The 144,179-nt window shown below is 42.8% G+C and overlaps 1 protein-coding gene across 1 annotated transcript; it reads left to right on the top strand.

Annotated features, from left to right (window-relative positions):
* The first annotated feature begins 54,961 nt into the window (after nucleotides 1-54,961).
* Nucleotides 54,962-108,231, top strand: LOC140741560 (complement C1q-like protein 2). The gene is made up of 2 exons (XM_073071862.1): nucleotides 54,962-55,531; nucleotides 105,787-108,231. The coding sequence occupies exons 1-2, from the start codon at nucleotides 54,962-54,964 to the stop codon at nucleotides 105,964-105,966; spliced, it is 750 nt and encodes a 249-aa protein (XP_072927963.1). The 3' UTR covers nucleotides 105,967-108,231.
* The last annotated feature ends 35,948 nt before the right edge of the window (nucleotides 108,232-144,179 follow it).

The following is a 144,179-nucleotide window of genomic DNA, read 5'->3' as shown; positions in this document are numbered from 1 at the left end:
AGCAGCTTGTCTTCAAACATACAAAGCGGAAGAGAAGTAGGCCATTCAGCCCCTCATGCCTGCAGCTCATTATTTTACTCTGGATTTCAGTATCTGCAGTCTCTTGTGCCTATATAATGATGAATTTGTTCCAATAGTGGATCTAGAACCAACCACTGAAAAGGAAGCATTATGATGAGATGAGTTGGGTGTCACATATTTGTTAGACCGCGCATAACTACAATGCCAGTGAGCATAGGGGAAGAAGCCAAGCATCTGAGAAAGCCAGATAACAGGTTGAATTTGTTTTTCAAAGATAGAAAGCCGTCTGGTATTTCTAGAGATATGTGTGTAAACAATGAAATGACATCATCATACATGTGACTTAACTTGTACTTTAGTCTGGAATTATGTGTACATCCTTGTTCCATAGCCACTAGCGATTATTATCGTGAGAAATTAACATTACTGCAAGGCTGCCTAACAAAACACAACTAACTGCATAGTAGAAATGTGCTATAAGTGTGAGCATGGAGCATATTTCAGTGCTTTATATTTGGCTAACTTACTGTGTTCAATTTATAAGTGTATTTTGGTACGAGATATACAACGGAGTACAGTCCGCATATTGTTTTATTGGAGCAAAGCAGAGCAAAACTGAATCTGTATTCAGCAGAGCTATAACATTTGAAAGGATCAGAGTTTGTGACAATCAATATTTATCACTTAAGCTTATGAATATATTTGAAATCACTAAACAATCCAAATCCACCATTTGGGAAAAGATTCTGATTTACCGTGGCAACTGCAAGTCGTGTGATGCTTTAGCGTTAACTGCTCCAGTGGCTTTGGCCTTATTTCTGTGAGGGTTAGTTCTAATGGATGACAACTTTCCAATGCTGACCATGCAATTAAGAGAAGTGTCAAATGGAAGTCAGGTTCTTCACAGGCACCCAAGGGAATATCAGAGGGTGAGTCGTGGCTGGACAGCTCTGGTTCAGCTCGTCTACATAATAGTGGATGTGTTTCAGAAATAATTCATGTTAAGTAAAATGCTGTGCGACATTTCTGACATAAAATAAGTTGCTGTACCAATGCAGTGTTGACCTTTCTCTTTTTTTCTTCAATCCCCCTTTTCTCTCTTTTTATCTGTTTGGATATAAGAGTTGGATACTTGTCTGGTCCCTCATGTTAAGGAATGGATCATGGTACCATTACACATTTCCCCAGTGACTTGCATGACTTGATATCTGTATGTTACCTTGGTCATCTACCTCTATTACCCATTTGTCATTTTGCCATCTGTAGTTCAGTTATAACACCACAAAGTGCTTCTCTGCTGTACCAGGGACAACTGACAACAACATATTGGCAGGCTTTTGCAGTGTTGTACTGTAATTTGTCACTTCTGAAATGGTGCATAATTGTTATTAGTTGATGTTGAGAAGAGTTAAATAAATTTCAGTGCTCTGGGGTTTTATGAAGCATACTACCCTGAACGATGAAAGGCAGTCTGGATGTTAGCGAAGTTGAGAGCTCGTCTGGAATATGTCAGATCCACAAGGTTGATTCCTGAACCTAATGACGGACTTTTCAGAGGTAGGGAATGTTCAAGCTTGGGGTATTTTCTTACATTGGGCAAAAGGTTGAAAATAAGAAATGTCGTCATAAGAGCATGAGTTGTAAGCTAAATTACCTCTGGGGCTGGCAGACCAGAAAACAATGGATACTTTTAAAGAAGGACTAAATGACTGGGAAAGGAGATCTGGAATTGTAGGTTTCAGAAACATATTAAAAAAATTGATAAGTAGTGTGGAACTGTAGGCTAGATAGAAAGATAATCTCCTGCTCAAAACATAATAATGTTGCTAACAGAATTAGAACAAACAACAAATGGAGGAGAACAGGTCTGTAATATATATACCTCAACTTGGTTTGTATCATTTCCTTCCCAAATGGATTGAAATGTAATATAATGAAAATGCCATACTATTAGAAAATCAAATAATGTTACTCACAATCAATGCAATTTATTACTACTATTGAATGTTCTCAAGTATTGTAAATTTCAAAATGTGGCTCAACCATTCAAACTAGTTTGTAGTATTAAATAATAAAGATCCCTTGAGTAAGATTCTGTAGAATGGAGTCCAATAAATCCATATTTGGTTTTCAAAGTATTTGGATCATTATTAGGAATGGAAGTAAGGGTACTGTAGCTCTTTTGTGGGATTGATAGAAAATACTTTATGATCTAACAAATGATATGTTCCATAGTGCCAGAGAGCCATTAATTCTTATAACTTCCCTTTCAATTTTGCTCCATTTGATTAATCTATTGACAACAAAATGGTTTTCTTGATACAAAGTTGTCGCTCATCCATGGTACAATATCACAAAAGCAGCCAATATTGTCCTGCAGCTTATTTCGCCTTGCTTTTTTAATAAAATGTGAGGCAGTGGATGGATTATTTTTGTATTTCCTGAGGCATTTAGTTAGAGCAAATTATCTTACTTTATCCTACAAATGTCAACTTTTTGCTGCCTTATGGATTTGCTTTCCTAGTTCTGGGTATGTAAGGTTCTTCATGCCAGTCAACAATTATTAGTTTAACAATTCTTTTGTGGCTCGAACAGATGAAAGGGCTACAACAGCCGTTACACTAATACTCTCCATATCATGACAGGAACAGATGTATATATCTATGAAATATGTACCCTTACCCCCAGTAACTTATTCCTCACCAGCACGTTATACAACTGAGCACTTTTCCTCTTAGAAATGGAGTATGATTATGGGACAAAAACATAATGTAGTTTCTAAGTTAAATACCAAATGCCTCCTATGTAAAAAACATATTTCTCCCTTGACTGCCTCATCCATATTACAGTGGGAGGTTTTCAGTATCCTATTTATAATGAAGCCTTGCTTTGGTGAGGACCGTGGTTCAATAAAACTCATCTTTCTTTAATGTTGTTTGCATCAGCTGCAAAGAGGCCACTTGCATTTCTAATCACCTCAGTATAATTATGTTACTCCAGTAATTGTTTTCAGACCTTCACTGGGATCTTAACCCTTACATACTGTTCGGGTCAAATTTGATCTGTTTTGACATTTGACAGCAGTAAAAACACCCTAAATGCCATTCTTCAGCCGAAATTTGATTACTTTTCCTAAAGTGACCCAAAATGTGCAAAAATGAAAATATTTAAAATTTTTATACTTCTGTACAGGTGCTACAAATTTTTGTACATTGAGGCTGTTCCGGGTCAAATTTGACCTGTATCTATTGAAATGGATTTTAGATCTCTGAAACATTAATTAAGGATTAATCACCCATTTATTAATGTCAGATAGGCTTTTTGTACATTCTAAATAGATCTGTGGTTCAAAATTTGGTATAGACACTTGTTATGAGGGGATTCTTGGGCCGGGTATTCTTTATTTATTCTTGGATAAATAATTGGCTTAAAGGAAGAAAGCAGAGGGTAGTTGTGGAAGGAAAGTATTCTGCCTGGAGGTCGGTGACTAGTGGAGTGCCGCAGGGATCTGTACTGGGAGCCCTGTTCTTTCTGATTTTTATAAATGACCTGGATGTAGAGGCGGAAGGATGGGTGAGTAAGTTTGTGGATGACATGAAGATTGGAGGAGTTGTGGATGGAGCTGTAGGTTGTCGAAGGTTACAAGAGGATATAGACAGGCTGCAGAGTTGGGCAGAAAAATGGCAGATGGAGTTCAGTCCATTTAAGTGTGAGGTGATGCATTTTGGAAGGACAAACCAGAAGACTGAGTACAGGATTAATGGTCAGTTACTTAAGAGTGTGGATGAACAAAGGGACCTTGGGGTTCAAATCCATACATCCCTCAAGGTCGCTGCACAGGTTGATAGGGTAGTTAAGAAGGCCTGTGGGATGCTAGGCTTCATTAACAGGGGGATTGAGTTCAAGAGTAGAGAGGTCATATTGCAACTCTACAAATCTCTGGTGAGACCACACTTAGAGTATTGTGTTCAATTCTGGTCACCTCATTATAGGAAGGATGTGGAAGCTATGGAGAGGGTGCAGAGGAGATTTACCAGTATGTTGCCTGGTTTGGAGAACATGTCATATGAAGCAAGGTTAGCAGAGCTGGGACTTTTCTCTTTGGAGCGTAGAAGAATGAGAGGGGACTTGATAGAGGTCTACAAGATTATGAGAGGCATAGATAGGGTGGATAGTCAGTACCTGTTTCCCAGGGTACCAATAGCAAACACCAGAGGGCATATGTACAAAATGAAGGGAGGGAAGTTTAGGGGAGACATCAGTGGTAAGGGTTGTGAGTGCCTGGAATGACTTGCCAGGGATGGTGGTGGAGGCTAAAACATTAGGGGTATTTAAGAGCCTCTTGGACAGGCACATGGATGAAAGAAAAATGGAGGGTTATGGAGTAGTGTGGGTTTAGTACTTTTTTTTAGGATTATATGGGTCAGCACAACATGGAGGACTGAAGGGCCTGTACTGTGCTGTAGTGTTCTATGGTTCTATGGGTGAAAATTGACCTGGACCATACTGCGAAGGTCTAAAATATGAACAGGTTGCCTGGGTTAAAGCACATTTCCATTTTGTTTAAATATTGCCTATTTCTCTGTATTCTTTTACACTATTCTTAGGTTCTTGTACTAGAACAGAAAAAAATAGAAGCAGGAGTAGACCATTCGGCCCTTTCTGTCAATTCTACCATTCATATTTTTACCTTAGCCACTTTACAGCACTGACACTGTAGCCCTTGATGCCCTATAATAAGCAGATAACTATTGAGCTGTGCCTTGAATATACTCACTGACACATAAGCCTGGACAGTCAGACCCCTCATTTGATTCAGAACCATAAATGCCTTAAGCTTTTCATTACTCTTCTTGTATGGGACTAGACGAGAGATGGCTGCAGGCTACTTTGTAATGATGCAGATGGGGCATATTTAATCAAAACATGCTGACCTCACCAGATGGCTACTCATCCATATTTTTCAGTAGGTGTCAATGGAAAGCTGTATTTTGAGCTGACTTACTCCCTCCTTTGCTGGCCCAAGGACACATAAACCTATTGCAATTGCTTGCTAATCTGAGATCAGATTCAGTGGAGAACCAAGCTGAATAAAAGAGGAGAGGGAGAGCTACTGAAGCTATAGAATCTACCGGGACCCAGCTGTTTAGTCAAGTCAAGTTTATTGTCATTTCAACCACAAACTGCTGGTACAGTACACAGTAAAAATGAAACAACGTTCCTCCAGGACCCTGGTGCTACATGAAACAACACAAAACTACACTAGACTATGTGAGACAGCACAAGGCTACACTAGACTACAGACCTGCACAGGACTACATAAAGTGCACAAAACAGTGCAGGGCAGTACAATAATTAATAAACAAAACAATAGGTACAGTAGAGGGCAAATTACAATATAATAATAAATGACGTAGATGTCAGTCTAGACTCCGAGTATTGAGGAGTCTGATGGCTTGGGGGAAGAAACTGTTGCACAGTCTGGTCGTGAGAGCCCGAATACTTCGGAGCCTTTTGCCAGATGGCAGGAGGGAGAAGAGTTTGTGTGAGGGGTGCGTGGGGTCCTTCATAATGCTGTTTGCTTTGCGGGTGCAGCGTGTGGTGTAAATGTCTGTAATAGAGGGAAGAGAGACCCCGATGATCTTCTCAGCTGACCTCACTATCTGTTGCAGGGTCTTGTGATCCGAGACGGTGCAATTCCCAAACCAGGCAGTGATGCAGCTGCTCAGGATGCTCTCAATACAACCCCTGTAGAATGTGATGAGGATGGGGGATGGGAGATGGACTTTCCTCAGCCTTCGCAGAAAGTAGAGACGCTGCTGGGCTTTCTTTGCTATGGAGCTGGTGTTGAGGGACCAGGTGAGATTCTCTGCCAGGTGAACACCAAGAAATCTGGTGTTCACCTGGCGGACATTCTATATTGATGACTTAAATGGGAGATAAGGTGCAATGTATCAAAGTTTGCTGATAATGCAGAGCTGTGAGTCTGTATTAGAATTTTTCTTGGTGTCACCACGTGGTTATGATCATTTCCTTTGTACCTCTCAGTGGATGGAATCCTCCCTGCCAGTCAGGGACTGGTTCTTCAACTGCTGTGAGGACCCTAGCCATGACTTTTCCCAAAGCAAACTGCAGGGAGATCCTCCACGATTCTTGGAGGGAGAAGTGCCTCCTTTCTTGAAGACCAGAAATTTAGTAATGACATAAAAGACAGATTGTGCTTGTTTAAGCTGAATAAATAAAGCACCCCCCCCCCCCCCCGCCACACACACACAGGCATAGTAGTACAAATAGTTTTGCTGTGCTATGAACTCAACAGTCAGAGATTGAATTCAAGACAGGCTGGTCCATGTAGCTCGTTATCACACTGTACATTTCAGTTAACCATTGAGCTATGTGGTAGCTGAAGTAAGTGGACACCTGCTTGATTTTCAGGTAAAATTTTAATCGCTGTCCAAAATTATTGTGGATAATGAAGTAGGTTTTCAAAGCTTGCAGAGAGATTTAGGCCAGTTAGAAGAGTGGGCTGAAAGATGGCAGATGGAGTTTAATGCTGATAAGTGTGAGGTGCTACATTTTGGTAGGACTAATCAAAATAGGACATACATGGTAAAGGGTAGGGCATTGAAGAATGCAGTAGAACAGAGTGATCTAGGAATAATGGTGCATAGTTCCCTGAAGGTGGAATCTCATGTGGATAGGGTGGTGAAGAAAGCTTTTGGTATGCTGGCCTTTATAAATCAGAGCATTGAGTATAGGAGTTGGGATGAAATGTTAAAATTGTACAAGCCATTGGTGAGGCCAAATTTGGAGTATTGTGTACAGTTCTGGTCACCAAGTTATAGGAAAGATGTCAACAAAATAGAGAGAGTACAGAGGAGATTTACTAGAACATTACCTGAGTTTCAGCACCTAAGTTACAGAGAAAGGTTGAACAAGTTAGGTCTTTATTCTTTGGAGCGTAAAAGGTTGAGGGGGTCTTGATAGAGGTATTTAAAATTATGAGGGGGATGGATAGAGTTGACGTGGATAGGCTTTTTCCATTGAGAGTAGGGGAGATTCAAACAAGAGGACATGAATTGAGAGTTGGGGGCAAAAGTTTTGGGGTAACACGAGGGGGAATTTCTTTACTCAGAGAGTGGTAGCTGTGTGGAACGAGCTTCCAGTAGAAGTGGTAGAGGCAGGTTCGGTATTGTCATTTAAAGTAAAATTGGATAGGTATATGGACAGAATAGGAATGGAGGGTTATGGGCTGAGTGCGGGTCGGTGGGACTAGGTGAAAGTAAGCGTTCGGCCGAGATGGTCTGTTGCCGTGCGGTAATTGTTAATATGGCTATATTAATAGATCACCTCCATGACTTGTCCCTTGCTCAGTTTAAAGATGCAATGTTGTCAGCAGTGCCATCTTTGGCAATAAGGTAATTATAAGGAATTCTTATTATTTGTAGCATTTTATGATTTCTATGAAATCATATTGCTTAGTGAGAGGGCAACATATAAAAATTTGCCAACAAGACAGAATTGAGTTAACATGTATGGAGTCGAAGCAACTACTGAAGGTGTCCAAGGATACGGGGAAAATAGGGTCAAGAGGGAAAACAAATCACCCATAATCCAGTGGTGGAGAGGACTCAATGGACGCATGGCCTAATTCTGCTCCTGTGTTTTATGGTCTTATGGTCTAACAAGACTGGTGAACCATCTTAATGACTACATCTCTTCTGCTAGAGGTTCAAGTCTGCCATACCGCTGGGTTTGATAATTCTTCACAGTCATCACCAATTATATAATCTGCATTTGTTGTTCAAACAAAATTGTCCATGAAAGTTGTGTGGTAAACCATGTATACCTGTCTGGACACGCCCCTCTGCTGACTGTTCCTGTGGCTCCTCCCACAGACCCCTGTATAAAGGCGATTGGGGCACTGCTCCTCCCTCAGTCTTTGGCATGGTCGTGCTCTCTTTTTGCTGTTAATAAAAGCCTATCGTTCACTTCCAGTCTCCTAGAGTTATTGATGGTGCATCAAGTTGCTGGGATCCATCCTATTTTTAGTTCATTCGTGGGATATGGATAACACTGGTAAGATCAGCATTTGTTGCCCAAGCCTCACTACCCTTGAATTGAGTGGTTTGCCAGGTCAATTCAGAGGGCAGTTTGGAGCTAGCATAGTCCAGACCAAGAAAAGGACAACAATCCAGTAATTTCATGGTCAACATTACTGATATGAACTCAAAATTCCAAATTGTTTGATTAACTGATTGTAAATGACTCATTGTCATTGTGTCTCTGAATCATTATTTGACCAGTTTATAACTGCTACCATTCTCTGTAAAATTCTTTATTGATTATTTATTTTTCAGTTTGGTACTTTGCTATGAGCTAACATTCTTCTCTCTTGTTTCCTGCAATGAAACAACATGAAGTCATTGCATACAATGAATCATTTTGGCCTTCAGAATGAGGAAGTTCTCCCTCCAAATTGGGGTTATTTAATCTGAGCTCCCAAAGCTGAAGAAGCAGTTTACTGACTCATTGAAAAAATAAATCTGTATAGTCTCCCCTAATAAGCTCAGAGGTTGATGTTATATAGAACTAGAAGTTAACTAGAATCCCAGTTTTTTTTTTAAATCTCAGACTCACTATCACTCACAAAGTGAGTCTGAGGATTAATCAGCTCACAGGCCTCATTTAAAGAAGTTAGGCCCAAATCTAGCACAGTGGAAGGGTGGGAGTGGGCAAGTGGGTGACACCAGAAATCTCTCCCACAAATATTGCGCTGAAAAGCTATGGTACGTTATGGAGACTATTCCATCACATTCCTGACTTGTAAATGATGGAAAGGCTTGGGGATGTCAAGAGATGAATCACTTTCACAAGATGCCTGACCTCTGACCTGCTCTTGTATCCACGGTATTTATGCAGCTCATCTAGCTGAGTTTGTAGTCAGTGGATGCAAAAGCAACTTGGCAATGGAAATACCATTGAATAATAGAACATAGAACAGTACAGCACAGGAACAGGCCCTTCTGACCACAATATTGTACTGAGCCAACTAAATTAGTAATCAAATGGCCAACTAAACTAATCCCTTCTGCCTGGACAATGTCCATATCCTTCCATTTCCCTCACATTCATGTGCCTATCTAAACATCCCTTCAAAATTCCTAATGTACCTGCCTCTACCATCACCCCAGACAGCACATTCCAGGCACCCATCACTCTCTGTGTGAAAAAACTTGTCCTTCACATCTCCTTTGAATTGACCCCCTCAAATATTAAATGCATGCCCTCTGGTATTAGACATTTCAACCCTGGGAAACAGATACTCCCTGTCTATCTATGCCTCTCATAATCTTATAAACCTCTATCAGATCCCACTCAGCCTCCGTCACTCCAGAGAAAGCAACCCAAGTTTGTCCAACATCTCGTGATAGCACACGCCCTCTAAACCAGGCAGCATCCTGGTAAACTTCCTCTGCACCCTCTCCAAAGCCTCAACATCCTTCCTATAGTGGGGTGACCAGAACTATATACAGTACTCCAGATGTGGCCTCACCAGAGTTTTAAAAAGTTGCAACATAACCTCCCGACTTTTGAACTCAATGCCTTGACTAATAAAAGCAAGCATCCATAAGCCTTGTTAATCACTTTATCGACCTGTGTAACCACTTTCAAAGAACTATGAACTTGGATCCCAGGATCCCTCTGCTCAGCAACACTGTTAAGGATCTTGTCTTTGACAGCGCACTTTCTCCTTGCATTTGCCCTACCAAGGTGCAACACCTCACATTTATCTGGGTTAAACTCCATCTGCCATTTCTCTGCCCATATCTGCAACTGATCTATATCCTGTTGTATTCTTTACCTGTCTTCTACACTATCCACAACTCCACCAATCTTTGTATCATCTGCAAACTTACTGACCCAGCCATCTACGTTTTCATCCAGGTCATTTATATACTTGTACATCACAAACAGCAGAGGTCTCAGTACAGATCCCTGTGGAACATCACTGACCACAGACCTCCAGCTAGAATAAGTTCCTTCAACCACCACCCCGTCTTCTAGAGCAAGCCAGTTCTGAATCCAAACAGCCAATTCGCCACGCACCCCATGTGTCTTAATCTTCTGGATGAGCCTCCCATGAGGGACCTTGTCAAACGCCTTACTAAAATTCATGTAGACAACATCCACTGCTCTACCTTCATCAATCATACTTGTCATCTCACCAAAAAACTCAATCAAGTTAGTAAGATATGACCGGTCCCACACAAAACCATGCTGGCTCTTTCTAATTAGATCATGGTTTTCCAAATGCTCATATATCCTATCACTAAGAATTCTCTCCAGGAACTTCCCTACCACTGATGTAAAAATCATCGGTCTACAGTTCCCAAGATATATCTGGTTCCCTTCTTAATAAATGAAACAGCATTAGCTACTCACCAGTCCTCCAGGACTTTGCCTATGGCTAGAGAGGCGCTCCTCACGCTGGGGCTATACGGCGTTGAGGCACGTCCCCTGCGTGGTGGATGGGGGATCCCTCGTGTGAGGGGTGCACCGGATAATATGGAACAAGGTGCCGCGAACCAATATAGCCTCGGAGAAGGAACTCCGATTCCAAACCCGGGTAGATAGGACTCGTTAGCCTTGGATGGCAGCCTGTCTAGGAGAGGGTAAACTCTGATTTCAAACCCGGGCAGGTGGAGCTCGTTAGCATGGAAATGCCATCACCTAGGGGAAGGTGACCCCGACAGAAAACCCCTGGTCCTCCAGGTTGGGGGTTGTGCAATGGGCTAACAACCCGTTCACGTAAAACAAGCAATTGTTACAGAAACCGTCAACAGATTGTCAACCACTAACCCAGATCTGGGGAAAAGCAGGGCCCCATTCAGGAGGCTGATGACGCGCTGCAACCAAACCCGTCAGGAAGCTGCAGGGCTGACAACCCTCCTTCACCCAAGGAAAACCATAATGGAGGTTCCAAAGCTGCTCTCAGAGAAGAAATCTATCCTAATCGGAACATGGAATGTCAGATCGCTTTGGGAGACAAGTAGGTGCGCACTCGAATGGAATCCACAAGGGAAGAGAAGAAGAGGTCGCCCAAAGCAAACCTGGAGGCGTAGGCTTTTGGATGAACTGAAAGCCGCCGGCCAAACTTGGGAGACTGCAAAAACATCTGCGAGAGATCGCAGGAAGTGGAGGACTTTTGTTGAGGCCCTATGCTCCATAAGGAGCGAAAAGGATTTTAAAAAAAAGAGGCACTAATGTTAGGGCTAGGTAGCCAGGCTCTCTCTTGCATGAAACTTTTCCAGTATGAATGTTATGTCACTAATCAGCCTATGCCTTAATGTTGTCTAGGCTTTACCACACTGGCTCATTTGTGAGGATCCGTGAATGGAACTGAATACCGTGCAATCATCAGCAAACATCCCCACTTCTGAACTTGTCCTTTAATTTACTGGGCTCTGGGGAACGAACTGGAGAGCAGGATTAATTGGATAGCTCCACCAAAGAACTGACATCCATGCAATGGGCCAAGTAGCCTCCTTCTGATGCTGCGTCATTCTGCGGTTCTGTGATTCATAGCTACCTCAGTATGTTTAAATTAGAATAGATTAAATATAGCTTTTGACGATGTTCAACATACTGAGTAATTAATGAGTAAGAATGGGAAAAGTATTTTGCTCAGAGAAGGGTTATGCATTTAAATGGCTTGTGTGGTTTAGGAATTGAGGAAGAATGTGAATCAATTTTATCTTATAGGAATTCTATGCTTGGATCAGGTGCATGGTTACTTGAAGTTGACTGCATTATTACGAGACCCCTTGTGTATTGAATATTGCCTTTTAAATGCATTGGATAATATTTTAAAACACTACATCCTCTTCATTGAAGAATTATAACTGTCTGCCTTGGTTATTATAAGAATGCAGAACAAGCAGTAAATTCCCACAGGTGTTGCCTTGAAAGCAAAACAGGGATGGAATTGAACTGTGGAATAAATGAGGTTAAATTCTGCTGTAGCTTTCTGTCTCCTTGTTATCGACCCTGGTGGTTACGAGGTTGTCGTTTATCAACCAGTGGAGGGATCTGGCTGTTTGCCACAATGCACAATGTGTGACCTGACTCCCTTTAAATTGGTTTGTGTGGAGCTGAGCTGGAGTCCAATTTAAACAGCACCATTGCAATTCAAAGAGTTTGTCTGACAGCTCAGGGACCATCCAACTCCCCAGAAAACCATAAAGCATGCAATTGGAAAAATTCCACACTTAAATAAAGGGGTCGGGGCAGGGGTGGGGTGGGGGCTGCTCTTGTGTAATAAATGCAACAATTCAAGCTTTTGTATCAAACATTATCATGATTTAGGAATGGTGGGTTTGTGGTAAGAAGGGGGAAGGGGTAGTTATGGTCGTGGAAAACCTTTATTTTATTGTTAAGTTGCAGTAAGAATGGTCAGGTAGCACATTTAGCACCAATGCCTGCCACTGCTTAGCTGTCCTTCACAAGTCTCAACCGTATCAGTGAGATGACAGCAAGAGTGCACTGGACCGATCAAGTCAAAGTTCAAAGTAACTTTATTATTAAAGTACATATCTGTCACCATATACAACCCTGAGGAAAGTAAATATTACTGTGGTATCATGGTGAGCACTATAGTCCTTCAGGGAGGTGAGTATGATATCAGTAGGGGTTGATTTGTCCATAGGACAATTCTTCCTATATCAGTTTCAGAGTACAGTGCCAGAATCCCAATTTAGACATTCTTGCGTGAACTAATGTGGTAAATGATATTTATGCCAAACCAGTGCCATCTACAGAAAGCACCACGGTGTTCCACCAAGGGTACTCCAACAACTCGCTCCAAGCCCGTAGTCTCTACCTGCAGGGATAAGAGCAGCAAACACGTGGGCACACCACCACCTGCGGGTTCTCCTCCGAGTTGCACACTTGGAATTACAGTATATCAACATCCCTTCATCACTGCTTGAACTAAATCCTGGAACTCCCTTTCCAACAGCACTAAGGAATAGCAACGTTTAAAGAAGGTAGCTCTGCCTTGTCAATGGCAATTAGAAATGGGTAATAAATATTTCAAGCTACAAAAGAATTTGTAAAAAACATCACAACCTTTGGTTGTGCTACCATTGGAATGATCATTATGCATTGGATTGTTAAGATGAGCAAATGGTCTAGGTAACGTTGAACAGAGAAAAGGAGCAGCTCCTTTGGCCCACAATGTCCGCACTGGTCACAATGCCAATTGAAACTAATGCCATCTGCCTGCACATGATCCATATCTCTCCACTTGCTGCATGTTCATCTATTTGTCAAAACACCTCTAAAAAATATCTCTTCTGTTTCTGCTTCCACTGCCTCCCCTGGCAGCATGTTTGAGGCACCTACCACTCCATGTGGGGTGGCGGAGTGGAGATATGTCTCTACCAAAGGAGGTGTATGGTGCTCCTTCCCTCTGCTAGCCTGCAGGTCACCCTTGGGCAAGGTGTAGCACCTGCTTAGCCCCCCCCCCCATACCCCTCCCCCACCTCCAGATCAGGGTCACATGAAGCCACGGGAGCAGGTGGTGGACGGTCGTACGAGCAGCCGGTGCAGATCACAAGTCCTGGTGATGCGACCTCTGACACCAGGCAGACAATCTCCGAAGGGTATTGATAATGTCTCGGGTCACCTGCCTTGTAAAGGTACTGTCCAGAAGCACTTCGGTAGAAAAATTTGCCAAGAACAATCATGGTCATGGAAGGACCATGATCACCCATGTCATAGACACAGAATGTCATGAATGAACCACTCTGTGTGAAAAAACTTGTCCCGCACATATCCTTTAAACTTTACCCCGGTCATGACGAGGGATGGAATGAACAAAGGGAATGCGTGTGATAGGGTTGAGCTCAAGCTAGATGTTGACACCAATAATGTACATTACAGCTTATCTATCTGAAGGAGATGTAAGTAGAAGAGAATAAGTGAGGAAATATGGAAGAGTTAAAAGCAATGCTAGGACTGTTAGATATCCAACAATGCCACTTCTGGAAACCTGAAATAAAAGGGAGTGCTGGAAACACTTAACAGGTCAGGCAGCATCTGTGGGAAGAATAATAAAATTATATTACAGATTGATGATAATTCTGGCCAGTTCTGACAAACTTGTAAGGTTTGCTCTTTGAACACTGGGAGGTGGAAAGTTCAAAGTAAATTTATCAAAATACATTTACGTCACCATATACAGCTCTGAGATTTGTTTCCTTGTGGGGATTCACAGTAAACCCAAGAACCGTAAGAGAATCAATAAAAGACCATGCTCAACAGGGCGGAAAAACAGCCAGCGTGCAAAAGACAACAAACTGTGCAAATACAAAAGGGAAAAATAACAATAAATTAGCAATAAATATCGAGAACACGAGACAATGAATCCTTGAAAGTGAGTCCATGGGTTGTGGGAACAATTCAGTGTTGTGGGAGTGAAATTATCCCTCACTGCTTCAAGAGCCTGATGGTTGAGGGATGATAACCATTCCTGGACCTGATGTTGTGTCTTTCTGGAGATACGGTACTCTTCCTTAAGCTTAAATCAGGCTTCATTCGAACAGTGAAAGTGACTGAAGATAGAGAGGTCAAAGTGGGAATGGAATTGAGAATTGAAGTGGGAGGAAACTGAAACTCAGGGCCACCCCTGCAGACCAAATGGAGATATTCTGCAAAGCAGTCACCGAACCTACAGTACATTTGGTTTCTCTAACGCAGAAGTGAGCACAGAATCATTGCTTCATTAGGAAGGAGCGTATGACTTAAAACATACACTCTCTCCACATTTGTTCCCTGATCTGCAAAGTATTTCCAGCATTTTCCGTTTCTTTCATTCTGCAGGAGCAAGTGCAAGGAGAAGGGCAGTGGGGATGGAAGAGTAAAGGAAGGAGATGTAGCGGGAATGATCCCTTGAAAATGTTGAAAGGAGAGGGGAGGTTGTGTCTGGTGCTGGCATCACATTGTAGTAACTATAGAGGACGATCTGTTGAACGTTGAGGGGTGGAAGATAGAGACGCTCTATCTTTCTTTTGGGTGGGATGATAGAGAGTAAAAATCAAAGTTGAGTTTATTGTCATGTGCACAAGTACATGTCTGCACAGGTGCATTGAAAAACTTGCAGAACATCACAGGCACAGCATCAGATGCACAACATTCACAAGAAAAATATAAATTAACAGCACAACTTGAATAGCGTGAAAAAGATCGGTAGGCACCAGGATTGGCATGGACTTGTTGGGCTGAAAGACTGTAAAAACATTGCTACATTGTTCTTTGACTTTATAATTCTAATTTATACAAAGAGCACAATTGCAGAGGGTTGTACTTCTGAGGTAGTGATTGGGGTTGTGCAGACTGATTCAAGAACTGAATGGTTAAAGGGAAGTAGGTCTTCCTGAACCTGGTGGTGTGGGACATCAGGCTTCTGTACCTTTTGCCCGATGTTGAGAGCAGAAATGCATCAAATGCTTGTGAGCCTTGCTGAGTATTTCCAATATATTCCATGCTTATTTCAGATTTCCAGCACCTGCATTACTTTGTACATAGGCTGAGCAGGAATTGGTCTATAATTGTTTAGGGAGCATGGAAATAAATGCATCAGTGCTCCATTAACATTGGGTCTAATGGAGTATTAGCACATTTTTGGCCACGCACTGCAAAGTTACCCCTGAGGTGACTGAACTAATTGAGCATATCTTTACATCCCACCCAGCATTAACCTTTTTTGCTTTGCTAAATATCTGTTAAGCACATATAGATAACATTCAGTTCCTTGCTGGAATAATGACATTAAATGATTATTGAATTCTTACAGGGTCCAACAGCATGATGTTTTTCCCGTTACTGGTGCATCTAGAACTAGGGATGGGGGGGGGGGGGGGGTGGAGGTCACAGTTCCAATTCAAGGGTTGGTTGGCCAATCAAGACTGAGGTGAGAAGAAACTATCCAAAGAGCAGTGAATCTTTGGAATTCTCGGCCCAAAAGAACCATGGCGTCTCAGTCACTGAGTATCTCAGAGAGAGACACCAATAGTTCTGTTTTTGGATATCCAGAAAATTAGGAGTTATGGGGTAGAATGGGAAAGCGCTGCTGAGGTAGAAGATTTGCCATGATCTTACCAGGCAGGGGGGGCTGAATAGCCTAGATTTCTTTCTTATGTTTTTATGTTCTGTTTAGCTATTATGCAGCAATCTTACAGATCCCTTCTGATTAGACATTTACTTCGCTATGATATACTTATATCTCCACAAAACAAAAAATGTTGGAATTAACCACTCTTGAGTTTGGAACATAAAATTGACCCTATCAATAATCATGCTTTTTCCTCAACCTGAGCACTTCAGTATGCTCACATTTCTTGGCCTTTCTCCATTTCCTTTTGTCATTTTATCCAATTTCTTTTCACATTATGTGTGCAAAAATATTAGCTGGGCAACAGTGGCTTGAATTCTTAATAACATCTCATTAAAGCTGAACATCCTTAAAACAACCTCCTGCTAAGTGGCTCTCACTGTGAGTTACATTTTCTTCCTGCCAGCCTGTTTTTGTTCCACTTACTTCCCCTCCCCGTTTCATTTCAACACAAGCAAAGTCTTATGTGCTTACAGTTACAGATTCAATGTGCGTCCCCCTTCACTATAAACCTCTCCTCACCAACACTCCGCCCCAATCACCACACACCAAACACCACACCCACCTAAGTCTTCAGAGATCCTCACCCCCATCGAGTGAGCTTTCTTGGCTGGAACCTTGTTTGAAATCTTAACCACAGTCTCATTCAATTCAAGGGCATTTTTCTCCCATTTATTTAGACAAGTCATTGTTTACCGATACACACACCCAGGCAGAGAGAAAAAAAATGCAAGCTAGCCTGCTCCTCGCCATCTATATTAATTTGGACAATTTTCTTTACAAATCGCTTCTGCTGCCAGTGACACAGGCAATTTGTCTTTTACCTGCAACATGATGTGATAATTGGTGGGGAGATACTCTGCAGGAATGGGCGTTAGGTTCTGGGATCTCTATGGAATTCTGGCTCTATCCTTCATATTGTATAGTTTTATAGTACAGTCAATTCTGACTTGCTGCAAAATGTAAGTACATATTAGGAATAATCATATTGTATTGTAGAGTTTATTTTATAACTTTAAAAGCAAAATATGTAAGGTTGGGGGAGGTATATACTAGTGTGAAAATGGCATGGTATAAATTTGACCCTCAAGCCCAGATGTTCTAACAGTTTAGAACAATATAACTAATGACAGGCTTTAGCCAAATTCAAACAGTAAGTCTGAAACAAAACTGAAATTGATGGAAATACTTGGCTGGTCTCGCAGTGTTTGTGAAGAGCTAACATTTTAGCCAATGATCTTTCGGAGAGTCTGCTTTTGGAAGTCAAATGTTTGCTGTTTCCATCCAACTCTGGTCCCCAGCCACCGGGCCGCACTGCAGCTGACTCATATCGTTTCATACCGCCAAATCATATCGTTTCCTCGCGGCCCGGTGGTTGGGGACCACTGCAATAGAGCATATTAGTAGTGGTCATTAGATAGATAGATAGATAGATAGATAGATAGATAGATAGATAGATAGATACTTTATTCATCCCCATGGGGAAATTCAACTTTTTTTCCAATGTCCCATACACTTGTTGTAGCAAAACTAATAACATACAATACTTAACTCAGTAAAAATATGATATGCATCTAAATCACTATCTCAAAAAGCATTAATAATAGCTTTTAAAAAGTTCTTAAGTCCTGGCGGTTGAATTGTAAAGCCTAATGGCATTGGGGAGTATTGACCTCTTCATCCTGTCTGAGGAGCATTGCATCGATAGTAACCTGTCGCTGAAACTGCTTCTTTGTCTCTGGATGGTGGATTATTATTACATGTAACAGATTCAATGAAAAACATTTGTCTTACATGTCTTCCGTATAGATCATTCCATCACATCACTGCATTGAGGTGCTACAAGGGAAACCAATAACAAAGTTCAGAATAAAGTGTCAATACTTGCAGAGAAAGTGCAATGCAGGCAGGGAAATATATAAAGTTGTGGGCAGGCAAGTGAGTGGTGTCAAAATAGAGAACTACTGAAAGCCTTTGTAATGGCCTGGAATCCATTGGCAGCCTGTTCTGTCATTCAACCATACATCAATACCCATGAATACAGCCAAACGAAACAGCGTTACTCCAGGCTGAAAGCACAGGACTAACAGTCACACACAGCACACGGCACATATAGCATAGATATGATAGCAAACACATATAAGACATCAGTAAAATACAGTCACACAAAAAAATATAGTCCAAGACTCTGAAGCCATGAATGTTGCAGAAACCTGCAGTCTACCACAATACGGCTTGTCTTCTGCAAAGTGAACACTGGGGGGCAGCACCAAATCCATTTTGGATGCCATACCACACTGTTTCCGGTGATGCACACCAAATCTTCTTCATGGTTTCAGGCACCACCAGTAAAAATATGGCCTGCTACGATTGCAAAGCCACCCAGATAGCATTCAGTGTTATGAACAATTCACGAGTCTATTGGTGTAAGGATACTGGCAAATGCGTTAAGAACGAACAAGTAGAGATTATGGTTAGAGTGGGCTATTGAATGCGATCATGTTTGATCTTTCACCTTATCTCCATCCTTGTATCCTATTCATACACCCATTCATTCCCTAAAAGTACAAAAAATGGAGCATCTTTGGATGGAAACATTTGGCATGGGATATTCCATGAGTAATCTTAAGGGAATCCCTCTGAATGGATCCCCAACTGGTTTAACGGCATGTACGATCTTCCAGCCAGCCATACTGCTCTTGCATGAGCATGTGAGAAGGTCATGGTGAATTGAAATGCATGCAGGTATAGGATAATGCAATTTCCCATCTGCCCAAAGTATGTGCCTGGAAATGAAGTGGGCTGCAGCCCTTTTGTGAGCAATGTTGAGTGGAGCCCATGGGCAACACCAAATAGTTCCATTAGCCAAGTGTTTATGGTGAGAAACACTTTGGACTCTTCTTCCAATGCTCAGCCATTTGTGCTGTGGACAGGCATTGAAACTTGAAGGATGAGCACACCCATTGGAAATTTAAGCCAAAGGTGGCCCTTGTCATGCAGTTGAACTTGTGCACCCCATCCACTTAAATCCATTTGACCATGATCAGAAAGCTAAAGCTTTAATTTTGTCTCAATTTTGTAAAATATCTTAAAACCTAAACATGTTGCATAGTAATACAGTTCTTACATTCTATTGCTAACCAGCAATATTGTTTGTCTGCTTTCATTGTCTGGCCTGATTTTGTCCCTGATTTCCTTGTCTGCCTAGTCTCCTTGTCTGCTTGCATTCATTGTCTGATTCCACTCGTTGCTCATCTGTCTCCTTTCATCATCCCTCTGGCCTCATCATCTGGCTTCATTGTTGCCCTCCCTTTACCACCTGTCAGCAATAACCAACATCAAACTCACAATTCCCTCTTGTGCCCTCAAACCTCACCTGGCTCCTTTAGGTCCACACTCACCAACCTCATTCAAACCTGCAAATCTCTCCATTCTCTTCAGTTATCAACCTAAAGATCATGTGGGGAGTGCTGCCAGAACCCGTGGGACAAAGATGGAGAGCTAATGTTGTCAGTCTCAGCTGTTTCTTGCAGTTTTACCCTTGTCTTGGGCAAAATATCACTCTGCCACTTTACAGGGTGAACAATTGCTGAGCTGTGGTGCGGAATGGCGGTGGAAATGGGGTGCACTGTCCTAAACTGGAAGCTTTTGCTTATGTATTTGTGACCTATGGGACGTAAGCAAAATGGCAGCATGTATTACCCATCACTAACTGCCTTTGAGAAGATGGAGTAAATCACCTTCTTGAACTGCTTGTGAAGGCATTTCCACACTGCTGTTGGGTTGTGGTGGTGTTTGGATTTCCAGGGTTTAATCCCAGAAATGAGGAAGAATCAAGTCAAGATGCTGTGTGACTTGGACAAGAACTCACCAGTGACAGTGATCTATGCACTTGCTATCACTGTCTTCCTTAGTGATAGAGCTGGTGAGTTTGGGAGGTTCTGTCAAAGTAGCTCAGACTATAAGACCATAAGACATAGGAGCAGAATTAGGCCATTTGGCCTGTTGAGTCTGCTCTGCCCTTCAATCATGGCTGATTCTTTTATCCCCTCCTCAGCCCCACTCCCTGGTCTTTTCCTGTAACCTTTGATACCATGTCCAATCAAGAACCTATCAAGCTCTGCCTTAAATAAACCCAACAACCTGGCCTCCACAGCTGCCAATGGTAATAAATTCCATAAGTTCACCACCCTCTGGCTAAAGAAACTTCTCTGCATCTCTGTTTTAAATGGGAACCATTCTATCCTGAGGCTGTGCCCTCTTGTCCTAAACTCCCTCACCATGGGAAACAGCCTTTCCACATCTACTCTGTCTAGGCCTTTCAACATTCGAAAGGTTTCAATGAGATGCCCCCTCATCCTTCTAAACTCCAGCGAGTACAGACCCAGAGCCATCAAACATTCCTCATAGCTTGACAAGTAACTGCAATACATTTTGTCTATTTCCAAGCTCTGACATGGGGAGATTACCGTGCAGACTTGGGAAAAGATTCAAGAATATGTTCAAAGCCTTTTGAGGAAATGCAACATCTCCACTATCTATTGGGGGATCTCTAACCCCAGAGAACAAGGAACATTCACCGTGGTAATGAGAACCTCAATTTCATAATTTAAAGGAATTATGGTTCTGTATTTTCAGATGCCTTTGTTCTTACATTCTCCTCAGTGGCCTACCGTTCACTGTGCATGCCCTACCCTGGTTGCTACACTTTCCCAAAATGCTACACCTCACACTTGTCTGCAATAAATTCCATCTGCCATTTTCAGCCCATTTTCCCAGTTGGTTCAGATCCCGCTGCAAGCTTTGCTCACCTTCCTCACTGACCACTACACCCCTAGTTTTGGTGTCATCTGCAAAATTGCTGATCCAGTTTACCACATTATCATCCAGATCATTGATATAGATGACAAACAACAACAGACCCAGCACTGATACCTGTAGCACACCACTGGTTACAGGCCTGCAGTCAGAGAGTCAACCATCTACTACTGCTCTCTGGCTTCTCCCATGAAGCCAATGTTGAATCCAACTGATTACCTCATCCTGAATGCCAAGTGACTGAACCTTCTTGACCAGCCTCCCATGCAGGACCTTGCCAAAGGCCTTGATAAATCCATGTGGGCAACATCCACTGCATTTCATTCATCAACTTTCCTGGTAACCTGTCATGATGTATGCCATTCACATATAGTGCTTTTACATATAACCTGTAAAGGAATTATGTAACGAAACAAAGAATGTTGAATCAAGCAATATGTTTAAAATATTACTCAAATATTACTGATATATTAAGTACACAACAATCCTCCAATCCTCCCTGCTTAGCTATAAACTCCAACTCAATATACAGTACTGTACAAAAGTCTTAGGTATATATATGTGTGTGTATATATACATTGCTAGGGTGCCTAAGACTTTTGCACAGTACTGTATTTGTCAACGTAGAGTGGATTGTGAGTTTGTAAATCAGCAGTAATGAGCTCAAGGGGTGGAGCACAGTAGCCAGGCTTAACAGAAACTTGTTATAGTAATTGACAAATCCTAAAAAGAACCACAACTGTGACACGTCCTTTGGCCTTGGGCCATCCACCACTGCTTGAATTTTCTCAGCACACTTGCGCAATGCTTGAGCGTCAATGGTGTGACCACAGTAGGTGATGCTTGGTTTAAAGAGTTCACACCTGTTGCATCATTCTCTGAGCCCATAATCTTCTAATCTTTTTAACATTCCCTTGAGACTTTGGAGATGTTCCTTGTCATCCTCACCATTTAACGATGATGTCATCCGAGTAACCCTGAGTGCCTGAGTACCCTTGCAGCACCTGGTCCATAGCTTTCTGCCAGTACAGATGCTACTCCAAAAATAAGCCTATTCAATAAGCCCTTTGTGAGTGTTTATGGTGAGAAACACTTTGGACTCTTCTTCCATCTCTGTCTGTTAATAGTCCTCAGTTAAGTCTATTTTGCTGAAATGTTTTCCTCCTGGCTACTGGAACTATTTGGTGTTGCCCATGGGCTCCACTCAACCTTGGAATGAATTCCTTCAACCTCCATGTGATATAGCTCACTGGCTACTTTATCTCTGATGGTATAAGGAACTGGACAGGCTTTGTAAAACTTGGGTCTGGCTTTTTCATTCAACACTATTTTACCCTTGATATATCTGAGTTTTCCAATGCCGTCCTTGAACACTGCTGTGGCATCATCCAGTATCTTTCCTAATTTGCTTTCAGTTGGCTCTATTGCAGGGGACGTGGCAGAAAATGGTGGATGGATTTCCAATCAAGTTATAGTTGTCTCAGCAAATCATGGCCCCAAAAGGCTGGCCCTCCTGTTTTTACCATATACAAGCACAATATAGCTCGTTGGTTATTGTATTTCACTGGTCTGAATGTCATTCTCATAGGAGTTATCTTTAGTATAAGTTCTTAGTTGGATTTCTGCAGGCTTCAGTTTAGTATCACACACAAAATGCTGGAGAAGCTCAGTATGTCAGACAGCATCTATGGAAAAGAGTTAACAGTTGACGTTTTGAGCCGAGACCCTTCTTCAGAAATGAAAAGGAAGGGGAAAGATGCCAGAATAAAAAAAGGTGGGGGGAGGGGAAAGAGTCTAGCTGGAAGGTGACAAGTAAAGCAAGTGCATGGGAAAGACCAAAGGCTGGAGAAGAAAGAGTCTGATAGGAGAGGAGGGTGGACTATGGGAGAAAGGGAAGGCGGTGGGGACCCCGGGGAAAGCAATAGGCAGGTGAGAAGAGGTAAAGGGTCAGAATGGAGAATAGAGGAAGGGGGGGGGTGATTTGTTTACTGGAAGGAGAAATCAATATTCATACCATCAGGTTGGAGGCTATGCAGACAGAATATAAGGTATGAGGGTGGCCTCATCTTGGCTTAATGGGAATAGGAATGGGAATTAAGATGTTTAGCCACTGGGAAGCTCTGCTTCTGACGGATGGTGTGGAGTTGTTTGTATCTTTGAAATACCGTTCAAACTCATTGTGTGGAATGAGTGAAACAGCCGAGCCAGTGTCCAATTCCATTTTAATTAATTTGTCCTTCACTTCTGGTATAATCCACATTGTTTGTCTCCTGTCAGTTTTCACATAGTAAATCTCAAGGCTACTCAGTCCAGTGTCACTCTCATCATTGTCAGATTTTTCACAAAAGGTTGGTTTGCAGGTGCAGCAGGCTGTCTAGAAGGCAAATGGAATGTTGGCCTTCATTGCTAGAGGGATTGAATTCAAGAGCAGGGAGGTCGATGCAATGCTCCTCAGACAGGATAAAGAGGTCAATACTCCCCAATGCCATTAGGCTTTACAATTCTACCGCCAGGACTTAAGAACTTTTTAAAAGCTATTATTAATGCTTTTTGAGATAGTGATTTAGATGCATATCATATTTTTTACTGAGTTAAGTATTGTATGTAATTAGTTTTGCTACAACAAGTGTATGGGACATTGGAAAAAAGTTGAATTTCCCCATGGGGATGAATAAAGTATCTATCTATCTATCTATCTATCTAACTATGCAGGGTACTGGTGAGGCCACACCTGGAGTACTGTGTGCAGTTCTGGTCTCCGTACTTGAAGAAAGATATTCTGGCTTTGGAGGCGGTGTAGAGGAGGTTCACCAGGTTGATTCCAGAGATGAGGGGGCTAGACTATGAGGAGAGATTGAGTTGCCTGGGACTGTATTCACTGGAATTCAGAAGAATGAGAGGAGATCTTATAGAAATATATAAAATTATGAAAGAGATAGATAAGATAGAAGCAGGAAAATTGTTGCCACTGGGAGGTGAGACTATAACTAGGGGATATAGCTTCAAGATTTGGGGGAGTAGATTTAGGACAGAGATGAGGAGGAACTGCTTTTCCCAGAGGGTGGTGAATCTGTGGAATTCTCTGCCCAATGAAGCAGTGGAGGCTACCTCAGTAAATGTATTTAAGACAAGGTTGGTTAGATTTTTGCATAGCAGGGGAATTAAGGGTTATAGGGAAATGGCAGGTAGGTGGAAATGAGTCCATGGCCAGATTAGCCGTCATCTCATTGAATGGCGGAGCAGGCTCAACGGGCCAGATGGTCTACTCCTGCAAGTTTTCATCTACAAGTTTTGCCTTTAAACCTGCATTGGTCTGGTGTATGTGAGCCCCTGCCAAAACCGTAACACAATTTGTTCAGCCAGTCAGGTGTCTGTTTAGATGCTGCAATTTTGTTCATGCTGACTTCCATTTCTGACTGCAACGCAATTGTGTCTCTGGCTGCTGTTTCCGTTGATATAGCGATTTCAACTGCTCTTTTAAATGTACATTGTGGTCAGTTAGGAGCCATTTTTGAATGTTTTCTTGTCAGATTCCACAAACCAAATGATCTCTCAGCGCATCATCAAGCCCATTACTGAACTGACAATGCTCAGACAATCTCTTCAATTCAGCCACGTACACTGAAGAGGACTCCCCTTCCTTTTGGTTCCACTTATGAAATCTAAAGCGTACTGAAATCAACAATAGTTTTGGCTCTAAACATACCTGCATTTCATTCATAATATCAGCAAAGCTCATTTTGGGTGCTATGGTTGAAGCAGTTAAACTTCCAAGCAAACTGTACGCCTTTCCACCTATTACACTTAGCAACACTGGCACTCACATTGCATTTGCTGTTTCAGTTGCTTCAAAATAACTGATCAATTCATTCTGTGTAGAATATCTAGTTATCTGTTGTGCAATTGAATGTATCTATCTTTCTGACATAGTCAGCCATTTCTGCTTTTTTAAATTTATGATTATTATCACCAGGTGCTCACTGTTTGGGTGGTGGGGTGGAGATACACCTCTACCAAAGGAGGTGTAAGGTGCCCCTTCCCTCTGCCAGCCTGCAGGTCATCCTTGGGCAAGGTGCAGCACCTGCTTAGCTCCCGATCAGAGTCATGTGAAGCCGTGGGAGCGGGTGGTGGATGGTCGTATGAGCAGCCGGTGCAGATCACAAGATCTGGCTATGTGACCACTGATGCCAGGCAGGCAATCTCTGAAGAGTATTGCTAATGGCTGGGGTCATCCATCTTGTAAAGACACTGTCTAGAAGAAGGCAATGGCAAATCGCTTCTGTAGAAAAATTTGCCAAGAGCAATCATGGTCATGGAAAGACCGTGATCGCCCACGTCATAACGACACAGCGCATAATGAACAAACTCACTGTTTATGAACCTGTGAATTTCATCCATTGTTTGCCTTTTTTGATGTTGAACGTCTCACTGTGTTTCTGAAGGAAAAAAATGTGCTGCACTTTTTTAAAACTCAAACATTTCTCTTTCTCTCCTCCTTGTGAAGAAAAATTGTGCTGTGCTTCAACAAGTACAGATTCAACAAATGAATCTCAGATTCATTTTAAAACTCACGTGTAACCACTGTTATGTTTTGTAACTCCAAAACATAAACTAATTGAAAGGAAAACACAGAGCTGGGGATAACTTGTGTATGTTTAGTTTTTACTTTAGTGAGGCACTCACTTATGACATGGTGGTGTCATGACATATGTCATTCACATACTTTTATATATAACCCATAATGAATTATGCAAACAAAGAATGCTTAATCAAACAGAATATTTACAACATTACTCAAATATTACTAATATAATAAATACACAACACCTGTCTATCCAAATATTTATACGCCTGTCCCTTAGAATACTTTCTAATACTTTACCCAGTACTGACATCAAGCTCACCAGTCTATAATTTCCCAGCTTATTCTTGGAACCTTGCTTCCATTATGGAACAACATTAGCTATTCTCCATTCCTCCGTCACCTCACTCGTGGTTAAGAATGTTTGAAATACCTCTGTCAGGGCCTCTGAAATGTTTGCATTTTCCTTCTCAGGAAATCGGGAATCCCTGCCATGGAAAACCATAAGATGTAAGACCAGCATTGAGCCCTTCCCCCCATCGAGCCTGCTCTTCCATTTGATCATGGCTAATTTATATTCCCTCTCAATCCTATCCTCCTATATTCTCCTTGTAACCTTTGACACTCTTATTAATCAAGAACCCGTCTACCTCCGCTTTAAATATACCCAATGACTTGGCCTCCACAGCTGTCTGTGGCAATGAATTCCACAGATTCACTACCCTCTAGCTGCAGAATTTCCTCATCTCTGTTCTAAAGAGATATCCTTCTAGTCTGAGGCTGTGCCCTCTGGTTCCAGACTTCTCCACTATTGGAAACATCCGTACCAGGTCCACTCTATCTGGGTCTTTCAATATTCAGTGGGGTTCAATGAAATCTGCCATCATTCTTCTAAACTCCGGTGAGTACAGGCCCAGATCTATCAAGCACGCCTCGTATATTAATGCTTTCATTCCCAGGATCATCCTCATAGACCTCCTCTGGAAGCTCCAATCCAGCAAATCCTTTCTTAGATATGGGGCCCAAAACTGCTCACAATACTTCAAGTTGGTCTGACCAATGGTTTAAATAGCCTTAGATTTATATATTTGCCTTTATATTCCACTCCTCTCAAAACGAATGCTAACATTGCATTTGCTTTCCTCACCACTGACTCATCCTGCAAGTTAACCTTTATAGAATCCTGCACAAGGACTCCCAAGTCCCCATTTAGAAAGTAGTATACCCCTTCATTCCTTCTACCAAAGAGTATGACACCTCCCTACATTCTATTCCATCTGTCACTTTGTCCATTCTCCTAATCTGTCAACTGCCTTCAGAAAATCCAAGTAAACAACATCTGTTGACTCTCCTTTGTCTATCCTGCCTTTTATCTTCTGAACGATTTCCAACAGATTTGTCAGGCAAGATTTCCCCTTAAGGAAACCATCCTGACTGGCCTATTTTATCGTATTCTGAAACCTCATCCTTAATATTGGACTCTAACATCTTACCAACCACTGAAGTTAAGCTAACTGGCTTTTAATTTCCTGTCTTTTGCCTCCCTCTCTTCTTAAAGAGTAGAGTGATATTTGTGATTTTCCAGTCCTCCAGAACCATTCCTAAATCTAGTGATGCTTGAAATCACTACTAATGCCTCCACAATCTCTACAGCCAATCCTGCCCTTGCAACAGCAAGTCTCTGTGATGGCAGTTACATTGTAATTCCATGCTCTAGGTTTATCACCTTTTTTTTGCATTAAAGAAAATGCATTTTAATCCATCCAACTGACTGCATTTATGCTCTATCCTCTGGCTATTCTTCCTCACCTTGCATCTACCTTTACACCAACTGCTCCATCCTCTGACCTAACATTCTGGTTCCCATAATTTAAACCCCCGCCACCAGATCTAGCAAACCTGCCCTCTTGCATTCAGGTATAGCCTGTACCTTTTGAATAGGTTGCTTTCTTGGATGATGTCATCTTTTTCCATATTATATTCCACCTGCCGTGTCTTTGCCCATTCACCTAATCTGTCAATAGCCCCCTGAAGTCTTTCCGCATTCTTCTTATACCCCAGGCAGCCACCCAGATTTTTAGCATCAGCTGCCTTAGATATAGTATCCTTAATCCCCTCATTCAGATTATTGATTATAGATTGTGAACTTCTAGGATACCAGTACTGATCCCAGCAACGTCCCACCAGTCACAGCCACACAACCTAAAAATAATAATTTATTTCTATTCCCTATTTTCTTTCCATCATCTAATCTGCAATCCATCATCCCCAATACTACATGCTCCTCATCTGTATCATTATCCTATGCAAATACTTTTCAAACTCCTAAAGAGACACCATATCATTCTCTGTTCTGTTCATTACAACTTCAAAAAATTCAACCAGAATTGTCAAATACGATTTCCCTTTCAAAAATTCATGTTAACTCTGCCCAGTTCCATTATAATTTTCTAAGCACCCTGCCATCACTGTCTAACATTTTTCCTATTGATCCAAGGCTACAATTACTATCTTCCTCGGCTAGAACCATGCTAGAATCTAAGAAAGATGACAGCTATGCATTCACTATCTTCACAGGCATCACCTTCAGAAGCTGAGAATGCAAGTCCTCAGGTACTGAGGGATTACCCAATATGTGTTTTTTTTTACTATTACTATTTTTGTTATCAATGCTTACATTTTTGCTTCATGTTCATGTTCAAATAACTCCCACTATTTCTGACAGGCTTTTTACGTCAGCCTCTATGAATACAGACACAAGATATTTGTTTAGTTTCTCTGCTACTTCCTTATTCCCTAGTATAATTTATCCTGTCTCAATCTGTCAGTTTTGCTAATCATTTCCTTTTTACATAGCTATAGAAGCTTTCTCGATCTGTCTTTGATTCTCGCTAGATTAATCTTGAATTCTACTTTCACCTTCCTTATCAATGCCTGAATTCTGATTTTTTTCCCAAACCTCAGACTTACTGCATTTTAAACAACATTATGAACTTTTCCCATTAATTTAATACAATGTTTAATTTCTTTTGGCACTTTATCTGTTGTTTTTTGGATGTACTGTATTATACTTGTAAACAGTTGTTTAAATGTTAACTTTTGCTTGTTTACTGCCATACCTTTTAATGAGGTAGCTCTGCCAGCTCACACCTCATGCCCTCACAGTCTGTTTTATTCAGATTTTATACCCTGGTTTCAGATTGAACTAAATCAATTTTATTTTTTTATAGAAAATGCTATAATTCTAATCACTGTTCCCTGAAGGCCCCTTAACTACTAAAGTCATCGATTAACCCTTTCTCATTAAGTAATGCTGGAACTAAAATAGCCTGTTCCCTAGAAATGGAACAGAAAATGCTGGAGATGCTCAGCAGGTTACATGGCATCTGCAGAGAGGCATGAGTTGATAACCTTGCATCAGAAGTGGAACTGAGAGAAAACAAGAATGTTTAAAATTGCCGAAGTGGGATGAGATGGAGAGAACAAGGGGCTGTCTGAGTTAAACTTCACAGGAGACCGAAATGCTTTTGGTGCCTTCAAGGTGAGAATGCTCAATAATAGTTACAGTAGCTACAGTTGATTTCTCCGGAGAAGTGCAAATTGAGGGAACCAAATAAAGGTGTAGAGAGAAACAAAAAGGGACCGAAATATAAGATGCAGAATACAGGAGCAACGGGAAATAGGAGATACAAGAAAATGTTGGCACCGTCTCATTGTTCTTTGTCTTAAACATTTTAAGTTGCTCCTCACTAGAACCCAACCAACACGATTGACTTTCAAAACTTATTTATTCCAGTTTTTTTGGAGGCTGGCAATAATAGAAGTGAAGGCCATCCCAACAGAACAGAAGAGTTCCTCCTTATCCCAGTACTAGTGCCAGTGCCCCTTGAATTGAAACCCTTTTCTATCACACCAGTCCTTAACTTCAATTCTATGAGTTTACTTCCTCTAAACCAATTTGTTCAGGTAGTGATCTAGAGACCTTGTGGTTTGCTTTATAATCTGAACCCGAGATGTTCACACTTGGTTCCTCAACACACTGAACTGGAAAACCATCTATTATACACCATGAGTTTCTTTTCCACACTATTACTGCTAATTTCAAAGTTCAAAGTAAGTTTTATTATCAGAGTAGATTCTGTATATGTCACCATATTCAACCCTGAGATTCACTTCCCTGCGGGCATACTCAGCAAATCTATAGACTAGTAACTATAACACGATCAATGAAAGATCAACCAGGGTGCAGAAGACAACAAACTGTGCAAATGCAAATATAAATCAATAGCAATAATAACAAGAACATTAAATACCAAGATAAAGAGTCCTTAAAGTGAGATCATTGGTTTGGGAGCATCTCAATGGATGGGCAAGTCAGTGTAGTTATCCCCTTTGGTTCAAGAGCCTGATAGCTGAGGGTAGTAACTGTTCTTGAACCTGGTGGTGCGAGTCCTGAGGCTCCTGTACCTTCTACCTGATGGCAGCTGTGAGAAAAGGGCATGGCCTGGGTGGTGAGGATCTCTGATAATGGATGCTGCTTTCCTACGGTAACATTTCATGTAGATGTGCTCAATGGCTGGGAGGCCTTAACCCATAATATACTGAGCCAAATCCACTACCTTTGGTAGGATTTTCCATCCAAAAGCAGGCTGTGATGCAGCCAGTCAATACACTCTTAACTACACATCAGTAGAAGTTTGTCAAAGTTTTAGATGTCATGCCGAATCTCTGCAGAAGGAAGTGGAGGTGCTGCAATTGCACTTACATGCTGGGTCCAGGACAGGTCCTCTGAAATAGTAACACCCAAGAATTTAACTTGCTGACCCTCTCCGCCTCTGATCCTCCAATGATTGCTGGTACCTCATGTAACTCTCCTGAAGTCTACAATCAGTTCCTTGGTCTTGCTGAAATTGAGTGAGAGGTTGTTGTTATGACACCACTCAGCCAAATTTTCAGTCTTCCTCCTGTATGCTGATTCATCACCACCTTTGATATGGCCCACAGCAAACCTGAATATGGTGGTGGAGCCACACAGTCACAGGTATAAAGCGGATAGAGCAGGGGACTAAGCACATGGCCCTGTAGTGCACCTGCCTGAAGGAGATTGTGGAGGAGATGTTTTTGTCCAATCCAAACTGTCTGGGGTCTACAAGTGAGGAAATCTATCGTTCAATTGCACAAGGAGGTATTGAGGCCCAGGTCTTGGAGCTTATTGATTAGTTTTGAGGGGATGATGGTATTAATTGGTGAGCTGTAATTGATAAAGAGCATCCTTTTTAGTTTGCCCGAACTCTTACAGCAATTACTACCATTTGTCATAAGAAAGAACAGACCTTAGATTCACTTTTAACACCAAACTGTGTTGGAGATCTGTGTTGGGATAGAGCAATGAGCATCAGATTGGATTCTCGCCATTTTGGAGGCCCCTTTTATCATGGACGACAACCGTGTGAGACACTGATGACAGTGTGGTAATGAAGATGAAGCATAGTTCTGACGGCTTCACAGCAGTCTGAAAGAATTCAAAATGTGCATCTGAGTGGACGGTGGCTTTGGATTGATTTCAATCTGATCTGCTTCTGGGACCTTTTCTTTAAGGTAAGAAAAGTAAGGATCTTTTCTTTAAGCTAGTTCGTTTTGGGGCAGCCATGACCAGAACAACCCACAGCCCTACCACCCAACTTCCACCAGTGGCTACATGCCAGCCATCAGGCTTCGTGGATTTAGGACCTTGAGATATTGGCTGGTAGGTTGTAAAAGATCCTAGCAGGGCAAGAGGAGATTAAGTAGTTCATGGAGGGCAGACATAAGGTCTAATTGATGGTGGAGGGCAAGGCCAAAAGAAAGGTAGGACTGTGGAGCAGACAGTGGGCATATAGTTGGGAAGATGTGAAGGATCTGATCAGGTCTGGGGAGAGTGGCTAAAGGGTTGGTCAATGGGATGAGAGAGAGAGGATGGAGAGGGATGGTGGAGTGGTAGGGTGAGGAAGGGCTGATGGGAGAGGGTTGTGAGATGGGCAGGGGATGAGGGAAAATGTAAGAGTTGGAAGATAAAAAAAGGGAGTGAGAAGATGGGGATGGGGAAGATGGGTAGACTGTGGGGAGGAGGTGGGCACAGTGAATTTAGAAATGGAGGCACAGGATGTGGGGAAGATGGACAGTGGGTTTTGGAACATGATCAAAGTGTGGAGAAAAGGTGGGCACAGGTAGGAGGAAGGTGGCAAAGGGTGAGAGCTGAGTGTTGAATTTAGACACGGAGCAAACCTGCAGTTTCTCTGTGGGCCTTAGTAATCATTTCAAGCTTTCCTTTCCCTAATCTCTTTGACCTCTCCCATCAACAGAATGGCACAATGCACCTGATTTACATATTAAAAAGAAAATTTGAGCCTGAGACAAACAGGTAGATCCACTGTCAACAATAAGCCTCCGATAATCCTTGGTTAATGGAACAATACGTGTATCCAGCCAGTTTTGAAACTGTTCCTACCCTGATAGCATTTTATTTCAACTCTCTCCTTCCTGGATTAATTCTGCTGTGTATCTGATGGTCTCAGTACTCAGTACTATTAACACAACCGGGATGTTGGACCCCTTGTCCTGCAGTTTGAGAGGAAGAAGGCAAATTTAGATGTATCAGTATTACAGTGGAGTGAAGTTAATTACAGAGGCAGAAGAGAGGAGCTGGTCGGTGTTGATTGGAAGGGGACACTGTCAGGGATGATGGCAGAACAGCAATGGCTGAAGTTTCTGGGAGCAATTTGGAAGAAGCAGGATCAGGTCATCCCAAAGAAGAAGCAGCATTCTGAACAGAGGATGAGACAACTGTGGGTGTCAAGGGAAGTCGAAGACAGCATGAAAGCAAAAGAGAGGGCATATTATATAGCAAAAATTAATGGGAAGCTAGAAGAATGGGAAGCTTTTAAAGACCAACAGAAGGCAACTAAAAACACAATAAGGGGAGAAAAGATGAAATATAAAGATAAGCTAGCCAACAATATACAAGAGGATACTAAATGTTTTCTCAGATATATAAAGTGTAAAATAGAGGCAACGGTGGACAACAGACAACTGGAAAATAATGCTGAGGAAGTAGTAACGGGGCAGAAAGAAATGGTGGACAAACTGAATAAGTATTTTGCATCGGTCTTCACTGTGGACACCAGTAGCATGACAGAAATTCAAGAGTGTCAGGGGGCAGAAGTGAGTGTAGTTGCTGTTACTAAGGAGAAGGTGCTTGGGAAGCTGAAAGGTCTGAAGGTAGATAAGTCACCTGGACCAGATGGACTACACCTTGGGGTTCTGAAAGAGGTAGTTGAAGTGATTGTGGAGGCATTAGTAATGATCTTTCAAAAATCACTAGACTTTGGAAAAGTTCCAGAGGACTGGAAAATTGCAAATGTCACTCCACTCTTTAAGAAGGGAGGGAGGCAGAAGAAAGGAAACTATAAGTCAGTTAGCCTGACTTCAGTGGTTGGGAAGATGTTGGAGTCGATTGTTAAGGATGTGGTTTGGGATACTTGGGAAGATATAATAAAACAGGTCGAAGTCAGCATGGTTTCCTTAAGGGGAAATCTTGCCAGACAAATCTGTTGGAATTCTTTGAGGAAATAACAGACAGGATAGACAAAGGAGAGCCAGTGAATGTTGTTTGCTTGGATTTTCAGAAGGCCTTTGACAAGGTGCCGCACGTGAAGCTGCTTAACAAGATAAGAGGCCATGGTATTGCAGGAAATTTAGTAGCATGGATAGATGATTGGCTGACTGGTAAAAGACAAATGCTGAGAATAAAGGGGCTATTTCTGGTTGGCTGCCAGTAACTAACGGTGTTCCACAGGGGTCGGAGTTGGGTTCGCTACTTTTCATATAATATGTTCATGATTTGGATGATGGAATTGATGGCTTTGTGGCTACATTTGTGGATGATGCAAAGCTCGGTTGAGGGGCAGGTAGTATTGAGGAAGCAGGGTGGACAGGTTAGGAGAATGGGCGAAGAAGTGGCTGACGGAATATAGTGTGGGGAAGTGTATGGTCATGCACTTTGGTAGAAGGAATAAAGGCATGGACTATTTTCTAAACAGGAAGAAAATTCAGAAATTGGAGGTGCAGGATTCTCTAATGGTTAACTTCTAGTGAGTTGGTATTAAGGAAGGAAACGCAATATTAGTATTCATTTCGAGAGGACTGGAATATAATGCTGAGATTTATAAGGCATTGGTCAGACCACGTTTGGAGTGTTCTCAGCAATTTTGGGCCCCATATCTAAGAAAGGATGTGTTGGCATTAGAAAGTGTCCAGTGGGGGTTTACAAGAATGATCCCAGAAATGAAAGGGTCAACATATTTATTTATTTTGAGATTCAGTGCAGATTAGAACCTTCCAGCCCTTCGAGCTGCACCGCCCAGCAACCCCTGATTTAACCCGAGCTTAATCACAGGACAATTTACAATGACCAATCACCCTACCAACCGGTACATCTTTGGACTGTGGAAGAAAACCAAAGCACCCAGGGAAAGCCCATACTTTCCATGGGGAGGACGTACAAACTCCTTACAGAAGATGCTGGGATTGAACTCTGAACTACAATGCCCCAAGCTGTAATAGCATCACAGTTACCACTACGCTACCATGGTGCCCAATATGCGGAGCGTTTGATGGCTCTGGGCCTATACTCACTGGAGTTTAGAAGAATGAAGGAGGCTGTCATTGAAAATGACCAAATATTGAAAGGCAAGTTAGAGTGGATATGAAGAGGATGTTTCCAATAGTGGGTGAGTCTAGGACAAGAGAGCATGGCCTCAGAATAGAAGGAGGTCCATTTAGAAAGGAGATGAAGAGGAATTTCTTTAACTGGATGATGGTGAATCTGTGGAACTCATTACCACAGATGGCTGTGGAGGCCAAGTCATTGGGTATATTTAAAGCGGACGTTGATATATTCTTGATTACTATGGGTGTCAAAGGTTATGGGGAGAAGGCAGGAGGATGGGGTTGAGAGGAATAATAACTCAGTAATGGTGGAGCAGACTCAATGAGCTGAATGGTCTAATTCTGCTCCTATGTCTTATGATCTTATGGGCTTATGGTCTTCCATAGCAGGGATTCCTGATTACCTTCTTTGATCTCCAGGGAATTGCAGAGATCAGAATCTGGTCACGAGAGATGGAAATAGAGAACAACAATTCTATGCTCTATCCCTTTGACTCCCACCAAAAGTGTGCACCAGAACATCAAAATAATATATGGTTAAATCCATATTATAGAAATCTATAATACAGTGGTCAGTTGTACTTTATTGCCCTCCAGAAGACCATGCTTAATAAAGGCCCTGTTGCTCGTATTTATTTCTGACAATCTGCAAAGCTTCAGCTGAACTAAAAGCCTACATTACAGAGACTTTTGAGAACTTTGATCATTTTTGCCACACAATTACTTATTGCCTGGCATGTTATCTGAAATTCCTTTGCCCATCATTTCCACAGAGACATGAACCTGTTTATTTTCAATGGGTAAACACTCCTATTAAAAATGCAGACAAATCATGTCATTCAGAAACTGCTGAGAATTCATCTGCCGATATTGCCCCCAGAAAATTGAAGCTTGAATGTTTTCAGTCAAAGCAAGCTGTTTTGGAGGTGTAGTCCTCATTACCTGTGAACAAGGACAAGAAAAAGGTTCTCCTGTCTCTTTAACAGCGACCTTGGGGTTGTAGGGAGACCACCTTTTCTTCTTTTTCCTTTCGCTCCTAAACCTCTTATCCATCCATCATTCCTATGCCCAGGAGACAAGCACAGACATAACACATGCACACATGAATCTGAAAGGAGCAAGCAGGCTCTAGCTGAAGATAAATTGTGAACAAGCTGTGAATAAAATTTATATTTACGAGGTGAATATCGCCTCCCCTGGCACTAGCCATTACTCAGTGTCAGCTCTGGAATTCAGATTGAGATAATTGTCCAAACAACTTTCTGCTGCTGTACATTCTGAAGCTGGAAGGATTTGAATTTAGGTTAAATGAGCAAAGAACCACAAGTGTGTGTGTGTGTGTGTGTGTGTGTGTGTGTGTGTGTGTGTGTGTGTGTGTGTGTGTGTGTGTGTGTGTGTGTGTGTGTGTGTGTGTGTGTGTGTGTGTGTGTGTGTGTGTGTGTGTGTGTGTGTGTAGAAGAGGTTGACGGTTCTGTCTGCATTAGTTTCAATGAACTAACAAATGTGTTTACAACCCCTGCATTTATGGATCTGTTGAAAGTAATACAGAAAAGCTACAATCCAAGAATGACACGCTCAAAACCTGATACATAAACTGATAGATGTAAAAGTACAATTCAATGCTCCGACAATAGAGAATTGCACTATCTTTTGATAGATTCATGTGAAAAATAGTAAAGCTGAGTTACAGACAGATAACTAAATTAAATAGCTGGATAGATAGACAGCTAAGTCTCAATTGAAGGACAGTGAAACAGATCTGTATATAGTTGGGAAAGAGAAGTAGTTGGATAAAATGAGACAGACAAATAAATAGTGAAACATTTTGCAACAGATGGATGTATAGATAGGAGCTGGATGGCAGATAGATGGCCAGTCGAATGCAGTGATTTGTATGCCACTGGGAGTTTCCATTGAATGCTGCACAACTGAAAAGCAAAAGACAAAGAATTAGATGAAAACCTATCGTCTCTTGTACGATAAATCCCAGATACAAGGGATTCACTGGTCTCCTGTCTTCAGCAACATTTTTAATGGAAGCATTTCTCATTTGACAAATGGGCTTTCCTTTCAAGATAATGACACACAATCCAAATGCTTGCTCTTTGCAGTTGTATCTGATGCTGTTGAATAAAAGATACACGTGAACGTAATGTGATCATGCATATTGTAGGCCAAGAGTAGGTGCCATCAAATCAATTCAATCTCCTTCCTTTTTTTGATGATTGCAGTAATATCATCGCCCTGTAATGAATACATAACAATCCCTCAATCTCCAAATTTCGTGACAGCTGAAATTTAATATAGGCTAGATTACGCTATTTCCTGTGTAGCCTACTTACTTATTGAATACAGTTGCATGCTGTTGAAAGAAACCTTAGTTGAGTCTTAGCAGATTTAATAGTTCCATCCGATGCAGAGCAACAAAGAACAAGTCCAGCAGAACGTTGAGTGTCATCAGCAGAGCAGAAGAGAAGCCTCGACTGAACTACACCAAGTTTAGCTTGAATCATTCCTCAACCTTCCAATCTGGTTTGGGTCATGAGGTTCAAGGTAGAAATGAAGTGCTGGGTGCAGAACAGAAAGGAGCCACAAGGCTTATCCCTTGTGTTCGGACTTGGGCTCTAGACTCCCAGAGAAACAGCCTCTTCGTCTGAGTTATTTTGATCAACTTATGATTGTTCAACAAGAAAGAACTTCGAATTGAGGGGTAATTACTCTGTAGCATTCAATGTGGATCATTCACTGGACCGTTACAAAAGCACAGCTTTTGTCTGTAAGACTCTTCCCTTACAGTCAGATAGGTGGGTGGAGGAAGCCACTTGCCAACATGGCCATTACAATTAAAAACCGAGGTTGCAGGACACCAGTGCCTCACTTAAAACTCAGGACACGTTCAAAGGATCAAGAGAAAAGATGGAATCAGGGTTAAAAGGGGTCATTGTAGCATTTTATACACACACACACACACACACACACACACACACACACACACACACACACACACACACACACACACACACACACACACACACACACACACACACACACACACACACACACACACACACACACACACACACACACAGATAAATTTGTGGCCTAAGGTAGAAGGAGTCAATTTTAGAAAACCTAGCACATTTATTTTTCAACATAGTCCCCTCCTACATTTACACACTTAGTCCAGCGGTCGTGGAGCATACGGATCTTGGACCGCCAGGAAGTGTCCACAGTTCATGGCCTAAGGTAGAAGGAGGTGAGTTACACAGCTCTCGTTACATGCACATGCAGGTCAACTCTTTGAGTGATTATGCAGAAAGTTTGAAGTTAATAACTCATCTCCTTCTACCTTATGCTTATAGGAGTGTGTGTGTGTGTGTGTGTGTGTGTGTGTGTGTGTGTGTGTGTGTGTGTGTGTGTGTGTGTGTGTGTGTGTGTGTGTGTGTGTGTGTGTGTGTGTGTGTGTGTGTGTGTGTGTTGAGAGAGAGAAGTGTTACTGACAGCACCTGGTACAAATTCAGCAGTCAATCACGCACAGCCTGGTGTGGAGAGGCGCCCTGTAGAAGCTGGGGGAAGTGATGCAGTCACTCGGCAATGACATGTCACCAATGAAGAGGCGAGCAAATGCAAAGGGATGATCCGGGCTGGTGCATTGCACATTCAGAGCGTAACGTGTTCGAGGCGGCTTCAGGCCAGGCGGGTGAGAGATGGGATTGATCTAAGCGCCCAGCTCATTTGGAGAGGTCGAGAATGGCTTCGGGCTGGGTGATGAGGTCTAGGCCCAGAGCATATTGCTGTGGTGGGGCCCGGGTCCTAGTGCAGGGCAGAACTGGTGTTTGGACAATTTAAACAGCAGCCCAGATAGGCAGGAAAGGCAGGGTGTCAGGACCAGAAGTGAGGGTTGGACCGATTCCACTTGCTCTCCCGTGATGTTCACTCCTCTCTCTGTGGCACTGAGGCAGTGAGACTGCTCCAGCTGCTACACGCTTCATGGCGATTTTGCCCTGCTATAACTGAGACTGAGGCTTTGGGCCTACTCTTGCTGCTCTAGGGATTCAGCTCTACAGACTCAATGTGGTTCAGAATGCTGATGCTTGCTTTTATTGTTTGCATGTTTTGTGTTTTTTTTCTCTTTCTCTGAGCATTGGGTGTTGGGCTTTATTTTTAAAATTGGGTTCTTTCGGGTTTCTTGCTTTGCGGCTGTCTGAAAGCAGACAAATCTGAAGATTGTATAATTATGCATACTCTGATAATAAATGCACTTTGAATCCTTTGAACCCCTTGGGGCTCAGGACTGCACCCTGGAAGCTGCTGTTTGCCTGCACGCCTGCTGCCCAGCCGGAGATGTCTGTGTGGTAACATCCCCAGCTGAAAGGGGGCATCAGCAGCTTCCATCACGTCCAACAGGAGGTGATGAGGGAGACTGTAAGATCCAGGCGGTCAGTCAGCACCCAGAGCATTGACTGCACTTACTGTATCTGCATGGTGCTGAGTGTCCGCATTAGTCACCCTATTCACAGACGCAGCCTCTCCACACCAAGCTGTGGACAGTTCACTGCAGGGTGAGCATCATCATAGAGTAGGGACCCGTGCCGAATTCCCAGACAGCAGAGGACGGCAGTGGGGAGAGCAGTAGCCTGTGGCAAATTCCTGGCATGGCAGCATGCAACCCAAGCAGGTATCTTTTTTTAATAAGGAGGGGTTTTTGGTTCCACAAGACAAAGAGCTCAGTAACAACTCAACACTCTGTAGGATCACTCGAGGCAGGTTACTAAAAAAAAAATTACGTTCAAACAGTCAGAAGGAGAAGTGATAGAGCAAATTCAGTCATTTTAGACCTTTCCATTTTGGATCCTCTGGGAAGTTAAATTCTCTTGAGATGATGCTAGGTAATTATTTTATATATCCACAGTCCCATTACTCGCTCAGTGTAACTACCCCTTGCCTGCGGTAAGAGAAGGAGAACTATGAAGTACTCGGTGGCTGCCTAATGCCTAGACTTCACTTTGGCTGTCAATTAATGTTTAAGTAAGGTCCAACTCTGAAGATATCTGTGACAGTAGCCATAATGGTGCAAATGCATCCAATATCCTGCGTAATCATTATGCTAGTTGGTTCCTTAGAAACACTTGAATTAAACCATGTTATTCCTACTATAATCCTAATGCATGGACAAAACTCAGCCAGCAAAGCAAAGTGTCATATTGTCCTTTTAACAGAAACATTAATATCCTCTTGCACAGGGAAGTCCTTCAAGTCCAAACCATGCTCATCATTTAAAAGAGTATCCCTCCTGGCTCAGAAAAAAATATATACCTACTTATTTTCCCATTGAAATTCAGAGTTTGCTAAAATATTTGACTTGTGAATGAATTCTAATGAACTTTTAATAATTGATTTGATTGTTTAAATAAAGTGAAGTTTGCAGATTAGATCACTTTTAACAAGTGACAAAAGTCACTTACTGAGAAGGAAGACAATAAATGTATGATGAAATCAACTTCCTCACATCGAAAGGTGTGGGTCAAGTATTATCCCCCATTGTCACCTCCTTCCTTCCTTCATCCACCGCAGAGGTAACATCAAGCACGCGTAAAGGCTTTCAGAGGGTATAACTCACTTTCAGGTTTTCCTATCTATGATGAGCAGGCTAAAAGATTTTAGACAGCAAATTGGCTGGTGGGGGAATTCCCATCACTGTGCAATTTCTCATTGGTATAACAACCATCGTAATTGTTTATTGCCCAGGTTATTAAGATCCAATTAGACCTAATTAAGTGACGGAACAGAAGTAAAACTGCCCTGTTACAATGTTTTCAATTGCTTTTATCACTGCTAGGCCAGTATAAAAACGCTCTCTAATACACTGAAGTTGTTCATGCTGAGCAGCTGCACACTTGAGGAAGATGAGAAATTACCATTGGTCATGGTCTAAAGGGTTATCTTTACTTTAACTGACAGCCAAAGCCCACATCCTTTTAGGCTCAGTAGGCAACTTTTGAATTAAATATGTTGATTAAAGAAAAATGTATAATAGTTATTTTTACCATGTTGCTTGGTGTCTTTAATGCCACTGGCAACCCTTTTAAATGTCTGTTAAAGCTAGTGAAATTAACAAACAGTACACGACACCATGAACATAGAAAACTGAGAATTGGCATCAACATCTGATATGTCAGGAAGCATAGCTGTTAGCGCAGCATTTTACAGCACTGGCTGTAAGATCGGGGTTCGATTCCCGCCACTGTTTGTAAGGATTTTGTACGCTCTCCCTGTGCTCTGGTTTCCTCGCGCATTCCAAACACGTACACTTAGCGTTAGCGAGGTATAGGCTTGGAAGCATGTCAACGCTTGCCAGCTGCCCAGCACAATCCTAGCTGATCTGACTAGGTGCAAAACAACGCATTTCACTGCATGCTTCAATGTACATGTGACAAATAAAGATCATCTTTAAGACCTCAATTAGGAAAGGCAGCACAATATTGTTGTATCAGTCAGGCATTCAGTTTGGTTTTAAAAGGGGAATATTATTAATATGGGGGGGGGAGTATACCATTGATGGCCTTGTGCAACAAATCACAAGCGAGGTTATAGTTCTGGTCTTCATGTGATATATAGAATATAGAGGCAGTGGAGAAGGTACAAAGATTTACTAGTACTGTACCTGAATTGAGAAGTTATACCTGTCAGAAAGTAATGAGCTAACTGCAGCTCTTTTTTGCAAGAAAAGGAAGGCTGAAGTGACCTAATCGAGGTCTTTACAATTATGAAAGGGTTTCATAGAGGAGACATGGAGAAGATGTTTCCATTTATATGCAAAACCAAAAGAAGGACCATAAATATAACATGGTTACTAATAAATCCAGGAAAGAATTCAAGGAAAACACTTACCGAGAGTTGTTAAAACGTGGAATTTGTCACTGCAAGGGATAGTGAGGGCATTGATGCACTTCAGGTGAAAGTAGATAAAGTTGAAGAGAATAGAAGGATTTGTTAATAGGGTTTGATGATGAGGGTGAGTTTAGGGCTTTGGGACACATAGTTATAATAGTAGACATATTGTGCCTTTCTCTGCTGTAAATTGTGTGTAATTTGATGCAGCACCTCAAGATAACACCTTCGTTTCTTAAAGCCGAGCTGCCAGCATAGATTTTAGTGGCAGAAACATCCAATAAAGAGATGTTTAGCCTCAGGGTCAGCCTCAGTGACAACTTGTGTTGCAATCACAGTATCACTGGAGGGTGTCCCATCAAACTATGTGTTCAGTGCATTAGGGGTGGTTGCCTGGGGTATATCTTCACTGTCTGATGGCCAGTAGCCGTTTGTCTCAGCTGACCCTATCTGTTGTTATTATTGACAATCTTCTTGCAAGGGCTTTGGATTGATTTAAAAAACTGTTCAGTATCCATTATTTCTGTTATATTCACAATAGGATGGCCACTTGATGATTTCTGATCTTTTTGAACTTAATGGCAGAAATGCCCCTCTCACTTTCTCCAGCTAAATACTTTTTAAAAAGAGTTTCCGGTGAACATTCTCCTGACTTTGAACGTGGACAACTTGCTGCTACTTTGTATCAAAAGTTCCATCCTACCCTTCACAGTGAGGACACTGCCAGCTGCTCATTCATCTTCTGAACAGACACCTCAATGTTTACCTCTTGAAGTTATCGATATTTCAGGCATAACAAACATTTCAGCATCCTCCATATGGAGTACAAATGACTTCAAATCAATGTTACCTTTGTCTGCACTTGCTGTATATTTATCTGAAATAAAATATACTGAGAAAAATTTAACGAAACAAGGATATATAATGTAACTTATTTTACCCATTAGTATGCCATGTCACATCACAACATATGACAAGGAATGTGATTTATAATGTACTAATCAGTGATTACTTCCATAGTCATTGAAACTGAGCTGTTACAGTCATTTCATTCTGAAGAACTTTGCAATCTGCTTACAGAATTCCACAGAGGATTATTTCCTCTATCAGTATGTCACGGTTTCATGTCACCAGATTTTTCCTTGTTGCGATGTTTAAAGGGGCTATCTCATCATATTTTTCAATATGTTGTGCATACCGTAAAGACTGTAGGAAGTACCCTGTGTATAGAATTTCACTGATGATGTTCCAACTATTTCTTGTAGGAGTACAGGAACATCAGATACAGGAGTAGGCACTTAGACCCAAGAGCTATTCAATCATTCAGATAAATTGGTACCACAATCCACCTTACCAAGAGCTGTTAAAATGTGGAATTTGTCACTACAAGGGATATTTACGTCTTTTAACCCTAACATAAAAACACCTCCAATGGTCTCATACTGTACCTCCATCTCGGTGAGAATGCTCCATATTTTTCAGACACATTGTATAAAATAACACTTCCTGCAAAGCCCAGTTCTAATATTAATATTATTTGGGTGATCACATCATCTATATTCAACTCCATCTGACTCACTTACTTACTCTGTCTATATTCTTTTTCCCATCTGTATTAACTGACTGTACTGTACCAACCATTGTTCATGTAACCTTTAAATTTCTTATCCAAGTTTCTATTGTAAGTAAGACAAGTTATTATGAGCCAACCAATCCACTATTTATTCAACTAAACACTGTAAAATTCAGAGATTTCATAGATTTTAAAATAATACAAATTATGTATAAAGTAAAAAAATGGACAGCTACCGCAAGGTACCCAAAGATTGTTTAAAATTAGAGAGAGTCAACATGATTTGAGAGGAACATGTGTATTTCAAAAACAAAGGATGAGAACAAATGTAAAAAATCATTGTATTTCAGTCAGAGGGGTGAATCTATGGAACAGTTATAGTGAGAATTTTAAAACATGCACCACACTTAAGTTTAAAAAACTATTTAAAAATAATTTAATGAACAAATATAAAATACATGATTTAAAATGAATGGGAGTAATGTAAATAAATGATATTTGGAACTGGATTTTGTGTTAAAAGATTATGAATTATTTTGTTTTTGATGTGATGATTGATGCCAAATATGTTGTTGTATAAATAAGAGGGGTAGGCGTAATAAGCTGTAGCTTCAGCCTACACCCTTTCGGTCTGTTTTAAAGAATATCTATGTTTTTTGTTGTTATTTTGTCCTATGAAATCATCATTGAAAATGATGCTTTTTGTTATGTTTGTACTGACCAAAATAAATTAATTTCATTCATTCATTAAGCCAAGCAATTAATAGCTATTAAAAAGATATTAAAACATTATAAAACTGATATTAAAAAGATTCCTAGGGGATATACCACCAATTGGAGTACCGTTTTTACCATTGTCTCTTAAAGCCCATAGTTTAAAGTAAGTTTATTATCAAAGAACATATATTTCACCATATACAACCATGAGATTCATTTTCTTGTGGGCATACACAGTAAATCCATAACAGAATCAATGAAAGATCGCACCAACTTGGGCGTTCAACCAGTGTGCAAAAGACAACAAACTGTGCAAATACAAAAAGAGAAAAATAATAATAATAAATAAACAAACAATAAATATCAAGAACATGAGATGACGAGTCCTTGAAAATGAGACCATAGATTGTGGGAACATTTCAATGATGAGGCAAGTAAAATTGAGTTAAGTCATCCCCTTTGATTCAAGAGCCTGATGGTTGAGGGGTAATAACTGTTCCTGAACCTGGTGGTGTGAGTCTTGAGGCTCCTGTACCTTCTTCCTGATGGCAGCAGTGAGAAGAGAGCACGACCTGGGTGGTGGGGGTCCCTGATGATGGATGCTGCTTTCCTGTGACAGTGTTTCATGTAGATGTTTTCAATGGTGGGGAGGGCTTTACCCGTGATGGACTAGGCTGAATCCATGACTTCTTGTAGGTTTCTCTGTTCAAGGACGTTGGTGGTACAGCCAGTCAAGATTCTCTCCACCACACATCTATAGAAGTTTGTCAAAGTTTTGGATGTCATGCCAAATCTTTGCAAACTCCTAATGAAGTAGAGGTGCTGCTGTGCTTTCCTTGTAATTGTGCTTATGTGCTGGACCCACGACAGATCCTCCAAAATAATAAAACGGAAGAATATAAAGTTGCTGACCGTCTCCACCTCTAATTCTCCAATGAGGACTGGCTCATGGACCTCAGGTTTCTTCCTTCTGAGGTCAATAATCAGCTAACCAGTCTTCCAACAGACTGAAAAGAACAACTTGAGTTCAATGTGCTTCATTCTTCTGCGTGAAACTGTTCAAAATCTTCTGGGAAGTGGATCCTCTGGGCATTTCCACCCAGTAAGTGTGGAGCAGAGAGCAGGTAAATTACCAGAGAGGGGATTAAAAAGACTGAAAACCTAAGGAAGGCAAGCAACTCAGGAAAGTACAGTAACAATCAAGATAATTAAATCCTTTGGTTTTTGTGCTGAATTGTTGTTTTTCTTGAATTCTTATTCATTGTAATGCAAAACCATCGAGAATATAAGCAAAGCCTGACGGGGATCTGAGAGCATTGTGAGATGAGCATCTCTTGCTTAACACATCTTACTGTTAATTACATAGTGTTGTTTGATTAGTGAAGAATGTGATGAGGAAGGATTTAATTTAATTACATAATCTGTCTGACAGATAACATTGCTTAGACCAGTCTGGAACAGCTGGGAGCAGAATCAAAACAAAGAAGCATCAAATTTCTGTAACCTTGTCTCCAAAACATGATAGATTGCAAAAAAAAATGAACTGCTGGAGGAACTAGTGGGTCAGACAGCATCTGTGGAGGGAAATAGACAAATTTTGTTTTGGGTTGAGATCCTTCATCTGGACTCTGGCCAGGTTGTACCTCTGGCTAGGAGACCAGCTGTTGTGGAATAGGTTTTGGAAACATTATTGATCATTTTTATTGATCGATTATTTCTTTATAAAATAATTTAGGATATGTCCATAATTGGGCTTAACCAGGAGTATCCCTTTTACATGCAGCTTTCCACTTGAAGAAAGGGGATAGTTTGAAACAGGTGAGCAATTCTACCTTGGAATAACATAATCCAGAGCTGAATGAATAGTCAGTTGCAACAGACATAAAATGCTGGAGGAATCAGCAGATCGGGCAGCATCAATGGTGAAGAATTAACAGTCGACGTTTCAGCTCGAGACTCTTCAGGACTGGAAAAGAATGGAGAAGATGCCAGAATAAAAATGTGTCGGGGAAGAGGGGAAGGAGGCTTCTCCAGCTCTTTAACTTTCCTACCCACTTGGCTTCACCTATCACCTTCTGACTAGCCTCCTTCGCCTCTCCCCCCACCTCCCACCTTCTTATTCTGTTGTATTCCTCCTTCCTTTCCAGTCCTGAAGAAGGGTCTTGGACTGAAACATCAACTGTTTACTCTTTTCCATAGATGCTGCCTGGCCTGCTGAGTTCCTCCAGTGTTTTGTGTGTGTTGCTTTGGATTTCCAGCATCTGCAGAATTTCTCTTGTGATTGAATGGCCAGTTACCAATAACTTCCTTCATGAAAGCACATGCAATAAAGTGGATCTGGATTGCTGCAATATCCAGAAGACAATTTGCTTGGGAGATATCTCAAGCAAAAATCAGCCCAGTCTTTCTTTGGTTTCAATTGTAGAAATGGATTTAGTAGTCATTAGTTCCAAATATTTAAATGAAACAGAACGATCTAACTGACCCTCATTCACTTGAGCTTTGTTAATAATTCTGGAGACAGTAACGTTATATTATTATTTCATGATCTCTGAGCCCTTGTTAACTTTTTGAATATCGAATTGACATTGTGATTTTGACTTTACGTTGCATTGTGTACACCACTTAATGACCATCCTGTTCAAAGGGATCCTTAGTTGAAGGAAATCACATGGTCAAGTACGTATTTATCTAATGTACATTTTTTTAAAAACTCATCTTACATGAACACATTAAACCAAGGCCAGTTTTCAGGCACGTGTATTAGGTTGTTTCATTCCACATCAGCAAGTATGAAGCCAACATTTTGAAACAAAATATACAGTATACAGTACTGTGCAAAGATATACACTGTATATGGCTAGGGTATGTAAGACTTTGGCACAGGACTGTATTTGTCAACATGGAGCAGAGAGCGAGTTTGTAAATCTGGTGGGAGCAAAGGATGTTGGGAATGGCGAGGGTGGAGTGCTGCACGAGGCCGTGGGACAGGTGGCAGAGAAGGAGTGCCAGGGGCAGGTGCAGACACACCCAATGCTGAGACACCAGGCAAGGTCATTTGATTCCAAACAATTGGTTCACTGATCATTACAGAACGTCTCTCTGGTGCTTCTCTCCCTCCCCTCTCCTTCCCCCTTTTCCCAACCATGGTTCCCCTCTCCCTGCCCCCTTCCCACTCTCAGTCCACAATAGAGACCCATATCAGAATCAGGTTTATCATCACTCACATATGTCATGAATTTTGCTTATTTTGTGGCAGAAGCACAGTGCAATGCATAAAATTACTACAGTACTATACAAAAGTCTTAGGCACCCTAGCTATATATACATGTGCCTAAGACTTCTACACAGTACTGTAACTATCATGACTCCATATTAATTATCAATAATATGATCAGCCCTACAGGACTCAATGGACCAGTTTGAATCCGTTGTTCGCTGCTGGCTAATGTTTGGCAAATAACTTCAACCTGGGAAGACAAAACTATCACTGCTACCCGGGATGTCTTAACTGGCATTTTCTCAACAGAAACATTCATATGAAGGACATGTGTTTTATTTGTCAGAGAGGTATGAGCAACTCTCTGGTGTACCATGTGCTGTCTGCAAAAGTGCTCTCTTCACTTCTGAGTATCCTGTAGCACAATATAAATGATAAGTGATACTATACACTCAGGGCTTTACAATCTGCTATTGCCAAATATATCTGGCCTTATGAAGCTTGGTTGCATAATAGTATCTATATTCTATAGGTCTTACCAAAAGAAAATCAATCAAGCTTTTTTTATTGGAATCTACAGAGAAAAAATAGTCTCATAATCGTGTGAATTATAGCTTTGATGGTGGTTAGGATATGGCTTTGTGCCTCTGATTGTTGTTCTTCTTGATGTATATTAATGATCTGGACTTGTGTATAAAGTAATGATTTTACAGTTCATCAATGATCATAAAACTTGGAAATGTAGAAGACAATGAGGAGGGGGGTGCAGAGCAGACCAGTGAAATGAGCGGATGAAATGTGATGCAGGGAACACGTGAACTGAAGCATTTTAACTTGAAAAATGAGGAGAAGGAGCATCAACCAAACAATGCAGTTTGAAAGGGACTGGACAGAGAAACCTGGGCATTCATAGTCATGGCTCTTTAAAGGTTGCACGACAGGTTGGTAAAACTGTTTTAAAGAAAACAATATGGAATTCTGAGTTCTAGTTATCGGCATAGAGCACAAATGTAAGGAAGCTTGTTTAAGCATCCATCCTTGGTTAGGCCTTAGTTCCAGTAGTGTGTCCTGTTCAGGGCCCCACGCTTTAAGAGCTACATCAACAAACACTTTATATTAAGGATCATCTTGATGGAATAAATAAAGTGAAAACTCCCAACTGTGGTCAGTTCTGGTTGCCTCAATATAGAAAGAATATGAGGCTGTAGAGAAGGTGCAGAGGAGATTTCCATTATGATGTCTGGATTAGAAAGCATGTCTTGTGAGGGTAGGTTGAGCAAACTAGGGCTTTTCTCTTTGCAGTGAAAGAGGATGAGGTGTACAAGATGATAAGAGACATTGATAGAGTGGACAAGCAGAGACTTTTTCCCAGGGTAGAAATAGCTAATCTAAGGGGCATAATCCTAAAGTGATTGGAGGAAAGTATAAGGGTGATGTCAGAGGCAAGGATTTTACACAGAGAGTGGTGGGTGCGTGAAGTGCCCTGCCAGGGGTGGGTAGAGACAGATACATTAGGGAATGCATTATTTGATACAGTTATTTAATCTCTTTCTCTGGTGGAGGGATCCATCATGCAATGGTTTATCTTCTCTCTGCCCCTAGCGATGCAGTAACACTGCAGATCTTGCATCTTGGAGAGGCATCATGTTGGCATCTGATGTCCAGTGCACCCTGCCCGATATTAGTTTATTAAAATGATGCAGGACCATATGGTGACCATGGAAGGTGCATCAGCTGCAGTAAAACTGTGGCAAAGATTTCAGATAGGCTTACTGCCGAGCGGTCGCTCATTAACTTGAGAAACATTGCCACTAAGCAAAGGCTAACACGGAATACGTGTATGTAAACATTCCTGAAGCCATTAGTTTCAAAGTAAATATGGAAAAAGATGGGTCTGGCCCATGAGTTCCAAATTGGAGAAAGGCCAATTTTGATGGTTGGTCAAGAAGGATCTGACACGTGTGGATTGGGACAGGTTGTTTCCTGGCAAAGGTGTATGTGGTAAGTGGGAGGCCTTCAGAGGGGCTTGGGCATGAGCTTGCATGTGCCTGTCAGAATAAAAGGTAAAGATAACAGGTTTTGGGAAACTTGGTTTTCGAGAGATATTGAGGCCCTGGTTAAGAAAGAAAGGAGGTGCATAGCAGGTACAGGCAGGTAGGAACAAATGAGGTGCTTCAGGAGTATAAGAAATGCAAGAGAGCATTTAAGAAAGAAATCAGGAGGGCTAAAAGAAGGCTTGAGGTTGCCCTAGCAGACAAGGGATTCTACAGGTATGTTAAGAGCCAAAGGATTACAAGAGAGAAAAAAGGATTCCAAGAGCAAAAGAGATGGGAAGATCTTAAATGGATTTTTTGCATCTGTATTTACTTGGGAGACAGACACAGAGTCAATAGAAGCGAGGCAAAGCAGCAATGACCCTATACAGATTGCAAAGGAGGGAGTATTTGCTGTCTTGAAGCAAATCAGGATGGATAAATCCCCAGGGCTTGACAAGGTGTCCCTTCGGACCCTGTGGGAGGCTAATGCAGAAATTGCAGGGCTCTTAGTGAAAAGTGAAGTACCGGAGAATTGGAGGATAGACTATGTTGTTCCACTATTTAAGAAAGGCTCTAAAAATAAACCAGGAAATTATAGGCCAATGAGCCTGCCATCATTCGCCAGAAAGTTATTGGAAGATATTCTAAGGAACCAGATATATGAGAATTTGGATAGAAATGGTCTGATTAGGGACAGTCAGCATGGCTTCTTGCATGATAAGTTGTGTCTAACCAATCTCATGGAATTTTTTGAGAAAGTTAGCAGGAAAGTTGATGAGGCAAGGCAGTGGATGTTGTCCACACAGACTTCAGCAAGACATTTGACAAGGTCCCACGTGGGAGGTTGGTCAAGAGGGTTCAGTCTTTTGGTATTGAAGATGGATTTGACATTGGCTTTGTGGGAGAAGGTTGCCTCTCTGACTGGAGGTCTGTGCCACAGGGATCATTGCTGGGTCCATTGTTGTTTGTCATCTACTGTATATCAATTATCTGTGTGATAATAGCTTTAACTAGATCAGCAGAGTTGCAGATAACAAGATTGGGGGTGTAGTGGACAGTGAGGGTGATGATCAGCTTGCAGCAGGATCTGGACCAGCGGGAAAAATGGGCTGAGAAATGGCAGATGGAAATTAATGCAGACAAGTGTGAGGTGTTGCAGTTTGGGAGGACCAGCCAGGGTAGGTCTCACACAGTGAACGGTAGGACACTGAGGAGTGTGGTAGAACAAAGGGACCTGGGAATACAGGTCCATAACTCATTGGAAGTGGTGTCACAGATAGACAGGGTCATAAAGAAAGCATTTGGCACATTGGCTTCATAAATCAATGTATTGAGTACAGGAGATGGGATGTTATGTTGAAGTTGTATAAGACATTGGTGAGGCCTAATTTGGAGTATTGTGTGCAGTTTTGGTCACCTACCTACAGGAAAGATGTCAATAAGGTTGAAAGAGTACAGAGAATATTTACAAGGCTGTTGCCGGGACTGGAGGACCTGAGTTATGAGGAAAGATTGAATAGGTTAGGACTTTATTCCTTGGAGCATAGAAGATTGAGGGGAGATTTGATAGAGGCATACAAAATTATGAGGAGTATAGATAGGCTGAATGCAAGCAGACTTTTTCCACAGAGGTTGGGTAGGACTACATCTAGAGGTCATGGGTGAAGAGTGAAAGGTGAAAGGTTTAAAGGGAACATGCAGGGAAACCTCTTCAGTCAGAGGGTGGGGCGAGTATGGAATGAGCTTCCAGCACAAGTGATGTATGTGAGCTCGATTTCAATGTTTGAGAGAAGTTTGGGTAGGTACGTGGATGGTAGGGGTATGGAGGGCTATGGTCCTGGTGCATGTTGATGGGAGTAGGCAGTTTAAATGGTTTGGTACAGACTAAATGGGCCAAAGGGCCTGTTTCTGTGCTGTACTTTTCTACGACTTTATGACTCTGTTTAAGCACTCTTGCCCTTCATCCTGTTCTTTAATTGGCTAAACAGGGGCCCAGGCGTGGTGTTTAGCCAATTAAAGAGCAGTATGATCAGGCATAACTTAATTCATGCTGCTTCAAAAATAATATAAATTTCCTCCTTACAGCACCAGCAATATAACTGAGGCCTGTCCCTGCCACCATACAGCCCTCTGTTGGAGAAAATTGCATGATTCCGCAATTCAAAACACATTAGCCAAGTCCTTGTTAATCAGCTTGATGGTGAATATTTTGCTAATGGAAGCAGGTACAGGACCTTGTCACTGGGAGGCTTTGTCTTTAAAATAAACTGGATTTTGTATTTACATAGCATCACATCATCGTTTCAGCCGTGCTTTATATGCAGTGATTTAAGCGGCTGCAGGAGAGAGATTTAAGAACCAAGATTCCAGATAGTTCAATGTCATTTCCAGTACACAAGTGTAAAGGAGAACGAAGTAATTGTTACTCCGGATCCAATGCAGCACAAAAAACAAACAAAATAAAGAACACAATAATAAAACACAACAAGTATACATGCAGAAGATAGCTTATAGATTGAGTGTGTGTCCATAAAGTGACGGTCGGCACAGGAAGTGATGAAGTAATGGGAGAAGTGTTGTGGGGTAGGTAGGGTTAGTGGGTGGCGGTGTGGATCAGCCTTACTACCTGGGGAAAGTGACTGTTTTTGAGTCTGGCGTGGATGCGACGTAGCTTCCTGCGTAATTGGAGTGGGACAAGCAGTCCATGAGCAGAGTGGGTTGGATCCTCCATGAAATTGCTGGCCTTTTCTCGGCACCTTTCTGTATCTCTGTCCTTGATAAGGTAAGGAGCTGGAGGGATACACCATTCATTGTCTACTTTTAGAATGTTTGCACCTTTTCGTTTTGACTTTTAAAAAAACCGTATAAAGTAAATTTGCTTGACCTTTATGAGGAGAGCGGCGCAATGAAAATAAACAACACAAACGAGCTCACCCAGGATCTGGTTGCGGTCTGACCAACCAACACAGGACAGAAGAAATAAACATTAACTTTACAACTATAATATTTCTACCACAACACTCCTGCGACACTGAAAAAAACTACCCTGTCCTTGGAATCTGTCCACTTGAAGCCTCTGGAACAAAAAAAAACACAATAATGTGTTATCCACACAAGTTACCCGGATCAGAAAATGCAATTAAGTATAAATCCGAGCCAGAAACAGCAGCGGACAGGCCGACCCTAACACTAGATCGCAATTCGTCGGGAATGAGGTCTGGACACCAGTCAGTAACATTTGACAGTATATATTATCATTTTAAGACTTTTGTAGTGATCGATTCCATGGGAGGAGCAAGCTCTTCCATTGCAATTTCCAGCCCTGTTCAAATGCAATTGGAAGTTTTTTTAAATCGAAGCTCAAATGAGGTCCTGAGCGGACCATCCTGTAACCGTGACCATATACACTCTGCACCGACTCATCTCGTGAGTGCCACCTAGAATCATACACCTAGACGCGGACCTAGTACTGTACCCATGTTTTAATCAAATTGGGGGTTCCTTAAGCCTTTAATGCATTTTCGATTTAATAGCGTGTGGCATTATTCGGATTTAACACAAAGGTTGCCGATAATATCAGGGAGGAGGCACAGGAACCTGAAGACCCACACTCATTTTTTTTAGAAACAGCTTCTTCCCCTCTGCCATCAGATTTCTGAATGGTCAATGAGCTCATAATCACTACCCCGCTGTTGCTCTTTTGCACAATTTGTTTCTTTATTCATTGTAACAGAGTAAATTTTTATGTTTTACACTATGCTGCCACAAACAACAAATGTCACGACATTATGCTAGTGATAATAAACCTGATTCTGATTCTGATATTCTTGAGTACTGTGTTCCGAGAGTGTTATTAAAAACCCGGTTCCGGTACTCTGGCGTCTACCATTGGTTTTTGACTGGTTAAGCAACGGATACTTGTACCTCCCGCCGACCCCAACACAAGGAGCCCTCCTACACAGACCCCCTGGCGGTACTGTGGCCAGATTTAGCATTCGTCTTCTCGTTCCCTGCATTCTGCAAAATCCTGATCCCAGATAGTTCGACACTATGATCCTTTAAAAACAACAGGGGTCAAATATAGCCAATTAACTGGCCCTGCATGTCTCTTCACACTGTTAAGCAATCGCACCACTTGACCGCTGCGCTTAAACTTTCAAATCTATCCTCTAATTAAGCCCATTGTTATTGCGAGATTTTAAAAATTTACAGTATTTAACAAAAATTAGTTACAGCAGCTTCCATTCCTCCCCCGCCCCCTAAATAATAAGCAAAAAACATACAGTCTAACTGAGGGTCAATTGGAAGTGAATTACAGTTAACTTGGCCGTTTCAAGTATATTTATTTAGCAAATAAAACTTTTTTTATGGAGAGAATATTTTCGAATGGTTAAACCCGTTGCAGTTTGGATAGCAGTGATAAATTATGGTTAGAAATTATATTGATTGCGGTCTGTGGGTCTCCTGTACGTGTTTATCAAGTTAAGAGGAAAATTGATAAACATGGTACATCTTCTGCAGCTCAAGACAAGACAGTCTGGGCTTGGAGAGAACATTTCTTTAGCAGAAACCCCGCATATAGCTCTCAACTCACACTGGAACACAATGAAATTATATCTCACCACGGTCCCAGAGGTCTGTTTAGTTATATCACAGCATGGAATAACCGCGGTGAAATTGTTTGTTTTATGAAGCATATGTTCCATAATATTTATCTGCAGAAACAGATAAATATTAAACAGGTGGGGTGAAAACGAGCATCTGCGTCCGTTTAGGAAAATGTAAGGATGAAGGGCTCGTTCGTTTATATGCAAATTCAGAACAAAACATGGTCAATACCGGCATTCAGACATCATTTTGTTGAACGTTTCTTTCAGTTCTACGTTCAAAATGGGAAGTTGTTTGGGGTGGAGGGGATGCTTATTCCCGTATTAGAAGTTGCAGCTTCTTTCATTGCAACTGGTGCCTCCGAATTAAACGTGTAAATTGACAGGTCCCCCTGCGAGTCTACATCAGGATTATACTTTTGTTCTAATAAAAGACCGTCTGCGATGCTTCATTTTAAAAAGCCACGGGATGATAGAGAGGAGGGGAATTTAGCTTCGTTGTTAACCATTGTCCCAAATGAGATTTTTGTCCCAAATGAGATTTTTTGGTTTTTTTTTGCTGAGTCTCGTCTTGGAAATTCGATCATCAAAGAATCCTGCAAGCTCTGGGATGTGTCTGTAATCAACGGCGGTTGTTAAAATTCAAATAAAGTAATTCGGCGGGACACAGCGCTTTGCCAGAATGAATTCAAGCATTGCGCTGATATCGAGAGCTGCGTTTTCTGAAAAATCTCGTCGGAGGCAGGGGAGAATTAAACCGATTATTTATATCTTGCAAAGTTTGTGTGTGTGTGTGTGTGTGTGTGTGTGTGTGTGTGTGTGTGTGTGTGTGTGTGTGTGTGTGTGTGTGTGTGTGTGTGTGTGTGTGTGTGTGTGTGTGTGAGAGAGAGAGAGAGAGAGATAGAGAGAGAGAGAGAGAAAGGGAGAGAGAGAATTTAAGACAAATCTGCATGGGGTAAGTTCTGCAGTTCTATCTTGCTATTAACTTGTTATGATCCGTGCTTCATTTTTTAAAAATGATGAAATTTTGAAGCCGGTGAAAATAAATAGTCCCTAAAACATCATATGTTTTAAATAAGTTATTGCAAACTCCATACGGTTACATCACTTTTAAGTGTCTTGCATTATTGTCACCAACCTAAATATCCGAAGAGTTTTATAAATGCTAATTTTTTAAAAGTAGTTTGGAAGATCTGTCCGCAATTCTGCGAAGATTCGCAATCCCAGCCGAGGGCGGCTGGCGTCAGGAAGATGTGATTTCACGCGATCTGAAGGCAGGGGTCGCTCAGATTGTCCACAAAATCCCCCTTCCCTCGTCAGACCTTCTGTAGCAGCCTGTCGGAGCAGACACTTCGCGCTGCCTTCCTCGCTGATGGACATTGGATCTGGCAGGGGAGAACGAGCCTTAGAGCAAAACTTTCTCTAGCAAATCCTGATCTCCCCCCAGAAACATCTTCTGCCTCTCTGTAACTAGCTAGATAGATTTCTCCGTTGGGGTGGCCTCTGGTAAATCGTTCACCATTACTTCCAAAAGTGAAAACGATTTTTTGACGCTGGCTGCGTCCAGAATCAGCCGAAGGAAGCGAGTGATTGGAGCGGCCATTGGGGTGGCCATGGTCTTAATTCTGCTCATCGCCATCCCCTTGCTGGTCCAAAGCTCCAAGGCTTCAGCCCACTACGAGATGCTAGGCAGCTGCAGAATGGTCTGTGACCCTTACAGCCCAAAGCCGAGCTCCACGGCGGCAGAAGCCATCCAGGATCTGGCCGTGATGTCCCCGCCACCCTTCATCCACGGGAGCAAGGGCGACCAGGGACGCCGAGGTAAACCTGGACCCAGGGGACCTCCCGGAGAGCCCGGACCCCCAGGTCCAAGAGGTCCACCTGGAGAGTGGGGAGATCTAGGCAAACCGGGTCCACCCGGGCCACCGGGATCAGGGACAGGCACATTCAGCGCAGCTTTCCACAGCCCGAAGATCGCCTTTTACGCCGGCCTCAAGAAACCGCACGAGGGCTACGAAATTCTTAAGTTTGACGACGTTGTGACTAACGTTGGAAACCACTACGAGGCTTCTACGGGCAAGTTCACCTGCACGGTTCCCGGGATCTACTTCTTTACCTATCATGTACTGATGAGAGGAGGGGACGGTACCAGTATGTGGGCTGACCTGTGCAAGAATGGCCAGGTAAGTGTTGTGCTCCCAATACAAAAGTTTGTACAGTTTGACCTGCCAGGTGCACCCGCCTAACTTCAGCTGAAGCATTCGTGGGCCAACATGGCTGAGAAATTCTCTCGCCGGCCAATTTCTGGTGAATTTTGTTCACTTCGGGGAAAGTCTGCAGGTATATTGAGTTAGGGGTAGAGTGAAGGACTGTTGGGAAAGTTGGTGGGTGAAGTGGGGGGGGTGGGATTTATACGCTCTGTCGGTCTCTTTCGGCTAGAAGCAAGTGAGTTGGAACTTAAAGGTCCCAGATACCGACCCTCTCCAAAGTGTGAAGCATTGTTGGGCTGTGGAAGAGAATCCAAGCTCGGGCGTTGAGACAGCGGCTTCAAGAGGATGGAAAGTCCATAGTGTGTCAGAGAACGATGCGGCGTGGGAGGCTATTCGGCCCGTTGTGCCTGTTCCTGATCGCCGAAAGAGCTGCCAATTAATCTCACTCGCTGCTCTCCCTTCGGCTGTAATGTTTCCCCTTTACATCCAATTCCCTCATGAAGTTGTTCTCGAGCAACGTATTCCAGATCAGAAATGGCCGAGTATTTTTTCCAAAAAAAGATCTGGTTTTCCTTTGGCTTTTTTTTTCGCGAATTCTCTTCAACTCGAATCCTTTGGTTACGGGTCTTCCTGCCAGTCACAACCGTTTCTCTCTATCGGCCACCTCCACTTCTGTGTTAAAGCCATCTCCTTAAGCGTCTTTGCTGTGTTGAGAATAACTCCAGCTTCTCCAGTCTCTCCATATAGTTCCCTCATGTCCGCTATCTCTCTGCCGCCTCTTCCATAGACCTTCCGCGAGGCCCAGGTGTGTTTCCTGAAATGTGGTGCCTGAAATTTGGCACAAAACGTGAGTTGGGATCTAAACAGCGATTTATAATGATTTACCAGAGCTTCCTTTATTATGCCCCTATATAGTGCAAATGCTGCTTTTGATATGTGCATGAAGATTGATATATTGTGTGTGCTGTGCATTCTAAATAATTATTGTGCAGAAACAAATATTTTCAGTACAATTCCATTAAAGTGGTACATCAGACCTGTGTGGAGAACGAGACAGCTTCCTTTTCCTCTGCAATTATTGTATATAAGCAAATGTTTTGGATTTGAGAAATCTTGAAAGAACTCACATCCATTCCAATTAAAGCAACCTTCTGAGGTTTTAGAAATAGCTGGGTTTTACTTTCATGTTTTGTTGCCAGATATGCAAATCACATGGATCTACAAACTTAAAAGAAAAGCTTGGCACAGAATGAGAGCCAGATTGCCATATACTTCGGGAGTGTGTGCCTGGGCTGGGCCACGCCATGAACTGTTGATACCATGCAGAATTCCCGCTTGGTGAGCTGGACCCAAATTACCAGTTATCTTTAGGATATTCGATGTTTTTGGTTTCGGTGTCAATCACTTTAGATAGTGTCCGACGAGCCCCTGGGGTGTTCAAACAAACGGGTCATATCAAGTCGTAAAACCTTCCAGAGCTCACTCAGCTCCGCTTTAACTTCCTGCCTAGCCAGTATGTATATTATAGATTGGGAATACCATTTGTCCTGTTTAAATGTCAGATAATAAGACAAGATCTATTAATGCCACCAGTGGGGTTTCGGAAATTAACATGTGCACCAGGTGGAAGGAGTGCTTCAACTTCACGTCCCAGAAATTTGATCCATTAGCATTCATTTTTCGTATGAAAATCAAGCACAAAAGCGATTTTACCTGGGTCAGATTGCACTGTCAGTCATTTCTAGGTGACATTGTGGGCATTTGCCCCGGCACTGCTAACATTTTCCCAGCATTGATCACCACTTAGTAACATAACAAGTTAGGCATTGCACTCTTCCTCCATTGCTAACGTAAATTGGAACTTTTGGGTGAAACCTTTGACCATCGGAATCAAAATTAGGTTTAATATCACTGGCGTATGGTATGAAAATCGTTGGACACTCACAAACAAAGCTGGGATCATATCAGGCTGATATCAGCAGTGAGACAACAGATGAAAGGTCTACACTGTGGCATGTCTTGCACACACCATCCACCAGCTCTAATTTTTAGAGCTCAGGGGAATGGAAACTGCATCATTCGTGGCCCTCTAGCTGTTCTTAACCTCTTTCTTTAGTTGACGTCATTGATCTCTGTCCCTGGCTTATCCCATGCCTTACATTGGTATGGGACCACTCACGGCATAGAACATTTTTCAGATACCCATAGATATGGGGCGATCAGCATATCTTCCGTTCCCCACTTTTTCTCTCATCTCTACGGCAGGTATACATAAGAACATTATAGGAGCAGAAGCCCATTGAACCTGCTCCGATGTTCAATAAGATCATGGCCAATTTGACCATGGACTTGGCTCTACCCATAACTCTTAACACTCCTTCACCCTCTGACTTCTGTCTCCCTCTGTTGCCACCTGTCTGTCACCCCCCCCCTCACCCATCTCCAACTGCCCATCGCCCCGCACCCACCTCCATCTGCTCATCAGTCCCCCTCACCCATCTCCATCTGCCCAACGCCCCGCACCCAACTCCATCTGCCCATCGCCCCACACCCACCTCCATCCACTCATCAGCCCCCCTCACCTATTTTCATTTCTGCAATTGATATGTGTCTGCCATGGGGAGGGCACCTAAAAGATCTGATGCTTTGTGATCAGCATATCTTCTCAAGCAGCTCCTGATGCATGTTGTACAGGTCCCATTTTAGTGCATGATTTCATGTACAAATTGTGGTAGGAAGGTTCCTGGTGTATTTTTGCTGAATAATTGCAAGGAGTACAACTGGGCATAAATTCCAGACCCAGTAGTGAAAGAGGTGAAATCCATTTTCTGGTCACATATATTTATTCCTTCTGGGCTAATTTATTTTAAAATATTTTGGATTCTTCTAACACTTTCAAGTAAACTGACCAGACTTGGCCCACCTTAAAACCTTTCAATCCACACTATAGGGTTGCCCAGTGTTGCAAATGGAGAGGTTGGTAAGAATGCAAATCCCCAGATCCTGATGATCTATAAAAAAAAAAGCTGGGTGTGTATGTTTTAAGCAGATATCCATGTACTTTCCCACCCACATACTGCCAAAAACTAATTACATCCTAAAATCACACGGAAAAATTGTGTTTACTAAATATTGAATAGACGCTCGTTGTGTCATTAATACTTTCTGCTAATTGGTACTGTATAAAATTGGAGGCTGTGAACACCCAACTCATCTGAAGGTGGACTTGCTAGCATTTAACAAATGAAGATTGACTGGGATCACTAGGAATAAGTGGATCCTTGGAGCCAATAGGGGAAGGTGCCTCAGGTTGAGTTGGAGAGGAGGGGTCCTTGGGCCATTGTGAACAGTTAATTCACCTTTTCTGAATTTAGATTGCAGCCACTGTGTGCTTTAGACAATTCACCCAGAAGCAAAAGGAACTACAGGGCATCATTGCCAGTGATGCTATCCAAAACACATACATAGAAAGTAATTAGGTGTTTTGGTTTAAGTCACCCTTTAAACCTCTCGATATTTTAACTCATTCAAAATATCTTAAATGCAACTAAATGTGACATTTTGGTGAAACAGCCTACAAACAGAACTTTATAAAACATCACTATCTGAATGAAATCAAATGCCCTGAATTTTACCCCTATTATTTTCAATGTGAACCATAGCCTCTGAATTGAATCCTGTTATATGCATAAGCTAGTTATTTAATTCACTTATGCAAAGGTTTCAATAGTCTGTAGTAATGGAACAGTCAGGAGAGCATGCCCTGTTCTATGATTAGTGAGTATAGAAATAAAATTGACTATTATTTTTCCTTAATTGCATTATTTAATAGTACAACGTCTTCCATTCTTGATTCATTTCTCATAGACTTGGATAGTAATGGGGGCCCTGGTTTGTCTCTTCTTCACTTACTTTTACTCTCTCATGAAATAACTTCCATTTTACTGGAAACATTGTACTTTGAACTACTTTAACTTTTTAAAAAACTTCTTAAAATATACAATCAAAATGCCTCTAAAGACACTTTCCCCTCCATGTTTGTTCCTTCTTACTTCTGCCGGGCTCACAGTACAGTATCTTTTCAAGGTCAGCAAATGAACTTTGCTCTCTCAAACAATCCTCTTTCCTTTCCTTGAATCATGAATTCAGAGTGCACGATGTGTCCCTAGCCCTCATTTACTCCTCGATCCTGTCTTGCTTTGTTCCACTTGATTAGTTTTGTTCTTGCCCATAAAACTGACATCGCTACTATATAAATCAAGGCAAGTTAAGGATTCTTTTACCCCCAACCTTCTTGCTGCATTTATTACTGTTTATCAAAGTCATCACTGATTGAAAATGGGACTATTTTCTGCTTTAGGCTACCAGTTTCAGCATACTAGGTACTCTGTATGGTTAGATACAGAGTAAAGCTCTCTGTCCTCTGCTCAGCTGCACACATTAACCTCAATCTGAGAAGAGTAGGCTGTGTAATGTTTCCACTTCCCTTCACGGCTCTCTTTATGACCTCTCCAAGTAATATTGTCAAGCTGAAGGCAATTAGTGCACTGTGTGCACTGGGCAGCCATGTCCACAAGGAACAAGGTCATAACCATCCAACTACCTTCTATGTAGGCTCCTTATAGAGACAATCATTTCAACCCATCTGTCTTGGCTGCAGTTGAACCCACCAGGCAGGTGAAAGAGAGCCATGCAGGCTGACTGCAGATTCAATTGCAACTGTTGTTTTTATCTACAAACACGGCAGCTTTGAATTGGTTCCCAATTTAGAGATATTGGTCATTTAACAATACTATGTACATGCAAGAAAAGGAAATCAGCATTGTTTACACTGTTACCCAACAGCAGAATCCTAAAGAGTCTGGAAACCTAAAAGAAAATAAAATGTTGATGAGTTTTCATGATTGTTGATGACAGGTGATCGTCCTGAAATATTAGCTTGATTTCTCTCCCCACAGATGCTTACTGACACTTAGTATTCCCTACATTTTCTGTTATGAACTTAAACTATTGCTTGACTCTCAATTAGGGAAACATTTACATTATGGATGAAAGGTATGAGACCAATACACCCAACAATTTTTTGCCATTTTTAAGAGACTAAGTTTTTGCAATTCTGTTAATTAAACTTTCAAAAGAAATCCATTTTAAAAATTTCAATATACCAAATGACTGTACCCACAATGGAACACTCAATTAAATATAGTTAAGCCAAACATATATACAATCGAGTCTGCTATTGCTCAATAAGCTGATGGGATTCAGTATTTGGCTAAAAAAATTCCATCAAGTAAGTAACAACTGCAGATCACTGAAACTATAGATGGATTGCCAAATCAGATGATGCTGTCTTGGTTAATACCTCCTAACAAATGATGAATGAATATATGTTTAGCATTGGAATTGAGCATTAGTGTAAATGGGGATAATTGAACCGTTAGTGAATTTCACTGTTCCTGAGCTGATATGACCACTGCAATGTCATGTCAAGAAAGTCAACTGGATGGAAATGTGCAATATAATTTGAGCAGGCATTTTGTATTTTGAATCAATTTACATTCATAGAGATGGGGAGAAACTCTATTGAGCCTTTCTTTGGTTTGCAGTGCAACAGTTTAATGGATGGAGTTGAGTCATGATTATTGTCATCTCCACAACAACATGAATGCATAGTTGCAATGAAAACACTGAAAGCAGCATTAGAGACACAACATCCACAAGAAAAATATAAATTAAACAATATGTTCAATATGGATTGTGCCATGCATTAATTGATGACAATTTGATTCCCCTATCCACGATGTTAAAGGAAGATTCTCCGTTGATTGTCAGTAACAAGTAGCTGTGAAGCATAAAATAACATGAGGAACACTGGCAAGTGTAGAGGCAGCTCCATTTTTAACATCTTGAATTATGTGGCAAGTCATTCTTGCTCTTTCCTTTAATTTCATGAGTGAATAAGCTGTTCATCCTTGTTGGATCTTAGACTACAATTTGCAATTCAGGTGTGTGCTTTGAAATCTATTGCAAATGGGGCTTTTGTTGAGTCAGAGATATTTATAAAATTAAACTGTTACTTATTGAAGTCAAACTATAGGATAGCTTGTCCAGCACAATGGACTGAATGAGATCCTCTTCATTGTATAACCCTACTTGAGTAAAACAACAGCGCTGTGCAAATTTGCAGCAGCATAGTGTTGCCACGTCTGCCAATATTGCAGCACAATATTGAAGATGTTCAAGTGGATTACACCTGCTCCTCCAAGGAATGAGCTTTCCTCTCTCCCTGCCCTTTACTCTTGACACAATCATAACAAAAGTTACCAATTCCAGATGTAAGATCTGATCTGGGAGATATTTATCACACCTCCACAGCTGTGTTATTTTGTAGTGAAAAAAAACTCTTTAAAATTATATTTTGAAGCATACTGAATAATTAAAACAAATCACAGGCAGCTGGGAGGGGATGATGAATTTCACCTCAAGACATCAAGTATAACTAATTTGTGACTTTGTTAGTTGCAAATTATCCCATCAGGCTCACTTGTGTGGCAATTTATCATACCTCATCGGTGTCTGTGACATTTTCTATACAATAAAATGCAATTGTCTTTTATTTATGAATTGATTGATGTGCTTGTCTTGGGTGAATGTAAGAGAGGCTAACTTCACATTTAGCCTGTAGACAAGGGAGCTGACAAAGAGGAGAAATTTACTTGTGCATTGAAGGGTGACCTTTCTACACATAAACACACTGTCTTCTCAATTAGCTCCTGATCTATTTTGTTGCATAGTTGGGATTTCTTGCATTCAGCCTGGACAGGTATAATCAATTGACCTGTAGCCAAAGGAAAATAAAGAAACCCTTTTTTTTGCCTTGAGGGTTTGTTATTTTAGTAAGTGGACCTCAGTTTGAGGGATGAAAGTCTGGTTGCTGTTGCTCGGGTGATGGCACAAAACTGTATTTATTAGGAGGCAGAATGGGAAGACATAAGCTGATGGTTGTCTTGCTATGCAGTGAGCTCCCAGCAGTAGCTGGGTCAACTTTTTCAGAGCTAGAACTGTGTTGGATTCAATGTACCGGCAGTCAATAGAGCAAATATCTAAATGTAATAGGTCCTATGGAATCCCATCCACTGACAATTAGGTTCTGCGACACAAATAATAAGCTCAAGATGCTACTCAAACACTTCACTGAGGAATAAAATAAATAAAGGCTGGAAATATTCAGCAGGTCAGGTAGCATCTACGAAGAAAGAAAACAATTTCAGTTTGTTGAACCTTCATCAGAACTAGGAAAAGTTAGAGATAAAACAAATTTTATGATACAAACTGGAAAATTAGGGGAGGGAAGAAAGAATGAAAGAGAAAGTTGCTGATAAAATTGAAGACAGGATGGAGCTAAAGGGCAAAAGGTGATAGTAAGGAAAGAGAAAAATAAGTCTAGAAGTGTAAATGCGAGTAGCAGAATGGAAATAAATGACTGTTTACCTAGAAAACTGTATTTGAGATCTTTGATAGTGATAAGGGATGAGATAAAGAGGCAGGTTTATCATAGAAGTGACTATGGGAAAGAAAGTGGTGGTTGGTAGTGACTGAGGAGTGAACCAGGCTGTTGCAGACAGAGCAGAACCTTCAGAATGTGGAGAGAAAGGTTTGATATGTTTGATAGGGTATGATGCTAGAAAGAGCCGGTAGTGTTAGAAGATGATGTGAGGGATATGCAGGCTTGTCGGATGGACAGCGAGAGCAAGGGGGATCCACAACCAGGTTGTAGGAGGGAAGGGAAGGGAAAGGGTGTTAGCAGAAGTAAAGAAAATGGAATGGACACAGTGATAACTGTGATAGAGGGGAATCCTTTGGAAGCAGTGTGACTATGTTGGCGATACTGGGCAAAAAGAATGGAATTTTAGAGAAACTGGTGTAAAAAAAGCAATCAAGGCAGCTGAGGGCCCAGGGCTCTTGTGTTGGACACCAGTCGCTGCCATGTCGCAAAGAATTGAAATTAGAGAAATCAAGGAAGGGAAGAGGGGTGTCAGAGATGGACCATATGGAACTCAAGGAAGAGTGGAAACCAGCAACAAAGATTTGAAATCTTCTATAGATTGGTCTTGTTTGACTTCATCCAATAGTGAAAAGAGTTGATATATCCTTTCAGTGTCTAGCTGCTACCCAGAAATAAAACGGTTGGTTTCAATTATGCAAGTGGTTTATAAAGTCATTGGATCATACACCATAGAAGCAGGCCCTTTGGCCCAAATGCTCCAGGCCAACCAAGATATCCATCTATGCTAGCCCCATTTGCCTACATTTGGCCCTATCCCTCTAAACCTTTCCTATCCATGTATATTTTAAATGTATTAATGTACCTGCCTCAGCTACCTCTTGTAGCAGCTCATTCCATACACCGACCACCCTCTGGGAAAAAAGGTTACCCCTCAGATTACTATTATATCTCTTCATTCTCGTCTGAAATCTGTGCCATCTAGTTCTTAATATCCCAACTCTGGGAATAAGACAGTGCACATTGGCCCTATTTTATGTACCTCAATAAGATCACCTCTCAGTCTCCTACATTCCAGTAAAAAAAATTCTCTCTCCATAACTCAGACCCTCAAGTTCCAGCAACATCCTTGTAAATATCCTCAGCACTCATTCCAGCTTAATGTCCTTTCGCAGAGTGACCCAAACTGAACATAATATTCCAAATATGGCCTCACCATCATCTTGACCAACTGCAACATCATGTCCCAACTTCTATACTCATTGCCCAGGCTGATGAAGGCCAGCATGCCAAAAGCCTTCACCACCCCATCTACCTCTGACTCCACTTTCAGGGAATTATGTCCTTGCACTCCAAAGTCCCTCTATTCTACAACACTCCCCAGGGTTGAATGTGAATGTTGCACCCTAATCTGTCCTCCCAAAATGCAACACCACACACATATCCAAAGTAAACTCCTTTTGCCATACCTCAACCCACTTACCTAGCTGGTTAAGATCCCTCTGTATATCCTGGTAGCCATCCTCACTGTCAATGTCACCACCTATTTTAGTGTCATCTGCAAACTTGCTAACAATGCTTGTACATTCTCATTCAAACCATTGATATTGACGACAAATGGTAAAGGGCCCAGCACTGAGCCCTGGGGAACACCACTAGTCATAGGCTCCAGACCCACAAACAACCTTCCACCATCACCCTCTGCTTCCTAATATCAAGCCAATTGTGCATCTGATTAGCCAGCTTCCCCTGGATCCTATACAACCTAATTTCCAATAACTGTCTCCCACGTAGAACCTTATCAAAGGCCTTGTGAGAGTCCATATAGACCATGTCTACTACCCTGCCCTCATTGACCTTCTTGGTTACTTTTTTGTAAAATTCAATCAAATTTGTGAGGCATAATTTCCCATGCACAAAGCCATGCTGACAATCCCTAATCAACCCCTGTCTTTCCAAATGCATGTATATCTTACCCACCAGAATTCCGTCTTGTAGTTTATTTACCGCAGTGCTAGGATTACTGGTCTATAGTCCCCAGATTTTTCTTTGCAATCCTTAAATAAAGACACAACATTAGCCACCCTCCAGTCTTCCAGCACTACATCCGTCACTAATAATGATGTATACAAAGTTCCTCTCCAGTTCCTCACAGTGTTCTTGCATATATCTGATCAGCCCCTGGAGGTTTACCTACCTTCATATGCTTTAAAACATCCATATGTCCTTTGCTGTGATGTGGACTATCTCCATTAACTACCTCAAGTTTGTTCTCAGCTCCACTTTGCCCTCCTTGTGTCTCTTATGCCCCTGTTCTTTCAGAGTTTGCTTTCCTATTCTTCCATGGGACCTAACTTTAACTGTGCAATCCTCAGAGTCCACCACCTGCTGGCCCATCCCACAGTTTGACAGCATTGTATTTTTAAATTCCCTAGCTGTCACTGTAATCCCGAAGTTGCACAGCACGCCTCTAAACTTCCAGCAATACTATTGTTTTAAAGAAGACAAAGATGTGTATAACTGCAACCCCTGAAGGCAATGGTACTTTCAGTCAAACTGGAAACCAACTCCAGATTTTTGACTGACAGTGACATGTAACACTGCAGGTACAGTCAAGTGGAGTTTATCATCACATGCACAAGTAAGGTGAGGTACAGGTACAATGAAAAATTCACTTGTGTCAGCATTACAGGCACGTAGATTCAGGCAACACACGTTGTTCAAGACAGTGATGAAAAAGGTTATGCAAAACAAGATATTAGTGCATAAAACCACAGCTAGAAACAAGTCCGTGGTAGGGCAAGAGGTGGTCCAGAGTGTTCTGTTGCTGAAGTAAGGTTAAGGTTGTGCAGTTCTGTACAAGAACTTGATGGATGTTGGAAAGTAACTCTTCCTGAACTGGTGGGATAGGACTTCAGGTTTCTGTACCTCCTGCCTGACAGTAGGAGTGAGAAGCAAGCATGGTGAGGATCCTCGATGATAGACACCTCCTTCTTGAGGCATATAGATGTTTTCAATGGTGGGGAGAGCTTTACCCATGGTGGACCAGACTAGTCTCTGCAGCCTCCTGGGTTGGAATTGCTGTACTAGGCCATGATGCAACCAGTTAGTTGCTGAGCACTAACTTCTGGGTGCTCAGCCTCAGCCTTACCAGAGACTGGTATCTGACCAGCTGTCACTAACACAAAATGTTAGTGTAGTTCTCCAAGTGCAAATTGCTACTAATGGAAGTTTATTATGATAAATTTAAACTTTATATACCGATTTAAATGGAAATAAGACAAGATAATTGGGTAATTTACACTGATATATATAAACTTCATGGGATAAATATTTAGTCTTCCCTTGGAAAATATTTGTGATCTTTAAACAGCAAATTAAATCAGTTTAACAGTTATAAGTAAGTCTGTGCTTTATGGTTTTAATGCAAGTTACATCAACATGTGTTAATGTTTTGCAGTGTGGATTTCTGCCAAGTTTCACTCCAGTTAATTGCTTCTGTGATTTCCAATTCCTAATTAAACTGCAAGAAATTGAACCCTGTTGATTTGATTGAAACATATAAAATCAGAATGAATTTGAATTTGGATTCTATTCAATATATCCAAAAATAATGCAGACATTTCTGTTAGAGGGCAATTGTCTGAAGTTTTGATCTTTGGGCAAGTATTGATAAGGTACTCCACACTAGAAATTGGTTTGCATAACTCCAGAAAAACGGTGCTTTAAAACATTTTGTTAACCTAGAGTGGAGCAAAATTGCCTTAGTGTCCCAGGAAACTTGTCTCCTCTTTTACTGGTGGGATTTTTGATATCCCTCACAGTTTTTCTGCAGTGTAAAACTCTCCCAAATGATCCAAAATTAATTTTTCAATTTCACTGGGCTGAAATATGACAGTTCTTATTTACTCAGAGAACAGCTATATTGAGACTGTACTATTTAAAGGACCAATAGTGAAACTGCAATTGTTGTCCTCACTGAAATCAGTGACATCCCGTGACCTCAGATATAACATCAGATGTGTACCTTGAATGCTTTGCCAGTGGAGGTCATGGATGTGTGCACACGCAATGTCCCAGGCCAAGGACCATTCCAGGCTGCTGGCTTATCACATCTCAGTTTTCTGCATTAGTCACCCAATCTTCATACTCACAAGTGGAGACTTCATCTGCATTTCCTCCACCCCACAGGCTTGGGCAGAGTGGACAAGTCCATTTAAGGGTTCCATGGAGTGCATGTATTTAGTATCTACACCCATGTCCCTGCAGAGACCTTCCTGGCAACTTACTGCAGGCAGTACCTGGCTGTTGTCTTGGAGGGTCTCTGAGGCCCAGGTACACAATGAACATGCCTCTTATAGGCACTGTTCTTCACAAGGTCACCTTGATTTCCTTGAGAGCACCTTCTCAATACTCTCCCATACTTGCCAAATTCATTCACTCAGTAGCAGCACTTCCCTGAAAATGGAAGAGTGTTGCTTATATTGGTGTATATCCTCCTAAGGCTATATTTACCAAAAACCGTGAGAAATTCCAATATATTAATTGGTAACACTATGCTGAATCTGGCAGACAGTTTCAACACAACATTACACAGGGAGATCTTCACAACTGTACTGTGAAGCTTGCAATTGAAGTTTTCAATTTTTTTGTGGATGCCACAGTGTTAATGTGACCTGCAATGTTGTTCTAATACTAATTAGAAGTGTGTAGTTATTACAAGGCATATGCTTAAATTTTGATTTCAGCACCTCCATAAATGAGCACACTTCACTGGTGCCTTTGAATATGTAAACTCGACCATAAGACATTGGAGCAGAATTAGGCCATTTGGCCCATCGAGTCTGTTATGCCATTCCATCCAACCCCATTTTCCTGCCTTCTCACTGTAACCTTTGATTCCCTGACTAATCAAGTACCTATCAATCTCCACTTTAAATATACCCAATGACTTGGCCTCCACAGCTGTCTGTGGCAATGAATTCAACAGATTCACCACCCTCTGGATAAAGAAATTCGTTCTCATCCCTGTTCTAAAGGGGCGTCCCCCTATTCTGAGGCTGTGCCCTCTGGTCCTAGACTTTCTCACCATAGGAAACATCCTCTCCATGTCCATTCTATCTACACCTTTCAATATTTGTTAGGTTTCAGTGAAATCCCCCTTCATTCTCCTGAACTCCAGCAACTACAAGCCCAGAGACATCAACTGCTCTTCATACGTTAAACCTTTCTTTCCTGGAATCATTCTCGTGAACCTCCTCTGGACCCTCTTTAAAGTCAGAACAACTTTTCCAAGATAAGGGGCCAAGAATTCCAAGTGCAGTCTGACCAATTAGATATCAGGCTTTAATCATTGCTGCTCTATCTAGAAGTTGTGTTGCATGTAGCCATATGGATCTCCTTATCTGAATACAGGCTTTATGCTTAAGGATTTCATTCTTGAGAAAAATAACACACAATTCTATTAGCATTATTGCTGTCTCCTGTTCCATGGTGTTTATCTATTCATTCATTCAAGAATTATGATGTTGCTGGCATGGTTTAACCACCTATCCTTATTTATCCGCAGTGGATATTTATTAATGTTATCATGGGATTTTTTTTTCATTTTTGTTTGGGCAATGCTGCCCAGCAACCCTTTAGTCCTAGCCTAATTGCGGGACAATCCGCAATGCCCAATTACCCTACCAACCGGGTATGCCTATGGTCTGTGGGAGGAAACCGGAGCACCTGGAGGAAACAGACACAGGGAGAACATGCAAACTCCTGACAGGCAGCAGCCTCTCAGTTGAACTTCTTGATCTGCCTTCTGATATAGGAAGAATTCACAATATATTATGGACATGCATCATCTTGGCAAAATTCATGAATTCAGACAGGGAGCTTAGGTGAAATGGCTGCCCATTTTATGGCAATTCTTGTTTATCAGGGAAGTTCTTCAAGTCATAAGCCCCAAGTACTTGCAATGCTTTTTAAGTACCTGGAGCCTGTGAATATGGCCCTGTGCCAACCTCATGCCTCAGAATCTTAGTATCAAGACTGATATCGTCAAGGCCCAATGCCTCTTCTATATCCACCTCAGTCAGCAACTTGAAGTTCCAAGATGGCACCAGTGAACCATGGCGACATTCTGCAGGCTACATACAATACTTCTAAATATACCTCTTTCAAATTACTCTCACTGAAATCTGCAGCATGTAATTTCCCTTTAAGCAACATACTTTTAAATCAACTTAATGAACTACAGATTTCATGATCTCCAGAAGTGCTTGGCAGACTTAATTCTCTAGCAAACAGGTATGGCACCTTTAAGTGGACGAAGGTTCATTGCAATGGCTGGAAGCGAGGCAGGAGTGGGGCACTCTAAGGCAAGTGGGGGAGCCTCCAAGCCAGGCTGAAACTCAGAGGAATGAGGCCCCCTCTACCTAACATCTTGTTAGCAAATGTGAGTCATTGGAGAACAAAATTGAAGACCTGAGGGCAAGATTGCTGTATCAAAGGGAAATGGGAAATTGTTGTATTCTGTGTTTTACCAAGACATGGCTTACTCAGAGTACACCAGATATGGCAATCAGACCTTAAAGCTTCTCAATACACAGGATGGACCCAACTGCTGATTCAGAAAAGGCAAACGGTGGAGATGTGTGTTCCATGATTAACTCTCGGTGGTGGTTTTGCTGTATTCGTGTTTCCCCAACCTTGAACACCTAACGATCGAATGTCAACTATTCTATTTACCAAGAGATTTCTCCTCCATGATTCTGACCACTGTAATCATGCACTTTAGATACTGAATGATACATCACCAAACAAGAAGCAGTCTACCCTGATGCACTTTATTTCATAGTTGGGGATTCCAGTCAGACTTGTTTGGAGAACTTTCTGCCCAATTACCATCAGAGGTCATATAACCTGTAGCACCAGAGGTTCCAACACACTAGACCACTGTTATACTAAGATAAGAAATGCCTACCGTTTCATGTCCAGACTCTATTTCAGCAAATCTAATCACTTGGCTGGCCTTCTCCTACCTGCATACAGGCAGAGGCTAAAGAGCAAGGCTGCAGAGATTAGGACAACAAAGAGGTGGTCACAGGAGGCAAAGGAGAGGCTACAGTATTGCTTCAAGACAGTGGACTGGGCCATGTTCAAGAACTCATTGGTGGATCTGAATGACTATGCCACAGACTTCCATGGACTTTATTACAACAGTCGTAGACGAGTATGTCCCCACAAACTCATTCAGTCTTCCACAACCAGGAGAGGCAATTCCAGACTAAACTTGAATCACTGAAGGATGCTCGGTAGCTGTGGCAGGGCTTGAGTGCAATCACCTCCTACAAAGTGAAATCAAGCGACATAGCTAACAACAGAGCTTTGCTTCCAGATGATCTGTTATTTCAGTTTTGAGGCTGATGTGAGAGCATCCTTCAGCAGGGTGAACCCACGGAAAGCATTGAGCCCAGATGGAGTATCAGGCCGAATACTAAAGACCTGTGCTGATCAACTGGCTGGAGTGTTCACTGAGATCTTTAACCTCTCGCTTTGACAGTCTGAGGTACCCACCTGCTTTAAGCAGGCTTCACTTATACCGGTACCTGAGAAGAGTGTGGTAGCCTGTCTCAATGACTATTGTCCAGTGGTACTTATATCCAGAGTGATGAAGTGCTTTGAGAGGTTGGTGATGAAACATATCAACTCCTGCCTGAGAAGCAACTTGGATCTGCTCCAATTTGCCTACTGTCACAACAGATCCACATCAGATGGTGTCTCATTGGCTCTTCGTTCAACCCTGGAGCATCGGGACAGCAAAGGTGCAAACATCAGGATGCTCTTTATCGACTACAGCTCTGCATTGAACACTCTCATCCACTCAAAACTAATCAATAAGCTTCAAACCCTTGACATCAATACCTTATTGAGCAATAACTCAATTTCCTCACTTGCAGACCTCAGTCACTTTAGATTGGCAACAACATCTCCTCCGCAATCTCCATCAGTACAGGCCGTGTGCTTAGACCCCTGCTCTACTCACTTTATACCTTTGACTGTGCAGCTACGCACAACTCCAATACCATATTTAAGTCGTAGGCCAAATTGTAGATGGTGACAAATCAGCATTACCTCTCACTCATTGTCAACAAGACCAAGGAGCTGATTATTGACTTCAGGAGGAGGAAATCAGAGGTCCGTGAGCCAATTCTCATTGGAGATTCAAAGGTGGAGAGGGTCAGGAACTTTAAACTCCTCAGTGTCATTAGTCCAGAAACCCTGTCCTGGGCCCAGCATGTAAGCGCAATTATGAAGAAAGCACAACAGTGGCTCTGCTTCCTGTGGAGTTTGCAAAGATTCGATATGACATCTAAAACTTTGGCAGACTTCTATAGATGTGTGGTGAAGAGTATATTGACTGACTGCATCACAGCCTGGTGTGGAAACACCAATGCCTTTGAACAGATACTACTAAGTTGATACGGTCCTGTCCATCATGGGTAAAGCCCTCAGCACCATTGAGCTCATCTACACAGAGCAGTGTCACAGGAAAGCAGCACCCATCATCAGGGACCCCCACCACCCAGGACATGCTCTCTTCTCGCTGTTGCCATCAGGAAGAAGGTACAGGAGCCTCAGGACTCGCACCACCTGGTTCAGGAACAGCTATTACCCCTCAACCATCAGGCTCTTGAACCAGAGGGGTTAACTTCATTCAACTTCACTTTCCCTATCAGTGAACTATTCCTACATCCTTTGGACTCACTTTCAAGGACTCATCATCTCATGTTCCCAATATTTATTGCTTATTTATTTATTATTTTTATTAGTAGTATTATAGTTTTTTTCTTTCTTGTATTTGCACAGTTTGTTGCAGGGTTGTCCACCTTAATGGTGAGGTCTTTCATTGATTCTAGCATGGTTCCGGAGGACTAGAAAATTTCAAATGTCACTCCACTCTTCAAGAAGGGAGGAAGGCAGAAGAAAGGAGATGAAAGACCAATTAGCCTGACCTCAGTGGTTTGGAAGATGTTGTAGTTGATTGTTAAGGGTGAGGTTTTGGGGTACTTAAGGAACATGATAAAATAGGCCAAAGTCAGCATGGTCTCCTTAAGGGAAAACCATGCCTGACAAATCTGTTGTAATTCTTTGAGGAACTAACAAACAGGATAGACAAAGGAGAATCAGTGGATATTGTATATTTGAATTTTCAGAAAACCTATGACAAGGTGCCACATGAGGCTGCTTAGCAAGATAGGAGCCCATGATATTACAGGAAAGATTCTAGTGTGGATAGAGCATTGGCTGATTGACAGGAGGTAAAGAGTGGGAATGAAAGGGGCAATTTCTGGCTGGGTGCCAGTGACTAGTGATGTTCTGCAGGAATCAGGATTGGGATCGCTTCTTTTTATGCTGTATGTCAATGATTTGAATGATGGATTTGATGACTTTGTGGCCAATTTTGCAGATGATACAAAGATAGGTGGGGGGGCGGGTAGCATTGAGGAAGCAGGGAGGCGCAGAAGGACTTAGACAGTTTAGGAGAATGGGCAAAGAAATGGCAGATGGAATACAATGTTGGGAAGTGTATGGTTATACACTTTGGTAGGAGAAATTAAGTGTAGACTTTTTTCTAAGCAAGGAGAAAATTCTAAAATTAGAGGTGCAAAGGGACTTTGGAGTTCTCGTGCAAGGTTCCCTAAATGTTAACTTGCAGGTTGAGTGGATGGTAGGGAAGGCAAATGTAATGTTAGCATTCAGGACTGGAATATAAAAACAAGGATGTAATGCTGAGGCTTTATAAGGCACAGGTAAGGCATCACTTGGAGTACTGTGAGCAGTTTTGAGCCCCTTATTTAAGAAAGGATGTGCTGACATTGAAGAATATTCAGAGGAGGTCCATAAAAATTATTGCAGGATTGAAAGGCTTATCATGTGAGGTGCATTTGATGGCTCTGGGCCTGTACTTGCTGGAATTCAGAAGAATGAGGGGGTGATCTTATGGAAACCCGTTAAATGTTGTAAAGCCTAGATAGAGTGGATGTGGGGAGGATGTTTCCTGTGGTTGGGGAGTCTAGGACCAGAGGGCACAGCCTCAGAATAGAGAGAGTCCATCTAGAACAGAGATGAGGAGGAATTTCTTTAGCCAGAGGGTGGAGAATCTGTGAAACTCATTGCCACTGGCGGCTGTGGAGGCCAAGTCATGGGGTTTACGGCAGGGCAGGAAAATGGGGTTGAGAAGGAAATGGATCAGCCATGATGAAATGCCAGAGCAGATGCTATGGGCCAAAAGGCCTAAATCTGCTCCTATACCTTATGGTCTTATGATTCTATTATGGTTATTGTATTTATTGAGTACACCTGCAAGAAAATGAATCTCAGTGTTGTATATGGTGACACGTATGTACTTCGATAATAAACTTACTGTGAACTTTAAACTTCTGAACTTGCAAATATTGCCTGTCTGATACCATTGCTGTAAATCACTTGCTTCCTTTCAATCTGTTCTGCATGCTTCACTGGTTTGGGGTACGGATGTTCATGGACCATCCTCTGCCTTGTCGCTCTCTATCATCATTTCTGACTGGATTTAATGGAGCTACAGAGTTCTGCTGTGATCTGGTGCTTGCGGTGATGGTGTTTAGAGTGCAGATCCTCCTAGCTAATAGATTCACAGCTCACAGCTTCTCCTAATCTGGAGCTGCAGCTCTATACTCGGTTTTAAAGCAGGCAAACCAGGTTTGGTCTGGTAGGAAGACATGGAGACTGAGGGGTGTGTAAGGGGCATGACTGTGTCGATGTTGTGCATTTGCTTAACATCAGGTAGCTACTCGGTTTCTTGAGTCCTGACGAAGAGTCTCATCCCGAAACGTCGACTGTACTTCTTCCTATAGATGCTGCCTGGCCTGCTGCGTTCCACCAGCATTTTGTGTGTGTTGCTTGAATTTCCAGCATCTGCAGATTTCCTTGTGTTTGCGTTATTTGTTTCTTTGTTTATTTATTTATTGATTGTTTGATTGATTGCTTGAGATACAGCATGGAATAGGTCCTCCAGGCCAATGAACTGCACTGCCCAGCAACACCGGATTTAACCCCTGCCTAATCATGGGACAATTTCCAATGACCAATTAACCTACTGACCAGTAGGACTGTGGGAGGAAACCAGAGCACCCAGAGGAAACCCATGCAATCTAGGGAGAGAATGTACAAACTCCTTACAGACAGTGGCTGGAATTGAACCCAGGTCGCTGGTACTGTAAAACGTGGTAGCAGTGCTAAGTTTAAGTGTTCTACCTATAGTCGTTGACACTCCTCACCTTAAGGTCCATATTCTTCCATAAAAGATGTTTTACTTTAGGTACCACTGAATAAATTACAGAAAATCCACTAGTGGAACATTTCAAAATAATAGGCACTGATTTTATGTCCAGCAGATTCACTAATGAAGGTGTTCTGTATGAAACAACCTGTGTATAACAATGTCCTCTCTCTACCTGGAGTTTAGAAGAATGATGAGGGATCTCATTGGAATCTATACCATATTGAAAGGTCTGGATAGAGTGGAGAGGATGTTTCCTATAGTGAGGGAATCTAAGATCAGAGGCCACAACCTTAGAATTGAGGGACTCCCATTTAAAACAGAGATGAGGAAATATTTCTTCAGTCAGAGGGTGGTGAATCTGTGGAATTCTTTGCCACAGACAGCTGTGCAGGCCAAGTCATTGAGTATATTTAAGGCATAGGTTGATAGGTTCTTTATTATTCAGGACGTCAAGGGTACGGGGAGAAGGCAGGAGAGCAGGGTTGAGAGGGATAATAAATCAGCCATGGAGGAATGGCAGAGCCGACTCGATGGGCCAAATCCTAATTCTGTTCCTATGTCTCATGATATCACATAGACACAGATGAAGGGTTTTGCCCTGAAACATTGACTCTCCATAGTTGCTGACTGACCTGCTGAGTCCCTCCAGCATTTTGTGTGTGTTACTCTGGATTTCCGGCATCTGTGGAATCTCTTGTGTCCTTTCTGTACTGTTATCCTGCTTTACAGTGATCTTTGATAGATTACTTAACGTTCAGAGTTTCAATAGAGAAGAGAAATTGCATAAAATGAGTAGCCTACTCTAACTGTCAGAGTTTAAAAAGTGAGAACTAGGAAATGCCATAGATAATAATGCTCCCCTTCAGTTCTGGGCCACAGCCTTATTCAGACGGATAGGGTGAAAGTCTTATCCTGCTGATGGCTGCTAGAGAATTCTAAGTGAGGGGAATCTGGGCAGACTGAGACAAAAGTTGAGAACTGCCCATCATTCAAACCTAATTGGCACTAATAGGACAATCTCACTTAGGGTGGCTATTAGCCTGGCTGGTGTTGGAAATGAAAATGTCACCTTGATTTAGTAAGGGACACTCCTTTAAGCTTAGGGGTTATGCCAATTTGGGGCAGCATAGAGAGATCTCTGAACTGCATCTAACCCATACCGGTCCTGACTTTCAGCAAGATAAATTCTGTCCCTGGAAATAAAAAGCTGAGAAAAATGTTTAATCCATCGTGCTACCATTTTTTCCCATCTGGATCTGTTCAGAATTCTTCTGGAAATTTTCAACTTAAGATGTGCAAAGTAGATCTCAATAGAATTTTTTTTTGTAAGTGAGTGCAACTGTGCTCAGCTTTAATACTTGGACAAGTATATGTAAAATTATACCATCAAATAACTTTTGCTCTAAGTATTCTATTCATTATTGAAAATCTGTTTTTGTTTATTTTTATTATCAATGTCATTGAAATAACTGCAAAAAGGAAATTTATAGAGCGAAAATATATTTTATAAAGGCACTATCTGGGGGTAATATTAGAGTGTATTTGATAATTTATCAGAATGTCGTTACCTATGACATGTAAATACCTTGATGCTCTTCTGCGTTAATTGTGTTCCCTTAATTCATATGCAATTACACTGCATCCAACTTGCAAGATTTCCATCTGTCGGGAAGACACAGGCATGCTCTGTGCTTTGGAGACCTCGCAGAAGGACGTCAGTTTGATAAGGAGAGAGGGAATGTCTGCCTTTACATGATGAACACCATTCATCACTGCCTCACTCTTTTTAAGAGTAGTGCTTACTCGTGCCCCAGAGTATTATATTGCTGCAGTAACTGAAATTGCAGTTACCCTATTTTTATCACTCAGTGGCTTTTGAAGAACTAGTATCTTTCAATGAAATTGCATTACAGGTCTTCAGCCTTTTGGGGATTAAATTTAATCTCACAACATTAATATATTGAGAGAATCACAAACAAGTGTCAATCCCCCTTAGAAATATGAATGGATGTATGTTATGGTTTGGTACAAGGTTTCACAGGCCTGTGACCCTGATCTAAGGTGAAGTAGTTAATCTTGGACAAGGCTTTAACATTGCCGAGAGTATCCCACTGTAACTGAGAATGTAAATCAGTTAGACTTTCTTTTTTCTATTTTCCTTGGAAAATACACAATAGTGAGGATTACATCCGGGTTTGATTGTGATGTACTCCTTTGGCAAATGGTCCACTGGGATGCCATTTAAATCATGCACGTGACAAGTAGCTGCTTGAGAAAGGTGCATAGCAGGGTGCGGTTGTCCATGGAACTATGCACGCTGCTTTCACAACAATAGAGAAAATGGGAATAAAAGAAGTGTTTCTTATGTTTCGCTTTCTAGCGTGTCTGACTCCAGATCAGAACGCTGGAACGCTGTTCAAAATGCAAAGCAGACTCGATGGGTCAAGTGGCCTAATCCTGCTCCTGTGTCTTATGGTCTTAACAGAAATTTGGTATTTGTATCACTATGAAGAAACATGCAAGCTTTTAACATTTCTATATCTAGACTGCTTTATTGCCCCTCTACCAGCATTCATCACTTCCACTGCCCCTTCCAGCCCCACGCACTTGCCTCCTCATCTCTCATGTAACGCCAGAACCTAGTGACAACAGGATGGTTCATTTTGACTTTAGGAAATTGGCTTGAAATTGACTAATAAATCAATGGTAATGAGATACTGTCACTTTCACTGATTGACAGTGGGAGCTGAGATCTTGTTGATTATTGATTTATGCTGTCTCAGTACTGGAGATGTTGGCCTTGGTGCAAACAGGCATCATTAAAATTTACATTATCTTTTACCTTTTATATAAATTATATAAAATATCAACACATGTCATTTACCTACCTATCACTGAAGAACTGTGTTGGGCTGATTGGCTGCAACAGATTGTTAGAATCATCGGTGCCTATTTCCAGTGTACAACTCCCTTTCTGATGTAGTGGCATGTTTGTGATATTACTTCCCTCATTTTGAGGATGGTCTTGGACTCCCACAATGAAATTTGACTACAAAGCTTGGAAATGTTTTTATTTGTGCTTAGTATCTTTATGGAGAATGAATTTTGCAGTTTTCAATATGTATTGTGTTGTAAATGTTCTAAGTTGCTGCACATATTGACCTGTGGAATTCTTTTTAGAGTGGGTTTTATGAAATGGGAACCTGTGGTCAGGGTTCATTCTATTTCACACTGCGATCACTTTGGAAATGCGTCAAGTCTGAATAATTTTGGAGTCATTTAAAAAGAGATATTCTCCATGGCCTGAGTCATTAATGCATTTCAAATATTTCCATGGTAAGTCAAGAACAATAGTAATCTCAATGTCAGTGAAATGAAAAGAATCAGTTTTGTTAAGAACAAACTGGACATCATCTGAGTCCCTAAATTGGATGAGCGTTTTAAATTCGTGTAACAGTGCGTAATATTACAATTAATATTTTTGGATAAATTTGTTGGTCATTGATATTCAGCATTTCTGTAATCCACAGCTCCTGCAAATCATCTTATTATTTAGGATAATAAATAATAAAATAACCTTGGTTTCATCACTTATCCCTGAAGCATCTCCAAATACAGTACTATCAGAGTATGACATGATTGTGCACTTTGTTTCTGAGCTCTATGACCTTTGGATTGAGCTTGAAAGTAGGGTTAAATGTCAGACGAACAGGTATGACAGCACATTGAACCCAAAGCAGAACTAATCATGATAATATATTGATTTTTAACAGGGAAATGTAAGTACTGTAATGTACAATATCAGCATTAAGGTGCAAGTCTCGTTTTTTATTAGGTGAATTCTCAAAAGTAAGGCATGTTCTTTGGATTTTGTCTGACTTTAATTTATAATAACCACCAATAGATATTTAAGCAAAATTAGTGTATTGATGTTGTGGGAAGAAATAACTGCTGAGAAATTGTATTCATACTCTTTTGGTACACTAAACATACACTCAATGGCCACTGTATTAGGTTCCTCCAGTACCTAATAAAGTGGCCACTGAGTGTATGTTCATGGTCTTCTGCCCATCCATTTCAAGGTTCAATGTGTTGTGCATTCAGGGGTGCTCTTGTGCACACCACTCTTGTAACACCTGGTTATTTGAGTTCCTGTCAGCTTGAACCAGTCTGGCCATTCTCCTCTGACCTCTCTCATTAAGAAGGCATTTTCACCCACAGAACTGTTGCTTACTGGGTGTTTTTTTTTGATTTTTTTGCACCAGACCCTGTAAACTCTGGAGACTGTTGTGTGTAAAAATCCCAGGAGATCAGCAGTTTCTAACATGCACAAACCACCAGTCTGGCACTAACAATCATTCCATAATCAAAGTCACTTGGATCATGTTTCTTCCCCATCTGCTAGTTGGCTGGAACAACTGACCTCTTGACCATGTCTACATGCTTTTATGCATTGAGTTGCTGCCACATGATCTGGCTGATTAGATATTTTAAATAACTAGCAGGTGCACAGGTGTACCTAATAAAGTGGCCACTTTGGTATACTACATATGGAAGTATTCCCTCATCAGAAATTTCTGAAACAAGTGTTAACGCAGCCCATTGTGGTTTGCACACATGCTAAAATAGGACCAGCAGAGTTCCCATTGGAAGCTGTTTACAAGGCCTGCTGGTGGTATGCCATTGGCATTGTTGGTCACTGATCAATGTGTCAGACAATGAAGGACTTGTGGCATAAAAGGCTGCCAATGGAGGTGATGGAAAATGATGGGTGGGGGAGAACATGGCGACCTCCTGGTGTGTGGAGCCCCATGTGATCCCCTACCCTGGTCAAGTTCCATACCGAGTGGCGTCGCCACACTACAAAGCGCAGGTGGCCAGGAGCAGAGACTGAAGCCTCAGATCCAATGTGAGTTGCACAAAGAGGCTGCAACCAATGAAGGGACAACCATTGGTGCGATTTCCATTCTCCTGAACACTGAAACCTGAGGCTGGTAGATGCTTTGTTCAAAACATCAATAGCACAGTATAATTATCAACCTCAAAGCAAAGTTTTTTTTGTGAGCCTTCAACAAAGATCATGGGTTATACCTAAAAGCTCCTATTTACATGTGTATCATGGCTTATAATCTAATTCGGGGTCCAACTGACATGGGGAATTACTCATGGAAGTGCCTGGGCCAGTTTCTCTAATGGTGCCTGGAATGATTGCTGGCATGTTCTCGTGTGGTAAAACTATGATTTCTAAAAAAGGCAGGTGCAAATAGATCTAATTTCTGGGCTACAGACTTTTCAACCCCAGAAGGTTAATATGATCATACATTACCTGTGTCACATAATCTATTTTGAAGGCTAAGGGCCATTTAATGGAACAAAAGATCTGTTTAAGCCTTACAATATTAGATGAAAATTAATAGCTTTCACTGACTTTGATTTATACTCGAGACAAACTTCATTAACGCACCATGCCTCCAATTAGTTAAGCTGTTAATTTTGTCCATGGGAATTGCAAGTTCTTATCTCCCACCTAAAATTGTCAGTGAAATCCACATGCCATCCACTCTATTTACCTAGGGAGTTCTCCTCCATAATACTGACGACAGTTTACAAACCACCAGTGGCCGACTATAATCAAGCACTTGAGATTCTACCTGCTGCGGTCCCCAAACAAGAAACAGTCCACACCGATGTATTTCAAATCATAGTCAAGGATTTCAATCAGGCTTGTTTGAAGAAATCTCTGCCCAGTTACCATCAGCACATAACCTGTAGCACCAAAGGTTCCAACACACTAGACCACTGCTATATGAATGCCAACCGTTCCATGCCCAGACTGTATTTCAGTAAATCTAATCACTTGGCTGTCCTTCTCCTACCTGCATACAGGCAGAGGCTAAAGAGCAAAATTTCAGAGATTAGGACAACAAAGAGATGGTCACAGGAGGCATAGGAGCGGCTACAAGATTGCTTCCAATTGGTGGACTGGGCCATGTTCAAGGACTCATCTACAGATCTGAATGAATACACCACAGTTGTCACTGAATGTATTAAAATAGTTGTAGACAAGTGTGTCCCCACAAAATCATTCAGAGCCTTCCCCAGCCAGAAGCCCTGGATGAACTATGAGATCCACAATCTGCTAAGGGCCAGATCAGAGGCGTTCAAGTCTGGTGACCAAGAAAGGTACAAGAGGTCCAGGTACAATTTCCGGAAAGCCATTTCACGGATGAAGTGGCAATTCTGGACTAAACTTGAAACAATGAAGGATGCTCGACAGTTGTAGCAGGGCTTGAATGGTATCACCTTTTATAAAGAGAAATCAAGTGACATAGGCGACAACAGGCTTCGTTTCCAGATGAGCTTAATGCCTTCTATACTCGCTTTGACTGTCAAAGCATGGAGGGACAATCACAATCTCCCACAGCCCTCGATAAATTTGTGATATTAGTCTCTGAGGCTGACGTGAGAGCATCCTTCAGGAGGGTGAACCCACAGAAATCATCAGGCACAGACAAAGGGTCTCGGCCTGAAACGTCGACAGTGCTTCTCCTTATAGATGCTGCCTGGCCTGCTGTGTTCCACCAGCATTTTGTGTGTGTTGCTTGAATTTTCAGCACCTGCAGATTTCCTCGTGTTAACCTCTTACTCAATGTCACCAAGACCAAGGAACTGATTACTGACTTCAGGAGGAGAAAACCAGAGATCCATGAGTCAGTCCTCATTGGAGGATCAGAGGTGGAGAGGCTCAGTAACTTTAAATTCCTCAGTGTTACCATTTCGGAGGACCTGTCTTGGGCCCAGTGTTATAGTGCAATTATGAGGAAAGCACGACAGCACCTCTACTTCCTTAGAAGTTTGCAAAGATTCAGTAAGACATCTATAACTTTGACAAACTTCTATAGATGTGTGGTGGAGAGTATATTGACTGGCTGCATCACAGCCTGGTATCGAAACACCAATGCCCTTGAATGGAAAATCCTACAAAAATGGAATCTCATGTGGATAGGGTGGTGAAGAAAGCTTTTGGTATGCTGGCCTTTATAAATCAGAGCATTGAGTATAGGAGTTGGGATGTAATGTTAAAATTGTACAAGGCATTGGTGAGGCCGAATTTGGAGTATTGTGTACAGTTCTGGTCACCGAATTATAGGAAAGATGTCAACAAAATAGAGAGAGTACAGAGAAGATTTACTAGGATGTTACCTGGGTTTCAGTACCTAGGTTACAGAGAAAGGTTGAACAAGTTAGGTCTTTATTCTTTGGAGCGTAGAAGTTTGAGGGGGGACTTGATAGAGGTATTTAAAATTATGAGGGGGATAGATAGAGTTGACGTTGATAGGCTTTTTCCATTGAGAGTAGGAAAGATTCAAACAAGAGGACATGAGTTGAGAGTTAGAGGGCAAAAGTTTAGGGGTAACATGAGGGGGAACTTCTTTACTCAGAGAGTGGTAGCTCTGTGGAACGAGCTTCCAGTAGAAGTGGTAGAGGCAGTTTCGATATTGTCATTTAAAGTAAAATTGGATAGGTATATGGATAGGAATGGAATGGAGGGTTATGGGCTGAGTGCAGGTCGGTGGGACTAGGTGAGAATAAGCGTTTGGCACAGACCAGAAGGGCCGAGATGGCCTGTTTCCATGCTGTAATTGTTATATGGTTATGTGGTTTATATAAAAAGTAGTGGACATGGCCCAGTCCATCACAGGTAAAGCCCTCCCCACCATTGAGCACACCTACATGGAGTGCTGTCACAGGAAAGCAACATCCACCATTAGGGACCCCCACCACCCAGACATGCTCTTTTCTCTCTGCTGCCATCAGGAAGGTGGCACAGGAGCCTCAGGACTCACACCACCAGGTTCAGGAACAGTTATTACCCCTCAACCATCAGGCTCTTAAACCAAACTTCAACTTCACTTGCCCCATCATTGAAATGTTCACACAACCTATTGACTTACTTTCAAAAAACCTTCATCTCATTTTCTCAATATTTATTTATTATTATTATTTATTTCATTTTCTATTTGCACAGTTTGTGTCTTCGGCAAATTAGTTAAACACCCAAGTTGGTGTGGTTTTTCAGTGATTTTATTATGGTTATTCTTCTATTGTGGACTTCTTGAGTATGTCCACAAAAATGAATCTCAGGCTTGTACATGGTGGCATATATGTACTTTGATAATAAATTTACTTTGAACTTTGAACATCAGCTGTGTCTTTCTGTTTACCAGGATTGCTCTTATGGAAATCTTTGTTGCAAGTGGTTAGAACGGCATTTGAAAAGATATATATATTTTTGTGGCACTGAATTATATTTGGAGATTGGATTAAATTTAGAAAATCTGAGATCTCACTCCCATTCAGTTTATGTGTAAATTGCAGCCAGATATCAGTCATCTGTAAATGACTCAAAAAATACATCACTATGGTATTTCAGAGTCTGATATAAGCACTCATCACTTGATTCTTTCTAATTAGTTGTAATACCTATAATCAAATCTCTGTAAGATTACTTAGATGGGTAACTAAAGACCTCTTGATGTGATGTACACTCAGTGGCCTCTTCATTATGTACACCTGTACACCTGCTCATTAAATCAAATATCTAATTAGCCAATCAGGTGGCAGCAACTCAGTGTATAAAAGCATGCAGACATGGTCAAGAGGTTCAGTTGTTGTTCAGACCAAACATCAGAATAGGGAAGAAATGTGATCCAGGTGACTTTGTTTATGGATTGATTGTTGGTGCCAGATGGTGCGGTTTGAGTATCTCAGAAATAGCTGATCTCCTGGGATTTTCACGCACAACACTCTCTAGAGTTTACAGAAAATGGTTCAGAAACAAAAACACCCAGTAAGCAGGGCACCGGAGTTCAATTCCGATGCCATCTGTAAGAAATTCACACATTCTTCCAGTGAGCACATGGGTTTCCTCGAAGTGCTCCAGTTTCCTCCCACATACTCTAAGGAGATACTGGATAGTAGGTTCATTGGTCATTGTAAATTCTCCTGTGACGCGGCTAGAGTTAAATAGGTAGCTTGTTGGGCCAGTAATGCCTGTTCCGCACTGAATCTCTAAATAAATACTGTATCTTGTTACTGAGAGAGGTCAGTGGAGAATGCCAGACTGGTTCAAGTTGCCAGGAAGGTGACAATAACTCATGCGTTATAACAGTGATGTGCAGAAGAGCATCTCTGAACACATTGAACCTTGAAGTGGATGGGCTACAGCAGCAGAAGACCACGAACAAACAATCAGTGGCCACTTTATTAGGTACAGGAGCTATCTATGAAAGTGTCCGCTGAGAGTAAGTAGCAGGAAAAATGTTTGAATTTATTTTTAAGGAGATGGTAAAAGGGTACATAGAAAATAAAAATTGCATTGGCCACTGTTATGAAAGGAAAATAATACCTGACAGATCTGTTAAGATTGTTTAAATGTTATAATAATAGATAAGGCAGGACCTGTGGATGTGGGATATTTGGAGTTTCAGAAGGCCTTCATTAGGGTACCTCATGAGATATTTATTAACATGGTACTTGGATTGAGATACTGGACTACGCATTTGTTAACAGACAGAAAACAGTAGAAATAAAAGCAGAAAACGCTGGAAATACGCAGCAAAACGGGCAGCATCTGTGAAAAGAGAAACAGACAGAGTTTGTCATTTATTGGAAGGGCCTTCAGCCTGAATCACTAACTGTGTTTCTCTACCCACGGGTTACCTGACCTGCTGAGTGTTTCCAACATTGTTGTTATCTCACATTTTCACTATCTGTATATTTTGATTTTCGCAGAATTGGAAGAGTTAGGCCATTTTCGAGATGGGAGGTTGTGATAAGTGTGGCATCACAGGACTTAGTGCTGGGCCCCGGATATTCACAGACTATATCAATGATTTTGATGAGTGGATCAAAGATAATATTTCCAAGTTTTCTGATGATACAAAGCTAAGTCGTAAGGAAGAAGCAGAGACTCAGTGGGATATTGACAGCCTAATTGAATGGGCAAGGACATGGAATCTAATGTGAAAAAAAACGTGAGGTCGTCCACTTTTGTACAAGGAAATTGAAAAGCAAAGTATTATTTAAATAATGGGAGGCTGTAAGATGCTGTTGCCTGGAGGGACCTGGGTGTCCTTGTATGCAAATCACTGACAATTAACAACACCAACAGTGCAGCATAAATTTTGTTTATACACAGTTGAAATTTTGGGCCAAGACCCATCATCAGGCGACATATGGTGCCTGACCTGCTAAATTCCTTTCGGCATTTTAAGTGTGTCAATCCCATCTGCAGTCTTTCCTATGCCCCCACTGACAGTTAATATACAGGCACAGAAAGAACTAGTAGAGCTAAACCGTAGAGCTTTTATTAAAGGTGGATTTGAGTACAAGAGTAAAGGCATATTGCTCCAATTATAAGGAGCTTGGTGAGATTGCATCTGGAATGCTATGTCCAGGTCTAAGGTAAGGTAAGGTATGCTTGCAATAGAGGGGTTGCAACAAAGATTCACCAGATTGAATCCTGGAATAGGGAATTGTCCTACAAGGGGAGATTAAGCAGATCAGTTTTATACTTCCCTAAATATAGATGCGCAATATGTGATATCATTGAAACACGCCACATTATTATGGAGCTTGACAGGGTAGCTGCAGGGATATTTCCTGTGTCTAGAACCAGGGATCACAATCTGAAGGTAAGGGGTCAGCCATCCATATTTTTTTCATCTTGTAAATCTCTGGAATTCTCTATCCATGGAGGCCATGACGGATCAAACATTAAGTATAATCAAAGCAAGAGATCAATCGATTTTTGGATATTAAGTTAACAAGGGATCTGGAGGAAGATGCTGTGAGGTAAGAGATCAGCCATGATTCTATTGAATGGCAGGGTAGGCACAAGGAGCAGAAGGCCTTCTCTTGCTTCTATTTCTTAAGTTCTTATATCCTTAAATGTATCTTACATATAATTTTATGTGATCCTACATTCCTGCTGGGCCTGTGTTGCATGCCTCCGTGATTCTATGACTATTAGTGCAGTCCTGTCCTGCTGCAGACAAGATTTTGGTCAAGTTACAGAGATTTCAGTCCAGTTACATATGCAGATTAAAAGGAGGAGGTGTTTGCTGTCTTTAATCTACAGGATAAGTCCCCAGGGCCTGATAAGGTGTCCCCTCAGACCCTGTGGGAGGCAAGTGCAGAAATTGCAGGAGCCAGAGCAACGATATTTAAAACATTTTTTGCTATGAGTGAGGATAGCTAATATTGTTCTGTTGTTTAAGAAAGGCTCTAAGAATAAGGCAGGAAATGATAGGTCAGTGAGCCTGACATCAGTAGTGGGGAAGTTACTGGAAGGTGTTCTAAGGGACCAGATATATGAGTATTTGGATAGACAGGGACTGATTAGGGATAGTCAGCATGGTTTTGTGTGTGGGAGGTAGTCTACCCAATCTTATAGATTTTTTCGAGGAAGTTACCAGGAAGGTTGATGAAGACAAGGCAGTGGATGTTATCTACATGGACTTTAGAAAGACCTTTGTCAAGGTCCTGCATGGGTGGTTGGTCAAGAAGTTCCAGTTGCTCAGTGTTCAAGTTGAGGTAGTAAATTGGACTCGACATTGACTTTGTGGGAGAAGCCAGAGAGTGGTAGTAGATGGTTGCCTCTCTGACTGGAGGCCTGTGACTAGTAGTGTGCTGCTGGGTCCTTTGTTGTTTGTCATCTATATCAATGATTTGGATGATAATGTGGTTAACTGGATCAGCAAATTTGCAGATGACACCAAGGTTGGGGGTGTAGTGGACAGCAAGGAAGGTTATCTGAACCAACTGGAAAAAATGAACTGAGAAATGGCAGATGGAAATTAATGCAGACAAGTGCAAGGTGCTTCACTCTGGGAGGACAAACCAGGGTAGGTCTTACACAGTGAGCAGTAGGACACTGAGGCGTGCTGTAGGACAGAGGGATCTGGGAATACAGATTCATAACTCAGTGAAAGTGGCTTCACAGGTAGATTGGGTCATAAAGAAAGGTTTTGCCACTTCGCCCTTCATAAATCAAATTACTGAGTACAGGAGATGGGATGTTATGTTGAAGTTGTACAAGACATTGGTGAGGCCTAATTTGGAGTATTGTGTGCAGTTTTGGTCACCTACCTACAGGAAAGATGTCAATAAGGTTGAAAGAGTACAGAGAAAAATTTACAAGGATGTTGCCAGGACCTGAGGGCCTCAGTTACAGGGAAAGGTTGAATAGGTCAGGACTTAGAAGATGGAGGGGAGATTTGATAGAGGTATGCAAAGTTATGAGGGGTATAGATAGGGTAAAATAAAGCAGGCTTTTTGCAATGAGGTTAGGTGAGACTACAATCAGAGGTCATAGGTTAAGGGTGAAAGGTTTAAGGGGAACATGAGGGGGAATCTTCTTCACTGAGTGGATGAATGGGAGAGGTATGGAGGGCTATGGTCCCAGTGCAGGTCGATGTGACAAGGCAGATTAATGGTTTTGCATGGATAAGATGGGCCAAAGAGCCTGTTTCTGTGCTGTACTGTACTCTGACTCTACGACTTAGTTTGGACAGTAGGAACATTGACTGATCCAAATCAGCACACCTCCCCCAAAATAAACAATTGTTTCAGTGGCAGGAAGAGCTGATTAGTTCCTAAACATGTGTACTCCAATCCACACAATTTCCAAATATTCAGTGGAACTATCAATACGATATACGATAAGACCAGTTTAAGAAAATCAGTACTTTTGTTTCAAGCCTTGATGCAAGTAATAGAATACAGTTTCTTTGCTGTTCTCAAATAATTACTTGAAAGAAATAATTGTTTTCCATTTTGGTATTTAAAAATATATTTTTTGTTGAATTATACTGAAAGCACATCCCCAAATGTTGAATTTTAAAACCCAATCCAATAACACCTCTGCAGCTAGTTTTTTGTACATTTAAGGAGAAAGGGAGCTGCTAGCAAAGCCAGAAATTTTTGCCATCCTTAATCATGCTTGGGATGGTGTTTGTCTACTACCTTTTCTCGAACCACTGATGTCCTTGTGGACAGCACAAGGGAAATCCACAAAGGGAAATCCAAGATTTTGACCCAGTGTTGGTAAAGGAATGGTGACCGTTCCAGGTTACTTTTGGCTTGTGGGAGTTGGAACCTGCATAAATCAATTCAGTTGGATCCTTTCAGCTTTCCCTTTGAACTAATTATTTATTTTAGTATTAAGATATATGCTACTGATTTTGTTTGCTGTAAGTATATTCAGTAAATCCATCAACTCATTTCTATTTGCATTCAATAAAAGAGTTTATAATTGACTCCTTGAATACCATCTCTGTAACAGCAGGAATACAGGGAAGTGGAGCATATGGTAATGTTGCTCTGTGTAATTTAGCTACAATGAGAGCAAGTATGCTTTAATTTAATAAGTTTATTTGTTAACATATGCACTTAACCTATGCATTTAATAAATCAAAATTTCAAAGAAAATGTAGCATTGGAATTTACCAAATTTTGTTTTACCTTGACTCAATGAAGGAACAGTTTATAAATAAATTATTGTTAAATTCAAATGTGGTTATCTCTTTATAGTATCTATTTTAAACAACTTTAATAACCCTTGATAAGTAAGCCAGTTTTTTATTGAAGGCAGTTACTAACCTCAAGTTTTCCTGATTTAATAATATGTAGAGACAAAGGAATCATTTTGGATAGCGTGTGAATTTATGCAATAAACCCATCTGCATTCCTCTTCTCTCTTTTGGCCGTATGTTTGGTGATCTCTGAGCTAATTAGGCCCTGGATGCTTCTCCATTTTAAATATGATCAGGACTTGTGGGAACTAAGGGGACAGGTCACTGCAGAAAACAGCTGCTGTTAAGAGTGATTAAACATACCAAAACACTTGGCAGAGACTTAGAAAAACTGTTCATAATTTGAAAATTAAGAACATATCAACACCAGTGTTAGGAAATGCACCCGTTTTATGAGGATTCCCAGGAGCTAAAGTCACATCTATATATATTATATTTGGAGATCTAAAATGGTTCATGAATTATAATCTTCGTTTGTTGCCATACTGACAGGGTTATGTCTGAGGTAAGTTAGAATGGTGAGTAACCTTGTTCCTGATGCATCCTGCTCCTTTTTGGCAAAAGCACAAACATCAGAAAGACAGAAGCTGGAAATGAAAGGAACAAGCTGCTCAATGATATCAGCCCTCATTTGCCCTGTTCTCCCTCTAAGCTTCTGCAATTAAAGCAGACATGGTGCAATTCTGCAGCTTGATTAAAAAGAAAAGAGATTTATCACCCTCCTGCAAGTCTCACTGTGATTCCGTATTAAACGGCAATAGGGAAGAGACAAGGGCATAAATATAGGCGCCATGGTAGCATAGTGGTTAGCGTGACACTATTACAGCTTGCGGCATTGGATTCAGAGTTCAATCCCAGCATCCTCTGTAAGGCGTCTCTGTACGTCCTCCCTGTGGAATGTGTGGGTATTCTCCGGGTGCTCTGGTTTCCTCCCACAGACCAAAGACATACCGGGTAGGTTAATTAGTCATTGTAAATAGTCCTGTGATTAGGTTAGGGTTAAATTGGAGTTGTTGGGGGTTGCTTAGGCAGAGCTGCTTGAAGGCCCGACTGTGCTGTATCGCTAAATCAATAAATATATGGGCGACCTTCTGAGAACTTTGCAGTGGAAAACAGCCAGAGAACCTAATTCACATAATATTCATCATACAGGGTCTGTCTCTGCTGCTCCCAGCTTAAAATGCTGAATCTCATTATACTTTCCATAAACAAGATTCTAATGGTTCCTTGAAAACGAACCAAAATCGCTGGGAATTACGGGAACTGACACCGCACGACACGCTTCCAAATAACTGAGCTCCAAGTTGAACAAAGTATATTCGATCCTTTATTACAAAACCAGCAAAGACAAACAATCTTATAGTGATAAAAGCTAACAAATCTAAAATTAACAATATAGTGGAATAAGAGTAATTAGCACTCAGAGCGTAATTAGCAGTCAACAAAAAAATATCACCCCCCCCCCCCCCGGCTCACTCCCTCTCATTTGCAGGGGGCTAAATTTGCAGGGGGCGGGGATCCAGAATGTGAGAGAGGATAGCGAGAGGAAGAATAAAGGACAGGTGGGGACTACACAGTTCCGGAATATTAAGTGTGTAGTAGAGAAAGGTGAGGCGGAACAAGTGATAAGGAGGACACATGTTCAGAGGGATGGTCTGATGGAACATGGAGTTAAATGTGCAGAAAGAATAAGTAAATTTAGGAAGGACAACAAAATTCAAGGGGCGTATAGCCCGATGGGAGTTCGGTGAGCTGGGTTAAGCACAATAGGCAGCAATTCAAACAGAGAGAGGAGAAATGGGCTAAAAATTCTATATCTGAATGCACAAAGTGTCAGAAATAAGGCGGATGAGCTTGAAGCCCAGGTGCGAATGGGTAACTATGATGTTGTTGGGATAACGGAGACATGGCTGCAGGGAGATCAGACCTGGGAAATGAATGTACAAGGGTATACGTGCTATCGTAGGGACAGAAATGTGGGCAGAGGGGGTGGGGTGGCCCTGTTGGTGAGGAAAGAGATTCAGTCCTTTGCAAGGGGGGGACATAGAGTCAGGAGAAGTAGAGTCTGTGTGGATAGAACTGAGGAACAGTAAGGGCAAAAGGACCCAAATGGGTGTTGTCTACAGGCCACCAAACAGTAGCATGGATATTGGGTGATAACATTGGCATGTGGCAAAGGTAATGTTGCAGTAGTTATGGGGGATTTCAACATGCAGGTGAACTGGGAGAATCAGGTTGGTGCTGGACCACAGGATAGGGAGTTTGTAGAGTGCCTACAGGATGCATTCTTGGAACAGCTTGTACGAGAGCCGACCAGGGACAAGGCTATTCTGGATTTAGTGTTGTGTAATGAACAGGATTTGATAAGTGATCTTGAAGTAAAGGAGCCATTAGGAGGTAGTGACCATAATATGATAAGTTTTTATCTACAATTTGAGAGGGATAAGGGCAGATCGGAGGTGTCAGTGTTGCAGTTGAACAGGGGAAACTATGGAGCCATGAGGGAGGAGCTGGCCAAAGTTGACTGGACGGATATCCTAGCAGAAAAGACAGTGGAACAGCAATGGCAGGTATTCTTGGGAATAATGCACAAGGTGCAAAATCAGTTCATCCCCCGGAGAAGGAAGGATTCAAAGGGGGAAAAGCGGCCACAGTGGTTGACAAAGGAAGTCAGAGATTGCATAGCATTAAAAAAAGAAGTATGACAGAGCTAAGGTGAGTGGGAGGACAGATGATTGGGAAATTTTTAAGGAACAACAGAACTTAACTAAAAAGGCAATACGGGGAGAAAAAATTAGGTACGAACGCAAGCTAGCCAGGAATATAAAGGAGGATAGCAAAAGCTTTTTTAGGTATGTGAAGAGAAAGAAGATAGTTAAGGACAATGTTGGGCCCTTGAAGAATGAATTGGGTGAAATTGTTATGGGAAACAGAAATGGCAGAAGAATGTAATAAGTACTTTAGATCTGTCTTCACTAGGGAAGACACAAGCAATCTCCCAGATGTATGGATGGGCCAAGGACATAGGGTAACAGAGGAAATGAAATAGATTGACATTAGGAAGGAAATGGTGATGAGTAGACTGATGGGACTGAAGGCTAACAAATCCCCAGGTCCAGATGGTCTGCATCTGCCCACGCCCAGGTTTACGGCTGCACAGGTGGAAGGTCAACTGAGGAAGATCTGTACCAGCAAGGCGGCTGGACCGGATGGAGTTTCCCCACGATTACTGAGGGCCTGTGCGACTGAACTGGGAGAACCACTACAGCGCATCTTCAACATGAGTCTAGATCAGAGAAGAGTACCCAGACAGTGGAAAACATCTTGTATTGTCCCGGTACCGAAGAAACCACAACCAAAGGAGTTGAATGACTTCAGACCTGTTGCCTTGACGTCGCACGTGATGAAGACCATGGAGCGGCTGATAATACAGAATCTGAGGCCACAAACCAGGCACGCCCGGGATCCGCTTCAGTTTGCGTATAAGGAGAAGGTGGGAGTGGAGGATGCTATCACGTATTTGCTGCACAAATCACTCTCTCACCTAGATGGGGTCAGTTGTGCTGTGAGGATTACATTCCTTGACTTCTCTAGTGCCTTTAACACCATCCAGCCCAAGATCTTAAAGCACAAACTAACGGAGATGGGAGTGGACTCTCACATGGTGGATTGGATAGTGGACTACTTGACAGATAGACCTCAGTATGTGCGGTTGGGAGACTGTAGGTCTGACACAGTGGTCAGCAGCACAGGAGCGCCACAGGGAACCGTACTCTCTCCGGTCCTGTTCACCCTGTACACATCTGACTTCCAATATAACTCGGAGATGTGCAGAAGTTCGCTGATGACACGGCCATAGTGGGGTGTGTCAGGAATGGACAGGAGGAGGAGTATAGGAAACTGATACAGGACTTTGTGATATGGTGCAACTCAAACTACCTGCGTCTCAATGTCACCAAGACCAAGGAGATGGTGGTGGACTTTAGGAGATCTAGGCCTCATATGGAGCCAGTGATCATTAATGGAGAATGTGTGGAGCAGGTTAAGACCTACAAGTATCTGGGAGTACAGTTGGACGAGAAGCTAGACTGGACTGCCAACACAGATGCCTTGTGCAGGAAGGCACAGAGTCGACTGTACTTCCTTAGAAGGTTGGCGTCATTCAATGTCTGCAGTGAGATGCTGAAGATGTTCTATAGGTCAGTTGTTGAGAGCGCCCTCTTCTTTGTGGTGGCGTGTTGGGGAGGAAGCATTAAGAAGAAGGACGCCTCACGTCTTAATAAGCTGATAAGGAAGGCGGGCTCTGTCGTGGGCAAAGTACTGGAGAGTTTAACATCGGTAGCTGAGCGAAGGGCGCTGAGTAGGCTACGGTCAATTATGGAAAACCCTGAACATCCTCTACATAGCACCATCCAGAGACAGAGAAGCAGTTTCAGCGACAGGTTACTGTCGATGCAATGCTCCTCAGACAGGATGAAGAGGTCAATACTCCCCAATGCCATTAGGCTTTACAATTCAACTGCCAGGACTTAAGAACTTTTTTTAAAGCTATTATTAATGCTTTTTGAGTTAGTGATTTAGATGCATATCATATTATTACTGAGTTAAGTATTGTATGTAATGAGTTTTTGCTACAACAAGTGTATGGGACATTGGAAAAAATGTTGAATTTCCCCATGGGGATGAATAAAGTATCTATCTATCTATCTATCTATCTATCTATCTATCCTAGGGTACTAAAGGAGGTGGCTCTGGAAATTGCGGATGCATTGGTAATCATTTTCCAATGTTCCTTAGATTCAGGATCAGTTCCTTAGATTCAGGATCAGTTCCTGAGGATTGGAGAATGGCTAATGTTATCCCACTTTTTAAGAAAGGAGGGAGGGAGAAAACAGAGAACTATCGTCCTGTCAGCCTAACATCAGTAATGGGAAAGATGCTAGAGTCCATTATTAAAGATGAAATAGTGGCATATCTAGATAGCAGTGATAGGATTGGGCCGAGCCAGCATGGATTTACCAAGGGCAAATCATGCTTGACTAATCTATTGGAGTTTTTCGAGGATGTAACCAGGAAGTTAGACAAGGGAGATCCAGTGGATGTAGTGTACCTCGATTTTCAGAAGGCATTTGATAAGGTCCCACATAGGAGATTGGTGGGTAAAATCAGAGCTCATGGCATTGGGGGGAAGATATTGACATGGATAGAAAACTGGTTGGCAGATAGAAAGCAAAGCGTAGTGGTGAATGGGTGTTTCTCGGAATGGCAGGTGGTGATTAGTGGGGTGCCACAGGGCTTGGTATTGGGACCACAGCTGTTTACCATTTAAGTTAACGATTTGGATGAAGGCATAGAAAATAACATCAGCAAGTTTGCTGATGATACTAAGCTGGGTGGCAGTGTGACATGTGATGAGGATGTTAGGAGAATTCAGGGTGACTTGGATAGGCTGGTTGAGTGGGCAGATACTTGGCAGATGACGTTTAATGTGAATAAGTGTGAGGTTATCCACTTTGGGAGTAAGAACAGGAAGGCAGATTATTATCTGAACGGTGTAGAGTTAGGTAAGGGAGAAATACAAAGAGATCTAGGAGTCCTTGTTCATCAGTCATTGAAGGTGAATGAGCAAGTGCAGCAGGCAGTGAAGAAGGCTAATGGAATGTTGGCCTTTATTACAAAGGGAATTGAGTACAAGAGCAAGGAAATCCTTTTGCATTTGTACAGGACCCTGGTGAGACCACACCTGGAGTATTGTGTACAGTTTTGGTCTCCAGGGTTAAGGAAGGACATCCTGGCTGTAGAGGAAGTGCAGCGTAGATTCACGAGGTTAATTCCTGGGATGTCTGGACTGTCTTACGCAGAGAGGTTAGAGAGACTGGGCTTGTACACGCTGGAATTAAGGAGATTGAGAGGGGATCTGATTGAAACATATAAGATTATTAAGGGATTGGACAAGATAGAGGCAAGAAATATGTTCCAGATGCTGGGAGAGTCCAGTACCAGAGGGCATGGTTTGAGAATAAGGGGTAGGTCATTTAGGACAGAGTTAAGGAAAAACTTCTTCTCCCAGAGAGTTGTGGGGGTCTGGAATGCACTGCCTCAGAAGGCAGTGGAGGCCAATTCTCTGGATGCTTTCAAGAAGGAGCTAGATAGGTATCTTATGGATAGGGGAATCAAGGCAGGAACGGGGTATTGATAGTAGATGATCAGCCATGATCTCAGAATGATCAGACCACTCGAAGGGCTGAGTGGTCTACTTCTGCACCTATTGTCTATTGTCTATTTGCTTCTACCACGCCCCAACCCATGTGACATATAACCATAACCTATAATAAATGCGCAACACAAAATACAATACAGACGGAAAATAGATACATGGCTCCTACAAAGATTGTGTGGAACAGGAAATGGAATCTTCAGTGATTGTCCGAGGAATTGAATCACTTTCTCTTGCCACCTAGCTTGAGACACTGATCTGGTCTAAACCTTTTCAGAATGAAAATTGATCTCTGATAGGATCAGAGATCTGCAAGGGATCTCTGATAGGATCCAGGGTAAGTAATTAAGATATGTGATTGGGACTTTTTAGTAATTCTTTCAGAGGGTATGGTGGACTGAATGAGCTTTGCTGTTCACTTGTGAATTGTCTTAGCCAAATGGACAATATAATTTAACCCTTAAAAGGCTCTATCGTGTTATGTGAAGGATGGCAGTGATACCCAAGAGGTGTATTATAACTGTCTTGTTGAGTCTTCTATTGATGCGACAAGGTTGCTTGGAAAATTGGCTACCTTAACCAGTGAATCAGTAACCAATTAAGAATGGAACAGATAGGCTGATATCAATGACCAACAAGTAAGTTGGATCAGGAGTATTTTCAAAGGAACTGCTATAGCCAGTGCTGTCTAATTACTGCCCGATTTCATAAATTACCAAACGTAAAATGAATCCTTCCTAATCTTAACCAATAGAGTTTTGAGGAAGGGAACTTTGCTGGAAGAGAGGTAGTTGCCCTCTGATCATCCTCCCACAGACGGTAGCCAATAAGCAAAGAGGAAATAACTAATCATTTCGGAAAGCTCAATATAATTACTCCTGAGCATTGTGGCTTTATGAAAGGTATATCAAGTTGATAAATTTGCTTATATTTTTGAGGATATGCTGGGGGAACCTGTAGATATAGTATATTTAGATTTCCAGAGGCATTTGGTAAGGTGTCACAGAAGAGGCTGATGCCCACGGTATAAGCAGAATGAATTGAAAACTGGCTGTCACAGAAAAAACAGAGTTTGAATAAATGGTTTCTTTTCAGGCCAGACTGAAGTATCCTACAGATCGGTTTTTACTTCTCCATTGTTTACCATTTACATTAATGACCTGAAGAAAGTGGAAAATGCAGGGTTTCCACGTTTGCCAATAATAACATATGTGGAAGAGCACATTGTGGCAAGAACGTTGTGGTTCTGCGATAGGGTACAAATATATTGAACAACTGGGTGAAAGCATGGTAAATGGAGCTTAACGTGGTAAAGTGTGACGTCATGCACTTCGTAAGAGGAACCAAAAGGCAGATTTGTCTAAATGGAGAGAGACAGCAAATAAATGAAATTCAAAGGGGTCTAAGTGTTCCAGTGCATGAACCACAAAAAAATTAGCAGGCAGGTCCAAATAGTTAAGAAGGCAAATGGCATGTTGGTCTTTAATGCAAAGGTCCTGGAGCTTATAAATAGGAAAGTTTTGTTCCAGTTGTACAGAGTGTTAGTGAGGGCACACCTGCAATACTGGGCACAGTGCTTCCCCTTTTGGCACACATGACGTGCAATCTTCCTGTCTTTAGCCCTCCGTGGTCTGCTGGCTTCCCACTGAACCCACTGGAGAATCAATGTGATTTGGGTGTGAAGACGTCCATATCACCATGGCCATTTCCATGGATGTATTTCCTGCCTGCATCTCAGCACTGTGCCCTCAATGAAATCGTTCTACATTCTCCTGTGCTCTCTCCATGCTGGGTGTGCTTCCTCTCATCATATAGTTGTGCTCAAATTCTCTCATTCACCAGCCTGCACACAAAACAATCCTGCATCTGAAAGGATCCAAAAATTGCACCTAATTGATGGTGTCTTGAGGCTGACCACATATTCACCAGTCCTTTCCTCTGGTTCCTGGTTGTAATAGCAAACTTGTAACTTTCACATCTCTGAAGGCACTAATTAAGATGTCCAATGATGTTAGAATGATCCTGACCTTGCATGAATCCTTGTATAACAACAAGCAAACTTAGCAGTATCTCTTATGTCAGCAACAATATCTCCATCCTCTTTCTGCAAGTGCCCCCAGCCCTATGTCCTTCGGGATATTTTCTTGCCCTGCGGCGATGTCTGAGACCATTTGTATTTTTCAAGCTTGTCTATATATCTGCCATGTCCATGGCTTACCATTCTCTGCCTAGAGAACCTTGTTCTGTACTAACCCCAGACTTAATTACAGACGCAGGCAAGACCCATCCCAATGTCAGGGCGTGCCTGTCAGTTGTGCAATATTGCTGCTTACTATGGTAAGTAATAAGGAGAGACCATCTTTTACTGAAGGCCCTCAGCACTGCTACAACAATGTCTCAAATATCAAACCATATAGCTCACCTACTTAAAGGTACACTCACACGCAGGCAGATATTTGATTTACAAGTGGTCACTATGACACCATTGACTCTTTAGGGAGTGTGTCTTCAATTTACAAATCTAGGTTTTTATTTTATTGAATTGCATGCTGCTCTCCGTGTAGGAATACGTTTTACCAAAATACCCAGAATGCATTTTGCCTAGCCTTTATGACTCGTGAAATTTCATGTAGCAAACAAAATTAATCCCTTTGGCTGCTGATTTCCTTACCGCAGTGAACAAACTTAAAAGTCAGCTGCTTTGGCTGGAAAACATTTTGTGATGTTCTGAGGTTGTGTGGAAACTCACTCTAGAAATACAGAAAAAGCACAGCAGAGCAGACCCATTTAAGAGAAGGGTAAGCACATTAAGCACAACTCTCTGTTTCCTTGCTGTTCTTTCGGTTTTTCTTGTCAGTGCTTTCAAGGGAATTCTCTGATCTACCTGTGAGAGGAAATGCAAAATTTTCCTGTTTCAAATGCCAGTAACTTGCCACATATTTGCTCCATTTTCCACTCTTGGTTCAGATTTCATGCTTTTTTCTTGTTTTCTGCTTTTTATTTGTGTACCAATCTGAATAAATTCACTTGTGGGATGTCAGGAATGTGGTAATAAACGTAAATCATAGCTGACAATTTACATCCACATATCCTGACTGTTTATAGTTTGAGGTTTTATATTAAAATATTGTATCAAAGGGACAGGCACTCATTTATACGTTGAAGCATTGTTTCTATTTTAAACCACATGCAGAGATTAAAAACATTGCTCTACATGTCTGTTCTTTAATTCTTGGCATTAAATGACCATATGACCATAAACCACTATTGATTGTTCTTCCAGTTCTTTGATCAATCTTTCACCAGAGCTACCTCAGCATCAGTCAATATTTGAACAATATGAGGCTGTTCTATTTGATCTGAGCCAGATTGGATTTTTCCTGTTTAGTTGTAAGAAGTCGATTCAAACAATCTTCTTTAGGCAGTCCCCTTTTAACCATTTTACTAAAATAAACTTACAGAGTGAACATACGAGCATATCTTTTACCTTGGCACTTGCTGTACCTCAGTGTCACCTCTTGCTGTGAAGGTCCTGGTTTCTAAGGTCTGATGCCCTAGTGCAGGACTGAGGGAGTGCTGCATTTTCTTTTGAATGAGATGTTAAACTCGTTCCCCGTCTACTCTCTCAGGTGAGTATAAATGATCTCACAACACCATTTCGATGAATGACACGGGAGTTCTCCACAGTTTCCTGGCTACCCCACAACCAAAATCATTAAAGAAGATTTTGCGGTCACTGTTACATGTCGGAAGCACACATAGCCTGTGGTGCTTGTATGCTCCAACACATTTCAAAAGCTCTTCCTTGCTTTAGAGTGATTTGCCAGGTTATGAACGGCGCTATTGAAATCCAGACCTTTATTAGTGTGAACTCTGCCTATTCACACATTCCTCACAGTTCATCATTCACAGGTCCAAACTATTCCCAAGCACTTCCTAGTGCATCTGAAAAATGGTTGTGGGAGACCAGGGGCTCATGGGAACAGTGTTGTAACATGGCCTCATCATGATTTCACTAATAAGAACAGAATTTTCCTTTCTAGATGAGCTGCCAACCATGGCTGATGGGCCCAATCTACCTGGAGTGACTTGTTTTAAGGCATTAGTAACCCACCTTTGCTCCTTCTCCTGTCAGTAGAAATGATTCTGCTATGTTTAGTAGCTAAGCCATAAGAGCTGGACTTAGTTGTCAGAGGCTATTTGAGATGCACGCCATTGGGAGCATTTATAGGTAGTGGGAGCTTATCCCTACTACCTCCCCTGGCTAAGATAACCTTAAGGAACCTCCTGTTTCTTCCAAATTATCTGCCCCATGTTGTGACCTATTGACTAAGATTGTGTATATCTGCCTGAAGCCTCTCTGCATCTGCCTCAGTCCACACTGCCACTTAGATCTGCATCACTGGCAAACGTGAACACTGAAAGAAACACCAAAAAACTGAGATATTTCACTAGGTGGGAATCAGAAGCAAGAAGCTGGCATAAATTCCCCAATGAAAGATCCCTTGGGCAGCAAATGTAGCACAAGCTAAATGTAACCCAAAACCTTCCTGAGTGAAATTGCTTTGTTTCTCTTTGTTTTAAGAAGCTAAGCCGTCGGGGAAGCTCTCTGAAGTGTTTGCATTGATCCAAGGGGACAGAAGCTTTGAAATTGAGCTGTAAAAATTTATTGGCATAACCTGATTTATTCATCCATATTCTCAGAAATCACAATCTGTATCTGCATATTTCTCATTGGAGTGCATGAGAATTCAACCCTGTTTTTGTTAGTTACAGGAAGTATCAGTGGAGGGGTTCTGTTGTTACAGTTTTGATCTGTTTTCACTTGCAACAGACAATGACTTGCATTATGCAGGCCCAGTAACGCAGTGAATTATCCCATGCCACATGCCAGAACAGGAGATCGAAGCTCAATCAAACAGAATATTTTTAGGAAACATCTCGAAGGCAGATAAATGTAGGGGAGGAATTACAGTTTGTTTGTTTAATGGATGTCCACTAATGGAGGCCCTTTTGGCTAAAGGGATCGGGGGTATGGAGAGAAAGCAGGTACAGGGTTCTGAGTTGGATGATCAGCCATGATCATACTGAATGGCGGTGCAGGCTCGAAGGGCCGAATGGCCTACTCCTGCACCTATTTTTCTATGTTTCTATGGATGGCAATTCCAGTTCTGTTCCAACACTGCCATCAAGCAAGGCGTAATGTACGTACTCTTTCATAGCATGTGGTAGAGGTGTACTCGAAAGCACAGGCTACTCTTTCTCGCTTTCCCACAGACACGTACTTCTTGTAAGACATCACACAAGAGACAAGGAGCCGTACGGCAAGAATTGATGAACGCAGCAGCAGATTTGCTTCATTTGAGGAGCCACCCATCCTGTTTAATCCATGGAATTGATATCAAAACCATTGAGAGGAAAGTTGCGAGATTATTATTTTCATATAGAACATGTGGTAGTTCACGTGACTCTTCCATCATTCACAGTTTATAAATTAGATGAACATCTAATAAAGGGGGAAATACTAGCAGTTGCAAGAAAATGGGATCAGGACACTAAGAAGGTGAGGGAGTACAAGAGGAATGTAGGGTTGGTCTGTACCTTGGTCAGATGGAGGAAGATCTTGGCTGAGGATCAGGAAGGAGTGCCCAGGATGGACATGACTGGGATCTGGCAATAGCAATGAGGTGAATGACTGGAGGCAGGGGCTGAGGTCAGGAGGAATGGAGATAGAGGGTTCCATTAAGGGAATCACTGTGTTGATGGGAGGATCAGAGGGCCTGAAGGATGGAGAGAACTGGGCATAACTTAGGGAGGGTGTCACAGTGAGATTAGTGCTGGGCTGAAGAATCAGTATGTAGGCTTCCTGGGCAGAATACAAGATAAGGGACTTAACTGATGTGGCCTCAATCCAACATCACACTAGGAAGATCTAAACATTGGGAAATTGTCAGTGATCACCACTTCTGAGACAATCGAATGCAAGCTTCACTGAAATACTTCCAAAGCAACATTGCATAAGTAATGACATCATCACATACATCCCACTGCACAAGTCACAGGCCACAGTTTAACTCACTCCAAGAAGTGCCTGGTAGTATGTAGACATTAGATGACCTGGAACGGGTTGTTATCTCATTTCAATCCAAAAGTTCAACGGCTGCATAAAACTATAAATCATTTCTATACCATTAACATTTTTCAGTGATCAGAGTTCATCAACCACACCACTAAACTTTCAGCACAACTTGCATTGTGGGGACCCAGTCTGCATTATGTGATTGCCCAGAGAGCAGAGTTCACTCTATGCAACACCAGCAGCCACTCAGATTCCCTGAAAAAATTACGGTTTGGGTTTCTTTAGAAGCTAACTCTGTTAATAAATTTTCTATCATCTCTCTTCTCGGATCCTCAATTCCTTTATTTTTAAGTAAACTAACTGATAGTTTTGTAGTTAAACATACTTTGAGGATTTGGGTACAATTTAGAAAATATTTTGGTTTATTGAGGTTTTCTCTTTCAAGTCCCATTTTTTCTTAACTATTTTTTTAAACCTTCTATGACTGATGTAATTTTTAAAGATTAGGATAGACTGGATGTTAAATGCTTCCAGGATTTATTTGTTGGAGGAAGTCTCTTTTCGTTTGAGCAGTTGTCAACTAAATATAGCTTACCAAAAACCCACTTTTTTTGATATTTACAAATTAGAGACTTTCTGCGATCTCAATTACATACATTTCCTAAAAGTCCTGATGAGAATTTATTAGATGTAATTTTTAATTTGAAACCTTTTCATAATAGATCAATATCTAATATTTACGGTATGTTGTCGGGAATGAGAAACGTTCCTTTAGACAAAATTCAAAATCTCTGGGAACAAGGTTTACAGACATCAATTTCTGAGAAAACTTGGAATGAAATTTTTAAGTTGGTTAATGCTTCATCGTTGTGTGCCCGTCACTCCCTCCTACGATTTAAAGTGGTCCATAGGGCCCACATGACTAAAGATAAGCTGTCTCGTTTTTATTCGGATATATCTCCCTATTGTGACAGATGTGACAATGGAGTCGTCGTCATCTGAACCTTTAGTGCCTAGGTGGAACATGGAGCTTCATAACAATGGAGAGGCTTCATTAATTCATATGTTCTGGACATGTCCGAGTCTTGAAAAATACTGGAAGGAAGTATATCAAACTTTTTCTGTGCTTTTTAAAGTAAATCTTAAACCAAACCCTTTGACTGCCTTATTCGGTTTTGTTGGAGAAGACACCTGATTTGCACATTTTGGCTTTTATTTCTCCTATAGCTAGGAGGGTGTTGTTGCTAAGGCAGAAGGATGTTACTCCACCTATTCGTGCTCAATGTTATGGCATGCTTAAATTTAGAGAAGATTTGTTGTTCAATTTCTGAATCAAGACAAGACTTTCTAACATTGTGGGGACCTTTTTTGAATTATTTTCAAAATCTTTGATCTGTTATCAAGTACAGATGTTGGATAATAATATGTTTTACTATATGATAAGGATTTTTTTCTTTTTTCTTTCTTTACCAAACAGCTTTCCTTGGTAGTGGGTTTAGGTTTTTTTGTATAATAAAATTATTACTTTTCAATATTACAATTCAATTTAATTTACATGAATATGGGGTAATGAGACTATAAGTGTGATTCAAATATATTGTAACTGATATGTGATATATATCCTCCTGTACTCTGTATTCTTTTTTGTAAGAAATCAATAAAAATATTGAAAAAGGAAAAAAATTACAAGATTACGGGGAAATATGTGAATATGACAAGCTGTCCCATTTATTTTCCACACAGATTGTGAAAAGCCCAATCATTAGATGTATCTAAGGTGTAGTCAGATAGGGGACCTTATCAAACACCTTACTGAAATACATATACATCACATCTACTGCTATACATTCATCAATTTGTTTATTCACTTCCTCAAAAAATTTATCAGGCTCATGAGGCATGACCTATCCCTCACAAAGCCAAGTTGACTATCCCTAATCAGCCTATGCTTCTCCAAATGCTCATAAATCCAAGAATCCTCTCCAGTAGTTTGTCCACCACTCACATAAGACTCACTGGTCTATAATTCCCCAGGACTATCTTATTACCTTTCTGAACAAAGGAATAATATTTGGTATGTTCCAATTTTCTGGTACTACGCCTGTGGCCAGTGAGGATGCAAAGATCTGTACCCTGACTCATTGTTATTTGAGATGAGGCCCACTACGGTGGTATCAAGCTTGTGGATGGAGTTAGAGCTGAATCTGGCCATGTAGTTATGAGTGTACTGCAAGTATCCAAAACAGTGTAGTGTAAGCTTTAAGGGAACAGTGCAGGATGGTTCAGGGTCACCATGCCCATAGCAGTATAGGTTTAAAAAGAGAGAACGATTAGAGATGTAATGGCGGGAGATTTGAAAGCTGGAGGTTTGTCTTGTATGTAGTGAAGGGTATGGTGGCCAGATGATAGAAGAACCTTAACCTGATCTGAAAGCATTATTTCATATATCAGTTCAAAGAAATTCACATTCTGCATGGTGAGCTGGTAAGCTACTCCGGATAAATTCCAGGATGCAGAATAAGAAAATCACTGCACCTTCCAGTCATCTTTCACCTTAACAAGAGCAAGCAAGGCAGCTCAGAGGATAGTTTTTGTCATATATGCCTCTGAGGAATAGAGTAAAGCCTCTTTTAAGATGCAGGATTATCATGTATTTGGAATGCGAAGGAAGAGAGCAAACAGCAATTGGTAATGACAGTTAATGCCCGTGGATCTGTCAAGGGTCGACTTGGGGACACATCATATTACAAAGTGTGGTCCCTGGCGGTGCAGAATGCTCCTGTCATGCACTGAGCTGCAGTACTACACTGCAGGAAAGAGTTTTTATAAATGAATGTAGAGAGTGTATAGCTACTTACAGAATAGGGACCTAAGTAGATTAACAAACCCATACACAACTTGATTCTATTTACTTGCTGAGGCGTACAGCGCGGAGCAGACCCTTCTGTCCCGACAAGCCGCACCACCCAGCAACCCTGGCCTAATCACACGGCAATTTACAATGACCAATGAACCTACCAGCCAGTACACTGGAGAGGAAACTGGAGCATCCGGAGGAAACGCAGGAAGGACATACAAACTTCTTACAGAGTGTTGGAATTGAACTTTGAACGCCGACATCCTGAGCTGTAATAGGGCTGTGCTAATCACTATGATACCGTGACACCTCGTCCCCTACATTTTCCCTTTATCACCATTAAACCGAAATCTAGTCTAAAGAACCTGGTCTTAATGGATGGGGTGAAAATGAGGTCCTCGTTTCTTTATCTCATATTCACTTACGACATTGAAGGAAGTAATTCGGCCCATTGAGTCTATGCCAGCTCACAAAGCAATCCCATTGTCCCATTTATTTCCATGCAACCTGTTCTCTCTCACATGCCCATTATCAACCATCCGCCCCCACCCAGATACTAATTCTACTACACACCTAGTAAGGTTACTTTACAACAGGCAATTAACAATTCATCTTTGGGATGTGGGAGAAAACCAGAGGACTCAGAACAGGGAGAGATTAAAGCTTTATTTCTCACATTTACATTGAAACATACAGTGAAATATGTCATTTGATTCAAATCAAATCAGCGAGGATTGTGCTGAGCCACATCTCCATGTCCACCGTTGTACATCTTTGGAATGTGGGAGGAAACTGGAGCATTTTTTGGAAACCCACGTGGTCACAGGGAGAACGTATAAACTCCTTACAGGACAGAGGCGGAAATCGAACCCTGATCAGTGATGACTAGTGCTGTAAGTGCTAATCGCTATGCTATCGTGCCACATGTGAGAACGCCATACTGATGATACCCAAGATTAGGTTCAAACCCAGCTCAATGAAGCTGAGAGGCAGCCACGCTAAATAGGATGCCAGGTATTGTACAAAGACGCACCCTGTGCTGTTGGAGATGATCTCAGACAGGGTGTGGAAAATGAATGGGCTATGGATATCAGTAACAGTGGTGCCATCCTGGGTGAAACACCCTGCTGTTCCTTGTGGTTTATTCATGAAAGAGAGGCTGATAGGGAGGTGCTGTGAAGTTAATGTTGTCTGTCAGAGTATGGTCCAAAGCTATTCACACTCTTTGGGTAAGGACAGCAGAAAAGAGGCTAAAAAGCAAAACCTATTCCTACCGTTGAGCTGACATTATGAAAGCACACAAATAGATATTGGACAGCGTGTTGCATATTGAACAAAAGTTGCATGGAGTGTAGTATTTCTTTTTTAAGGAGCTGATGTGTGTTGAGCAAAAGTTGAATTGTAAGTGTAGCTGTGGGATTTGACATGAGAGCCATGTAACAGAGAGCTGCAAAGTTAAAATGCCATCTATTTGCTTCATGCAGAAGAAATGCCTTTCTCACAATTGTCAAAACAGTAAATTAGTTCTATTTTAAATTAAAATATTAAAAGATTTAATGCAGATATGCTCAGATTCATTGTATCTCGGTCTGTTCTGTAGGAAGCAGTGTGACCATCTGAGGATTAGTGGTTTTGCTGGTGTGATCCTGTATGTGTCTTACTGGCTCGTGGAGATTGCCTTATGAAGCCTTCTTAGATCCTCTGTAAATTCCATAAGATTTGCACTAAATCCTCAAAGAATTTTAAAGTTCTGCGACTATTTTAATGTGAAGAATGGTTGGTTTAAGAATTTGGTGGAAGAGGGGAATTTTATTACAGGCTAATTCTTAGAAATTAGTTTCTAAAGACAGGCCTCAATGAAATGTAACTTCATCCCATGCCGGCTCAATCATATAGGCCAATGGTGTAGTATTTTGGTCAGGGTTGGTTTTACATTGAACATTTCTTCCTTATGCTGCTTTGGCCCAAAAATTACTCTTGAGCACATTTCAGTGCCCACTCTGGATTAACATCAACCTCAAACTGTTAATTGGTTACACGCCCTAGTCTCTCCAAGTTTCCTGCCTGTTTCATTCTGAATTTGGTGCTCTATTCGTAATCTATGCCTCAGCAAGAGAAATGAGTAACACAATTGGGAAAGAGTCTAGTTCATGATTTGTTTTCATGTATTTTGCATGTGAATGGGTCAAGAAATGACACAGGGACAAATGGTTGCAATTTGTTCCATTGCTGCTCTTCTGTCTCATTATCTTCCAAGAGAGAAAGCAGAAAACCTGGGTAACTTTTCCTCACAAAAGCTTTCTCCATTTCTACTATAATTAGGTAAAGTCTCAGTCAGATTTCATTAATCAATTTCCCAGGCCTGCCTGAATGAAGAAAAATCTGGATTGGCTTGCTCTTTGAAGCACTGGCTGACTAAATAGATTGGATTTAAAGACTGTGCTTCTCCAAAGGGAATGAGGGAAACGTCAAGGGGTGAGTTCATACTCATTCCCCTTGCAGATCTCAAATGTCTGTCTCCAGAATGCAAAGGGCAAGCCCCAGCCATTAGTTATGTGGGTCAGCTGTCTGACTTCTGAGCTGAAGGACAGCGCGGAAAGAAGATAACCTGAGAGTTGCTCAATATCATTGATATGTGTTGTGTTGTGTCTTGGTCCAGGTACGAGCTAGCGCCATTGCCCAGGATGCTGACCAGAACTATGACTACGCCAGCAACAGTGTCATCTTGCATCTGGATGTTGGAGATGAAGTCTACGTGAAGCTTGACGGAGGGAAAGTTCATGGTGGCAATAGCAACAAGTATAGCACCTTTTCCGGTTTCATCATCTACCCAGACTGAGCAAAGGTGCCTTTGTGTCCTATTGCAGACCAACCAGGGAGGAATGTGTGTAGTGTCAATCAGAAGGTTGAATGGAGCACAGAATTAGCAACCAACCCCACCAACCCCTAAATTTTCAATAGATAAATGAATAATTATTTTATAATTTTGTTTTAAACTTCACAATCAGTAGATTTTTAAATTAAGTTAGCACTTTATCTAGCAGTTTATCATTTGAACCATTAAACAAGTTCTGACCATTGACTGTGAGAGAAGTAAGCCACATTACTGAGAAAAGCAGACAATGCGCTAAAAACAACCATAGTTAAAATCTAGAGTTAAATAATGATTGAATATCAATTAATTAGCATGTAACGATCTGACTTTAATGTGCCAGTGGCGTATTTATCATTTGCCAATCAAATTTATAATCAAGCAGTGTGCTTAATACATTTTTACAAGTAATTGCTTGTAAAATACCTCAAGTATAGTCAAATCTCATATCCTGATCCTGCACCTTAAATGTTGCTTCTGCCTTCTATGCATCATGTTCCACTGGATGATGTCACATTTATGTCAGAATTGAAATGAGCATAGCTGTTCGTCAACCTGAGGCATCATCAGTCGATTAGCCCGCTAAGAATGTGGGCAGCAATATATTTTAAAAAAAACTCAAAGCCCCTTCTATCTCTTCCAGTCTTTCAGGTGAATACTGTGACATTATTTCCTTCCTCAGCCAGCTATCACCAAAAACAATTCGTCGCTCAATCATCTCATTGCTCTTTATGGAATCTTGCTGTGCGCAAAATGGCTGCTGCATTTGCCTACATAACAAGTCACTGCACTTCAAAGAAGCTGATTGTGATAAGGCGCTATATGAATACATCTTTCTTCCTCCCTTGCCTGATCTAGATGTTGCACTTTTTTAGGTCTAACTATGCTTTCAGTGACAACCAAGGTCAAATTTAAGAAATCCCTGTCTTTGTCAACATTGCTTAACATACAACATAGAGAAAAGGGTCTTCTAGTTGCCAGAGTGAAACTACTTGTCCTCAGTAGTTAAATTGGGGATTAATTTCTGCCACGTTGGTTTTACACTTAACTCTTGTATTAGCAAAACCCCTCTCCAGTTCACCACATCGACTCAGTTCTTGGTAGTGTTGTAAAGTCGCATTACAGAAGGCAGCTCCTGTTCATCACTAAGTTGATTTGATTTCCCCCTTGACGTCATCAAAATCCTTATCGGTGAATAGATAAAGGAAGAAAAAGTTCCAACAGAAAGAAAAAAATTACTAGTGTATGTGCTGGCCAGCGGTGATGCCATACAAACACTTAACATGCTTGCCCCGAGTAATTCTGTGAACTTTTTAAATCCAAGAGCACCAGAAATTTCATACACATTGTACGGAAATATTTGTAAAATGAAGCAAGTGAAATCTAGTCACAAACCTGGCTGAAGGTAGAATTTAACAACCACAAATGATACCAAAACTCCTGCTGTCACTGCAAGATATGACATGATCCATTAGTATTCCTTCTTTTGGCTTGGACTTTCTGGTACAGCTGTTTCCTGACAGTGTGGCATTGCTCACGATGCAACAATTACACATATGTCATCTTTACTAACTTTCACATGTGTTACCTTAGTGGTTTATCTCGAAAGCTGGACAGTCTGCAATGTTACTGCCTGGAGCTATAGATACAAAGGTGATAAAAGCGCCCAACTTAACTAATGTTTGCAAAGTTGATTTTGCTCCTGTTGCTGCTATTTACATATATCATCAATTGAATTCTTCATTAAGATATTTATTGTTGAGAAACTTTGTTTACTGTTTAGCTTACGTCTCGTGAGTGCAAGGTTGCTCACAATAAATTGAGTAAAAATATATGAGGGCAGGAACATCATTATTTGACACTTCAAATGACATCTGTTGGTCTTTACCTGAATTTCAAACATCAAAAACTAAACGTCTTTTAACAAGTGGACTACTTAGTTTTAGCATTGGAATTAAATAAGATGGAATTTTAAGTGTTCCTTCTTCCAAACTCTTTCAATATGTATTCAAAGAGCCAATGTTATTTGACCAGTAATTGAGACCTTCATGTAAATAGGGCCTTTGTAATTGAACTGAGAGGGGGACAAGTTCTCTGTGCATGCTGAGTAAAGAAAGACAGGTATGTACTGTGCACACATCATGCATCACCACTAGAAACCTTTCCAGCAGAAAATGTAGACTCTTTGTGCAAGATTCTCTATCCATCTTGCAAACTCAAATTCCTGCTTTGTTCTTCACCAATTGCCTTGTTCTCAAATCATATATCTTTTAATTATTACTTGTTCAGTTTAGCTTCTTTATTTCATGGTTTAGGAGATGATGATGTCCAGAAGAAGTGCAATGTCTGATAGGTGTCAGCTTTAATCCAGTGCAATACCGCACACATGAGCTGGTGGTGCCTGGTCAGACCAGGGACGAATTTAAACTTTCTCCTAGATTTGAAGCAAAATGCATTTAGACTGTCTCAACCTAGGTAACTTCTTTGAACAAATATATAACTTTTTCACCTAGGATATCCCAACAAGTTTTTCTGATAAAATGATCTATGGTGTAATAGAATTAGTTTGAGGTTGCCCCACAGATCTTCTCTATTTCCCACCTCCCACCTGCAATAGTGAAGTTATTCCTGGTTGGATCTTTGAAAAAACGTTCACCACAGTACAGTATTGCTCTAGCACAGTGGTTGATATTCACCTCTGGTGTTGACCTCATCACATTGGCTTCCAAAGATGTCAGGGAATATAGTGGCAGCAAATAATTTCATTCTCAGTAGGGACTAAGCAAGAGGTCAATTTTTGGTGTTCACACTAAAACAAATCAGAGCTGAAAAAGAATAGATGAAACAATGAAAATTCTCAGACTGTTTTCCTCTATATTGGATATGGATTGGATGGTGAAGAGAATTGGAACATTATCCTGTCACGACTGAACAATGGACCAGTCCAATCTGGATTGAAGAGATGAGTGTGATTCTCCTCTCAAATGAACTGAGATTGCAGTCTCAATTGAGTTCCTGATGGGCACAACTTTATAACATCAGGTACCTATTAGTTCACCCTAAGTTGGTCACTTTCCAGTATTCAATAAAATGACAAGTACAACGTTTAAAAGACACTTGGATGAAGACAGGTACAGGAGAGGTTTATAGAGACATAGGTCAAACACAGTCTAATAGGACTAGCGCATGTGGGCACCTTGGTCAGATTGATTATCCATAATGTTACCTGGTGTGAGCACTGGCTAGTTTCTGTACCTGAGGAAGTGTGGTGGTCTTAGTTGATAATAGAAATACATAAAGCTTTACATGGTGTGAAAATATGGGAAACAATTTTAAAAAGCAATTGGAATACTAGGTTACATAGCCAGAACATGGGGAATATGGTCTAGAGAGCAGCAGTGTAGTCAGCACGCTCTGAGTGAATATCTGTGTATTGGAGAGAGTGCAGAAATGGTCAACAGGAATGACCTTGAATGTAATGAGAATAAACCATAAGGAAAGCTTAAAGAAAATTAACCTGTACATTCTGGAGAAAATAAAATGCAAAAGACTGATCTAAAACAATTCTAGACAGGGAAAGGAATTTAATAAAGTAGTAATATACAGTATGTTTGGAATAATCCACTGTACAAAGTGCATTAATCTGTGTCAAATTACCTAAGGAATGAGTGGAGTGAATTTCCCTCTCCATGAGTTTTCCTTATTTTGCTAGCTCAGGGGTGCTGAATATCAACTCTGACTGAAAATAAGACAAGATAAGATAAGACAAAACAATTTATTCTGAAGGAAATTAGTGTTGCAGGGTTGCTCAGTCAGAAATAAATACTTTAAACTACAAAATGTGCATTTAAAAGTAATAGAGCAAAATACAGATGTGCAATGAAACCATACACTTATACACTTAAGGAGGAGGAGTTGTAGGGTCTTACAGACACAGGGAGAAAGGATCTCCTGTGGCATTCAGTGGGGCACTCCGGTGAAATCAGTCTCTTACTAAAGGAGCTCCTCTGTTTATCCGGAATGCCACGAAGGGGGTGAGAGGGATTGTCCGTAATGCTCCGTAGCTTCTGCAGCACCCTCCCCTCAGACACAACCACCGGGGAATCCAGTTCCACCCCCTCCCCAGAACAGAACCAGCCTTCCTGACGAGCTTGTCCATCTTCTTGGTGTCAGCTGCTCTGCTCTACTGGCCCTGTAGAATAGACTGCTGGCCACCACAGAGTCAAAGAACATCTGCAGCATAGATGTTGAATGACCAGAGCCTCCTCAGGAAGTACAGTTGGCTCTGTCCCTTCTTGTACAGAACCACAGTACTTTTAGTCCAGTCCAGTTTATTGTCCAGGTTTTTGTAGTTTCGGATGACTTGCCCATCCGTTCCCATGATGGAGATGGGAATGCAGGGTGTGGAGTCCACCACCAACTCCTTTGTCCCAGCTGCAGGTGATTCAGCCCACACCACTCAACAAACTTGTCCACCACTCTTCTGTACTCAGCCTCTCGACCCCGGCTGAGGCAGCCCACAACTGCCGAATCATCCAAAAGCTTCTGCAGGTGCCCCTGTGCTGCTAACCACAGTATCTGATGCACAGCTCTGCTGTGAAGGGAAGTAAAGGGAAGCTCCACTCAGTCACTGAGATCTGCAGGGTTCAAGTCAGCTGATCTCAGCAGTGGTATATAGAGCCCCACAGTGGTGTAATGCCAATTTCATATTGCTATACAATTAAAATATAATAAGCCAGGAACGACACAAGACCTCTGCAAAATATAGTTTGTATACAGCAGGGATGTAAATTGAAGTACAGAAGACACAGTCTCTATATTCATTAGAGATGTAAGGCAAATGGATTGAATGCACATCAATCTATATCGACATTACGGCCTTCTCCACTGAGCGTGCACTCTTCCTCCCAACTGTTAGTTTGGGTCAATTGACAGCACCCACCCTTAAGTCAGAAATGTGAGGAAACAAGTTGCATTCCAGCACTAAGCTGCCCACACGAGTGCAGTACTGAGGGAGTGGTGAGATGTCAGAGATGCTTATTGTTCAGCTAAGATTTTAAACTAAGATTATGTGCAAATACATGACAAAGTTTGCTTTTGGAGCTATTCAAAGAAAAAGCAATTTCCCCAGTGATAACTCTTGCAAAAGTTGCACCAGCAGAATTAGCGAATCATTTTGTTGCTTTTTGTGGGATCTTGCTGTGTGAAAAATGGCTGCCTCTGTTGCTTATATAACAGTCAATAAAATATAACATTTTATTGACTGTTATATAAGGGCAGGACATGTGAAAAATTGATAAAGAGCTAAATCAGTGCAAGTCTGGCTGACACATCAAACTATTGAACATCTCACCCAAATGGTCACCACCAAGATAAATTTTGTCAGACTTTATTTTGTATATTAGAGCTTTCATTGTAATATGCAAAATAAATAATGGGTCGAAAAGCAATCAGAGTGAATACATTGACTCTGTGGTTAAGAAGGTGTATGGTGTATTGGCCTTCATCAATCGTGGGATTGAGTTTAGGGGCCGAGAGGTAATGTTGTAGCTATATAGGACCCTGGTCAGACCCCATTTGGAGTACTGTGCTCAGTTCTGGTCGCCTCACTACAGGAAGGATGTGGAAACCATAGAAAGGGTGCAGAGGAGATTTACAAGGATGTTGCCTGGATTGGGGAGCATGCCTTATGAGAATAGGTTGAGTTGACTCGGCCTTTTCTCCTTGGAGCGACGGAGGATGAGAGGTGACTTGATAGAGGTGTAGAAGATGATGAGAGGCATTGATCGTGTGGATAGTCAGAGGCTTTTTCCCAGGGCTGAAATGGCTGCCACAACAGGGCATGGGTTTAAGGTGTTTGGAAGTAGGTACAGAGGAGATGTCAGCGGTAATTTTTTTACGCAGAGGGTGGTGAGTGTGTGTAATGGGCTGCTGGCGACGGTGGTGGAGGTGGATGCGATAGGGTCTTTTAAGAGACTCCTGGATAGGTACATGGAGCCTAGAAAAATAGAGGGCTATGGGTAATCCTAGGTAATTTCTAAGTAAGTACATGTTTGGCACAGCATTGTGGGCTAAAGGGCCTGTATTGTGCTGTAGGTTTTCTATGTTTCTAATACATTTATTTTAATAGCTAGAGTAGAATTAATAACAGTAGTTTCCCTCATCCCAGTTTTGACCTTGGCTTTACCCCATATTTAAACATTTTGGCAATGAGTTAAAGATGGAAACAGTATGAAAAATTTTGCTGGCATCCTAGCCAATATTAGCCTCCCAGCTAAAGCCTAGAAATAAATTAATCATTGCTGCTTGTGGGATTTTGTGATGCACAAAATGGCTGTTGCATAGGCTTGCCTCTGTCATACTGTAAAATATTTGATAAAGCATCATATTAATGGAAGTAATGTTTTTTGCTGACCATCACCAGCTCCTCTATGGTGGCTACACAGTCCGTAGCTCATAGATCAGAGAACACTGGACCTGCACTTCCACGTAGCATGACCTTTAACCTGTTGTGCACAGTCTGTGACTGGTCAGGATGATGCTCAAGTGTCACATCTGCTACCTAGCTACCCATGGCCGGAGGCTTACTTGCCTTCTACACTGCCAGTCGCAGCCTACACATTGAGGAATCTGTCTCTATTCCCTGTCCAACAAGAGAAATCAAAAGGCTGCTGTAGGTGGTAAGTTATCCTTCAGCACAATGGAATTGTTTTCCCTCATTCAGCAGTGCAATGTGTGAGAGGGAATTTGAATGTTCCCCATCAATATCCATTAATACCAGTAAATAAATTGTGAAACTGGTTCACTTCAGCTTCACCTTTAGCCAACTGATTAACTCAAATGCATGTCCCCGCCTTACAAAAATGCCAGTATTATAATTGAAGATATATATATAGTTGATGTAGGCCTCCCCAGGATTCTGGCCTCCTTTGAGTGGTGAAATATTTAAATGTTAGCAGATCACCAGGTGATAAAAAGTTCTTGCCATTGGTCTTGGCCTCCTCGTTCCCAGTACTTTGATATATTACTAAACTTCCAGCTTCATTATTCCATGGTGAAGGAGCAAATTAATCACATGTGTTGATTAAAGTCTACCGTTCCTGCAAGTGATTGATTTGTGGGGGTTTGCTGTTCTGCTTGGATTGCCTCAATCCAGCTCCCCAGTGGGCAGCGATGGTCATTAGTAAGCAGAACAGTGTGGCTCAAGTATTGTAATGCCATCAAACTGTCACTGCAGAAAATCTACCCTAACCACAGGAGAGGATCTAGTCAATGCACTCTACAATGATGTGTGTGATAACTCAACTATTTTTTAGCCAGTTGGACAAACAAGTGGTTTTTATATTAAGAAATAAGCAACCTGCCTTATAGTAGTTTACTGTTATAAAATTGTACAGCACAAAAAAAGATACAATTCAGCCCACTGTGACTGCTGGCTCCTCGAAAGAGCATTCAATTAGATCTCTACCTTTGCTTCTTCCTCTGCCCATACAGATTCAAGAATATATCCAATTTTTGGGAGTTACCTTTGAACCTGCTTCCACTGCCCTTTCAGTAGCACATTCCCTTCCACGCTGACTTGCTGCCTCAAACAAGTTCTGCCTGTCCTGCTCTTTTCAAGAAATCTGCCTTCTTTAACTTCCTGCCGGTCGAATGATAGTTTCTTCCTTTGCTACAACAGAGACTACACTTCAATAGTATTTCATTGGCTGCAAAGCTCAGAATCACGTTTAATATCACTGGCATATGTCACGGAATTCGTTGCTTTGCGGCAGGAGTACAATGCAATACGTAATAATAAAAACAATTATAAATTACAATAAGAAACATATATATAAATCAGTCAAATAAGTAGTACAAAAATAGAGCAAAAGAAAACTGTGGGCTGATCTGACATGAAAGTTGCAAAACAGATGTAAAGAAATTTCATTCTTCTGTTTATCTATTCAACCCTCATGTCCCAAACCACTCCTCGGAGTATGCTTCTGTGTTTATGTTCCAAATAGACTCTTTAAGACTCTGAAGAAACTTAAAAGAGCGCTGTCTTCATGAAATTACAATTAGCAAAATGCTTCCATGTGTGGGGAAGAAGCAGGTGTGTACGGGATTTGCGTTATTCTTGTCACAATAGAGTTAAAGGAAATGATGTGTGTTCAATGTAATTGATATTGCTGTACACCTCTTAAGACTTCAGTCAGAAACTGGTTAAGTCAGCAATGTTTCAGTTCACAATTTCCTCCTGCAGCAAGACATTTTTATAAAAATGCCTCTCTGATCAGTTTTGTGTAAATTCTTATCCATTGAATACAGACAATATTAAAAAGGTGTTACTGTTGGAAAAATCTTAAACCCAGCCAGCTGTTAAGGGCTTAGAAATAGTTTAAATTTCCAAAGCTACGTCACAAGGACATTAAAACATTCATATGCGCTTTAAAATTAATGGATGTGTGCTATGCTGTGATTCCTTTGCTTCTCTCCAGTTATTCCTTTATGCTGGCACAGTCATTCAGCTGAGAGGGCAGTACAACCCTCACCATGCACCTTGCCTTAGGCTAATCCGTGCAGTTCGGATCTGCATTAGCCAAATGGAGACTCTCTCCATGCTTTCTATCTGCCTTTGATGGATTTTACCATTCCCTAGTTTCTGTGATGTTGTCGTCTGTCACCATGTAGTGTTCCATCTAGTGGCCCAGGCGAGATATGTGTATCTCGGCAAGTAAATTTATTGGAATTTAAAAGTGTGCTCCTGAGAGCAAATTTGATCATGTGTGTGTTGCAAGGACTTCAAAGACTGAATTTTAATAGGGCACATTACAAAAAATAGATGATACAGAGAACATGTGGAGTTAGGGATTGGGTTGCCAACTCAGATTTATTTTGAGAGGTTCTGTGTCAGGTCTAACTAAGCCGGATGATCAATGACTGACCTCCAGTCAAAAGCCTGCACCGAGCCAGGATGAACTGTCAACTCAGTTCAAATAGCAAGCAGGAGCAGGAACACGACCACGAGAAGGGCAATTACCCTCTCTGCCATTAAAGATGATCATAGTGATCCAATCTTAGCCTAAATACCACTTTCCAACTCTCCTCCCATGTCCCCTGACTCCCTTCCAGCCGGTAAAATGTGCAATTTTTCCCCACGGCATCTATCCCGTCTCCCCCTCATACCCAACTCCTGGGAAAGGAGTACAGTACCTCTTTGCAGATGTAGATGTCCTGTTGCATTGGCATGTACATCAGACTGGATAGTGTGACCACCTCAAGTTCAGCAACCTGGCTAGTTCATGCCCGTGATGTGTGCCCTCTGGGTTGGTTCACTCTTGAGACATGTTGCCTCTAGACTGGTTCAGTCCTGAGACATGCCCTCTAGACTGGTTCTGTCCCAGGACATGTGCGCTCTGGGCCTGTTCAATCCCAGGATATGCACCCTCTGGACTGTTTCAGACCCAGGATGTGTGTCCTCTGGACTGGTTCAGTCCCAAGGCGTGTGCCCTCTGGACTGGTTCAGTCCCAAGGCGTGTGCCCTCTGGACTGGTTCAATCCCAAGGTGTGTGCCCTCTGGACTGGTTCAGTCCCAAGGCGTGTGCCCTCTGGGCTGGTTCAATCCCAAGGTGTGTGCCCTCTGGACTGGTTCAGTCCCAAGGCGTGTGCCCTCTGGACTGGTTCAGTCCCAAGACGTGTGCCCTCTGGACTGGTTCAGTCCCAAGGCGTGTGCCCTCTGGACTGGTTCAGTCCCAAGGCGTGTGCCCTCTGGACTGGTTCAGTCCCAAGGCGTGTGCCCTCTGGACTGGTTCAGTCCCAAGGCGTGTGCCCTCTGGACTGGTTCAGTCCCAAGGCGTGTGCCCTCTGGACTGGTTCAATTCCAAGGCGTGTGCCCTCTGGACTGGTTCAATCACCTACACAATGACAGGAAGTTCTACTTCTAGGTTGCCCTCACAATCCCCAGGAGATTTAATTTGGAACAGAGGGCTCACGAGAGGCAGCTATACAAATACATATTTAAAAATACTGACACAGGTCAACAAGGCCTTTTTTTTTAAAAACGGCACTGGAATTCAATTCTAGAGGAATAGAATTGAAGAGCAGTAAAGGTATTTTTAACACTTATTGGACTTGGGTTAAATTACACAGTGTTGTGAATTGTTACAGTCTCCACATTATAGAAAGGATATGACAGATAATGAAAAGGTGTAAAGAAGACATACTTACACCATACCAGAAGAGAGGGTTTATCAGGAAAATCAAAATGTGCTCGATGGGTGGGCACTTTTAAGAAAATTTGAGCAAGGTTGATGTAAAGAAGTTGCTTCCACTTGTGGGGAAAAGAACAGAAATAGAGGCCATAAATATTAGATTATTGAAGTTCTAAGTGAATTCAGGATGAATTTATCCTAGAGAGTGTTTGGATTTTGGAACTTCCTACCTCAAGTCATTGAGGGGAGTGCATTTAAGGAGTAGAGCGAGCAGGAGGAGGAGGAAAGGAGGGTATACTGCTGTGCTTTGATGAACAAGTGGAATGCTCTGGAGTACCAAGACTGACATTGTTCTGTTGAACTGTTTCTGATGAGTGTTTGTTTCTGGTCAAAAACCCTTCACCAGAACTGGGAAGCAAGTTTGTTTTATGTTGCAATAAGGATGGAGAAAGAACGTCCCTGATAAGGCAGGGCAAGGGTTACTTACCATGGTGACACGCTGTCTGATTGATAGATTAATGAGGGCAATGGGAGAGAACGAGAAAACAATCGAAAGGAACGTGCAAAAGCTGCAGAACAGAGGTCAGAGCTGCCGCTGAAGCCTGAAAGCAACCAAAAGGAGAACGTTGGAAGTGCACAACAGAGTGAAGAGCAATATTACGGTCCTGTTGCAAACAGAGAAAAACAAGCTACCTGAAATTGGTGAATTTGAAATGAGTTTGGGAGGCTGCAACGTGCCCAGATGGAAGACGGGTTTCGGCTGGGCCTTGTTGAAACAACACAGGAGAATTGTCCTGCTTCTGTGCTGTTACACACCTTGTACGGTGTGTCATCATGCCTCCGCCACCCCCTCTATCCCCATTTGCAATATATAGACATCAGCTACAGGTCTGCAACCGATACATGCAATGCTTCAAAAAAGTACCTAATTGGATGTAACGACAACATTTCTTTAGCTATAAGGCTGAATTCACTAGTCTCACTCCTGATTGCCATGCTCAAGGGAAGTCTGGCTTGCAGATTGGGTAGCATCAATGGTTGTTTCATGATCTACCTAACTTCTAATGGTTTCTATCCAGCATGAGGAATGAATGAGTTTACACTATAACCACCTTCTTGGTTTGGATTAGGCTCGCAAGTTCAAGTCCCAAAATAAGAAATGAAAGAGCAAATGCAGAGTTGGTGCTGATACTGTTTGTGACAATAAACCTCATCTTTACAACTTATCGAGACAGCAAAAATATCACTGTTGTGTATTTTTACCCAGTCAGTGAAACATTTTGTTTAAAAAAATTTCAAAGCCAAATCATGCAGGGAACATAATCTTGGTTGATCCTTGATTCTGTCCCTTCTTGGTTGCCCAAACAAGAAACTGGACACAAGCAGGAAATGGCAGGGATGTGCGGTCTCCCCCTGCAATTTGCATCATTCCCAGAGCAAGCAGTAAAAACTCTTCAGTCCAGTCATTATGGAGTGAGTGCTCATTCCCTGTGGTGACCCCTTGGTGAGGACAGGAACAAGTTAGCCAACCAGTGGGAGCTATAAATACCAGTACTAATGTTGTATCAGGAGACAATTGGGAGTAAAATAATTTTGTTGAAGAGGGGAAAATGACAGGAAGTCAATATTTAATTATTTATAAAAGCTCTGAGCCATTAGATAAAAATTAATCAAAATATATTGAGAAGTAATGAAATGATATGGAGATAATAGTGAAAGTAGATATTTAAGAGCAGATGTACAATATTTGATTCAATAATTATATTCATAAAGTTACAGGGCCGGCTGGTGGCGTAGTGGCATCAGCGCTGGACTTCGGAGCAAAGGCTCCCGAGTTCGAATCCAGCCGGCTCCAAAAACCTGGAGAGGGACGGGCTCCGCCAGGTTTCCAATGCCCAAGACACGCGTTACGATGAGCAATCACCAAAAAGATCGGTGACAAAAAGCTTGTCATGACAGCGCCCCGACGACTCCACCAGGAGTTAAGGGCGCACACACACACAAAGTTACGGGGAATAGGGAAACAGGATGTTCTGCCCTACCAGTTCAATGCTGGTGTTTATGGTCCACTTGGGTCTCTTCCCATCCTTCTTCAGCAGCATGTCACCTCTAATCTTCTCTCATTACTTTCCCCTTGAATATATCCTGCTGTCCACCTCAACCACTCCCCGTGGCAGCAGGTTTCATATTTTCTCTATCCTCTTCTGAATATCCCATTTAATTTCCTACTGACTATTCTATTTCCATAGGCTCTAGTTCTACTGAAGAAGTAAGTACATGGAAGTGACAGCGCCTCCAAGGTCATTCTTGTTAATTAAAAGCATTGATTGTATTGGCTCACACTGTCTGATTCTTTTCAGTTTGCAGCGTGTGTGTGTGTGTGTGTGTGTGTGTGTGTGTGTGTGTGTGTGTGTGTGTGTGTGTGTGTGTGTGTGTGTGTGTGTGTGTGTGTGTGTGAGAGAGAGAGAGAGAGAGACGGAGGATGTGGGTGGTGCACGTGTGTAGGTGGCCGCGTGTTTACACACATGCACATGCAGACTGCATTTTCACTGAGCCACGGTGAATGCATGGACCATTTGGCAATGGTCCCCAAGCGCAAAACGACCTCGTCTTCTTGTCTGCTGCAACAGCCTTGGACACAGCACAGGTAAATTCACATTAATATGGATGGTCAAATAGCCGGAAAATTGAGCAAGTGGAGGGAAAACACAGTGGGGAGTGTGGTATTACCTGCCAGACTCGATACAATTTATAGAGGAAATTTGTTTTCCTTTCCACCGAAAAATGGTGATCAAACACCATGTGGTCACCATTGTTAGGGGGAAAGGAATGGAAATTTTTGTACAGACCAAAATAAGGATACAGCAAGAATGCCAGAATGAAGCTGCAAATGGTAGAAATCTGAAGTGTATTAAAAACTGAAAAAAATTACTGAAAATACACAGCAGCTCCAGCAGCACCTAAACTTCATGTTTTCAATAACAATGTTTCTTCAGGGGCAATTAAAATTAGATGCTGCAAAATGTTGCACATGAGGATCGCTTGAAAGTACGAATGTGCCTCATTTGTGTTTTTACAAGGACAACGTTCAAGGAGAAAATGTGCAGAGGTGTAGAGAGGTAATATTTGAGATGGATTGAGATGTCTTCTTAACCAAACTGTTGATTTTCCCCCAGTACCGTTGCTTTGACGTGTTTTGTACCATTAATGGTTTTCTGTCTTCTCCACACAATATATTCCATGAGCCTGGACTGCCAGTCGTATCTGATGAAGCCTCTGCCTCTTGTGGTGCCTTCCAGAGCTCTGTAATGTTCCGCAGTTCCCTATGCTATTTATGAAGTGAATTTTAGACTCCAGCAGAGTTCACACTGCTATGACTGCTGGAATACCTGGTTTTGTGTTTGTTTGTTTTTTTATATATCTTTCCTGTGGTGTTTGTGTTGGCTGTTTTGCACATGCTGAGAGCACACACTGATCACAGTGGATACTGTGAGCAATGTTTGACGCCATAGTATTTGCTATTTTTCTTAGGTTGCTTGGCAATCTGTTACACTCCATGTATTTAAACTCCTTGTTTGCTTTCATTATGGGGTAAAGATCTCAATTTGCATAAGATCCTTTGAATGAAACTTCCCAGTCAGTGAATCTTTAACAATGGTGGTGAGGGTGGACTGACTGGAACATGGGATCATCCTCACTCAGTCACTTGGTGCCTGTGACATTATCCAGCCAGTGGGTTTATAACCACACGCACGACTGTTTGAATATCTTGCATGAAGTGCCCATTTAGGTAGCTAGTGTGGAAAAATGGAGGAGCGTTCTGAGGCTGGAATTCAGTTGGCAGCTAGCTGTGCTAATGCTAATGTAAGAGAATTTCATTCTGAATGACCCTGGTGATTTTAAATTTATTCGAGAAAAACATACTCTGATCGCGAGTTTCGGTGTGCACACACGTACAGTAGTAAGGAAGCAATACGGTGTCTAATGATGAAATAGCTGGTTAAAACCAATCAAGAAAGAAAGTGTTTGAGGTGATGGATGTCTTTGATTCAGCATCATTAACCCAAGAATCTAATTACTAATCATAAAGAGGGTCATAATGTTTATTACAGGAAGGTAATCAAACCCAAAATGCAATTGTTAGCTAAAAACGTACTGATGAAACGTAAGTAATTGTATCAGAGTACAAAGGTGGGGATGGGGAATGAGAGCTGGGGAGAAGTTAGCCCCAGTAAGTAAATGGGATGAGTCTTCTCCGTAATAAGCCCCATTCAGAGCCCCCCGAGACTTCTTTAGTGGGCCATTAACTACAATGGAAAACAGGTGTTCTCCCAGTTTCTTTTAGAAAAAGTTTATTTACCCATTCAAGTGAAAGGCACCCTCCAACATGCGTACTGGAGTCAATACTACATGCCCTGCCTAGTAATTGTATTGCCTCAGTGTGTTCCACAAACCTCTGATTTGCAGCAATTTTTGTGTTCACAATTAAAATAACAAAATCAGATGGCTGCTTCTGAATCCACAATGGAGTCTCAAACTTTATGAATCGGTGCAATAATTGGCATTTTTAAATAGAACAAATGACTTTTCTTGTGCTGTAATTGTCCATCTTCCTTCTGTATTAAATTGCTTCTTCCCACACTTTAGCTGCAGTTTACAGGGTAATTTTAGTTCAAATGTCATTATAGTAATTATTTTACTGAGTTGTTTTTGTACAAACAATTGCTGAATGGTTTGATTCTAAATTCAATCCTCACTATAGCACCAGTCTCACCAAACTTACCCCCTTCCCTCTTAAGCAAGTAAGAGATGGATATTTCCCATTTCTTTTTTTAAATACGCTTCATGTGCCAACACAGTATTAACTGTTTTACGTTTCCCTGCAAGCGGCCAAAGTGCTACACCTGCCCGTTCACCTCCATTCAGGGCCCCAGTCCTTCCAGGTGAGGCAACACTTCACCTGCAAACTTGTTGGGGTCATTTATTGTGTCCGGTGCTCCTGATGCATCCTCCTCTACACTGGTGAGACCTGTCGTAAATTGGGGGAGTGCATCATTCAGCACCTCCGCTGCGTCCACCAGAAGCAGAATTTCCTGGTGGCCAATCATTTGAACTCTCTTCTCCATTCCCATTCCGACATTTTGGTCCACGGCCTCCTCTTGTGCCACGATGAGGCCACCCTCAGGCTGGAGGAGCAACAGCACATATTCACTCTAAGTAGCCTCCAACCTGATGGCATGAACATTGATTCCTCCTTCCAGTAATCTTTGTTCCTCCACTTCCCTCTTCTATTCCCCAGTCTGGTCTCTTATCTCTTCTGCTCACTTGCCTATCATCTCCCCATGGTGCCGCCCTTCCTTCCACTCTCCTCTCCTATCAGATCCCTTCTTCTCCAGCCCTTACCTTTCCCACCCACCTGGCTTCACCGATCACCCTCCAGTTACCCTCCTTCCCCTCCCCCCACCTTTTTTATTCTGGCGTCTTCCCCTATCCTTACCAGTCCTGAAGAAGGGTCTCGAACCGAAACTTCAACTGTTAACTCATTTCCAGAGATGCTACCTGACCTCCAGCATTGCTCTGATTTCCAGCATCTGCAGACTTTCGTGTGTTTGTTAACTGTCTTTTTCTGCAATGATTTCTACCTCACTTCATGATACTAAATACTACTGGACTACCTACACAGTGACATTAAACAATCTACATTTAAATACACTCTTCTAGGTTTTCCTATGACAACATCAACAAGACTGCTTAAGGATAAAACCAGTGAACTTAGAAAGATAATAGGCTATTCGAGAATAGTCGACATGGATCTGTAAAGGGCAGGTCACACTTCTCTAATGCAATGCAGTCGATGGAATTACCAAATACGTAGACAGAAATATAATGGAGAAGGTTATATGGTTGGACTTGAGAGAGTGTCACATCAAAGGCTTTTTATAAAGAAGACAGAGTGGTGAGATGGATAGAGGGATGAGTCATGGACAGGGAAGCAGAGTATAGAAACAACTTCAGTGAAAACATGGTTCTTTATTGAGACTCGACATATACATAAATCATTTGGACCTCAAATTAAAGGACATATCAATTACAGCAAGCAACGTATTTTTCATGTGACTTTGTTATAGATCAGTTTAACTCAAAATATGTACTCTTGTTCTAGATTCTCCTTCTAAAGGGATATAAACTTCCCTTTTCTATCCCGTCAATTCCTTTCATATCCATTACTTTAAACATCCTTTATCTCCAGATGGCAGCACCCCAACCACCTTAATAACCTAGGTACAATTGTGATCTCCAATGCTGCCTGTCACCACATGGGTTTCACCCGTGTGCTCTGGTTTCATCATACATCCCAAAGAACTGATGGTTAATTGGCTTTTATAAATTGCCCCTAGACTAAAGTAAGTGGTAGCTGGAGAATTGGGTGGGGGCATGAGAGGAATTAGTGAAGGTGGACACTTGATGATCCACACAGATCTGGTGGCCAAAGGGCTTGTTTCTGTACTGTAGGAATCTCAACAAAACATGGGACGACTGCAATTCTTTCTGGACTCCCCATTGCTGTGTGTTTTCAGTAAGCGGAAAACTTGTAATCTGAATTTAATATAATTATTTACTATGATAAAACCAGGACAGAAAGCTAGTGTTATGATAGTCTTGCATTGGCTGAAAGCCAAGGGTCAAGGTGAAATCTTACAAAAGAAGTTTACAAAATTAGAAAAGGATCTGATGCGGCAAATAATAAAATATTAATTCTATTGGGTGAAATTAATGACTATAAGTAGAAAATAGAATATGCACAAGGTTATCAAAATACGGTATGCAGTAGCACAAGTGATTTGGAAAGATGAGCCTGTCATGATATTTGAGAGGATTACACTTCGAAGAGCTATTCAAAAGAATAATGAAATGTAGAATCAGCACAGGTCTGATGGATGAAGTAGTGTCCTTGTGTTGAAATTTTCATGATACCAGGAACATTATAAAGGATGGAAACTGCATATTATGCCGTTAATTTCTGCACGAGTTCTCCTGATTGGCCACTGCAATTTTGTTTGAAATATCAGCGAATCAGCACAAATCCATGTTATTCTATTATGGATTTTCCATCTCACTTCCAACAGATGCTCAAAGGAATCCCTGCAGATAATTGACCCCCATTTGAAAATCTGCCAAGCAAACAGTTAGGTTTGATTTTGCTCAACTTCTCAATTGGTTATGATGCACTGCTCCAGTGCTGGCCCAGTGGAAGGAATTCTTGGGTAAATTGGGCAAAGAGCTGAAATGTGTTCCTTCGTCATCCCATCTCACTTTTGTACTGCCAAAGCGACTGGTGGTGTAACAAGGGAACTGGTGGTATGTGAGTTTGGGTGTGTGGTGCATGCAGCATTTTAAATATTACTTTTAATCTTTGTATACTGGACACTGTGTGTGACAATGGCTATAAGATCAAACTCCAGTCCAGAATTACAAGTGGCCCTATTCTCATGAATGTGATGGTTACATTTGATTTATTATCTTGAATAATTTAATCTTATAGTTGAATTAGCTTACTTTGCTATCATTTCATCTTTTTGAAAATGTATTGCGATTTTCTGACAATTTACAGAATTATTATTCTAGCTGATTTGCACAAAACACAAAAGAAATTACATTTTCAGCCATCTAAAGACCTTGTACAGATGATCAAAAAGCTCAAATTCTGATGGTCCTGGGATGCAGGAATGACTTCTGCCAATATCAGTCATGGATGCAACTTGATGTAGAGTTGTCTGTCTTGTAAGTTAACCTGTCATTTTACCACAATGTCACTTGAAGTTCTAATTATTATCCGACTGTAAGATAATCCTGTTGGAATTCACAATCCTGATACTCCTAGGAAGCTATTAAGAGACAGTAAAAAAAAGCACAAGAGAAACAAAACTAAACACCACAGCAATGGCCTTAGTTTAGGCAGTGTTGACTATGTCAGAAATAAAAACAGAATTGGCTGGAACACTCAGCAGGTCAGGTGGCATCTGTGGAGGAGAAATCAAAGCTAACGTTTCAGGTCTATGTCATTTCTCCTGAACTCATCAACCTGAAAAGTAAACTGCTTTTCTCTCTCTACATATGCTGTCTGAACTGCTGAGTATCACAACCATTTCCTGCTCTATTTCAGGTTTCTAGGAAATGCAGTTCTGTTGCTTTTGAATATAAGATTTCGTGCCATTGGTTTCTCATTGCTAATGCTTACTGTCCTGTGAGCTGTATATGTTGTACATCCACAAAGTTCAACAGTATTAGAATTCTAGGCCTCTTGACAAGTGCAAGAATCATATTATTTGAAATCAAATCCACACATGAGAGAGTGTGTGAATCTCGGGGTGAATAACTACAATTTGCACCAACCTCTTTTTTTCCCTGCCACCATCCACCTTTGAACCACCAGAGTAGGAAGGAATTTTGAAATATTTCAAGTTGTGAGGGGAGATTGCCAGTTTCACTCTCCAACAAGCAACCGTCAAGAAATCCGTCAGGTTGGATACCCCTACCACAAGACCTGCGCAACGCACGTGAGCGAACTTCAGTCCCAGATACAAAACAGAGCACAATCACTGCTTAGAAATTAATGGCATCTTTTTTTTTTGCCTGCTCTGGAGTGCTTCAATGCTGTTGGAAATGTTCAAAATCTCTTATAAAGTAATTTTTGTGTGAGAGCTATTAGCATACTCACTCCAGCAATGTCACTGTTTTAATTGCTTAAATACAGAAAGAATGCCAAGGTGATACAGCAATCAGACTTCAGATCAAACCATCATTCACATAAGCATAAAAGTACATTTTTATGTACTTTTATGGACCTTGGCGGTGTTCTTGAGCACCCTAATTTTTCCATTTTTTTTGTAACAGTTACTGCTCTTTTCACCTCCATCCCAACCAAATCGACTCATTTCTATTCTTGTTCTGCTCGCTGCGCTCTGTAACTGGACAGAGGGGATTTTACAAGATGCAAGTACTAGAGTTGTAAATTGTGGCAATTAACTTGCTAAAGATCTGTATGCACATAAAATGTTATTTTCTTGTAGATAAATATACATAACATTATACTGTATATGGCACCTTTTTCAACTAGCATTATACGGATTCGATTAATAGTTAATGGAAAATTTCAAGGGCCATTAGTCGGCACTCGGGTGGGTCTTGGGGGAAACCAGAGAGAGCCTGCCGTGAAGCTCTGCTAGTGATCTGTTTATCACCAAATGGTTTTATATCAGCTGGTGCACTCCAAACTGAATGTGTTTCAAATGTTTGCTTTCTTGCTTGTACATTGCATTTTCATTGGAATTGGGGAGCACAGCTCCATCTCTTGCTTTCTCGTTTGAGCTCTCTCTTGGTGTCCCTCCCTCACTGTCTCTTTTGCACTTTCCTTCTGTCTCTCTCTTTTGCGATGTATTCACTCCAGGATGAACTTCGCAATGTAGAGGTTGGGCCTTTATTCATCCTTCCAACCCACTCTAAGGCTGACTGGGGAGATATGAGGTATTGTATTGACAATGAAAAACAAAATTTAGGGGCCTGAGGGGAGAGGTGAAAAAAATGTAAAAAGAACGAAAAAAATTATGACTTTAATCAATTAATAGTTGGCTTGGATCGGAATCTAGATTTGAAGTTGGTCTGGCTGAAATTTAACAATTTACTAGATTTATTTATGTAAGTGTTAAATTAAATGTTGGTGTGATATACATTATGACTTGCATGACTGTCTGTGGTCTCTTTTGATCATTAAAAATTAAAATAATTTTGATATTTCTATAATTTTATGGTCCTTTTGTTCATTGCAGATTTGTTTTCTTACTGAAAAAATATTTCTATGTAGCTCAAAATATTATAGTTGAACATGAATTCCTGTTATGTGTATATGACTGACCTGTCCAATAAAGCCACTGTTCCTTATAGTAAAATCTTACTTCCTGCCTTCTTGCTTGAATGTCTGTTTGTTTGGATTACTATCTGGGGGAGTTCTTTCTACTTTGTGCCAGCAGTTGTGTGTTGTCTCTTGTCCTGTCTGATGTCTTCGTTGATGATACACTGGGTGGAATCAGAAGGAACGATTAAAACCTCTGTGAGCACAGCGCTACTCCTCCTCACAGGTGTTGCTGGAAAAGCCCACAGTCTTGAACTACTGACCAGTGATCTGACTTGAAACTCACAAGGGAAACAGAATGCAGTGAAAGTTATAAAGCACATTCTGATGCACCATCAATAACTCACTCTGAGACGTAAGAAGCGAGATATCGGCTTTTATTGACTGGAAGAATGAACAACACTACATCCTGGAGAATGAGGCTGGGCTCAGGCCTCAATCGCCTTTATACAGGGGTCTGTGGGAGGAGCAACAGGAGCAGTCAGCAGGGGGTCTGTGGGAGGAGCCACAGGAGCAGTCAGCAGGGGTCTGTGGGAGGAGCCACAGGAGCAGTCAGCAGGGGTCTGTGGGAGGAGCCACAGGAGCAGTCAGCGGGGGGTCTGTGGGAGGAGCCACAGGATCAGTCAGCAGGGGTCTGTGGGAGGAGCCACAGGAGCAGTCAGCAGGGGGTCTGTGGGAGGGGCCACAGGAGCAGTCAGCAGGGGGTCTGTGGGAGGAGCCACAGGAGCAGTCAGCAGGGGTCTGTGGGAGGAGCCACAGGAGCAGTCAGCAGGGGTCTGTGGGAGGAGCCACAGGATCAGTCAGCAGGGGTCTGTGGGAGGAGCCACAGGAGCAGTCAGCAGGGGGGGTCTGTGGGAGGAGCCACAGGAGCAGTCAGCAGGGGGTCTGTGGGAGGAGCCACAGGAGCAGTCAGCAGGGGTCTGTGGGAGGAGCCACAGGAGCAGTCAGCAGGGGTCTGTGGGAGGAGCCACAGGAGCAGTCAGCAGGGGTCTGTGGGAGGAGCCACAGGAGCAGTCAGCAGGGGGTCAGTGGGAGGAGCCACAGGAGCAGTCAGCAGGGGGGGTCTGTGGGAGGAGCCACAGGAGCAGTCAGCAGGGGTCAGTGGGAGGAGCCACAGGAGCTGTCAGCAGGGGTCTGTGGGAGGAGCCACAGGAGCAGTCAGTCGGGGTCTGTGGGAGGAGCCACAGGAGCAGTCAGTCGGGGTCTGTGGGAGGAGCCACAGGAGCAGTCAGCAGGGGGTCTGTGGGAGGAGCCACAGGATCAGTCAGCAGGGGTCTGTGGGAGGAGCCACAGGAGCAGTCAGCAGGGGGGGTCTGTGGGAGGAGCCACAGGATCAGTCAGCAGGGGTCTGTGGGAGGAGCCACAGGAGCAGTCAGCAGGGGTCTGTGGGAGGAGCCACAGGAGCAGTCAGCAGGGGTCTGTGGGAGGAGCCACAGGAGCAGTCAGCAGGGGTCTGTGGGAGGAGCCACAGGAGCAGTCAGCAGGGGGTCAGTGGGAGGAGCCACAGGAGCAGTCAGCAGGGGGGGTCTGTGGGAGGAGCCACAGGAGCAGTCAGCAGGGGTCAGTGGGAGGAGCCACAGGAGCTGTCAGCAGGGGTCTGTGGGAGGAGCCACAGGAGCAGTCAGCAGGGGGTCTGTGGGAGGAGCCACAGGAGCAGTCAGTCGGGGTCTGTGGGAGGAGCCACAGGAGCAGTCAGCAGGGGGTCTGTGGGAGGAGCCACAGGATCAGTCAGCAGGGGTCTGTGGGAGGAGCCACAGGAGCAGTCAGCAGGGGTCTGTGGGAGGAGCCACAGGATCAGTCAGCAGGGGGTCTGTGGGAGGAGCCATAGGAGCAGTTGGTCTGTGGGAGGAGCCACAGGAGCAGTCAGCGGGGGTCTGTGGGAGGAGCCACAGGAGCAGTCAGCAGGGGTCTGTGGGAGGAGCCACAGGATCAGTCAGCAGGGGGTCTGTGGGAGGAGCCACAGGAGCAGTTGGTCTGTGGGAGGAGCCACAGGAGCAGTCAGCGGGGGTCTGTGGGAGGAGCCACAGGAGCAGTCAGCAGGGGTCTGTGGGAGGAGCCACAGGAGCAGTCAGTCAGGGTCTGTGGGAGGAGCCACAGGAGCAGTCAGCGGGGGTCTGTGGGAGGAGCCACAGGAGCAGTCAGCAGGGGTCTGTGGGAGGAGCCACAGGAGCAGTCAGTCGGGGTCTGTGGGAGGAGCCACAGGAGCAGTCAGCAGGGGGTCTGTGGGAGGAGCCACAGGATCAGTCAGCAGGGGTCTGTGGGAGGAGCCACAGGAGCAGTCAGCAGGGGGTCTGTGGGAGGAGCCACAGGAGCAGTCAGTCGGGGTCTGTGGGAGGAGCCACAGGAGCAGTCAGTCGGGGTCTGTGGGAGGAGCCACAGGAGCAGTCAGCAGGGGGTCTGTGGGAGGAGCCACAGGAGCAGTCAGTCGGGGTCTGTGGGAGGAGCCACAGGAGCAGTCAGTCGGGGTCTGTGGGAGGAGCCACAGGAGCAGTCAGCAGGGGGTCTGTGGGAGGAGCCACAGGATCAGTCAGCAGGGGTCTGTGGGAGGAGCCACAGGATCAGTCAGCAGGGGTCTGTGGGAGGAGCCACAGGAGCAGTCAGCAGGGGGTCTGTGGGAGGAGCCACAGGATCAGTCAGCAGGGGTCTGTGGGAGGAGCCACAGGAGCAGTCAGCAGGGGTCTGTGGGAGGAGCCACAGGAGCAGTCAGCAGGGGTCTGTGGGAGGAGCCACAGGATCAGTCAGCAGGGGGTCTGTGGGAGGAGCCATAGGAGCAGTTGGTCTGTGGGAGGAGCCACAGGAGCAGTCAGCGGGGGTCTGTGGGAGGAGCCACAGGAGCAGTCAGCAGGGGTCTGTGGGAGGAGCCACAGGATCAGTCAGCAGGGGGTCTGTGGGAGGAGCCACAGGAGCAGTTGGTCTGTGGGAGGAGCCACAGGAGCAGTCAGCGGGGGTCTGTGGGAGGAGCCACAGGAGCAGTCAGCAGGGGTCTGTGGGAGGAGCCACAGGAGCAGTCAGTCAGGGTCTGTGGGAGGAGCCACAGGAGCAGTCAGCGGGGGTCTGTGGGAGGAGCCACAGGAGCAGTCAGCAGGGGGTCTGTGGGAGGAGCCACAGGAGCAGTCAGCCGGGGTCTGTGGGAGGAGCCACAGGAGCAGTCAGCAGGGGGTCTGTGGGAGGAGCCACAGGAGCAGTCAGCCGGGGTCTGTGGGAGGAGCCACAGGAGCTGTCAGCAGGGGGTCTGTGGGAGGAGCCACAGGAGCAGTCAGCAGGGGTCTGTGGGAGGAGCCACAGGAGCAGTCAGCAGGGGTCAGTGGGAGGAGCCACAGGAGCAGTCAGCCGGGGTCTGTGGGAGGAGCCACAGGAGCTGTCAGCAGGGGTCTGTGGGAGGAGCCACAGGAGCAGTCAGCAGGGGGTCTGTGGGAGGAGCCACAGGAGCAGTCAGCAGGGGGTCTGTGGGAGGAGCCACAGGAGCAGTCAGCAGGGGTCTGTGGGAGGAGCCACAGGAGCTGTCAGCAGGGGTCTGTGGGAGGAGCCACAGGATCAGTCAGCAGGGGTCTGTGGGAGGAGCCACAGGAGCAGTCAGCAGGGGGTCTGTGGGAGGAGCCACAGGAGCAGTCAGCAGGGGTCTGTGGGAGGAGCCACAGGAGCTGTCAGCAGGGGTCTGTGGGAGGAGCCACAGGAGCAGTCAGCAGGGGGGGTCAGTGGGAGGAGCCACAGGAGCTGTCAGCAGGGGGGGTCTGTGGGAGGAGCCACAGGAGCAGTCAGCAGGGGTCTGTGGGAGGAGCCACAGGAGCTGTCAGCAGGGGTCTGTGGGAGGAGCCACAGGAGCAGTCAGCAGGGGTCTGTGGGAGGAGCCACAGGATCAGTCAGCAGGGGTCTGTGGGAGGAGCCACAGGAGCAGTCAGCAGGGGGGGTCAGTGGGAGGAGCCACAGGATCAGTCAGCAGGGGTCTGTGGGAGGAGCCACAGGAGCAGTCAGCAGCGGGTCTGTGGGAGGAGCCACAGGAGCAGTCAGCGGGAGGGGGTCTGTGGGAGGAGCCACAGGAGCAGTCGGCAGGGGTCTGTGGGAGGAGCCACAGGAGCAGTCAGCAGGGGTCTGTGGGAGGAGCCACAGGAGCAGTCAGTGGGGGTCTGTGGGAGGAGCCACAGGAGCAGTCAGCAGGGGTCTGTGGGAGGAGCCACAGGATCAGTCAGCAGGGGTCTGTGGGAGGAGCCACAGGATCAGTCAGCAGGGGGTCTGTGGGAGGAGCCATAGGAGCAGTTGGTCTGTGGGAGGAGCCACAGGAGCAGTCAGCGGGGGTCTGTGGGAGGAGCCACAGGAGCAGTCAGCAGGGGTCTGTGGGAGGAGCCACAGGATCAGTCAGCAGGGGTCTGTGGGAGGAGCCATAGGAGCAGTCAGCAGGGGTCTGTGGGAGGAGCCACAGGAGCAGTCAGCAGGGGTCTGTGGGAGGAGCCACAGGAGCAGTCAGCAGGGGGTCTGTGGGAGGAGCCACAGGAGCAGTCAGCGGGGGTCTGTGGGAGGAGCCACAGGAGCAGTCAGCAGGGGTCTGTGGGAGGAGCCACAGGAGCAGTGATCAGGGGTCTGTGGGAGGAGCCACAGGAGCAGTCAGCAGGGGTCTGTGGGAGGAGCCACAGGAGCAGTCAGCAGGGGGTCAGTGGGAGGAGCCACAGGAGCAGTCAGCGGGGGTCTGTGGGAGGAGCCACAGGAGCAGTCAGCAGGGGGTCTGTGGGAGGAGCCACAGGAGCAGTCAGCAGGGGGTCTGTGGGAGGAGCCACAGGAGCAGTCAGCAGGGGGTCTGTGGGAGGAGCCACAGGAGCAGTCAGCAGGGGGTCTGTGGGAGGAGCCACAGGAGCAGTCAGCAGGGGGTCTGTGGGAGGAGCCACAGGAGCAGTCAGCGGGGGTCTGTGGGAGGAGCCACAGGAGCAGTCAGCAGGGGTCTGTGGGAGGAGCCACAGGAGCAGTGATCAGGGGGTCTGTGGGAGGAGCCACAGGAGCAGTCAGCAGGGGGTCTGTGGGAGGAGCCACAGGAGCAGTCAGCAGGGGGTCTGTGGGAGGAGCCACAGGAGCAGTCAGCAGTGGGTCTGTGGGAGGAGCCACAGGAGCAGTCAGCCGGGGTCTGTGGGAGGAGCCACAGGAACAGTCAGCAGGGGGTCTGTGGGAGGAGCCACAGGAGCAGTCAGCAGGGGTCTGTGGGAGGAGCCACAGGAGCAGTCAGCAGGGGTCTGTGGGAGGAGCCACAGGAGCAGTCAGCAGGGGGTCTGTGGGAGGGGCCACAGGAGCAGTCAGCAGGGGTCTGTGGGAGGAGCCACAGGAGCAGTCAGCAGGGGGTCTGTGGGAGGAGCCACAGGAGCAGTCAGCGGGGGGTCTGTGGGAGGAGTCACAGGAGCAGTCAGCAGGGGGTCAGTGGGAGGAGCCACAGGAGCAGTCAGCAGGGGGGGTCTGTGGGAGGAGCCACAGGAGCAGTCAGCAGGGGTCTGTGGGAGGAGCCACAGGAGCAGTCAGCAGGGGTCAGTGGGAGGAGCCACAGGAGCAGTCCAGACAGGTATATGTAGTTCACCACATTCACCCCCCCCCCTTTGTTTTAAAAAGAGTCCCCAGGTGGCGAAGTTCCTTACAAGTATATTTACAGGTTAAGTCTATCAGGTGGTCGAATCTGTCGCTGCGATCTACGTAGCTCCGGCTGCGATTGCACAGGTGCCGGAGGTGGTGATTGCACAGGTGCCGGTGGTGGTGATTGCACAGATGCCGGTGGTAGTGATTGCACAGGTGCCGGAGGTGGTGATTGCACAGGTGCCGGTGGTGGTGATTGCACAGGTGCCGGTGGTGGTGATTGCACAGGAGACGGAGGTTGTGCTGGTTCTGGCCTAACTGGAGGTGTCAGGGATCCCTCACGTGTGTGCGAGGCGCCCGGAATATACGCGTACGAGATGCCTGGTACATGAGCGTCGTGAGGAGTCTGTGTGGGGCACGGTGTGCGCGGTGTCACCTCGGGTACAGGGTTCATAGTTACCGTGGAGTGTACGGGGTAGTGGTCTGCTGCTCCTGCGGGCGCCAGGTCGCGGACAGAGACCGTGTCCTCCCGCCCATCAGGCAAGACCACGTAGGCATACTGGGGGTTAGCATGCAAAAGGTGAACCCTCTCGACCAGCGAGGAGTATTTATTACTCCTCACATGTTTTCGTAGCAGCACTGGCCTCTGGGACGTCAGCCAAACTGGTAGGGTGGTCCCAGTGACAGACTTCCTGGGAAAAGAGAATAGGCGTTCGTGAGGGGTGGCATTGGTGGACGTACATAACAGGGAGCGGATGGAGTGGAGTGCCTCGGGGAGGACCTCCTGCCATCGGGAGACCGGCAACCCTTTTGACAAGGGCTAAAAGTGTGGCCTTCCACACTGTGGCATTCTCCCTCTCCGCCTATCCATTCCCCCGGGGATTGTAACTCGTGGTTCGACTAGTAGCAATGCCCCTAGCCAGCAGGTACCAGCGCAGTTCGTCACTCATAAAGGAGGACCCTCTATCACTGTGGATCTAGCAGGGATATCCGAACAGAGTGAAGAGCTGGTGCAGGGCTTTTATGACGGACTTGGCAGTGGTATCGGGGCAGGGGATGGCAAAGGGGAATCGCGAGTACTCGTCAATAATATTGAGAAAATAGACATTGCGGTCGGTGGAGGGAAGGGGGCCCTTAAAGTCAACACTCAGTCGCTCAAAAGGGCGGGTGGCCTTGACAAGTTGCGCCGCGTCAGGACGGTAGAAGTGCGGTTTGCACTCAGCGCAGATTTGGCAGTCCCTGGTCATCGTCCTGATGTCCTCCAGGGAGTACGGCAGGTTCCGGGCTTTAACGAAATGGTAAAATCGGGTGACCCCCGGATGGCAAAGATGTGCATGAAGGGCATACAGCTGGTCGAGCTGTGCGCTAGCACACGTTCCCCGGGATAGAGCATCAGGGGGCTCATTGAGTCTGCCAGGCCGGTACAGGATATCATAATTGTAGGTGGAGAGTTCTATTCTCCACCGCAAAATTTTATCATTTTTGATTTTGCCCCGCTGTTGGTTGCTGAACATGAACGCAACCGAGCGCTGGTCGGTCAGCAAGGTGAACCGTTTGCCGGCGAGATAGTGCCTCCAGTGCCTAATAGCTTCCACTATGGCCTGGGCTTCTTTCTCCAACGCGGAGTACCGAATTTCAGAGCCTTGAAGGGTACGAGAAAAGAATGCTACTGGCCTGCCTGCCTGATTGAGGGTAGCAGCCAGCGCAAAATCGGAGGCGTCACTCTCTACTTGGAAGGGAATGGTCTCGTCCACCGCATGCATTGTTGCTTTGGCAATGTCCCCTTTAATGCAGCTGAAGGCCGCGCAGGCCTCGGCAGAGAGGGGAAATGTGGTAGACTTGACCAGGGGGCGGGCCTTGTCTGCGTAATGGGGGACCCATTGGGCGTAATCGGAAAAGAAGCCCAGGCACCGTCTGAGGGCTCTGAGGGTGGTGGGAAGAGGGAGTTCTAACAGGGGGCGCATACGGTCAGGGTCAGGGCCAATGACCCCGACATACCCAAGGATAGCGAGTCGGGTGGTTCTGAACACACACTTGTCCCTGTTATAAGTAAGGTTCAAAGCTTCGGCCACTTGGAAAAATCGTTGGAGGTTGGCGTCGTGATCCGACCAGTCGCGACCACAGATGGTGATGTTATCTAGATAGGGAAATGTGGCCTTCAGGTTGTACTGGTCCACCATCCGGTCCATTTCCCTCTGGAAGACAGAGACACCATTTGTGACACCGAAGGGGACGCGCAGGAAGTGATAGAGCCTGCCGCCCGCCTCGAAGGCGGTGTAGGGGCGGTCCTCTGGGCGGATGGGGAGCTGGTGATAAGCGGATTTCAGATCTATTGTCGAGTACACCTTGTACTGAGATATCTGGTTGACCATATCCGCGATGCGGGGTAGGGGGTACGCGTCAAGCTGCGTGAACCTATTGATGGTCTGACTATAGTCCACAACCATCCTATTTTTCTGCCCAGTCCGAACAACAACCACCTGGGACCGCCAAGGGCTTGTGCTTGGCTCGATGATCCCCTCCCCGAGCAGCCGCTGTACCTCTGACTGAATGAAGGCCCTGTCCCCTGCGCTGTACCTCCTGCGGTATCACCTGTGGGGCTTGAGATTTTGTCTCTTATTTTTGGTTCTGTTTAGGGGGCAGAGTTTCAGTTCCTACCACCATCTTGGAAAACTGCATATCTTCATTTTGTAGTGGCAAATGCATCAAGTTCCATTCTCTGCAATATATCACGACTAGATTGCTAATACACAAAGGCAGGGTTTTACTATTCTGGTTCTACCACCTTGGTACATCTGATTGGCAGATTTTGTTAGATATCTGGAGCCAAATGTAGTTAGTCATCTGAGCAGATTTTCTGCATTTGGAAGGCAACATTCTGAAAGTAAAACGCATGACTGACATTTTGAAACATTACAGAGTTTAATAGACCGCAGTGAAGGACGAAGTAAACTCTATTATCTGTCGGTGTGGTCACTGCTGCCATTCCTGCCTGCAAGGAGGAGAATAACACAAGCTTGGCAGGGTCATTCCAACGTCATTCAAGAACCAAGCCCACGCTGCACGTGGCCAGGCTCTGCTATGTCTCTCCTGTTGAACAAACAATGTACAAGTGCCAAGTTTTCCTGCCTGCTGCAACACGAACCTGGCACACACACATGGTGTGAATCTCAGTGTCACCTTGCTTAACTATGTACAGCTTTGAAAAGATTTTGCCAAAACCTAGGGAAAAGTCTCAAAAAGATCCAAGTGCATTCTCCCCTTAATTATGTACTGACCCCGAGGCCTTATCGTGCTTGTCCAAAAGAATCAATAAAAACTTCAAATGAATAGATCAGCCCTCAGGCTTTGCTGAGTAACATTCAGCTAATGCGGTAAATTAACCCCTGCCTAGCCAAGTGGAGGCAAAAGCAGTCCTGACTGTTTCTCTGCTTCCCTCTCTCCTTTTCACCATCCCTGTGTATAGGTCCTCCCTAGGTTACAAACATCCGCCTCGTAAATAGCCCATATATAAGAATGAGTGTTTGGGAGATTGGCGGGATGGATATGCCAGCTGTTGCAGGACTACAGGCATATCTTCTGTTCTGTGGGAACTCGTTTGCAGCCTCATTTCCAAACGGCAAACTATTTGGGTAACAAATAGCCGACAGGAATGGAACCCTCACATAACCTGGGGAGGATCCGTTCACAGATTAATGGTGGTAACAAGGAAATACTGTACGTGCTCTTCACAAATGAAAATATACAGAGAAAAATCCAAAAGGTGATTTCATTTTATAAAGGTATGGGATATATGATGCACTTAGAGGAAGAAAAGAAATGCCTACGTTTCTAAGACTCCCTTCACTGCCTTAAAATGTTCTAAATAACTATAACAAATGAAATATTTTTGAAGAGTAATCATTGTTACAGGGTAAGGAAAAGACAGCAATGGATGTATACACAGCAAGCTCACACAGACAGGAGGCAGAAGGTGACTGCTCAGCTCCAAGAGCCTGCTCCACCATTCAGTAAGGTGCTGACTGATCTTTTCACTGCCCTCAAGACCACTTTCCTGCTTGATCCCCACAAAACATCCGGGTATTCCCGAACCTGAAGCCATAAATGAACAATGAGTTACGTACGGAACCTGCTCATGACGCTGCTTACAGATCCGGTGATGTCAAAAGCAGGCAGTGAGGCCAGATCGAACCTTAAGAGAAGCATGAAGTCTGCCAAGTGTACACATAAAGTACAGATTGAGACATATTTCTATAACACCGCCAATCACCAATGTGTTTGGGAAGGCATCAGATCCGTCTCAGACTACAAAGGAAAGCTGACCTGATGATGCCAAAGTAGCTGAGCAACTTATTTCCTCATTTTGATAAGTCCTTTTGTAGCCTCTCTGCTTCCTCAACACTACCAGCCCCTCCACCTATTTTCATATCATTTGCAAACTTGGCCACAAAGCCATAAATTTCGTCATCCAAATCATTGACATAGAACTTAAAAAGAAGCAGTCCCAACACTGACCAGAATACCACTAGTCACCAGCAAAGTCTCCCTTTATTCTCTTTGCATCTTGCCAACGCTCGATCCATGCTCGTATCTTTCCTGTAATAGTAAGGGTTCTTATTTTGTTAAGCAGCCTCGTGTGCAACACCATCCCAAAGGCCTTCTGAAAATCCAAGTACACAACATCCACCGATTCTCCTTTGTCTATCCTGCTTGTTGTTTCTTCAAAGAATTTCAACAGATTTGTCAGGCAAGATTTCCCCTTGAGGAAACCATGCTGACTACAGTGCATTTTATCATATACGGTCTGTGTGGTCTCCAGCCCCTTAACATGAACATTGAATTCTCCAACGTCTGGTAATTCCCTTCCCCTCCCTTCCCCCATCCCACTTTCACTCTACCTCCTGTTCCAGCTGCCTATTACCTCTCTCAGGATTCCTCCTCCTTCTACTACCCATAGTGCTTTCCCCTTACATTCCTTCTTCACCTCTCCTGCCTATCCCCTCCCTGCTTCCCCTCCCCCACCCCTTGATCTTTCCACTTACTGGTTTTTCACCTGGTACCTACCAGACTTCTCCTTCCCACCCTCCCCCCACCTTCTTTATAGGGCCCCTGCCCCCTCCCTCTTCAGTCCTGATGAAGGGTCTCGGCCCGAAACATTGACTGTTCGCTTCCACAGATGCTGCCCGACCTGCTGAGTTCCTCCAGCGTGTTGTGTGTGTTGCTTTGACCACAGCATCTGCAGAGTATTTTGTGAGTGCATTTTATCATGTGCCTCCAAGTATCCCGATACAACATCCGTAACAATCAACCTCAGCATCTTCCCAATCACTGCGGTCAGACTAACTGGCCTATAGTTTCTTTTCTTCTGTCTCTCTCCCTTCTTGAAGAATGGAGGGACATTTTCAATTTTCCAGTCCTCTGGAGCCATTCCAGAATCTAGTGATTCTTGAAAGATCATTACTAAAGCCTCCACAATCTCTTCAGTACCTCTTTCAGAGCACTGAGGTGTAGACCATCTGGTCCAGGTGACTCATCTACCTTCAGACCTTTCAGTTTCCCAAGACCTCCAGTAATGGCAACTTCACTCAATTCTGGCCACGACACTCTTGAACATCCACCATACTGCCCGTGCCTTCCACAGTAAAGACTGATGCAAAATACTCATTCAGCTCATTCGCTGTTTCTTTGACCCCATTACTACCTCTCCAGCATCTTTTTCCAGCAGTCTGATATCTACTCTCGCCTCTCCTTTACACTTAATATATTTGAAGAAACTTTTAGTATCCTCTTTAATATTATTGGCTAGCTTTATTCCATCTTTTCCTTCTTTATGACTTTTTTAGTTGCCTTCAGCTGGTCTTTAAAAGTTTCCCAATCCTCTAACTTTCCTCTGATTTTTGCTCTATTATACACCCTCTCTTTGGCTTTTATGTTGGGTTTGACTTCTCTTGTCAGCCATGGCTGCATTATCCTGCCTTTAGAATACTTCTTCATCCTTGGGATGTATCTATTCTGTGTCCTCCAAATCGCTCCCAGAAACTAAAGCCATTGCTGCTCTGCCTTCATCCCTGCTAGTGTTCCCTTCAATCAATTTTGGCCAACTCCTCTCTCGTGCCTCTGTGATTCCCTTTACTCCACTGGAATGCTGAGATGTCTGACTTTAGCTTCTCCTTCTCAAATTGCAGGGTGAATTCTATCATATTATGATCACTAGCCCCTTTATTGGGTTCCTATAACTTTAGCTCTCTAATCAATTCTGGTTCATTGCACAACATCCAATCAAAATAGTGGGCTCAACCACGAGCTGCTCTAAACAACCATCTCATAGGCATTCTACAAATTCCCCTTCTTGGGATCCGGCATCAACCTAATTTTCCCAATCTACCTACATGTTGAAATCCCCCATGACTATCATAACATTGCCCTTTTGGTATGCATTTTCTATCTCCCGTTGCAATTTGTAGACCACATCTTTGCTATTGTTTGGGGGTCTGTATACAACTCCCATCAGGGTCTTTTTACCATTGCAGTTCCTTAACTCTGCCCACAAGGATTCTAAACCTTCCACTCCCATGTCACCTCATTCTAACTATTTGATTTCAATCTTTACCAGCACAGTCATCCCACCCCCTCTGCCTACCTGTCCGTCCTTTCGATGCAATGTGTATCCTTGGACATTAAGCTCCCAGCTGTAATCTTTTTTCAGCCACGATTCAGTGATGCCCACAACGTTATACATGCCGATCTGTAACAGTGCTACAAGTTCATCTACCTTATTCTGAAGACTGCATGCATTCAAATATATCTCCTTCACTCCTGTATTCTCCCTTTTCAGTTTTATCCTCCTTTTACATTGCAACTCATCCTGTTGACTGTAAGTTTGCCCTCTCATCAGCCTCTCCTTGCTAGCAGTCTCACTACATACTGCCTCTGTTTGTAAACCAACCTCCCCATCCTCAGCCCATTCACTCTAGTTCCCATCCCCCTGCCAAGTCAGTTTAAACCTCCCCCCCCACAGTTCTAGCAAACCTGCCTGCAAGGATATTCCCCCCCTCGAGTTCAGGTGTAACCTGTCCCTTTTGTACAGATCATACCTTCCCATGAAGAGATCCCAATGATCCAGAAATCAGAACTCCTGCCCCCAGCATCGGTTCCTCAGCCACACATTCTATTCTTACCTTCACTGGCACGTAGTACAGGCAGCAATCCAGAGATTACTACCCTGGAGGTCCTGCTTTTCAGCTTTCTCCCCAACTCCCTAAGATCTCTCTTCTGGATTTACTCCCTTTTCCTATCTATGTCATTGGTGCCAATATGTACCAAGACTTCTGGCTGCTCACCCTCCCCTTTAGAATGTTGTGCATCCAATCCAAGACATCCTTGACCCTGGCATCTGGGAGGCAAGAACCATTTGGGTATCTCTATTGTGTCCACAGAATCTCAACTCTATTCCTCTAACTATGGGATCTCCTTTCACTACTGAGTCCTTTTTACTTCTCACTCCTCACTTCTCTTCTCTTCTGAGCCTCAGCACCAGATTTAGTGCCAGAGACCTTGTTGCTGTGGCTCACCCCTGAAAGGTCGTTCCCACCAACGGTAACCTGCATTGAGGAAAACGGCCACAGGGGTCCCCTATTCCAGCTGCCCATTTCCCTTCCTTCTCCTGACAGTCACTCAGTTACCTGCCTCCTACAACCTAGAGGTGACCAGCTCCCTGTAGCTCCTATAGTATCTACCACTTCCTCAGTCTCCCGAATGAGCCAAATGTCATTGAGGGGCAGCTGCAGTTCCTTAACACAATTTTTGAGGAGATGCACCTCAGTGCACCTGGTGTTGATGAGGTTATCCGAGAGGCTGGAGATCTCCCAGAATCCCAACAGCTCACACACAGAACGCAACACAGCCCCTGGAGCCATTCTCACTGCACTATGTACTAAAAGACGAGGAACGAAGATGAAGAAGAAGAAACTTAGCAGATACTTAACTCGCCCAAGCCTGATCTTGGCTAAGCCTGATGAGTCAGAGCCACTCCAACACTGGCCCACTCACACAATGGCCGCTCCACTTGCCACTGCTTTATCTTTATTTGCACTTTCTAATGCATCCCATTCATTGATCGTCACAGTTCAACTCCGAAAACTGCCTCAATGCGCTGCATGTTTAATCTTCAACTGCGGACCTGTGTGAAATTGCCTCTTCTCCTCGTGATCGAGTTCACTGATTGGGCGCAGTGCAACTACAAAACCTGCTGCAAAATGCTGCCTTTTTTAATCTACAACCACAGACCTAAGTGAAATTGTCATTTCTTCTCATACTCTCGTTCTGAAAGCTTCCTCACTAACCACATCCACATGGTGAAACTAGGCAAGGGCTCATCATCTTCACCCCCAACCCTAAACACCGGTGCCCCACACGGTTGTGTACGGAGCCCAGCTCTCTACTCCTTCTTCATATATGACTGCACTCCTACAAACTCAATTATCAGATTTGCAGATGACACAACTGTGATTGGCCTAATCACAAACAATAAGGAATCTGCATATGGAGAGGAGGTGCTGAAACTGTCCGATTGGTGCAGGAACAACGACCTATCACTCAACATCAAGAAGACAAAATAAGTGATAATTGACTTCTGGAAGGCAAGAGGTCCCAAACAAGCCCCACTATTCATAAACAGTGAGGTAGTGGAAAAGGTCTCCAGCTTCAAGTTTTTGGGGATGAACATCACCGAGGAGTTCTCTTGGCCCATCAACACAACCTCAATAGTAGGGAAGGCACAACAGCAATACTACCGGAGGTGCTTAGGAGAGCTAATCTGCACCCAAAATTGCTGGGTAACTTTTATCAATGTGTGATAAAGCATACTGACAATACAGAATGACAGTGTGGTACTCTAGCTGCATCAAGACAGATCACAAAGCACTTCAACCTGAAGACAATCTACAACTCTCAATGCAAACTCTCATAGAAAAACATTTTCTATGTTGTTCTCTAACTCTCAATGCCTACGCTGCACTTGTAACATCATTAAAGACCCATCCCATCCTGGACGTTGTGTGCTCAGTCTCCTGCCATCTGGTAGGAGATACAGGAACATCGTAGCCAAGGCAGCAAGACTGGAAAACAGCTTCTTCCCGAGGGCTGTTGTGCAGCTGAATAAAGCTACACCCCAGCTTACCCATGGCTTTTGAGTATTAAGGTCTATCAAAGACACTGGTGACTTTGTAAATATGGGGATTTTTTTAAATTAAGCCGTGCCACATGTACTGTAAATATCTGTTTTGCACAGACTGCAGTGGCACCACAGCCTCGTTGTCTTGAGCAATAACAGTAAAGTTCTATTCTATTCTATTACATTCCCTTTCACGCTCAATTCCCTGTAGTCCAAACATAAATCTTAATCTGAAAATATTTAATGCCCCAGTTCTCTGGAGGTAGAAAATTCCAGAAATTCATAAACTTCTGGGAAAAGAACTCCCTCCTTGTCTCAGTCTCAAATGGGCAAATCCTTACCCTGAGACCGTCAAACTCCCCATCAGAGGAACCATCTGGTCAGCAGCCAGCCTGACAAGGATTTGCTATATTTCAGTAAGAACACCTTGCATTTTTTGCTGAACTCCAGGCAACAGTAGCTTCCATACAGTTTCCCCTCGCTCTGCTCAATCTCTTCCCATAAACCAGCCCTCTCTTCCCAGGAAGTGATCGAGTGAACCTTTGCTGTGCTGCTTCAAAGACAAAATATATCTTCGGTTCTTCAAAAACAAGAGCAAGACTGTGCACGGTACTCACAGTGAGGTGTCACCAAAGCACTTCACAGTTGAATTAAAAAAACTTACTCCAGAGCCCAATCCCCTATAAAGGCCAAATGTAAATAAAGACTAGATAATGGTTTAGTGATGCTTGCTAAAGGAGGCCTCTTCTGCTCATCTTCCCCTGCACTTGAGTCTGCATTTTTATGCCAAAGTTTCCGGAGTGCGATTTGAATCCACAACCTTTTGACTTGAGGCGGGCAAGTGATCCACTGAGGTACACAGCACGTGTGCATCTACTTCATCCAGTCTGAAATACCAGTCAATATCCACGCTTCTCCCAGGCAACTTCGTTTGCTCTTGCATCCAGCATTGTGGGTTCAGTTAGACTCTGACACGCAAAGAAACAAATTAGCATCTTCAATAACACTGCAGACCCAGCGTCACATTCGTCTTGCCTGCCAGCAGCAGCTCCCTAAACATACAAAATATATTTGTACAAACCTATCACCTGAATTCTCTATCCTTCATCTTAAAGAATATATAAATACAAATTCACTTTCACCTCCATGATTTAAACCATCATATATTTAAACTTTATGTTTTGTTCTTTCTACTCTTCCAGAATTTTCTGATTTGATTTTTCTGCCCCTTTATAAGGTGCTTCAATATCTGCAGTAACAATATATCAGTGTTGAGTCACATTACTGTCGTCAAGCTGTCGCATAGGAACAAGGTGACACCTGTTCCCCAGAGGTCTGGGCTCAAATGCCTCACATCTTGTTTGCTTGCTTGTCTTCTGTTATCCAGAATTAGTTTCCTCACACTGTTTTCTATTAATCTTAGTACCTCACTCGCTGAATATTGCAAACTTAAACCTGACATCATTTAGGAACTGGATTTGCTGAAAACATTTGAGGAGGCATTCTTAACTGTCTTCCATTAACAGACAGGAGCCATTGCCGAAATGCTTTTATAGCATGGCCAGATTTCTGCTTAAAAGATATCCAAAGTTGCTTGTAATGTGAACAAATCACTGTTATTTTAAAAATGTATTAAATTGCCTAGTTCAACAATGTGATCTATTATCTGACATGGCACGCCATGACATATAAATATTGATTTCAGACATTGCTCAATACATTATGTTGTGAGTCAGTTGTGCTCTTTCTGTGAAATGCAAGTAGTCTACAACCAATAGAAAACATTGCTTTTTCAGTCAGAGGCCTGAGTCAACTTTCATCCAGGGTTAATAAGAATAGTAGTGAGACTGAGTAGTTTTGCTCTTTGTCCTTTCTTCAAGACATTTACAAGACTATTCTGAACATTTTCTTTCCCTTTTGTTTACATCTCAGATAAAACGGCAGCCCACGGTGGCATGTAATAATGACCTGGACAATATCCAGAGCGTCAGGCAGGGGTGAAAAGTGGCAAATCTCATTTGCACCCCACAGTAACAAAAGAGAGCCTAACCACTTACACTTGAGATTCAGTGACATCATTGCTACTGAGTCAGTGATGATCACCATCCTGACAGTCAGAATTGACTGGAAATTTAACTAGACCCACAGCACGTGACTCATTAGAAAGCACAAGTGCGTGCCAGAATACTCTTGCCTGCATGAATGCAGTTCCAAGACCACTCTAGAGTTTTGACATTCAGGGCAAAGCAGTCTGTTTGATTGGCACTCCATCCATCATCAGCTCACACTCTCAAACTGCACCAGCTACACAATGCAGAGAAGCAAATTGCCATGGCTTGTTCAATAGAAACTCTTCCGAAGCGGTGACCTCTACACCTCAAAGGACAAGGTTAGAGACACGTGGGAGACCCGCATCTGCAAGCTACTCAAAGTTGGCACTATAATCACAAAATTTCTTTTTTTATTTAGAGATGCAGCACGTGACAGGCCCTTCCGGCCTACCAAGCCTGTGCCACCCAAAACACCTATGTGACCAATTAGCCTACTATTCGTATATCTTTGCACTGATGGAGGTAACCAGAACACCCGGAGGAAACCCACATGGTGATTGTTACTGGATGTAAGCAGAGGAGTTGCCAACTACTGAGAACTTGATAGTAAATCTAACAACTTTCCTTTCAGCTTCCCTGTGGGATGGGATGGAGTGGAGGGGTCACCAGATTCCTCACGTCCCGTTTCTTCATGCACACAACCCCCACCAAAATATGCTCAGTGTAATAATTGAACTGCTTCTTCCTTCAAGGTTGTCTGAGTTTGATATAAATCCTTTTGAAAATTAAGCCTTGCTGGGAATATCTTTTTGGAGATACTTTACATTATTAAAATAAAAGCTCATGTCTTTGCGCAAAAAAAATCTTGTTACATGATGTTGGTTGTTTAAGAATTCATCTTCCCACTGTTAATAATTGGTTTCAGACTGTTGGATTGATGGGAATTGGTGTTCACTGAAGTAAAATCACATCTGTTTAGTGGGACAAACTGTGAGATTGAAAGGTTATCTTCAATCACTGGGGTAACCAGGCTGCAAAAATAATGAAATGAATCTTGCTCTTAAAGTGACAAGAATGGAAGAAAAGAGGAGAAAATTTGAACACAGATCAAACGCTCTCTAATCCCTTTCGATTCCAAAAGCTAAGGAATTTTTGGTGTCTTCCCATATTTCCAATCTATCTAGCTATCCCACTTCCAACCACAACTAAATCATCCTTCCACCAGCAGTCAGAGAGACAATCATGTCTGCAGATTCTGAGTGCAAATTGCCCTCTCCTGCCTGCCAGACATATATTTAATTTGTCCAGAT

The sequence above is a fragment of the Hemitrygon akajei genome, chromosome 18 (assembly GCF_048418815.1).
Source record: "Hemitrygon akajei chromosome 18, sHemAka1.3, whole genome shotgun sequence".
NCBI lineage: Eukaryota > Metazoa > Chordata > Chondrichthyes > Myliobatiformes > Dasyatidae > Hemitrygon > Hemitrygon akajei.
This window is presented reverse-complemented; position numbering and strand designations above follow the sequence as displayed.

Bases quoted from the DNA above. Each gene is read 5' to 3' on its own strand.
- LOC140741560 (XM_073071862.1), top strand. From the start codon at position 54,962: ATGGTCTTAATTCTGCTCATCGCCATCCCCTTGCTGGTCCAAAGCTCC. The intron at 55,532-105,786 runs GTAAGTGTTGTG...GTCTTGGTCCAG, and splicing joins ACCTGTGCAAGAATGGCCAG to GTACGAGCTAGCGCCATTGC.